The sequence below is a fragment of the Neltuma alba genome, unplaced genomic scaffold (genome assembly GCF_004799145.2).
Source record: "Neltuma alba isolate B1F8T4 unplaced genomic scaffold, ASM479914v2 tig00011375_pilon, whole genome shotgun sequence".
NCBI classification, from domain to species: Eukaryota; Viridiplantae; Streptophyta; class Magnoliopsida; order Fabales; family Fabaceae; genus Neltuma; species Neltuma alba.
This window is the reverse complement of record NW_021636069.1, coordinates 332,597-472,155: the sequence shown is the minus strand read 5'-3', so window position 1 is coordinate 472,155 and position 139,559 is coordinate 332,597. Positions and strand designations below refer to the sequence as shown.

The 139,559-nt window shown below is 34.9% G+C and overlaps 1 protein-coding gene and 1 pseudogene across 8 annotated transcripts; both read left to right on the top strand.

Annotated features, from left to right (window-relative positions):
* Nucleotides 1–18,254: 18,254 nt before the first annotated feature.
* Nucleotides 18,255–79,518, top strand: LOC114712583 (uncharacterized). 8 transcript variants are annotated; one of them, XM_028897130.1, is made up of 8 exons: nucleotides 18,258–18,488; nucleotides 36,616–36,854; nucleotides 47,133–47,202; nucleotides 48,127–48,365; nucleotides 52,991–53,107; nucleotides 58,579–58,636; nucleotides 68,194–68,671; nucleotides 79,499–79,518. In XM_028897130.1, the coding sequence occupies exons 2-7, from the start codon at nucleotides 36,768–36,770 to the stop codon at nucleotides 68,652–68,654; spliced, it is 1,032 nt and encodes a 343-aa protein (XP_028752963.1). In that variant the 5' UTR covers nucleotides 18,258–18,488; nucleotides 36,616–36,767; the 3' UTR covers nucleotides 68,655–68,671; nucleotides 79,499–79,518. The 8 variants fall into 8 exon arrangements, with proteins under 8 accessions (XP_028752969.1, XP_028752963.1, XP_028752966.1 ...); XM_028897133.1 differs by lacking the exon at nucleotides 79,499–79,518 and having other exon boundaries at nucleotides 18,259–18,405; nucleotides 68,194–69,070; XM_028897132.1 differs by lacking the exon at nucleotides 79,499–79,518 and having other exon boundaries at nucleotides 18,259–18,453; nucleotides 68,194–69,070.
* Nucleotides 79,519–83,807: 4,289 nt separating this feature from the next.
* LOC114712569 (elongation factor 1-gamma-like) lies at nucleotides 83,808–91,162 on the top strand (annotated as a pseudogene).
* Nucleotides 91,163–139,559: the final 48,397 nt, after the last annotated feature.

Below are 139,559 nucleotides of genomic sequence, written 5' to 3'. Positions count from 1 at the left end.
TTAATTTCATATTTTCTATTTGTATTTTAAATAAATTAGGTGGAATTATTGTAATTTTGAATTGATTTATATGTGTTTGAAATTTATTAAAAAAATAGGCCTCTTAATAGGCCATAGTTAGGCTCATATCGAACAAAAAGCCTTTCACAGGCACAGGCCAGTGGTCGGGCCAACAGGCCTTACCACAGGCCGGGCCTGGTTAAGGGTGAGGCCTAGTCTGTTTCCACCCTAGCCCTAACAACTAGTCTAACCTTAGGATGTTTCCAGCTATGCAGGCGAGGCCTACAAGAGAATAAGGAGATAATCAGTAGTGGATTATGTAGTTTGGTAAGCATCACCCACCTACTTTTGAAGGCATGTTAGACATGCAAATAGCTAAGGATTGGAGTACCCAGTAAGAAAAGATTTTCAGGGTGATAGACTACTCCTCAAAGAGGAAGGCCTAGATGGCCATATATAAGTTAGAGAAGGAGGCCGACCGATAGTGGAGGAATAGAGTTGGTTCTTCAGGCTAATAATATCCAAGTTACTTGGGAAGTATTTAAAGAGTAGTTCTATCATAAATATTTTTCGCAGTCTGTAAGAGATAAAAAAGAAGCAAAGTTCCTTACCCTGAAGCAAGAAGATGATAAACTATTTGATGAGTGCCTGGCAAAGTGCATCAAGCTGTCCCAGTATTCCATCTACCTATAGCGTATAAACGATAAAAGGTAGTAGTATACAAAAAAGATGGTTAGGGGATTAAAACCTATCTTGAGAGAGAAGGTGGCCCCTCAATAGATCAAGGAATTCAATAAGGTAGCATAAGCATGCCGAATCACCAAAAATAGTTAGAACTATTAAGGTCTGGCTAGGACAAACCCTGGAGCTGAGAAAGCTTCTAGGATTGGGCAAAAAGAGATCTCATTTAACAGCAAAAAGAGGAAAAAGACTAGCTTTAGTGGAAAGCTGAAAGAGGGTAATAGACAAGGAAGAGGACTAGACATTAAGAGGGGAGACAAAGAATGTGAGATATACAGAAGGAATCATGAAAAGAGGCCATGCATGCTAGGACGATATGTATGCTATAAATACATCAAGCCTAGACACTTAGCTAGAGGATGTACACAGGTAGAGATAATTGAGACCCATGGCTCAGGGATGAGCGTTTGCCCTCACGCAGGAAGAGGCTCGTAAGACGCCTGAGGACATAAGGTATGATCAGTGTTAGTAATTTCCTTGTATGTTTGTTGTGTGATACGGGCACACGCCATGAGTTGTGTTATATAATTATGTTAGGCAACTAGGTCTCACTGTGACTCCTGGTGACGTGATTTGTTTGTGTCTACTACCTTTGAGATTAAAGCATGTTGAATTGCATTGTCCAGTATGATTATTATTGCATTCCCCTAGCCTTGAAATGCATGCCATCCTGCAATATGAATGTTGTTATTAGTTTTAAATGGCCATCTTCCCATGATGTATTTCTAACTTGTAAGGATAAGACCCTTAGCCTTCCTCTAAAAAGGAAATGGTCATGTGTATAGAGATAACATTAAATGTTATGACTAGAGCCCAACCTAACGGGTAATTAAGAAAGGTTGCCAAGGTTATAAAGAGCCTTCCTTCATGTAAGCAAAAGTAGAAGTAAAAGAAGAAAGAGCAATGAGGAAATAGGTAGCCACCGTTTAGAGGAAAGAGACTCCCCTTGAAGAAAGAAATAGTTGAGCTGAGTAAGCCAAGCTAGACAAGGGCTGAGTCTAGGCCCTAGTTGGGAAATAGAGTAGAACCTAACCCTTATATAATTATTGAGACCTCGGTAAAGGTAACGTAAATAGAGGATTATGATCGAAGATAATGGTTATACTGAGGACTGGTATAAGGAAATGAATATCTTCCCTATCATGCCTAGATGATTAATAATGTTTGGGACCAGAAGGTGCTCCCTTATGTTCTAAGGCATCTACGAGAAGTGTGACCACAGTACTCAGGCCAATAAGGAATCTAAGAGGTGAGATTCCTTTAGATGATTGCCACTATCAAAATGACCAAATAAGTTAGGTTAAGAGGCTCACTTTAGGGATATGGTGCCTAATAGAGATCAGGTGCAAGGAAAGTCTTGGCCGCAAAGTACGTCTTCGAGATGGGAAGTGGTCTTCCAAATTAGAGTTGAAACTACTTTATTGAAAGTGAGTTGTCCTTTAAGGAAAAGAAAGAAAAATAATTATGATATGGTGGACATTACTGTGCGGAAAGTAATGCGTCCTCCCAGAGTGGTAAAGTCGACGTTGTACTAGTAAAAGCGATACATCCTCCATCGAGGTAGAGAGTAGTTGAGTTGACATTGCTTTAAGGGAAAGCGATAAGTTCTCCCATAGGGAAGAGTAATAGCGGCCAAGAAAAGGCTCACAAAGTTGACTAATAAAGCCTAATTTTTATATATTTTATCTCTTATTAATTTAGGAATTAAATGATAATTTTGAGCTTAAATAGATTTTTATGCATTATTGAATTAATTGGTTGATTTTGGATTTTTCATAAAAATTCTGATTTTGGATTAAAAATATAAATATTTTGTGATTTCCTATTTTTGATTTGGAATTAATTTTTTTTATTTCTTTGGAAACAAGTCTCATATTTTTAGAAAGATTATTTTTAGAAATTTTTGTAATTTCTTGTCTAATTTTTGTGCATTTAATATTTAATTTTTGATTATATTTGGATATAATCTACATTAATGGATGCACTTAAATTCTTGTAGGTCAAGAAAGAGTATATGGGAAATCAAATGGTGCAAGATTGTTTCTAAGAATCTAAGCACAATCTAATGGTTGATATCAAGTGTGTCAATTAATTACTAATAGGCTTAAGTTTTGGATCCAAGAAAATTTCCTTTTCCTCCACTAAAATAATCCTCTAGCCTACGCTTTACACCATATTTTCCATCATCCCATGTTCACCATATACCATCCCTCACCATCATCACTCCACGTATACAAAAGCCTCACGCCCTCTCATATTTTCATTGATTATATTCCATTCCATATTCACCCAACAATTTCAATCAATTCCTCTCCTTTCTCACTACACACACAACTCCTTACCATCACCTTCAATCAATTCATGGCTATGGCATCTAACAACTTTGGAGGAGGGGACATTTTGATGGCAGCTTAAGCTTGTTAGAGAGGCAACTTGGGAGGAGCATGGAGGAGACATGAGCCTTGGGCTAGCACTTGAAGACCACAAGGAAATGATGTTCTATTTATCTTTTTAATTCAAGGACTTGAGATTATTTAGTTTTAAATCATTTTAAGTTGTAATTTTGTAAGACAATTTAGTTCTAGATTGTCATTTATATTCTTGGATTAGATTGATGTTTGGATTTTATTTGTGTTGAGATACTTGCTGGAATTTATGTTTTTGAACCTTTGCATTGTTAATTTAATTTATAATTGAGTTTTCATTATGGATTTAATTATCAATGTAGTTTGATTGTAAAATTTGGATTCTTTTGCCTCTTAATTGTTTAATTAAGTTGGTTAATTGTCTAATTATTTAATTAGATAATTTCAAACATAATTTCCAGAATTAATTTGAGTTATTTTCATTGGTTTTCATAAGCTTAATTAACTAATATTATACTGTTATGAGTTCTCTAATAGTTTAAGGGTTTTTCAAATTGAGGGTTTCTTTTATTTCAAATAGGTGATTAAATTTATTAATCTACTCTCTTATCACTTTCTTTTGGTCTAATTAACTGATTAAGGTTATGAAGATTAAATCTGTGTGAATCCTAAGTTGTCCCCACTACCTTACCAAAAAGAAACTTCTCAACTTTTACTTGTTAATTTTCTTTGTTTTCTAGTTAATTTTCTTTATTCATCATTTTTAATTTTCTTTCCTCAAAAAATCCTCCCAAAAATTGCATTGCATTCATTTAGTTAATTTAATTTGCATATAGATTTTAGGACATTTGCATCTTGCATTTAGAATTAGAATTTTGCATTCTAGTTTAGGTCCAATTTTTGTATTTTTTTTTATCACCTAAATTTTTAGCTAAAGAAACCCATGACTTGATCTTTAGAAGTAATGACCTAGGTCGATCCTAAACTACAAATTAATTAGGACCTAGTTTAACTGAGTGCTTTAACGACAAAGGTATCATCATTGACCTTACCCCAAATAGAGTAGAACGAACCAAAAGTAATGTGAGGGTGAAATATTCTTTGGGTAGAAACAAAGTATCAATGATAAGCCCTCTCCTTGTGCCATCTAGAATTAGTAAGAGATAGCGAGAATAGTAAGAGAAGGCAGAATGGTAGAAAATAAAGAATAAATGGCCTGAGGGGGCTGAAAAGTTGAAGGTTATGAAGATACCATGCGGTAAATGATTCCGAACTTAATAGAAAAAGATTGAGTTAGGCCTAAAAAGACAATATTTACCTATAGGATTAGTCTTGAGGAATAATCAGTCAAGCTACTAGCTAATTAGAGGTAACTTACTATATAACTCAGTCTTGAGGTCTAAAGTCTCCTAAAGAATAAAACATGGCTCGAATAAGTTACAGTATTCCAAGCTTACAGTGGATCCTAAAGAGGCTGACAGTAGAGCATAGTAGCTCCCAAGATTAGGGTAAACCCAGCTTAAGAAAAGTTATTAAGAGGCTTGCAGTAGAGCGTAGTAGCTCCTAATGAGACTGGCGGTAGAGCAAGGTAGTTCATGAAGTCACGATAAAGCAAGCCTGGGAAAAAACTATTGAGCCATCTGAATAAGGGAATAGTACCTCTTTAGGAATGAGCCAATGAGATGACCTAGATGAGTTATGATGTGGAAACCTCCTCAAGTTGGTTAGCTAATATAAAGAGAGTACACTTGACCTGTTGCCAGATACCTTTGTTGTTGATTGGACCAAGCTCATATATATTCTAGACAATAAGGGAAAGAAAAAGCTGTACAAGTAAAAAGGAGTTGAGAGCTGTATGTACTAATGTTGTAGTAAGCCCTCCGGTAAAAACTGTTGAGGATGAGAAAAAGTGGAATAGACCCACCCGAGATAGAATGAGAAGGGTTTATGATAGTGAGATACAAGAAGTACCTAGTGTAACACCTTTAATTTATATGAAATAACTAACCAATTAGAGGTAGATGGAGCCACATTTGATGGCCAAAAGTTTAAAAAATTTGACTTTGAAAAATTTTGTTCTAAGGCTACTATTCACAACAACCTATATTTTGTTCAAACTTTGAAAAATCATAACTAATTTTAGAAAAATATAAATAGAGTGATTTCAAGTTTTATTGGAAGCTCTTTAAATTAACTTTCGAGAAAAAATAATTTCTAGATGAATTATCTTCAAATTTGAGCCCATTTTTATTTTCAAAAAGTACTGTTTATTTGGTTATTTTTCAATTTTTTAATATTTTTGCCTAACTTTGGATGGATATAACTTCTTATACAAATATCTGTTTGAAGCATATCATCACTCATTTTAAAGAGAAAAATGAGATCCATTGATCTAGAATGTTTTATGATTTATCTCACTCGATTGCTTAAATTTACGTTGATCAAAGTTTCATCCCAAAAGATTGACTTTTATCCCCCGCTTATCTTTGCTTTCCATAATTAACCTCTAGCTTAGCGTACTAATCACTCAATAACATAATTGATTTTAATAGCATACTTTAGCATGTGATTCCATGAAATTTTCACATATAGTCATCTACAAAAGATTAATTTACATTCATCCACAAAATGCAAGAAAGGTTCAAAGCCATATGGTTCATTTCATTCATTACTTCCTCATGCATTAGCCAGCTCCTTGCCCTTTTCTTTTAATGATGAAGGCCTTAGGTTTTGTTGAACACAGGGGGTAAGATTCTTAGGAATCTTAGTAGTATAGCATTACATTCACAATGTCACACAAGCAAATCATTACATCCCATATAAAGTAGCTATGACACACTTTCACTTAATGCACATGTTATGGAAAGGGAATAAAATACTTCTCATTCATAGCACTCAATATTGCATAAGCCAAGGCATTACATGCATGGAGTTATACATCACATAACATCATCATCTCATCTACATTATGGCATAGCAACATAGCTAGCATATAACAATAAATACAATGCAAGGTAACATTTAAATAGTAAATGCTAGCTACCTCTTTCAAGCTTTTCTTTTTCCTCCAAGATCTTCCCCTTAAGCAATTCTTCTTCTCTTTTGATGCTAGACCTATTGATAGCACAATAGGACATCACAATTTATTATTTCATCCAATATATTCATCACATAACCTTTAATTCCCTTTTTTCTTTAATTTTTGGGTTATTATTTCTAACTTTGATTCCTTATATCCTTGGGCCATTCTTATATAATTTTTTTATGTAGAATCTTAATATCAACTTAGATTTATGACAATCCAATTCCTTCTTAATGAACTCACTTTAGCCAAAACATATACCCTTAGAATTCAAAATTTCCATTTTCAATTTTAATGATTCCAAGCTTCCTTTCTTGGTGTTTCCCTAGTGTTTTCCCCCACTATTTCATCATTTAAACATGTTGGAAGAATCAAATTAAATTGAATATAATCCTAACCTCAATTTCTTCCTTTGGCTGAAACAACATAAAAATTTAGGGGTTAGCTTTTCTTTCTAAAACTCAATCATAACCAATAATCTCCTACCCTTTTTAGGTGTTTAATCAATGTTTCAAACTCTTGGCTAATTTCTTTCAATTTTCCAAAAAAGATTAGCAGCATTTTCCCTTTGGAAATGATCATCCATTCATCGTGAAAATGCCATAAAAATAGTCCACAATAAATCCATAAGAGGTTTTGAAGCTTACCTTGATAAATCCTTAAGTTTACATGAACTTTCTCTCTCTAAGATTTGCCCTTTCTCTGTCTTAATTCAAGAGCAACAAAAGCCTCCCCTTAGTCTTCCTCTTTAGCTGAAAATGCAGGCATGGGAAGGGGTATTTATAGAGCTTTGGCTTAACTCTTAGCCTTTGAAGTTCAAAGAAATTACAAGGTATAGGTGGAAAAATTCTAGCCTTCAATTTTTATTCCAAGATTAATGAAAAATAAAATGAAATAAATGGACAAATCCTAGGCTTTAAGAATGTGATCTTGCCACTTGTCCATGTGATGTCATGGTGGTGATGTCACTTTGCTTATGTCATGCCAAGATCATTTAACTTTAACCTCGATTAACTTTCTTAATCACCATGAATATTTTTCTTAATGATATTCTAGAAACTCTATTTTTTTTATTTTATTTAAATATTTTTCTTCCAAATCAGACATGTTAGGAGTGAATTTTGGGCCAAATCTGGAGAATTTCACAAAATTTTTCACTTTCCTAGTTATCCTTACATTATATTGAGTACCGATGTAGTGTCGGATAAAGTTTTTCTGTATCCTGTCCATTTTACTATCTCAAAAAATTCATCTCAGTGCACTGTTAGCCTCCTCTCAACATATAGAAGTTCCATGGTTTTTTTCAGAATTTAATTCTCTTAGAAATTTCCTAAATTCTATTTTTTTGAAATCGGCGCTTTACCAATGATAATTCTGCTTTAAATATTATTAAAGCTAACCTCCTTATTAATTGAAGTCAAAAAAATTTATAAATTATAATAATCCTCCAAGGTTTTTTTTCATTTTTTTCAGAATTATTGAGGCGTTTAAATATTTTTCATAATTAATTTTGTTTACTATTACTAGGTATAACAAAAAATTCCTGTAAATATAAATTTTTTTATATTTATTTATTTTCCTTCCATCTGAGGCCTCAAACACTAATCCTTGACCTTTAATTCTATTTTGCATTATTTTTTGGGAATTTTTGACCTGACTTCACAATTAAATCTTTCTTTAACTGATATTTTAAAATATCAATCGGCAACAATCCAGTTTTCAATTCAAACTTGTGAGAAATATATTCCCTCTACACTAACTGGCCCTTGATCTATTTGAATTTCCTAAATTTTTAGGGCTAAAATTTTTAGGATGTTACACCTAGTAAGGGTACAGAAAAGGAAACCCGAAATGTCATTGAGAAGGAATAAGCTGTAAAGGCACAGCTATAGATAAATGTGCCTAAGAAACCAAAAGCATGCCAGGAACATAATTTGTACCCATGCCCTTGCTTGATAGGCAAGTAAAGCCATGACATAAAAGAATAGAACCCAAGATTGGAACCTGGCTAAAAGAAGTGGAAGTGAAATTAGAGCGCTAGAATTAAGTATAAGAAGGGATATTCTCCCTAAGAAACCCCTCATTTGATAGAGATACAACATTTAGCGTTATCTCTATACAACATTTAATGTTATCTCAAGTTTGTATATTAGATCCTCATTTGATCACGCGATGTTCTCACCAAAAATATTGTTGAGAATTTATTCTTTTTTGGTCCCATTTTCTTTTATGACATTAACATATCAAAATCTCTTTATTGCTTCTAGGTACTTGCCTTATTTGTATGATCATCATGATTACTTGCTTTGTTTTCTTCTTTTTTAAAACTGATTATTCTCTCACGCTTATGGCATGTCTTTTTTTCATTTCTACTAATAAGAGCCCTTTTGGCTAGAAGATGAGAATTAAAAATTCTTATTTAGGTCAGTAATTGCATCTGAAAGATATTTAGAAGCATTGTATGAATGCAATATTTTATGATCTTTGGTTCATACTGTCATATTTGAGGATCCACATTTGATAGTAAAAATGTATTTATGTGTTCTCTTTTCCAGTTACTAATTTTCACCTCCTTAGTTTGGGAAAACTTTATCAAATGACAATCAACTAATTATGTAGTATAAGTCTCCCAAATCATTTGTTTCTTTTAGAAACATCCATTTGTTTCATTTAGAGACAACAAGAAGAAAGATGTTCTTACTCAATATTTATCCTAAATTTCTTTTAATATCTATCTATGTACATTATTGCGGTGGAATAACGGATATTACATATTCTAAGATGGAAAATGTTAAGCTCTTAACCAAAAATGAATCATAATGAGAGAATTCACAATATATTGTTTGGCTTGGTGCATTTATGTGCAAAAATGTGCAAAAATCAATTATCCCACATTGAAATGGGATTTGTTTTTATAATTTTTGATCTAGCTATTTAAGGAGGTTTTTACTAAACATATAATCATTGACAACTTAAGGAACAATGACGAGCAATTTCAACGGGAGTCATATTAGTTTCATTATTTGGGAGTTGTATTCTCAATGTAATTATTTGAATATATTTACAAACTTTAAGTTGCAAGTTGATTATAAGCACTCATGTGACCATTTTATAGAAGCATTTATCATTCATATGATATTAATTTAGTTCACATGGTGTCTAAATGGGCCCATATATTTAAATTCCATATGTTGTAAATCTATATGAATATACTTTAAGCATAGCCAATAATGTTCTTTGATTTAATTCTTTTGAGAATAAGCAATAAATAAAAATTCATTAATTATGTACCATTTATAAATAATCTTTCAGTACTTTAATAAATGTCAATGCACATTCTTCATATAATATTTTGTATCATTATGATCTGAGATAATCCCAAATAGTACATATATAAAATTTAGGTTTATTGTAACATTATTCTTAATAGTTGATAAACTTCTAATTATCAATAAGGATAATAAACCATGATATACCTCTTTAGAAGCCTTATATTTTTATCTCTCACCCAATAAGAGAAACTCACGTACTAATAGAGGGTCAAATTCACATCTTTCTTAAATCAAGACTTGCTTGGATATTTGATTGGAATACTTCTTAATATCTAATCAAATAGTTTGGCCCCTCAAGGGTGAATCTAAGTCCAAAACTCTAATATCTCTTACTTATACTTGATGGGTTGGTCATTGTGCGACTATCATGTCTCTCTTGCTTCATAATTGGTGTTGTCATGACTATGTGGACACATGACATCTTCAATTTTGAATACTTGTGTATTAAAAGTTCTTTATACAAGAGCAGCACACAAGGACATCCTGGATCTACCAATAAGTTTACATATTGCCTCAAATTCCTTAGATTCACCATATATATCACCCATGGCATATCTAATTCTTGTTGAGCTAATTCCTGATTAACTCAAATTGTCATTTCATGCGCTTAGTATTTACACTTATAAGTTGCTCGGACAACTTAGTAAGGGACTAATCATATACACTAGCATAATAAAGAATAATGGCTAAAACCCTAAGGTATTTTGCTAGCCAAAAAGGGACAAGCCATGGCATGAATGGATAAAAGTTGAATTAGAGATTAAAGGTTAGTATGGATGGGAAACTTGTAGTTATGCATGAATTGTGAAAGAATTCCAACTTGTGACACGTGCGCATATGCCTCAACCAAGAGGGATTAAGAGGCTAGGGTTTGATTGAAGTTGATTTCATGTTTCTAATGAGTTTAGATGATGAAATTGTGTAGGAAAATGCTAAGGAAAAAGTGTTTGAAAGCATTGAAATTAAAAATGAAATCCTTAAACCTAGGAAATATACCTCTAGGACAAAAGAAAATTATAAAAAGGAGTTGGATTTTGATGAATCTAAGTTTAAATATGGATTCTACATGAAAAACTATATAGGAAAAATATGTGGAAATTATGCTAAGAAAGATGATACAAAAAACCTAAAATCAAAGACAAGAGTTAGGGTTTATGTCAAGTTATTGTTGATTGTTTGAATTGATATTTAGAATGCCTCTATTGTATGATTGATAGACATTCATCATTAGCAAAAAGAGCCTCAAGAACAAGGGAAAGGAAGCAAGAATCAAGTCTTGATACAAAATAGCAAGAACTTACAATTTTAATATTACTTTACTAAGTGTTTTTATGTCAGGTTGAGCTAGCTATAACGTAATGTGTTTAACTCCTTGCATTTTATGTCTTGGCAATTTACATGATTGAGTTGTTTGATGATATGATAATGTGCTCCTTTACCATGGCATAATAATATTGAAAAATGCATGAAAATGTGAATGACATGGAGCATGATATAACCTTGCATTGTTAGCATTACAATTATTGTTTTTTGCTACTGAGATTTCTTTGAAGTCTCACCATTCTTTATATAAAAAAGATACATTAGGGGCTGGCTCTTTAGGTGATAAAAAAGCTTGAGACGATGTTATGCAACTACGTGTTTATGAATATTTTATGTAATTATGAATTTTTGAGTAAGGTTATATAATTTATGTAATTTTGGTGAATGGTTAGAAGATATGATCATCCTAATTCTAAAAAGTTCAATTTGGCATGAACATGTGATTGCATAGGTAGAAATTGTTAATGCTGCATGATTATGGCCTAAATACCTTAATGCTAGAAACTTGTGGCTGCAACATTTCTAGTTAAATGATAAAATTTGGCTGTGAGATTTGGTAAGCTCAAAGTTTGCATTTCAAGCTTTAAATAGAATGGTAGATCACTTCATTTGGAGCCATATACAGAAAGTTATGAGCTTTTGAAGTTACGGTAAAAAAGTTGAAAATTAAAAACTTTATCAATATCTGGTCCCAAAAAAAAACTTTACCAATATGAATAGTACTTTTGCACAAAATATGGAGTCCTAATGGTAAGGAAATAGACCAGTGAGTATTTTTTTTATGTAAAGAAATGAAATAGCTTCAAATAGAACTTGGAACCACCTCATTTTGATTTTTTTAGAATTAGTTATGAATTTTCAAAATCATTTAAAATTCTGGGGTTACTAAATGAATAGTAACCTAAGAAAGTGATTTTTCAAAATTTGATTTTCCAAGCCTAATGCTATGTAATTTGATTCCATTTGAGATATTTTAACTCCATATGTGGTTATAAGTTGTGATGTATAAGATATTTGAACTGTTAGCCTTCTAGGCTATATTATTTATAGTCTTAAAAAAGTCGAATTATCATAATTTTTCTCTACAAACAAACCCCATAATGATTCTTCTTAAAATGAGAACTATATAGCTTTTAACCATTTAATGAGATAGAAAATTAAAGATATATAACTTCTAGCCATTTAATCTCACAATAAAAAATCAAATATATGTGGCTTATGGTCATAAGATATAAATTCAAAACCGTATGGTTTCTATCCATAACATAGAATATCAAAGTTGTATGACTTTTGACCATAGCATAGAAAATCAAAGCTATATAACTTCTAGCGCTTAAATCTTAAGAAGATAGAAAATCAAAGTTATATAGTTTCTAGCTATTTAATTTCAAAGAGTTAGAATATTAAATTTATATGGACAAATCTATCAACAATAGTAATCCTTTGACACTGTAAGTATCGATTGACACTTTAGGTTTCATCAAAGATAGTGACGTTAAGTCACTGAGGAATTCTCCCATCACAATTAAACCAAAAAGTATAATATTCATATCAAAATTAAATTATAGTGCAAAAATGTAAAGTAATAATAATCTTGTTAGGGAAAAAACTCTAGTCTTAGTCATGAAACTCGATGTGTAAAACAATGAAAACTCGATGTGTAAAACAATGATAAGTACGTGTTTGAGACATTTTCATTTGAATAGAACAAAGAATACTATAGAAAAGTCATAGAGATGATGCTCTAAAGTTATGTCAAGGATCAAAGGCATATCCTACCTTAGTTAGAGCATCGTGTTAATAACATGTTAGGAAAAAAAAGAATAAAGAAGAAAAATAGAGAATAAGATAGGAGAAAAAAGAGAATATTTTGTATTTCTTTTAAGGTATTGAATACATCATATGTGCCTTTGTTTTATAAGCACAACTTTACAACTTTGACAGAACCTACAAATTACATCATAGTAGGAGGTAAATATGGGACGATAGAGATAATGTAAGATATTAGAAATAATATGTGAGATATGAAGATCCACACAAATATTATTATATCCATAACAAATTAATCTTAGTTTTCTTTTCTTGTCCGATATTTATTGCCTTATCTTTATATTTAGGCTCAAGTATACTTTTGGTTTTTTAATTTTTATATAACATTTCAATTTAGTCTTTTAACTTTAAAAAGTGTATTTTTAGTCATTTAATCCTAAAATCGTTAGTCTTAAATGATATCTTTTATAACAATCATGGTTATTTTCAAAAATAAATTTAATAAATTAATGAAAAGATTTTTCCTTGATGCCAAAATTATGAAATAGTTTAGGTGGTTAAATATAGTAGGAAAAAAAACTGAACTAGCATATTAAAATGCTACTATGGTTATAAAGAATTTGACTTAATCCAAAAGCCTTACAAACCAACAATAACAAGAAGAAAGGCCCCAAGCACAATAACTACTCATAAGCCCAAACTAAAATTAATCAGATAAGGACTTAGGGCACAAGAAAAATAAGAGCCAAGCCCTCACATTGTCATACACCTGCTTAGGTTTAAATAGCTTTATCCCCATAACAACCATCAATGAAAAAGAGTTTTTTTGCCCCCAAAAGGTGATAAATGTGGATCCACAAGGGTCATACACAAGAAATCCTATGGCTTTTGGCTATTACATCAATATCCATCAAAATACAATAATCTAAACATATGAAGGAGACATTTAGATATGCAAATACAAAAGGTGGGCCCTAGAAGGAAAAATACTTAGCCATCACAAGCCCAAATCATAAGAGAGTTACTAGACTATGCATGCCTAAGTCTTTGGCTACTTCCCTTCACGACGGATTAAATCAAAAGGCTTTTCTTAAAACAACAAGATTAATAGGGTAAGACATAAAATCCCAGTAACCAAAGATCACTTTACAGCATATAGAAATAAGATAGTAAGTAGGTGAAGTAATGCTATAATATTATTTTAATTTATAATCATACAACCCCATATGTAACAATCAACACAATAGTATATGCCCTCGTATCCATTGTACTCCTCCTTATAACCCTTTGACAGGGACTCGGACCTTTTATGTTGGGTAACTTGACCAAAGGTTACTCTACTTACTTCAAGTCAACAGCTCCTTCCTATACCTATACTGTCCAAAGATAGACTATAATGCAAGGGGTGTCTAACCAAGGGTCCTATCTCAATTTTGGGCCAAGGAAAAGAAAGAACTAGAGGAGCCTAACAAGAGGCCAAATAGATGATCATAGTGTTGGCATATTGCATGGGCTTCAAGAACCGTTATCCTTTACATACAATCCTAATCTCTACATATAAACCTCATGCATAGATATAATAGACTTAAGAATACAACCGACAATGTGACATAGGGCACAATGCAGAACATTCATCGCAGACAATCACCTAAAGAAACTTCTATGGCAATACCACTCATACAATAATATCAAAATACTTCTCACCTCACTAAGAGTTGATATATAAGCAAAACACATACTTTTCCTTTATGAACACATTATTTGTAATTCAACAGAGTTTGAAAAGATTTAGAAAGCCTTACGATCAACAGTAAGCATATAAAGTAAAGTAATCCTAGTTATCTCAACTCCAAGCTTAGCATTTGGCTTGAACACAAGACACTGATCCATAAGTCAGGATACACACTAATCTACATCACCATGTAAATTATAGTCAAACACAAGAAACAATTAAATATAAAAATAAAAAACCTTTAGTCTCACATCTCACAACAACAATCAAGCTTTCAAACCTATAACCAAAATTCTCTGTCCAAAGTTGTAGTCATTAATTTCTTTGCCCAACTAAGTCATTAGACTCCTTAATCAACCTTAACAACAATCATTTAATCAATCCTCAAGTCACACACTTAGAATTTTCAACCTCCAATATATCCAATATTGAAAACCAATCAAGATCAACAGTCTATAACATATGGCACAATTCAGAACATTCACCACAGATAATTACACCAAGAAACTTCTATGATAGTACACCCCATACAATAATAAATAAAATCTAAATAATAAAACATCATTTCAATTGCCGCATTACTAAATCTCAACAAATCTCACTTCCAATAACAAATCCCAATCTCCAAATCCTATATAAATCAAAATCTAACAAAACTAAATTGATTAAATCTCTTATCTAATTCATATAACTCTAAGAAACCCAAAAGATTCGGTCAAACACTCAGAAAATTCGAAAATCCTCAAGAACCCTAAAAATCCTAACTTTCAAATATGAGAAATCTAAGAGAAAAAGGTGGGAAACAAGTTAGAATCACTTACATGGGGTTTGGAAGCTGAAAAACACTCTTCAAGAACTGAAAATGCAAACCCTAATAGAGTTCTCACATTTTCTCCTCTTTTTCCTTTTGTTTTTCGAGTTATTAATGTTGGTATTTATCAATGCTTTTGCATGTTCGCTGCAATAAACTACATAAAGGCGCCAAAATTTTGAAAATGGGGCATATTTACCATGACGAACTACACAGAAACGATCAAGTTTCCTCAATGATGTTCGACTGTCTGCTATGTATGTCGCGATGACGAACACAAAGAGCATCCTCCTCTCTTCTGTGTCATTCACTGCGGTGAACCATTCCTCTTGCTGCAGTGAAATACATAGAGAACCACAAACTGCCTCAAAACAACCTTTACCTTACCCCTTTTCACCTTACCAACCGTAAACAACTTTTAATATACCTCAAGATCAGATTACAATCAAGGTTAGTTTATCCCTAAATTCTTGATTAAAAACTGGGATGTTATAGTTAGCATTTGAAAAAAAAAAATGCTTCATCAACATTTAAGATTTTAATATCATCATTCTTTGTTAACGGATTTTGGATTAAAGGATTAAAAATACATTTTTTAGAGTTAAGGGATCAAATTGAGTTGTATGTGAAAAGAATTTTGTTTTGACTTGTATGAAAGTATTTTTTAAAAGTGCTTATTGAGTTAACTAAACACCCCTTAACATGCACTTACCTTTTGTCACTTATAAAAATTATTCCTCGGTTTAGGAGGAGCAAGGAAGGGAGCTAATTAGAAGTTAACAAATATATCATTATTTCTTTATGTAAACTTCTTTATTATTTTATTACAATATTTATATCATAATTATTATTTTCTAATTTGTGAATATAGAAAAACCAAATACCTTGAGACATAATAAATAGATTATAAATAATTATATATCAAAATAAATGTCAATAAAAAAATATGTTATAATCTTTAGCATATTATATAAATTATAAATAAATTTATGCTACAAATTTTAAACTATTTCATCCTTAATTATATAACGTGTGCAACCTCACATGCTTAATTACATAATACACAGAGTTTTGTGTAAAAAATGAAATTGAATTAAAATAGATATATATATAGACACATGTATCAACGAATTTGGTGATTGATAATATCATTTTAATAGATCTTAACGACTTCAACTCATATAAACCAATAAAAAATAGTTTTATACAGAATAAATAAATAAAAAATATTGATAATAATGATAAGATGAATGAGGTGGGGGATTAGGCAAGAGGAAAAGATGGGGAAGATTAATGGCAAAGAGCGTAAGAAATGATGAACTCAAAGAAAGAAAATATGCCCAAAAAAAAGAATCTCTGAGGAGTAAAAAAAAATCCATAGAAGAATAATAGGGCTGAAAAAAATAAAAAAAAGGCAAATTTGGAGGGGAGCAGAAGGAGGGGAGGGGAGCACTAAAAGGCAAATTTTTTTTCCTCCCCTCTCCTCTATTTTTTTGAACCAAACACAATTTCTTCTCCCCTCCCCCCCAAAACCTTCTAACTAAGGGTGGAAACAGGTCAGGTCAGGCTAGGCCAGGCCATGCTCTTAATAGGCCAGGCCTGTTTTGGAGCCTATTGGCCTGAGCCTGGCCAGTGACCTGTTACAGGCTTATTTTTCAGCCTGAGCCTAGCTTGTGTAAAGGCCTGACCTGGCCTGAAGCCTGTTAAAAGGCTTGTATTTTTAAAAAATTCAAATTATAATTATTATTTTTAAAAAAAAGCTAAGATTAAAAAAAAACGTATAATAATTAAATTTTTAGTCTTGTCTTTTATTTAAATTTTAGTATCATAAGTACTATTTTAAATCTTAATTATAATTTATAAGAATGTTATTGAAAATTAATTGTAATTATATGTTAAAATTTAGAATAAGACTACGTTTAAGTACACACAAAAAATTAAAATTAAGACAAATAAATAAAGAGGAAAAAAAACTAATTTTATAATGAATAAAGAGGATATCATACTTAAATTAACATAATATGTAAGTTAGTTAATTTATCATTCTTGGAACAAAATTTTTCTTTCCTATTTTTTTTTATATTTTTAAGATTTAAAAATCACATTATTTATTAATATTATTATTTTAAATTATATTTTTATCTTCACTTGTCATCTAAACTTCAAAATCTAAGAAAAGATTAAGCTATTAACTATATATTAAAATTAAAAAATAAATTAAAAGAGCACATTAACAATAATAACATTAATTAATTTTTTATATATTATAATTATAAATTCTTAACAGGCCCAGGCCGGCCTAACAGGCTTTTTAAAAAGTCTAAGCCTGGCCTGTTTAATTAAACAGGCCTTCAAACAAGTCTGAACCTGTCTTTTTTGGGAAACATGCCAGACCAGGCCAGGCCAAATGCAGGCCACGCCATAGGCCCTTGACAAGCCGCCTGGCCTGTTTCCACCCCTACTTCTAACCAAACAATACGTAAGTTTCAAACAAGATTTATTAATTTCTCAATTATTCGAATTTGAATGGAGGAAAAATCCTAAAATTGTGTAATTACCCTAAAAGTAAATGTAATAATATATTAATAATATAAAAGTGAAATTTAATTATAAATAAATAAATAAACAGACAAATAAGAATATCAATTCTACTTTTATTTCAATTATAAAATAGATAATTTTAAAGATAAATCAAATTTTTTTGGGCCAACAAAGATGCATCAAATACAAAATGCACCTTATTTTTTGTTTGCTTGAACTTTTCTTTTGATATACTTTTTGTCAGCACTTTCCTTACTTCAACTTATTCCATATTTGAGGGGGAAAAAAATTATTCTCATAGCCATAAATCAAATTGGGAAAGTTATAAAAAAGCTTTAAAAATTAAAAAATTATATAGAGACACTTGTTTATAAAAATTGTTATTATTTATTTTTTAATTGTTGTCAAAATCAATATTAATATTCTGGTGGGTACTTGTTTGCAATTTTTTTACTTCTCATATTTTTTTTTTGTTGCGATTTTCCCAATCAAATTTCCCATTTTTGTGTTTAAAGGAGGGTGGCGGGGAAATTTCTGAAAAACTCAGCTCCTTCTGACGATGAATTCTTCCTCCGCTGGGGTTCAATTTCGTTCCTCTTCGTCTCTGTCACGGGCGATTGCACGAGTGGATTTCCAGAGGACTGATGCTTGAACTCTGATTTGCATTGTCAAACGCATCTTCGTCTTTCTCTGTTCAAGGCGCCGTGGTGGGTTGAGTTTTGTGCAGAGCTTCATTTTCCTCCTTTTATCTACTGGTGGTTTGGTTTTAGTCGGTGTTCTTGTAGGGCAGGTTTGGGACTCTTGCTCTAAGGCACTTCCATGGTTTTTTTTCTGGTAGCATTTTTATTATAGTGACGTTACTGCTTTTGTTTCTTTTTCCTTCCTTCATGCCGTCGTTACACCATGAGACATTGGGGATTTTAGTTTTATTGGTGAAAGTTTGATAACTGGAAAGCCTTGTAAAGTCTGATTGATGTTTGAATGCTGTTTGGGTAAAGGATCATATGCTATGGAGCACATAATATGGGTACCTTTAATGGATGCATCTCAACTGTTTGCAAAAATGTTTTCAAGACAAAGAGAGCTATAATTAAAATTGAGCTAAAATAATAAAACATGAGTTAGTTGTGTATCATCCCTAAACCTTTAGAAGCTTAAGTTTTAAAGACCTAATGTTGATATTTGACCATAAAAAATTGTTGGGGTGTAAAACATGTTAGAATTTTTGTATTTTTCTTTATCATATGCCCTGTCATCTAAAAAGAATATGATGTTAGGAGAGGTGAAGGAAGAAGAGAAGAGAGAGAGGAGCATATTAGGGGGGAGAGGGAGAAGAGGGAAATAAGAAATTTGAATAGTGCTATGGATAGGTTCATAATCAACAATAATAACATAGGTTTAGTCCCTCTTCCTTATTTATATACAATTATAAACTCCCATTTCTTAATTTTTGTTACCTAACCCCCTATACTAGATTAACTTTCTAACTCTTATTCCTTTTATTATTTACATAGCAATTCTCCCCTCCCCAAAGGCCTGGCTAGGAGATGAGGAAAGCTAGGTTCTACCCTCTTTTTTTTTTTTTTGGTGCTGTTGTCGGTATTGTAGTATTTAGCTTTTCATTGGGGAAAAAAAGGTTTGAAACTTTAAAACAGGAAATTGCTGCTAAAACTGATATAAAGGAACCCAAGTATCTTCTTCATCTTGTAACCCTCTCCACTAGAGCAAGACTTCTATTATAATACTTCCTCCAAGACATTTGACTTTCCTATTTAAAATGGTTTCAAGTTTGAATGTGTAGGAGGAGTAGACCATTCAATAGGAGGATGCCTTTGTTTGATTGCAGGATTTGGACGAAGTTTGAGCGATTATACATGGTGAACATGATGTATTCTAGACTCCTGAGGAAGCCCAAGCTTGTAGGCTAGTGGCCCATTCTTTTCTGTCACTCTATAAGATCCAAAATGCCTAAGCTTTTGTGAGCTCATAATAACCATAGAATTTTGTCTATAGGATAGAACTACTGGTTGGCTCATTGGGCCTTTATGACCAACTATTTGTTGTACTTAGGTTTGACCTAGTATAACTTAGAATGACCTAATATCTCTCTGCCATCAAATCCCAAATGTTGTGGAATTAGAATAAATTAGTCTAGTGCTTTGTTTTATCCTGATGTTTTGCTTACACTATTCTATATATCTTGTGTAAACATTGATTTGACAATAGTAAGAATTCTTCTTCTGAGTGTGAACGTGGTATTGGACCAACATCATGACTTAGAGCAAAGTTTAGTTTGGTTTGTGTGGTGCTTTCCTTAGCAAAGGTAGCAACAACAGCCTTAGCTCTGACTTGCATGAGGTAGGTAGATCTGTTCAACTAAGTTGAGGCAAAGCAACATCGAAGTCCCAACCCCGCGTTCAATCATGGGGTGCAAATTGAATGAGGACAACTATTTATTAGAGGTAAAGGAAATGAAAAGTACATCATTGGAGGTGCAACTCAACTAACTCCAAGTTTGAAACTTGAGCTGCTGAAAATTCCATGGTTATGTCATGGCTCATAAACTCCATGACCTACACATCAATGTGGAGCATTTGTTGGCAATCACAGCAAAGAAGATTAGGGATTTAGCCAAGGAGGCTTACTTAGGTATGATTAAAGACTTAGCGGATTGATCAACACGCGATTTACAATGCAAAAGATTTGGTAGCAAATAGACTTATATGACACTTGGGGAATTCCTTATCTACCACGCTTATGGCCCAAACTGCAAATTTTGGAGTTTATAGCAAGAAACAAGAAAAAGGCATATGGAACATTTGACTTGTAGAAAAATCAACATTGTAGTCTCAAGATTGTTTCTTTGCTAACAAATAGGAGATTACATTTCACATCAAGGGCATACAACACATTCTTAAGAATCAAATTCCTAAATAGACATGCTTCACCAATTCCATGTGCCTTAATAAACTTTCTATGAACAACCTTGATAAACATAAGAAAGTTGCAAGGAGTGATATTTTGAATAAGATTTTGTTATAAATTTGTGTTGCTGACATAGGGGTAGATAAGATTCTTTAATCGTTAATTAGTTAGAATTTATAGCATGCATTTAACCACTAGCCATTAGGAACACCTTTACCCTTACTTATAAATAACCCCTATGCTTAATTAGAATTCTTGTAGGTAAAACTTGAATAAAGGGGACCCAACTAAGTGATAGATTTGTGGGCTTGATTGAATTGATCCACTGCAGCAACGAACTTGGGCCTTTTTCTTGAAAGATAAGGCCTGTATAACCATTAATCAAACTTAGTGGATCTTCACAATACTTTTGCCACTTACAGAAGAGGGGAGACAACTGGGCATTTGACTTTTCAAAATGAGCTTTTGCTTGCCACTTACAATCCATAACCTGTTCAATTTGTCTTGAAAGTCGCACATGGTCTTCACTTCTCCAAGTCATTCGATTATGCATCAAGTTTAAAGACATAGACAATCCCGAACACATTTTTGTAAAACTCGACCTTAATGGCTGGCATCCACCACACGCAAATGTGATTTCTTTGTTGCTCCACCTGTGCGTTGCGTGCGAAAGGTCTTGTGATCCTTTAACAAAGTCAACACTTAGAGACCCGTTAACAACATAAGTGATTTTCACGCTACCCCACATTTTTGGTTTGGGAAGAGCATTAACAACTCCATGCATGGCAACCATAACTCCATTCGTCATCGTCTTCGGGCTTACCTTCGCATCTTTGGTCTTCTGTGTTACATGTGAACACGTCTGTGCTCGCTCCATGAAGTCTACTAGCATGGTTTTGGCTGCACCATTGCTCTCGGTTTCTTGTTGAGGAACAGGAGGTTCAAGCATTCTTTCTTTCGTTGACATCTTTATGGGTTTCTTGCACTTGTCTTCACAAACATCTTGAGGACTCTTCTGTGGTTGCCCACTGACGCCGAACGATTCTTGCATTCCAACGAATACCTCTTGGGCCTCGTTCTTCTTGCCCTTCCATTGCAAAGTGAGCTGCATTTTTGTGAGGCTTTTGGCTTCGTGCATCGTTTGAGGCCTAAACAGATGGACTAGTTCAACATAGTCTTCTTGTAGCGCCAAGATGTAAGTGTCGACTAACCATTCTTCAAGCAATGAGAGTTTGGAGGAAATTGCGTCAAATTCAGAATTAAATTCTGCCAAGGATCCTCGATGTTGAAGATGAAGCAAGTCTTTTTGTCATATGAGTTCTTGCAGCTGCGTGGACAAGCCAAGAAGGGCCTCTTTTAATTTATTGACAGAGCCTTGTATTCCATCAACTGAATTCAATTTTGTTTGATGTTCAGGAGACGTTGTTCCATGGAACTTGAAACTGATTGGGAATGAGGGAGAAAGAACCAAGTAGTGGGTAGGGCTGAGGAAAGACTGGCTCTGGATACCACTGTTGTGTTATTGGAAGAGAGAGAGAGAGAGAGAGAGAGAAGGGAAAGCGAAGAGAAACAGAGAATAGGGGAAATTAGAGAGAAGGGGGAGAGATTAGAAGGCAATAAACAGAAGAGAAAGAGAATTCCATTAGGTTGATCACAATACAACACACTTACAAATGAGAGATAAGCTTGTTTATATAGGCAAATTCCAACTGCTAATAACTAACTATTATTCTAACTAACTCACATAATTTTGTTATTTATTTATTATAATATCATCATAAGAGTAGAGGTTTTCCTAATGGCTAATAGGTAAATGTGTCTTATGAATCCTAACTAACAGTTAATGAATCCTACATACCCTTGTGTTAGTATTGCAAATATATAACAAGACCCCCTTTCAAAAAAGTTAAGTAGTGGTGCATTACTACTTTTCATATAGCCATTATAGGCTTATAGCAATTCTGCATGAGTTGTTATATGGACACAAATACAGTTTATTGCCAGAGAATAGATAATGGTTGTCTTAAAAGATCATCTCCATAGCGCAACTAATATAATGGAGTAGAAGGCTGATTCACACATGGTTGATGGAGAATTTTCAATGGGCCAATAGATTTTCCTAAAGTTACAGCATTATAGGTAGATTTCAGTAGCTACAAGGAGATCAGGAAGGTTGGCAAGGTTGCTTATAGGGTCTCCTAGGAGAATCTCGGTTCACTTGCATTCCATGTTTCTATGCTTAAACTATGTCAAGTCCTTTTTGTTGAACAAAGACGCCTATTAATTGATTTTCCAAAACACTCTAATCTCATTGCATCAAAGAATTTAATTAATAAGGGGTTGGTAGAAAACACTAGAGGGTAATTAGAATTCTTGGTGCAATGGAGAGTTATGCTAGATGAAGAAGCCTTATGAATGCCTCTTTTCAGCTATGACAAAAATTTCTCGATTTTGTTATAAATGACCATTGATGTCATGTGTCCTTTTGGAAGGGGGTATTTTTATGTATTTGTAATATTGGCATGGAGTAGGTAGAACTCATTAACCATTAGTTAGTTAGGATTCATAGCATACATTTGACAACTAGTCATTAGGAACATCTCCACCTTGCCTATATAAATAACCCTTATGGTTATTAATCAAATGTATGTTTATGACTTTTATAAATAAACAACAGAAGTATTCAATTGGTCTTGCCTCTTCGTCTCTCTTTCCTTACAATTTCTCTCTTTATCTCATTCTTCTCTCTCTCCTTCCCCTCTTTCCCTCTTTCCTTTCTCTATGTTGTTTTAAATATTATAGAAGGATAACTGGTTCAAATTACCTATCATATGACGAATAGCCCTTAAATCAACTGTCCATACTCTCTCATGATGAACAATAGTTTTAAGAGTAAGGACCACATTGCCTATGTATGCAATATTACCAATGGCTACCAATTGATCTTTACTATCATGCTTGTCAAGTAATTTTCTAAGAAACTCATCATCAAACTCTAGCTTGCGCTCTGGAGTGGTTGCAAGTGCTTTTGTATCATGCCTGCCTCTTCCTTTGTGGTGGGATGGCTTTCCATGAAGCTTCTAGCTTATGTCTTTTGCATGGCTTGATCTTTAACATTAATCACACCATTTGCCACTTCTTTTCTCTCTACTATTATTTTGAGATCCTTTAGAGAACATAGCTTTAGATTCAATTCACCAAGATGTGGATGTTTGGTTGGGGTGAGTTTCTTTTTACTTTTCTCATGCTTGACAGTGAAGAATATGTCTAGGAAATTAGGGAGCTTATCCTAGTTCATGATGCGTCTTGAAATATGAGGGATTTATGCCAAGCACGAGTTTGTAGATTTTTTTCTCCTTTTTTATTTTTGGTTAGAGGTGTACATTAATGGTACATGACTATTCATGAGTGTTGTATAATCTAGTTGTTGCCACAAGATAACAAGGTTAGTTCTTATTTTCTGACATTTAAATTATCTTGTTTGAGATTGTTCAAGCTTGCTTTGATTTCTACAACAGCTGTTCAATTTTTCAGAGTAGTAGGCATTTCTTTTGTGATCTCCCATGCTTTTAGTCTAAAATAGGGAGAAATTGGTGCTAATTCCAGCTCTGATTGAATCATTGAGTCTTCAACCTCCCATTCACCATTTTTAAATCAATGGAAAAGGGTTTCTTTACAACACCTACCAAGTACCCAAACTTTCCTTTTCTTGTGACATAAATCCAGCAACGTATTGGAGATAGTTATGGCCATTTAAATGATAGTTTGTAATGGTATTGCCCTTGTGTGGCACTTGATGGTTTGTAATTGGAGTCACTAGCGATAATGATGTATTTAACGTTGATGTGTGCAAGCACCTCTGGTCGTTAAGTTGAATTGGATCATTTTAGCTTTGATACCATGTAGGAATAGATGCCATAAAGTCTTATTGATCCATAGAAGAAGTAGTACACTTACAGGTGCACAAACCCAAGGTTTTAGTTAATTTTAGGATTTAGCCAAATTACGTAAGGAGAACCAAGAATAGAATCTTAGTAAATCTAAATAAATCTCAGAACTTAAATCTAGATTTGCTGTCAAACTTGAAGAGGATAAGAGGCAAGTTAAAAAATAGCTTAAACTGGGCATAAGATAAGCCTTAAAAGGCTTGGGCTCAAAGGTCCAAATTGATGTCAATATTCTCAAGTTAGTGAATAGATGTCTATCATTTCCAACTTATTTCAAAGTTCTTAAAATTGAGGTTTGGCGAATGGCTTAGTGTAGAATTTTTCTACTTGACTTTATGAGCGAACACAGACTAGATCAAATGATCAGTGATTCCTAAATCTGTATTTTCTTTGATTAAGGGGGTGTTTGGATTGGTTTTTTTGAAAGTGATTTTACTCTCTGAGTTAAGTATATGAGAGAAGTTTTCTCTGAGCTTGCGTGAAAACATTTTTTCAAGTGCTTTTAATGGTTCCCAGACACCTCTTAAATGTTTGTCTATATCTATATGCTTGGTCCACTCATGGTGAATTGGATTTCTAACCATTCTAATAGTATTCATATTGTCATATCAAAATAGGCATGTTAGGCTTAAGTTTTAACTCTCAGCACTTTAAGTAACCACAATCCTTCACATACACCATGTGCTAGAGCTTAAAATTCATATTCAATGCTAGTCTTGGATACAATAGACCATTTCTTACTTCTCCAGTTACAAGACTTCCCCAAACTAGAGATAATAGCCTATAACAAATGTTGTGTTAGGTATAGACTACCCATAATCAAGAATTTGACTTCCCCTGAGCTTTCTTTAGCAAAATGAAGCCCCCTTCCTAGTTTCATATTTAAGTAGTGCGGGATTTTATAGGTTGCATTCATGTGTTCTTTTGGTGGTTAATTTGCAAAATGACTCACCACACCTATGCCATAGCTTATATTAGACCATGTGTGGCAAAGATAGAGCAGCTTTCCCACCAACCTTTTATACCTCTCGATGCCTACTAGGATTTCTCTTTCTTAGGCTGTCTTTGATTTTCCCTTTTCGTCTTTTTGGGTTGATGGCTTGTTTTAATCATCAAGCTTATAGGCATGTTCTATTGGTGTTTCTAACTTTCTACAAGTATGGCCTCGACATCCTTGTTTCTTTTACCAAATCAAGTGTATATCATCTCTGTCAGATAACAATCCCTTCTCTAGATCTAGCTACCTCTATTCCAAGGAAATATCCTAGACTACCTAAGTCTTCGTTTTTAATACATTTGGTAGTGACTAATGATTTCTTAAGTTTGTTTATGTCAACTAAGTCATTACTGGTTAAGACAATATCATAAGTAAAAACAGTAAGAATTGCTACTTCCCCTCTTGAATGCTTTATAAAAAATATGTAGTTTGCTTGACGTTGAATATATCCCAAGCTTATCACAACTTTTGTAAACCTTTCAAACTTGGCTATGATAATGTAGGAATAGATGCTGGAAAGTCTTATTGATTCATAAATTGAGCATAAGATTTGCCCTTAAAGGCTTGGGCTCAAAGGTGCATATTGGGTCATGCCTAGTGTAAGCTTCGATGCTACCATTTTGCCTTTGTAACTAATAAATTTGGCATCTTAAATCTGTGTCACTTTTTTAGCTATCTTTGATTTTTTGTAACAACATGACAGATGTTGTATCTAAGGTGATTTGCAATGTTTAGGACTCTGGACGGTAAGAAAGAGCATCATCTGTTGTATAATCATTTTTCCTCTTATGTTGTATCTCATACTCGTATCCCATTAATTTAGCGACATAATACATTTGGAAGGAGGTCTTTAATTTCTATCATAGTAGAAACTGTGGACTTCATTGATTTGTTCTGGTAATAAACTTCTTCCTTTCTAGCCACAAGTATCACAAGAAGTAACTTTTTCTCAAAAACCAAAAGTTGCTTTTGTTGGCCCCAAGGACTTGCTGACAAAAGCAATGGGTTGTTTTTCTTGTACGAAAACAACCCCTGTCCTTGTTCAACATGCATCCATTTCCGAAATAAAACACTTTGTTAAAGCCTAGAAGTGCTAATACAGGTGCTGTAACTAGTGTTTCCTCTAGCTTTTTGAAAGTTACAGTAGCCTCTTTAGTCTATTGGAAGGCATTTTTCTTCAAAAGATCTAGCAAAGGCATCGTTATTTGTCTCTAACCTCCTACATACCTTCTATTTTATCTTCCAAGTCTTGGGAAAGACTTTAATTGTTTGGTGGTTGAAGGTTTTGGTCAATCTATTACTGCACTAATCTTTTGAGGATTTGTAGTCACTTCTCTTTAGAAATGATATGGCCAAAATACTCCGGCAAAAGTAACTTGTTTGCCTTGATAAAATAGTGATTATCGTTACCCCGAATCCGGACTAGTCAGCCACTCGGGTACATCTGGCCAATGAGCTGGGGCCCAGAAAGGTGGTGGTTGGATACCGGATGGTTACGACCAAAAAAAAAAAATAGTGATTATCGCTTAATAGCGTTAACACTACTCTCAAGTGCTTTATATGTGCTTCTAAATTTGGGTTGTAAACCAATATATCATTGAAGAAGGCAAGTGTAAAATGTCCTAACTATTGTCTACAAATGCTATTTACAGCCCCTTGAAATGTTGCTAGATAATTGGTTAGGCCAAATTGCATGACTAACCAGTCATAGTGACTTGAATGCAATCTAAGGGTTGTTTGGCTTAATAAAGGGAAGGGAAGGAAGGGAAGGGATTTTAATGGAGGGAATGGAGATGAAAGGAAGGGGAGGGATTTTAATATTACCTTGTTTGGATTAATTTGAGAGGAGGGGAGAAATTTTAATGTTATCTTGTTTGGTTTAGAAAGAGAGGGGAGGAAAAATATTTTTGTACTTTGCCCTTATATTATTTAAGTTGATTTTTACAAACTTTATAGAATAATTAATAAAATATAATTATAAATAGCATTTAATATATGAGATAAACAGCCAGCACTAGGAGAAGAAAATAGAAAATCTTATGAGGGGAAAAGTGCAAGGAAAACAGTAGAAGGAGCAATGGATCTGTGGGAGAAAGTGAGTAAAAGAGAAGAAATAAACTTGGATAGATGTGGAGGGAAGCTAAAGAAATAGCTCTCACAAAATGGCAGCTTCAGAAATTGTGCACTTGCTTTCTCTTGAAACAAGCTCTTTAGTTCGGATGGGCTGAGTTCCAGAGAGCAGAGATGGAGGTTGCGGCTGAAAACAAACATAGGGTTTATGATTTTATTGTGGTAAAGGCAGAAGGGTAAGATGGGAATATTAAAAAATTAATATGGGTATGTTAGTCAATATAGGGTAAAATATTACTCTTTCCTTCCAAATCCCTCCAATTTTGGAGGGAAGGCTTATGAGGGGAAGGGAGGGAAAATGTAAAAATTTTTTCCCTCCCATCCTAAAATTTTTATCTTGCCAAACAAGGGAAAATAATCAAAATCCTTCCCTTTCCCTGCCTTGCCCTCCCCTCTACTCTAAATTTTTCATGCCAAACGTACCCTAAATGATGTCTTGTATGTATCTTGGGGCTTTATTTTGATTTGATGATAGCCCTTTGATATTGCTTCCATGCTTAGAAATGAAATAGGGACTCCCTCTCTTGCTGCAAATTCTAGTCTTGTTGATAACTTTTTTTGGCATAATTCAATGACTTGAAGTACTTCTTTTTACACTATTTCGGAAATGGATATGTGAAATATAAGATTTCCAATCGTAGTAAGAAAACGAGGTAAATAGATACTTAATTTCAAGTGAGTACTCTCAAATCTAGCTTGGTGAACTATTTGGTGTCTCTTTATTCATCTCAAAGCTTTTTTGCAGTAGGAATTGGATGCCTGTTCTTCTCAGTTGTCTTGTTGAGTACCCTATAATTGATGCATATTCTCTAGATCAATCCTCCTTCTTCACCAAGGCAATTGGTGTTGTAAATGGGGAACGACTTTCCTGAATAACTTTTGAATAAAGTTCACCTATTTGAATAACATCTTTTTGTGCTAATGAGTAACAATAAAGCTTGAGATTAATAGGAATTGTGTCCTCTTGCAGTATGATAGGATGGTTATGGCCTTCCTTAGGTGGTGGGAAGCCTTTAAGCTCACTAGAAGGGTCTTTATTTCTTGCAAAAGTTTATTGATAGTAGTTGGAATGGTTTCTTTTCTTTGCACAATCATGTGTTGGTGCTAGTGTAGGCTATCTTTAGCAAGCTGGAGCAAGAAAAATTGACACCCCTTCCCATTCTCTTTCTCCATATTTGGATCCACTATTTGCCACACCAATTTAGGCTATGCTTGCAAAACACACATTCTGCCTTCATTCAAATAATACATAGTGCAAGAATCATAATTGTAAAATGCATAGTGATGGCTCTTGGGCCATTTCTAACCCAAACAGTGTCACAAGTCTTAGTACTCATGACCCGTAAGTCTCTTGTGAAAATGTGATGAGTCTATAATCCACAAGTCCTATGATCGAAACCTAGTTGATGTGAGAAGGAGAGGGGGAAGAAGAAAAGAAGAGAGAGTGAGGAGAAAATTAGGAAACATAAGGAAAGAGAAGAAGGAAATTAGAAATATGAATAGGGTTCTGGACAAATTTAGAATCAATAATAACAATATAGGTTTAGTCTTTGTGATTTACATATATATGTACACATATATAATTATAAAGTAATTATTACTCTCTGATTCTTCTAACATACTAACTTCACAACCTACTGGACTAATATATATCTCTTGTTATTTTCACAATTGAATACTTGACATTTGACTTTCTATTTTAGAGTTTGTCTATTACCAAGGATCATGAATAATATTGAAATTCAAAACTTTTCTTGGTGAATTTTTGTTATTGAGATTGAAAATTATTCAAGTCATACTCACGGGTGGTTGATTGAGGATCTTAGCATCAAGTATTTATTGATTTGTGTATTGTGTTAATGATTTTGTATTAGATCATCAACCCTAAAAAATCTATATATGTCAGTCACATTTGATCTGCTTTATACAATTTTATGGATTTTTTTGTATTTATATTTGATGATTTTGAACTAGAAATTTTCTTCAATGTTATTGTTGATTTGTTTAATTTGGTGTAATAATTTTTCATATTTTATAGAGTTTATTTGGCAAGCCAAATTAGCTATAGAATGTTGAATATTGGTTAGTCATTCTTTCTCTTAATGTCTATTGCTTGATAATAAATAGACCTCGTCATAAATGATGTTGCAACATGATCATGTTGTTCGTAAATTGTTGATGTTGCTCTTTTAGAATACTCCTTGCGTTGCTTTTTATAATAGACAATTAACTAAATTATGTTGGTTGAAATGTTAAAATTAGTTGAAGACAATAAGTATGCAAACTAATGTAACCTTTTTGCAAAAAATACTCTCATTTATGTGGAAGCAAGATAATATGTGGTGAAGAGAGAATTTGTGTGAAGTAAATACAATTATATCAATAATATCAATAATTAATGCGGGTAAAATGGGAAATCAACAAACAAAATCTGAGACAACCTCTAAATGTCTCATAAAAAGAAACATGTCATACTTATCTTGTGGTATTATGTGAAATTTCAGTCCACTGGGAAGCTTGCTACAATTGTTTTTGTATGTTGTCATGCAATTTGTAAATTTAATGATTTATGTTTTTACTAGGGCTCTTTTTGTAATTCCTTTCTCGAATGGTTGCATTCTTGGGGGGTTAATGGTTTTTTGTGGCGGGTGTATACCAAGGTACTACAGAAGTATAAATATGTCATAATAGTGACGATTATAATTTGTTGAAATTCAAAGGCATGACTATTTAGTGTTGTTTTTGCTTGAAAACTCATCTTCACCGTAACTAATGTTTGGGCTTTGACTTAATATATGAATTTTTTTTTTTTGTTTTGTATCCTTGTGTGTGCAAAGACTTGATTAGTAAGCCAAGCTAAAAGGTGCTTTTATTTGGCTTTGGGGAAAATTTTTTTTCCTTGTTGAGAGATATTTTGATTTTGTCTTATTTTGGCATGATAAACTTGTCTTTGTTGTCATAAAAGTATTAGTTTAAATTTATCAAGAAACAAAAAAGGGGACCAGATTGGCTGATTTAGATTGGAAACTGGTCAACCGGCTGGAGGTCTGGTCTGATTTAATATTTGAATTTGTTTATTTTGCTGAATATTTCATGCTCATGTATTATTCCATATGATTGGGTTACAATATATAGAGTCCGGATGAGAAATAATATCCGGTTACAATCAATCAGTCATAAATTACATATATTGCAATATCTCAATAAATCAGGAAATATATCTTCTAGCTAATATCATAGGCAATTAATGGAGAGAATCAAGGGAGATAATCAGGGGCTTTCTAACACTCCCCCTCAAGCTGGAGAGTAAATGTCAACCATTCCCAGCTTGCTTCGAAGCCCTTCAAACTTGACTCTGGCTAAAGGTTTGGTCATGACGTCAGCAATCTGATCAGTTGAGCGCACATAGCTCAGGTTAATTGTGCCATCTTCAACCTTTTCTTTGATGAAGTGCCGATCAATGTCAACATGCTTTGTTCGGTCATGATATACAGGATTCTTGGTCATTTCAATGCTGGCTTGGTTGTCACACCAGAGGTTCATAGGTCCTTCATAGGAAATTCTCAATTCCTTCAGAAGTCTGATCACCCACATTCCTTCACATACCCCCAGGGCTACAGCTCTTAGCTCAGCTTCAGCACTACTCCTTGAGACTACTGTCTGTTTCTTGCTTCGCCAAGTGACTAGGTTTCCCCAAACATAAGTGCAGTATCCTGTGACAGATCTTCTGTTATCCACAGCTCTCCCATGATCTGCATCAGTGTAGACCTCTATGTTCCTTGTACTCCCCTTTTTAAAGAATATTCCTCTTCCAGGATTGAGTTTGAGGTAGGTCAGGATTCTGTATACTGCTTCCATATGTTCTTCCTGGGGTTGATGCATAAATTGGCTTACTACTCCAATAGCATAGCTAATGTCAGGCCTTGTATGAGTCAAGTAGATCAATTTACCTACAAGTCTTCTGTACCTTTCTGAGTTGACTGGTACCCCGTCTGGTTTCACTTCCAGATTACATGATTCTTCCATAGGCGTCTCACTAGGTTTAGCCCCAAGTATTCCTGTTTCGTGGAGCAAATCAAGTGTGTACTTTCGTTGAGACACACTTATACCCTTTTTGGATCTGGCAACCTCCATTCCAAGAAAGTACTTCATTTGTCCTAGGTCCTTCACTTGGAATTCCCTAGCTAGAGCTTTCTTGAGTTGGGAGATAGAAACTTCATCACTGCCAGTTATGACTATATCATCCACATACACAATTAGGATCGTTACCTTTCCATTACTGTGTTTAACGAAGAGAGTGTGATCAGCTTGTCCTTGGACGTAGCCAAACCTTTTGATTGCCTTGGCAAACCTGTCGAACCACGCTCGTGGAGACTGCTTCAGGCCATATAGTGATTTCTTCAGTTTGCAAACTGAGTTGGGTGGAGCTATTACTCCATCTGGGATTTCCATGTACACTTCCTCCTCCAAATCTCCATTTAGGAAAGCATTCTTCACATCTAGTTGATGTAGAGACCAATCAAGGTTAGCAGCTAGAGACAGGAGTACCTGGATGGTGTTGAACTTTGCCACAGGAGCAAACGTTTCTTGATAATCAATCCCATAAGTCTGGGTGTACCCTTTTGCAACTAATCTTCCTTTGTACTTGTTGATACTTCCATCAGGATTGAATTTAGGGGTGAAGATCCACCTGCAACCCACTGCTTTCTTGCCCTTAGGAAGTGTGGTAATATCCCACGTGTTATTTTCCTTTAAGGCTCTCAACTCCTCATATGCGGCACGTTTCCAATTAAGATCTTTCATAGCCTGTTGAAATGTTTCTGGAATCTTCACCTGTGAGCTATTCACCACAAAGGTTTGCATTCTAGCAGATAAATTGCCATAGGAGACAAATTTTTGAATAGGATGCTGAGTACATGATCTTACCCCCTTTCTAAGTGCAATGGGCCATCCTAGCTCTTCAGGATCCAACTCTGGATTGGAATCATGTTGCTGCCTTGGAATGGAAGGAACCCTACTACTACTATCCTGCTCACCTGATTGAGGACTTGAACGCTCTGTCACCCCTGCATCAATTTCAGCATTCGTTTCCATTGGGTGAGTCGGGTGAGGAGTGTTTGTGGGGTTTTGGTGCTCTAGTGGAGGTGTAGGACTAGGGGTTTTTGGTTCCGGTTCAGGGACAGTGATTTCTTCTTGTGGTATGGCAAGTTCAAGAGGGGTGGCAAGATGTGTGTTGGGATTGGTCATAGGTTCAGGTGTAATTAGCCATTCTACTCCATAGTGCTCCCCCTGAATGGGTAATTTGGGATAATAAGCATCATCCTCATAAAAAACTGTGTCTTTGGAGATTATGAGTTTTCTGGTAGTGGGACAATAACACTTATACCCTTTTTGGTGGAGGAATACCCGAGGAAAATACATTTTTCTGCTCTAGCATCAAGTTTGCCCCCATCATGTTTATGAACAAAGACGACACACCCAAAGACCTTTTGAGGGATGGTATTGATGATAGGTGAGGTGGGGTAGGTCTCGAGGAGTTTTTGAATGGGGGTAGTGAAATGGAGAATTTTTGAGGTCATTCGATTGATGAGATAAGCAGCGGTTAGCACAGCATCTCCCCAAAACAGACTTGGAACATTTCTTTCCATCATAATAGCTCGGGTTACTTCTAGAAGATGCCTATTTTTCCGCTCAGCAACTCCATTTTGTTGAGGAGTATAGACACATGAGGTTTGGTGATGGATTCCTTCCTGCTCAAGAAATTCCCTAAAGGCTCCACTCACATACTCTTTGGCATTGTCACTTCTCAGAACTTTGATGGGAGTTTGGAATTGGGTTCTCACAAAAGAGTGAAAGTTTTTGAAAATTTGTAAAGCTTCGGATTTTCTTTCATAAGGTAACCCATGTGACCCGGGTGTGATCATCGATGAATGTAATAAACCACTTTGTGCCTGTTCGGGTGTTGATTTTGGCTGGTCCCCAAATGTCAGTATGAATCAATGTAAACGGGGCAGTAGGTTTGTAAGTATGTTTGGGATAAGAGGCGCGAGTTTGTTTGGCAATTTGACACGTTTCACATTGGAAAGGAAAAGAATTTTTATTGAATAAAGTTGGAAACATATGCTTCATATAATCAAAGCTGGGGTGGCCTAATCTTTGATGCCACAACATTACATTTTTATTCTGAGAATTAGAGCTAACCATAGCTTTCTTTGCTCCTGCAGTCTTCATATCTTTTCCTTCAAAGTAGTAGAGTCCATCCCATTCTTTAGCAGTCAAAATCTTCCTCCCCGACTTGTCCTTTAGTCAATTTGCTCACAGATATAAGGTTGCAGGTAAGAGCAGGAACAAACAAAACATTATGGATTTCCAGATCATCAGATAGGGCCACAATGCCAACACCCTCAACTTTAGTATATAGTCCAGTTGCTACTTTTACCCTAAGGTTCTCATGGCAGGACTTATTACCAGTCATGTGGTCTGTAGCACCGGAGTCAACAATCCAGGTTTCATCACTAGTTACCATTGCATTAAGGGCTATAATAGAATTACCTGACTGAATCAAGTTCACGTTGGGAACAGATTTTGATTTGTTTTGTTTTTCAAGTATCTTACGAAGCATTTGAAGCTCTTCTCTGGTCAACTGGTCTCCCTCATCACCTTTTTCTTCAGAGGAGGTGTGGTGGCTTTTTCTATCTTCCCGTTGTTTCTGCTTCCCTTGGGTTGGTTTCCCATGTAGTTTCCAACATTCGTCTCTGGTGTGGCCTTTCTTGTTACAGTGATTGCACCACTTGTTCCCTTTCTTCTCAGATCCCTCGAATGTTGGGGACCTCCTCGTGATTAATGCTGAGCCATCTACTGGGGTTTGGTTACCCTGAGTGAGGTGTCTCCGGCTTTCTTCAAACTTGACCATACTGAAGACTTCAAATAGGGAGGGAAGCGGTTTTAGACCCATAATTCTGCCTCTTACTTCTTCAAAGACATCATTCAAACCCAATAGGAAGTCATAGGTTCGTCCTTTTTCCACCAGTTGTCTGTAGTAATTAGCATCATCCATGTCCTTCCAAGGATGAACTTCAAAGAGATCCAACTGCTGCCATATCTTCGTTAAAGTGCTGTAATATTGTGTTACAGTTAAGTTTCCTTGCTTCAGATCTTTGAGCTGCCTCCTTAGATCCAATAGGGCTGCAGTGTTGTCTAGTGTGGAGTAAGTCCTCTTAGCAGCGTCCCAGATTTCCTTAGCTGTGCTTGCCAAGAGGTATCCTTCACTGATTTCAAGAGTCATTGAGTTGCACAGCCAAGACATCACCTGATTATTTTCAGCAAACCAGGTGTCAAATTTGGGATCATTATGTGAAGGTTGTTTTGCCTCTCCATTGATATATTTCTCCTTACGCTTCCCACGTAGATACATTAATACACTTTGAGACCATTGGAGATAGTTGCTACCATTAAGTTTGTGAGCCACCACCATAGCTTGATGTTCAGAGGTTAGGGATGGTTCTGGATCAGAGGCTTGAGAGGTGACTAAGGTGAAGAGGAGTGCTTTGAGTATTTGAGGATGTACCGGACATAAGGGCCATTGGAATATTACGAACGGACCCACCCAAAAGGGGTGGCAATTCTGATGGGTTCATTTTCTGGATCTCTGGGAGGCACTGTTGGTTTTCCGGCGGCGGCGCGTGCAATTCCGCGCAGAGGCATGACGGCGCGTGGGCTTCACGCGCGGAGCTTGTGACGCGCGCGTGCGGCCTTCACGCGCATCCGTTCGACGTCGTCTTCAAGGGATGCGCCGATCTGAGGGCGCCGGTGAGGACTGGAGGGGCGGTGTTTGTCCACGGTCTGCTCCTGGCTTCAGATCTGGGACGCCTCACTCTCTCTCTCTCTCTCCTCGCGTTCTCTCTCTCTATCTCACGGCAGCAACGCACGAAGTTTTCTGGGTTCAGGAGGAACCCTACGCTCTGATACCATGTTTATTTTGCTGAATATTTCATGCTCATGTATTATTCCATATGATTGGGTTACAATATATAGAGTCCGGATGAGAAATAATATCCGGTTACAATCAATCAGTCATAAATTACATATATTGCAATATCTCAATAAATTAGGAAATATATCTTCTAGCTAATATCATGGGCAATTAATGGAGAGAATCAAGGGAGATAATCAGGGGCTTTCTAACAGAATTGGAAAAATGGGGAACCAGAATTGCCCGGATTGAACTAGAGTAAATCGATAATAGTTGGACAACCCACTGAATGGGGTGGGTTATCCAGTTTGATATGTTTTTCCGATCATCACGAGTGAGAGAGGGACAATGGAGAGTACCTGAACAATGGAGAGAGTATCGTTGGCAAAGGTTGAATGAGAAGATGGATAAAGCATTGTTGGTAAAGGTTGAACAAGAAGATGAGGAGAGAAAAGAGGAAGAAGGGAAAAAAAATGAAAAGAAGGATTGAGACTAAGCATTAATGGGCCCATTGCATTGCTAGACCAAGGCGGCAGCCCTAGCATTTTTCTTTTCTTTTTCGTATTTTCATGGCCGTACAACCTCACATGTTTTTCCCCCCCATTCTCCCATTAATACATATTATAACATTAAAGAAATAGGAAGTGCTGTTAAAAGAAACGCAGATAAGTGGATGGGGTTCCTTTGTGGTAACGCATGTTATATGTATACATGTAATACCTTTGCTGTCTATTTTTTTTAATATTGTTTCAGTAAAAATAAATTTTTAGTCAATATAAACTAAATTAGATTATTTTAATATAATCAGTTTGATCTTGAGTTAACTTAATTTGACCTAGTAGCCCTTAAACTAGTATATCAACTGGTTTAGTGCTCGGTTCAGTTTTTTGTACCCTCAAATTTATGTCTTTAAATCTGATCAAATGCTCATCTTTCTTTCATGTAGAATTTAAAATTTGTTGCTTCACACCTCTCCTTGGTATTGAGCGTCTTAATGCTAATCTTCAACAAGCTTGAGAAGTTCTGATGATTTTGTTGTATAAGGTTATTACTCTATGCCTTACAAGATAGAAAAGCTTGGAGGCTTTTTCTTGAAAGATGCATGAGTTACCATTTCAAGTTGGTCAATTGGCTGAGACAAGGTCTTTACAACCGGGTTATCGTGGTGCTTGGTTTCGTTGCAAGGTATTCTTTGTTGTTCTCCTAAGCAGTTTCTTTTATATGGTGCGTGGTTTTGTTGCAAGATATTCACAGCTTTGAAAGATGCATGAATTGTCATTGATGATTTTGTTACTAGATGCTTTCCTAGGTAAGTATCAAATCATTGATTCTCATAATTTGGATTGTTATAGTATCTTACTAAAGACTACTTATAATTTGTGGGTTAACAAAAGTATGTTGGGCCTACTACCAATATTATATAAATCTAAGGGTTGTGCAAAATAATGAACCAACACAAATTAGAATACAACAACAACAACAAGGCTTATCCCACTAGGTAGGGTCGGCTACATGAATTACACGACGCCGTCGTGCTCTGTCAACAACCCAGTCCTTAGATATGTTGTTGATTAGGAGGTCTCATTCAATGACCTCATTAAGCGTTCTTCTTGGTCTTCCTCTGTTCCTTTTTATGGGACTCCATCTTGTCTGATCCACCCTCCTCACCGGGGCCTCCAATAAGCTTCTCTGCACATGTCCAAACCATCTTAAGTGATTTTCAACCATTTTCTCTTGGATAGGTGCCACACCGACTCTTGCTCTGATATTTTCATTTCGAATCCTATCTTTTCTTGTATGACCAAACATCAATCTCAACATCCTCATTTCTGCTACCCCAACTTTGTGCTCTTGTTTTTCCTTTATTGTCCAACATTCACTACCATACAACATAGCCGGTCTTATAGCAGTCCGATAAAATTTTCCTTTTAAGTTTCTCAGGTACCTTCTTATCGCAAATAAAGATTGCAAACATATTCATGATGATCAAGATTGCATTCCATTCCATTCAAACTGTGCCTTGTCATGAGAGGAAGGGCCCTGTTTATTGCAACTAGAGTAGGAGTGATTGATCCAAAGGACCTACTCATGATCTGGTTGCTTTTCAGTGCCTTTAAGGCACGTTGAAATAATTTGAGAGAAAAATGCTGCATGATTTTCATTGATGGTGTTGGAAGGTGTCGTCACAGCTCATGAAATAAAAAGTTTATTATGTCTTATTTCATTTAATCAATTTCTAGTTGTATGTTCATTTTGTTTGACTATATCCATTTTAGGAGATAAGAATTTGATCTTGTTTATTATTGAGATTAGTTAGGTTAGAAGAATAGGTTTGATTGCTAAAATATGACCCTAGACTCTCCTATATAAGTTGAACTATCAGATCAATGGAAAAAAAGGGCTTATACTTTGTAAATTTCAGATAGGAATGAATACATATATAGGTGAGATATAAGGAAAATAATCTAATTACATAACTAATATCCCTCCTATAATCTTGGAAAACATGAAAACTGAGAGAGGAGAGCAATAGTTTTAATCGGTGTATATTACTGAAGCAGTAAGTACATTATATAACTTGCTAAGATACCTAAATCTAGGGTAAATGACTAAATCAAAGAGATCTATCTTAATCTATCTGATAAATCTAATCAGACTGATAAACTGAATACAAAGAATGGAATTAATAAATAAATAAAACACAGCTTATTGGGTTGGGCTTTGTCTTCCAACACTCCCCTCAAGCTGGTGAATAGATGTCAATCATTCCTAGCTTGCTCCTTAGTCCTTCAAATGAGTCTCTGGGCAATGGTTTAGTAAACAAATCTGCCACTTGATTTTTGGTTCGGATGTAAGATAAGTCAATGATACCACCTTCAATCTTTTCTCTTATGAAGTGTCTGTCAATTTCAACATGCTTTGTCCTGTCATGATGTACAGGATTTAGGGCCATTTCCATGGCTGATTTACTATCACACCAAAGTTTTATTGGCCCAGTATGCATTAGTCTAAGTTCTTTTAGAACTCTAACTATCCAGATTCCTTCGCAGACCCCAAGGGCTAGTGCCCTTAGTTCTGCTTCGGCACTGCTTCTGGAAACCACTGGTTGCTTCTTATTCTCAGGTAACCAGATTTCCCCATAAGTAAGTGATGTATCCAGTAGTAGACCTCCTATCTAGCAAGGACCGCCCATGATCTGCATCTGTGTAAATTTCTATTCCTCTAGCTTCTCCTTTCCTGAAGAATAACCCCTTTCCTGGATTCATCTTCAAATATTTCAGAATTCTATATACCGCTTCCATATGTTGCTCTTGCGGTTGATTCATAAACTGACTTACAACTCCCACGGCGTAGCTTATATCTGGTCTTGTATGAGCCAAATAGATGAGTTTTCCTACCAATCGTTGGTATCTTCTGGTGTTAACCTGTATCCCATCCTTCTTGTATTCTAAATTGCAGTCAGTTTCCATGGGGGTTTCTGCAGGTTTGGCTCCAAGCATACCGGTTTCTTGCAACAAATCCAATGTATATTTTCTCTGAGAGACATTTATTCCTTGTTTGGTTCTACTAATTTCCATCCCAAGGAAATACCTCATCTGTCCCAGATCTTTCATCTCGAACTCAGCTGCAAATGATCTCTTTAACCTTCTTACGGCCCCTTCATCATTTCCTGTAATCATAATATCGTCTACATACACTATCAGGATGGTTATTTGATCACCAACATGCTTTATGAAGAGTGTGTGATCTGAGTGCCCTTGTGAGTATCCCATTTTTTTCATGGTCATCGAGAATCTTCCAAACCAAGCTCTAGGGGATTGTTTCAACCCATACAATGATTTCTGGAGTTTACAAATTTGAGCAATTTGTTGAATTCTTCAAGCCAGCAGGTATCTCCATATATACTTCCTCCTTAAGATCCCCATTCAGAAAAGCATTTTTCACATCTAGCTGATAAAGTGGCCAGTCTAGATTGGCTGCTACTGATAAAAGAACCTTAATGGTGTTAAGCTTAGCTACCGGGGCAAAGGTTTTTTGATAGTCAACCCCATATGTTTGTGTATATCCTCAAGCTACAAGTCTTGCTTTATACTCCCTCCGTTCCTTATTATGACATTTGATGCTTATAGCATGTTCCTAAATATAAGAGACACTTAAAAGTTGTCTCTATTTTTTGTTTGATTCCTATTTACCCATATTTATTGTCTCCAACTCACATCTCCTCCCATTCTTTCTTTTAAGATTGTCATGCTCTCTTTCCTAATGAGGGCATTTTGGTATTTAACTTACAACTTAGTAATTCGTTATCTTCCATCTGGTCTTCTTCCTGCGGGTAAATTAGTAATTTCCCATGTTTCATTCTGTTTCAATGCTTCCAACTTTTCATTGATAGCCTGTTTCCAATTAGAGTTACCAATAGCCTCTTGAAACGTCTTAGGTACTCTCTCACTGGATAAGTTTGCTACAAATGTCTGCATTCTAGAAGATAATTTATCATAGGAAACAAATTTACTGATGGGATGCTGAGTACAGGATCTTACCCCTTTTCTGAGAGCAATTGGCCACCCAAGTTCTTCAGGATCTAACATTGAATTGGAGATTTGGTTATGCCTCGGAATGTGAGAGACTCTATTATTTTGCTGCTCTTCTGCGAGTTGTTCTTCTTCATCATCAGTTTCAGTACTACCTTCCTGGTCCATCCTTGTATTCACCTCAACACTATTTTCCAGATGGCTGTGATTTTGTTAAGTAGAGGAAGCTTGTGGGTTTGGATTTTCAGGTTCGGGTTGAATAGAGGAAGCTAGGTTTTCAGAAGCTTGTGGGTTTGGATCTTCAGGTTCAGGTTGAATAGAGGAAGCTAGGTTTTTAGAAGCTTGTGGGTTTGGTTCAGGGATGTCTAGGATTGTTTGAGCAGGGACATTCAAGGTTAGCCATTCTTCAGTGTCATAATTCTCCCCCTGAATGGGTAACTTGGGATAGTATGCATCTTCTTTGGAAAATACGGCATCCTTAGTAACATAAACTCTGCTGGTTGTGGACAATAACACTTATAACCTTTCTGGGTAGGAGAATACCCAAGAAAGATACATTTTAAAGCTCTTGGTTCCAGTTTGTTGCTATCATCTTGATGTATATACACTACACATCCAAATACTTTCAAGGGAATGTCTGAGACTAGGGGTGAATCTGGGTAGGTTTCAAGAAGTTTTTGAATGGGGGTTTGATAGTTGAGTACTTTTGTGGGCATTCTATTGATTAGGTAGGCTGATGTGAGAATAGCTTCTCCCCAAAATAGGTTTGGAACATTTCTGGCAATCATAATGGCTCGGTTGACTTCTAGGAGATGTCGGTTTTTCCGTTCAGCTACCCCATTTTGTTGCGGGGTGTATGCACACGAGGTTTGGTGGTGGATTCCTTGCTGGTCAAGAAATTCCTTTAAGGTTGTGCTGAGGTACTCTCTTGCATTGTCACTTCTTAATATCTTGATTGTCCCTTGGAATTGAGTTTTCACAAATGTGTGGAAACTTCTAAAAATGTTAAAAATTTCCGATCTTTCTTTCATCAAGTATACCCAAGTTACTCGAGTATGGTCATCAATAAAGGTCACAAACCACCTAGCGTTAGAGGTTGATTTAACTCTTGCAGGTCCCCAAATATCACTATGTATTAAGGTAAAGGGTGCGGTTGGTTTGTAAGGTTGTTTGGGATAGGAAGTTCTAGTTTGTTTTGCATACTGGCAAGTTTCACAAAGAAAAGGAACTGAACTTTTATTTAATAAATCTGGAAATAAGTGTTTCATATAGTCAACACTGGGATGGCCTATCCTAGAGTGCCATAATAATACATCCTTATTTGAAGAATTTGAACTAAACAAAGCCTTGCCCACATGTTTATTGGTGATCCTTGAGCCTTCAAGATAATAGAGTCCGTCCCATTCTTTAGCAATGTCAATCCTCCTCCTCGTTGTCAAATCCTGAAAAACACACCCGGTATCATCAAAAAACACTCGACAGTGATGATTTTTAGTTATTTTACTCACTGATAGCAAATTACATGCAAGTGCTGGGACAAATAAAACATTTTGTAATTCTCAGTTATCAGAAATCTTGACAGTTCCAACACCACAAACTTTGGAGAAGATTCCATTAGCAACTTTCACTTTAAGATTCTCATCACGGCAATACTTTATAATTCTGAACAAAGCTTTATTACCCGTCATATTATCTGTAGCTCCCGAGTCAACAATCCAAGTATTATCACTGGTTGCCAAGGCATTTAGGGCTATAATAGAATTACCTGACTTCACCAGATTTGCTTTAGGGGTAGAGGTAGAGTTATTTTGCTTCTCAAGGATTCGTTTGAGTACTTTTAGTTCTTCTCGGCTAAGAGTTTCTCCATTCTCCTCATTCTCGTTGGTCACCACAGCATACCCCCTATTCTCCGGTCTTCGTTTTTGTTTCAGATTTGCTGGTTTGCTGTGTAATTTCCAGCATATATCCCTAGTATGACCATTTTTGTTGTAATGGTCACACCATCCTTTGGAGTTCTTCTTTCCTCTCTGATCTGATCCATTGTTACCATGTACTGCTAATGCTGAACACTTAGAGGGTGCAGATACACTCGGGGTGAGTCGTTTTCTGCTTTCTTCACATCTGACCATATTGAAAGCTTCGAACAGTGATGGCAGTGGCTTCATTCCCATAATTCTTCCCCTTACATCATCAAACATGTCAATGAGACCAAGTAAGAACTCATAGGTTCTTTCTTTTTCAACCAGTTCCCTATATAGTTGGGCATCACTGCTGCACTTCCATTCATGGACATCAAACATGTCCAACTGCTGCCACAAGTGTGTGAGAGTAGTATAATATTATGTCACTGTCATGCTTCCTTGTTTCATCTCTCTCTGTGCCTTTTTGATTTGAAACAGAGCAGCAGTATTCTCCATAGCTGAGTATGTTCTTTTAGCAGCATCCCATATTTCCTTTGCCGTCTTAGCAAGCAGATAGCCTTCACTAATATCTACTGTCATGGAGTTACATAACCAGGTCATCACCAGATTATTTTCAGCAAACCAAGTATCATACTTTGAGTCATCAGGACTTGGTTGTGGGGCCTCCCAGTTATGTATTTTTCTTTTCTTCTGCCTCGTAAGTACATCAGGACACTTTGAGACCACTGTAAATAATTACTTCCATTCAACTTGTGAGCGACCAACATCTGAGGAGTCTCGGTGGTCAATCCAGATTCTATTACCATTGAAGGAGAAGAACCCGTGCCCGATGCAGAAGAACCCAATGCAGAAGAAGACGATGATGGTGCTGTACCTGCTGTAAACGCTGATGAAGGGCGCCTCATTGTGCCAAATAGAGGTGGAAATTCACCAGATTCCATCTCGTCGGGTTCACCAGGTAGCACGAATATGACCGTGCCTTTGTGTAACTCTGTCTCAGTCGGGTTCACGTCGGGTTCACTAGGTAGCACGGATATGATCGTGCCTTCGTTCAACTCGGTCTCAGTTGCTCACTCAAATGCGATCAGATTTCTCGGTTGGTGGCGTTCGCCAATTCAGACGCAGTCACTGGGTCTTCAGTCGCTCAACCCAAACGTGCTCACTCGATCTTCAGACGCGATCATTGGGCATTGGGTCTTCAGTCGCTCGACCCAGTCATGCTCCCTTGGTCTTCAGACGCGATCATTAGGCACTGGGTCTTCAGTCGCTCGACCCAGTCATGCTCCCTCGGTCTTCGGTCGCCAACTTCAAATGCTTTTGTCGTCGGTCTTCCTGCGACCAGATTACCTGGTCCTAGTCGCGAATAAGGACGCGACTTTCACTCTTTCTCCGACTGGTCCTAGCTGCGGTCAAAGCCGTGACTTTCACCCTCTCTCTCGGTCGCCAGCTCTGATACCATGAGAGAGGAGAGCAATAGTTTTAATTGGTGTATATTACTGAAGCATTAAGTACATTATATAACTTGCTAAGATACCTAAATCTAGGGTAAATGACTAAATCAAAGAGATCTATCCTAATCTATCTGATAAATCTAATCAGACTGATAAACTGAATACAAAGAATGGAATTAATAAATAAATAAAACACAGCTTATTGGGCTTGGGCTTTGTCTTCCAACAAAAACTAAGATGCTACTAATGAAAATAACATATAAAAAAAATGAACATTAGGATATGATCAAATAGAAACGGGCTAAAACCCCTAATGGGCCCATTAGTGGCAGTAGGCCTACTTCCAATACTTACACCAAGCTAATGAATAGATGTTTGATCATTTCCAGTTTGCTCTTGAAATCTTTAAACTTCTATTGGCTTACTGACTTGGCCATTGCATATGCAATTTACTTTTTGGTTAGATATGTGGTAGATTGATTACTTTGGCATTTTTTTTAGGTGAAGTCCTTATCAATTTCTGCATGTTTCGTTTGATCATGATAAATAGGATTATTAGCAATCCTAATTGTAGCACTAGTGGCAACTCCAACCTTGAGTTCTTTCAAAGAGTCTAATAAGCCATTTCCCTTTATGTACACCAAGAGCCAATGCTCTATATTTAGATTTAACTAAGATTCGAGAAACCAGTCGTTTCGTACGTCTCTATGTTACTAGATTACCCTAAATATAGGAGCATAGACAATAATACCTTTATACTATTGAAGTTAAGCAATAAAGCAAAATTTTTTTAAGTAATTAATACCTTTGATCTGTGTAAATCCTTGAGCCACTAACCTAGGTTGAAACTTATTTATATTGCCATTCATCTTATATTGCACAACCTAGACCCATTAACTTCCCATAATCAACTTGCCTTTGGTTAAGTCAATAATTTTTTAGGCTTGGTTCTTATGCATAGCTCTTAGTTATTCTTCTATAGCTTGTTTCCATCTATTATCAAAAATTGCCTCATTGAAGCATTTTGGTATCCTCACACTTTTAGCATTTGTAACAAAGGTTTTTATATGAGGATAGGCTTTCATATAAGAAACATACCTATCAGTAGCACTTGCAACCCCATAGAATTTTTCTAAATGTACCTATCAGTGGTATAAAATTCTTTTTCCTTTCTTCAATTGAGGGGGAGAGCATTAGAGAATCTCAGACTTGGGAATTAGAACATAATATAGAATGGGTGTTACTTGAACCTAAGGCTATGGCAACAGAACCATTACCTCTATCATCATTGTTACCATCTCCAGCGTTGCTCATAAAGGAAAGCTCAAAAATAAGGGGAGGCTTAGAGAAATAGAAAGATAAGGATACATTGGATTACACACGGGTAGAAATCAACAAAAGAAGAATGCCTTGTACTTGAAGTTCTAAAGGAGTCAAAACTAGTGGTAACTCCTGAAGAACTTGATCCTAAGCCCTTTCATCAAATCCTTAAATAGGTTAGTAAACAATCTGATCTTGATTTGCCTATCAGTCTAAGGAAGAAGCCTCAATCTTGATATGGTATCCAATTCAAAGGCATTTGTCCTATAAAGTTCTCTCTCCTAGAGTTATTGAGCCTTTGTCACTAATTTAGATGAATTGAATATTCCCAACAACATTTAGGAGGTAGAGGAAATACCATATTTGAGAAAAGCAATTATGAAGTAAATGAGAGCTCCCCGGGGGGGATGAAACATGGAAAATTGTTGAAATACCCCTGAATATGAGGTTGAGAGTACACTTGATAAGTTAAAAGCTTGTTGAGTGGCAAGACGATTCACCTAGACGTATGGTTTGCAGCTACTAAACTCGTATGGCTACTTTATCAATTAGGTATGAAGAATGCGTTCCTAAACAAAAAACTAAAAGAAAAAGTCTACCATCAGGCTTTGGTAGAAGCATAAGTAATCAAGTATGTAGGTTTAAAAAATCTCTATATGGTTTGAAGTAGTCTCCCAGTGCATGATTTGATGGATTCCTAGAAGTTCCAAGGTCAAAAAGGTTGCAAAAAGGAATTGTCAGATCATGCGATGTTTAAGCTTACCGAAGTAAGAAGTGCATTTGTATTGTGTACATTGACAACATAATTCTCGTAGGGCATCATGCAGATGAAACATTTGCAACTTGAAATTCTTTCTTGGAATGGAGGTTGCAAGATCAAAATGAGATATCGATGTATCTTTGAAAGAAATACAAATTTGATCTTTTGAAGGAAACATGCATGTTGGATTGTAGACCTGAGGAAACTCCTATTGTGGCCTTAAACAAGAAGAAAAAGAAGCCCAAGAAGGATAGTAAGGAAGAGTCATAAGAAGAAGAAAATAGCCTGGTGAGATTGAAAAGGACAATGTGAAAGGAGGATGTTGATAAAGAAAGATATTAGAGACTTGCTAGGAAGCTAATTGACTTCTCTCACACTACTCAATGTAGTGTTTAATGTAAGTGTAGCTAGCTAATACATAGATGAGACAAAGAAAAAGCATATGGGAGGAGCCTTTAGAATGTCGAGGTATTTAATAGGTACTCCTAGTAGAGCTTTATTCTTTTGGAAACAAGAACGAAGAATTGTAGAGGTGTACACAGATGCAAGTTGGAGAGGAACCTATCTTGAATGTATATCAACTTGTAGTTTTTGTGCCTTTATATGGGGAAATTTGCTTACTTGGAAAAGCCAAAAATGTGTGTCTACAAGCAATGTTGAATCGAGTTAAGGGCATCAGTGCATGGAATAATGGAACAGTTGCGGTTGAAATGAGTCTTGAATGAGATAGTATGTGGATTTGTGATCAAAACTCCAGTGTGACAAGATTGCTAAAAGTATGGCCTTGAGTCTTGCTCAACATAAAAGGTCTAAACATGTGGAGGGTGATACACATTTCTTTAGAGAGAGGGAAAAAAAAATTGAAAGATGGAATCATATCTTTGACTTATCTGCCTACTAGTTTTAAAGTTCTAGATGTATTAACAAAAAGATAGCTCAAACTTGCTTTTGAGAGTTGTATGAGCAAGGTGGATGTAATTAGCATTTATGATCCAACTTAAGAAGAAATATGGGAATATTGTGCATTGATTATAAATATTAGTTATTATTGTCTAGCCTCTATAGTTTTGATAGGGATTTATTAGATTTTATCATATAATGATGTCATATAATGTATACATATTGGCCTTTGTATCTTAGTGTCATAAGACATAAGAGAAACATATTTTTCATCTCAATTTGTCCACATAATTATAATCACGGTCTATTTAATGGTGAACGTTCAATCCTTATGGAATTTTATTTTAATAAGGCCCCTTAACATCTTCCACCTTTAGCTTTGATGACCATACCTTTTGCTGCTTTGTGTCATTTCTTGGCTTAATGCATGGTGGGATTGCTTTCATTCACTATCTTATTTTTGATGCATGAGATTGTATCATGCTTTTCCTCTCAAACCATTCTCTATCTTTATGTTAATCTAAAGCTTCCTTTATAGTAGGTGACTAAACCAACTTGCATTTTTTTCTTCAACCCAGATTCAAAAGATTCGTGAGAAGAATGGTGAATTGTCCTATCGCATGGAATATGTTGATTATCCTGACCAGGGTATGTTTTAAGCTCTTAGTTAGAATTATTGAGTTTTCAAGTCATGTGAAGTATTAATTTATTTAGTGAAGAATTTATAAATGTTGTTCTTGATTATATCTTACATCAGTTATAGATAATGTGGTGTAATGAGTGTTTTGCTTCTTAGATTGAGTCTAGTATGTAGGTGAATCATAGAAACTCATTTATACTAATAGTGAATACTATTAATGCAAGAATCACCCAAGAGGGGAGGATGTGAATTGGATGATGATAAGAATTTAATTAAACTTAAAATTAAATGGCCAAACAATATGTAAGACATGGATAGGGTAAATATCACTAATGAAGTGTAGGGTTCGAGAGAAGATGAAGTGCACAACCAACTTATTCTGGTTTGACCTAGGTCCAGTCCCTAAAAACCTCCTGAGGTATTTGACAATCACTACAATCTTATCAACATGAAAAAAGTATAGCCAAGAGAGAAGAATCTAGGGTAAACAAGGTTAAATCTAATTAACATGAAATGAGAAACAATAAGCGTGCAGTTCATTGCGTATGGGGCTTGCTTTAGAGTCACATACCATAATGAGATGGATGGGATAAGTAATCAAGATAGGCCAAATAAGATAAGCGATGGATTGGACTTCCAACAATGTTGTCTTTGTTGACATTACTGTACTTGTTTTTAATTATTTTAGCTTAAAATTATGATAGAGTATTATACCTTGGTTTTTGAATTTGTTTTTAGTCATGTTATTTGGACAGGATATGGCCATCTAAGTTTGGAGGGCTTAAAAGTTTGGAATTGTTGTTATTAAAGCATTAATCTTTGAAATATTTCTTATTTTGTTGAAAATGAATCGTAATTTTTGTTTGTAGCTTAAAGCTTTTAGGATAAACTAATAATAATAATAATTTTTGACAACACAATATTGTTTGCAGGGTTGGAATGGGTAAAGGTATATCAAAAGCCCCGTACCAAAAAATGTTTGAAATTGATGGTACGACCTTGTTATCCAACTATGTATCTTGAAAGAGAAAAACCTGATATGAGGACTATCTCCGAAGAAATAGTTATTGTTGATAACACATGGATGGTCGGAGATTTGGTAGATTTTTGCGCTGATGGCTGTTATTGGTCCGGAAGAGTGGCTAAGACGTTGGAAGATGGGAAGTTCCAGGTAATACTTACTTAAGTCTCTTTTTTTTTTTTTAACCTTTTTAACGCTCATGGTTCCCAAGATGTTGGGTTTAAATTATTTTCTCCGCATAATTATGGTAGAGAGGAATAATGTAAATTATTCTTTAGCGATTTAAAACTTATTAGTAATTAATTTCGTCAATGAGTACTGATCTGCATGTTCATCTTATTTATAGTGGATATACAAGAATTGACAGCCTGTAGTGAAAAATTAAATTTGCCTAATTACTATCTAATCAGCTGTAATAAATTTATATTATATTTATTTACAGTAAATGATGAGTTAAGCATAATCCTCGGAATTCCCTTTTTAAGTTGGAGCATGTAGGTGATTTGTCAAGTTTGTTGCAAATATAGGAATGTAGGGCTCTATTATGCCCTGTTTGGTAGCAAGAAATTGAAGGTAGGGAAGTGGAATTGGAACTTGAATTAAGATATATGTATGTTTGTTAGGCTTGAACTCACTTCCCTATGGAGCCCAATTGCATAAAAATGGGTGGAACCTAGTTCCTACTCAGCCCCATGAGAATTGAGTTCCACTTCTTATGAAATTGATTTCTAACCATTTTGCCCCCTGCCTGAAACAACTAAGAACCATACGAGGATGATAGAGGATAGCAGCAGATAGTGGTAGATTATGGGGACAAGATCAAAATGGCAACGACACTTGTACAAATCTCAACCTCACTTTGAGCTAATGTTCTTATCGTTTGCACTGCCCGCAGTGTTGAGGCCATTAGTGAAGCTCCATTGAAGACCTCGGAGAAGAAAATCCCACTCTTCAATGTCATAACTGATAGTTTATGCTTCATCCTGCTCCATGTTCACCGCAAATCTTAATGTTCTACCTCTGCTTCTCAGTCTTTATTGAAGAGCTTGAAGAAGAAAATCCAATGAATTTTGTTCCTCTATCGTCTGGGTTTGCCATTTTGATTTCCCTCTAGCATTTGGATTTCTTTTTTTTTTTTATTTATTTATTTTGATTTCTGTTTATGAAGATTTTTTCACTCTTTAAGCTTGCTAATTTTTTTTGTGATTTCGATTTCTCCAATTTGGTTATTGTTCTTGTTTCTAGCTATGTTCTTTTGGGTTTTGTTCTTGGTTCTTTTCATTTACATCCATGTAATGTTTCTTGTTAAACGGCGTTGCATTTTTGGTAATGGTGGAGGTCAAATGAAAGACATTTTTCAATTTTCATATTAAAAATATAAATGCTATTTTAATTAAAAATTATATCTTACTTGCACTATCCCCAAACATGTTTTAAAATCTACTTTCATTTCCTTTTCTACCTCTAATTTTACTTCTATTTGTGTAAAAAACTTTCATAGGTACCTAATAAAGCATTAATACTTTTTATAAGAGCATTAGCTAGTTAATCATTGGAGTTGATGTGGTTAGTGGGAGTGGTTCTTGACAAGAAAATCTCTAATGAAATAACAATCAACTCCAAGGTGTTTGGTCCTCTCATGAAACACAGAATTAGGGACATTGTGTGGTGGAGCTTAATTTTTACACTTCTATGTTATGAAGTGAAGATCCTCAAATTGAAGATCTTGGAGTAATTGTCTTGTCCATATAAGTTGACACACTGGTAGTGTCATGGCATGGTATTTGGTTCAGGTACTTGATCTTATGATGTCTGTTTTCTTAGCTTTCTGAGCGATAAGATTTCCTCCAAGAAATTTGTAATGCCTAGTATTAGATCAATGATGAGAAGGCAATCCTGTCTAATCAGCATCATCATATCTCTCTATTTGGGGGTAGTTGTGATTCTTATACAAGTCCTTCTAGGTAAGAATACTATCACTACATCCCAATGACTAGTGTTTAGTGGTTGTTGGAATTGACTCACTACCCAGATCCATCTGAGGCATCCGTTATCTTCAAAGAAGCTTGATGTTAGGATCCACTTAAGTGTCAATTGGTTGACATTCTAATATTTTTGTTTGGAAAAAACTTAGGTCAAGTTATTTATATTCATTATATCAAGATTTCCAATCACACATGGCCATGTGTCCCTTTTTGTTTCATGGAGATTTATAATTAAATGCTAATATTTCAAAAATAGGGCATATGGCCATGTGTGATTGGAGAACTTGAGATAGTGGATATAAGAAACTTGATGTAAGTATTGTTTTTTTCCTATAAGATTATGCAATGAATGTTTTCCTTTAGGACATCCAGTGAATGTTTCTCAAGAGATTGCCACTATAATAATGTATTTTGGTACCTTTAAGTATTTCAATTTGACTAGTATTAGAAGAAATAGATTGTAACATTTAGATGGATGCAATTTTAGCCATAGGAGAGAAAGTATCACCATAATCCAAGACAAGGTCCTATATAGTCCTTGGCAACAAGTTCAAGCATCTAATAGTACCTAATAGTAGTATTAATGCCAACCTTATTATTGGAAGAATGATTCAGAAGTGTTTTTCCATAGTTTCATTATAGAGATAGTATATAAATAGGATCAGATTTCCTTACAATATATTTGGAAATCTCATTGTATTGAATAGAATTTATGATAGGGAATCCTCATGATTGGAGACCGTGATTCTAGGTGATGTAGAAAAGGAAATACACATATTTAAGGGATCTGATCCAAATGGCTGGTGCTAGGAATTAGGGATTGGATTTTGACACTTAAATACCAATTGACACTGAGCAGTAGATTTACTAGGAGGTAGATGAACAAGTTTCTAAGATGCATTGGAGAGGAAAATATTGGAGGATATGAATCTCTTTTATATTTCAAAGCAAGGGATGGCCTATAAATAGAGGAGGGAGGAGGATAGGCATTAGTGGCTCATAATGACAGGAAAACATCTTATCCTATCATAATGATATAAGTTACACTATTACACTATCTACGTTCCATCTTTTGATATCTTTGCACTCTCCCTTAAGACAGGGTATAAATGTTAATCATGTCTGACTTGTTACAAAGATATTTAACCCAAGCCCTATTATGAGCTTTTGTAAACAAATCACTAACTGACCTACAGTCTTCATATGTCCTGTAGAAACAAAGTTCTCTTGAATTTTATCATGACAAAGTGATAATCAATCTTGATATGTTTTGTGTGTTGATGAAATACATAACTGGAAGCTATGTGTTAAGCAACTTGACTAGCATTCTTACTTGAGGCAACATCAAATTTCTTGGAGAAGTCATGTTAGGAGTAGCACTTGTCACGAGCATGATTTCACCTATTGCAACAAGTGGGATGAGGCTGTTACATTTATGCAGTATTTGTGGTAACTCATGGTCAACTAACTATTATTATAGGCTATTAACTAATGATTGATTTTCTTCCAAACTTCTCCTTTAGTTTCTTCAAACATCCTTCACCTTTGAGTTGATCTTTGCAACTCTGTCCAAGGAACCAAAGCTCCATAAAAGTAGTCCATGTAGCTTGATTCAACCCATCCAATGTTTTGGGAGCAACAGAGGGAGTTTTTGAAAAAGAGGTGGGAAAAGTAAATAGTTTAGGAGCAAAAGATGGCATCTATAAACTTGAAGATGCTGAAACAAGGCCAGAAATGATGACATATAATGTAGAAAGACCTTAGGGAAGGAGAAAGCTTATGGATAGCAAACAAAGGCTGAACAAGGCTTAAGTGGATTGGATAGAGCCAAAAAGAACATGAACAAAGACCAAACAACACTGAAATGGTGTAGAATCGAGACGAACTGAAACAACACAAACAGTGGCAAATCATGAAAAATGACAGATTGGACTCAACAAATTGGCAGTTGACACACATAATTGGATGAATAATGGTCTGAAAGAGAGCTTCACACTCTATCATGTGGCAGTGTGTGGGGAAGATTATTGGGATAGGTGTGTGTAGATGTGTGTATTGGTCATTGAATATTTGATTGACATCCTTGACTGTTGGTATGATGTTTCAATCACAAGACATAGTGGGTGGAACAATCAACACTTGTTGGGTACGGTTTTAGGATTAAAAAATGGTGTAACAATCAAGAAAACACAAAAAAGAAGTGATGGACTAGTTATTTGAATGACGCACAATCAATAGACACTATGATACAATGAAGAATATGAAAGAGCATGAAGAATGAGTAAATAATCCTAATAAAATACACTTAAGAAAATAACAGACTTAGTAAAAAATACTTACAATAAAATATTTGACTCAGTAAATAATCCTAATCTTAACAGACTCCACTAGCTCCTAAACTTATGCTTCACTTAAATTGACCACTAGAACTACTACCAAATCCACTAAAATAAATATTAATGAAATAAAATCACGTTCACAAATTAACTGCACATTTGGTACTCTATTAGAGACAGCATTAAAAATATTAAATGGAACAAAAATATTTCTTTCCTCTTTTTAACAATTAGTGATTTATGCTTTGTACAAGACATGGTTTTTTTTTTTTTTTGTTGCTAATTGTCTACCCAAATTATATTATAACTAACAATATAATCAAATGAATTTAGCATGACTTTTTTTTTTTTTGCATCTTTCTACTTTCCCCCCCTAGAACATGATGCTTATGAAAATAGTTTCCATGGAAGTTTTTGCTAATTCTTTATATATTTTGCTTGTCCTATTTTCAAGATCGATTTGTTCCCCCCTCCAGTGGGTGAAGGATCAAGCTATGAAGCTTTCTACAAAGACATCCGCCCATCTTTGGATTGGAGTCCTAAGAAAGGTTGGACAGTCCCTAAAGCTAAGGTTTGTAGTTATCTACTGAAGTTTCTCAATTCTTATTGATATGTAAAGACCGTACAAACCAGAACAATATATAATGTTCTGGAAACCGTAATAAAATCTAGTAATATCTATACAAGATGCAAAACAACAACAACAAAGTTTTATTCCACTAGGTGAGGTCGGCTATATAGATTGCACGATGCCATTGAGTCCTATTCAAAGCCAAATCTTTGGATATATTGTTAATGAAAAGATCTTGTTCAATGGCTTCATTAAGTGTTGTCTTCGGTCTTTCTCTACTCCTTTTTAGAGGACTCTATAATATTTGATCAACTCTTCTCACTGGCGTGTCTCAAGGCCTTCTTTACACGTGACCAAACCATCTCAATCGGTTTTCTACCATTTTCTGATCAATAGCAACCACTCCAACTTTTCCTCATAAATGTTCATTACGGATCTTGTCTTTTCTTGTATGACCACACATCTATCTCAGCATTCTCATTTCGGCAACTGCCATTTTATGTTCATGTTGTTCCTTTAAAGCTCAATACTCACTGCCATATAGCATTGCTGGTCTTATAGCAATGCGGTAAAACTTTCCTTTGATTTTATTAGATACCTTCCGATCACAGATAACTCCTGTCGCTATTCTCCATCCAAACCACCTAGCTTGAATTCTATAACTAACATCTCCATCAATTTCATCATCTTTTTGCATAATTGATCCCAAATATATAAACTTTTCCACTTATGGAATGAATTGATCTTCCAATTTGACCTTCAAATCTATTCTAACTTGTCTCTCACAAAAAACACAATGCATATATTCTGTCTTGCTTCTACTCAAATAGAAACCTTTCGATTTCAAGGTTTTTCTCCATATCTCAAGTTTAGCGGTGATCTCTTCATTTGACTCAGCCAAGAGAAGAATATCATCAGGAAAAAACATGCACTTAGAGATATCTTCTTTGATATGCTCAGTTAGAATATCGAGAACTAAGTTAAATAGATAACGACTCAAAGATGATCTCTGATGTAGGCCAATTCTTATAGGAAAGCCCTTTATCTCACCGCTCGGCGTTCTAACCCTAGTTGTGACCCCTTCATACATGTCTTGTATGATTTTGATATAAGCGACACGCACACCTTTCTCTTTTAAAGCTCTCTAAAGCACTTTTCTAGGCACACGGTCATAAGGTTTTTCCAAATCAATAAAAATCATATGCAAGTCCCTTTTGTGGCTTCGATACTTTTTCATTAACCCCCCAGTAAATAAATCGCTTCTGTTGTTGATCTTCCTAGCATGAACATGAATTGGTTTTTAGATATACATGTATCCAATCTCAACCTATGTTCTATCGCAATTTCATGGTATGGCTCATGAGTTTAATCTCCTTGTAGCTAGCATAGTTTTGGATATCTTTTTTATTCTTATAAATAGACAGTGAAGTACTTTTTCTTCAATTATTAGGCATTTTTTTGGAGTGCAATATCTCATTGAATAACTTAATAAACCATAGCACACCACCTTCACTCAAACATTTCCAAATTTCAATAGGAATACTATCAGGTTCAACTGCTTTATTGTTTTCCATTTTCTTAAGAGCTTCCATAGCTTTACCAATTCGAATTCTTCGATAAAAAGCTAAATTATGTTTCTCTTCTCCAATTATCAAATCTTCAAGCTCATAAGTCAATCCTTCGCCCCCATCATTGAATAACTTATAAAAGTAGGCTTCTCATCGATCCCTAATATCACCATCAATAACCAAAACTCTATCTTCTTCGTGCTTTATACATCTTACTTGGTCCAAATCTTTTGTTTTTCTTTCTTTATTCTCTGCAATCTTGTAAATCTTGCATTTCCCAATCTTAGTCCCTAAATCCTTATAGAACTCCTCAAAAACTTTAGAACGAGCTTCAACCACTGCTCTCCTAATCTCTTTTTTAGCTACACAGTACATTTCCTAATTTTCAGTATTATTAAACAAATGTATCGCTTTAAATCAATCTCGCTTATGCCTGATTTGCTCTTGCACATTCTCGTTTTACCACCATGTCTCCTTATCTCTTCAACCATGACCTTTTAATTTACTCAAAATTGTTTTAGCCACCTTTTGGACCTTCTTAGTCATTTTCATCCACATAAGATTAGCATTTCCTTGTAGCTCCCAACCCCCTTCTTTTAAAAGAGTCCTTTTAAAAGTCTCTTCCTTCTCTCCCTTTAATTGCCACTATTTGACCCTTGGGGTTGATATTTGTTGTCGCTTTTGTTTTATACGCTTAATACATACATTAAGGACTAGTACCTTATGTTGTGCTGTCATACCATCTCTAGGAATTAGTTTACAATTTGTGCAGAGTTTTCTATTAGGGTTCCTTACTAGAAAGAAATCAGTCTGCGACCTAGAGGTTCCATTCTTATAAGTGATTAAATGCTCCTCTTTTTTCTCAAAGCACGTGTTAACAATTTGAGGTTGTACATGAGGGAGAAATCAATAATAGTTTGCCCTTTATTATTACGTACTCCAAAACCCATACCACTATGAGCCCCTATATATTGCCCTGTTTTTTTACCAACATGTCCATTAAGATCACCACCAATAAAAATCTTTTCCACGAGTGGTATGCTTTGAATCAAACCCTCCATATCTGTCCAAAATTTCTCCTTAAGATGGTCTATTGCCCTTGAGGTGTATATGCACTAACCACATTGATAGTGTCTCCCCTCATGATTATTCTTAAAGAAATGATTCTATTTTCTATCTTTTTGACTTCCACCACATTCTTTTTCTATTCATTATCGACGATAATACTAGCTCCATTCCTTGTGCCTACCTTTCCCGTGTACCAAAGTTTGAAACCATTAGTACATTTGAAAGCCTTCTCTGCAACGTATTTAGTTTCTTGAAGCACAAAATATTAATCTTCCGCTTGTCCATTACTTCCACCACCTCCCTTGATTTACCATATAGGGTCCTAATGTTCCAAGTTCCAAACCTGATCTTGCTTCCATGAACTAACTTCTTTAATTGCCTCTATACATAAGAGACAATGGAAATAAATCTAATAAATCAAATCTGACTCGTTGTCCTATATAATTGGGTTACGATATTAGAATGGATAATGTAAGCATCTTAGATGGAACTGTGTATTCGGCCTTAGAATGCTGCCCAACACCTCCTCCAATGCTCCCCATCCAACAGGTGAATCTGTATCAAGCATTCGCAGCTTGCTACTTAATGCATCAAATTTCTTCCTAGAAAGTGGCTTGGCGAGAAGATCAACTACTTGAGATTTGATTATACATAATCTAGTCACAATAGAAATTCATTCCTCTTTCACTGAAATTTGGCTTTTTGCCTAATTTGCTCTCTTTCCTTTTCGGCTGGAACTTCTTAACTACAAGTTTTCTTGATCGAATATAAGCTGCAAATTCAGAGGCAAGAGCTAGTGACTTTAGGGACAACATCAAACTTAGGGACTCAAAATATGAGACAAGGTGGCATGAAACAAATGTTAGAATGGAGGAAAATCAGATTTGGAAAATATAGAGAAATTTTTTTTTTCAAAAGAAATATGCAAAATACATAAATAAATTAAAGAATTTGAGATTTGTATAAAGAAATAAAATAAAATTTGATGAATAAGATAGAGTCAAACCAGATTTGAGGAATGAAGATTCAATCAAATCAGATTTGGAAATAATGGGATTTTTAGATCAAAGATTTACCAATTCCAAATCCAAGCCTTTTATCCTATTGTAATCTCCTTTTTTTTTTCCCCCTCCTATAACTTTTTCTTCATATGTGTACTTTTGCTCCTTTTTTTTCCCTATTACTGATCTTTTTTCAGACAATTTGTCTTGGCTATTTCCTTTGTTGCTTTCCCCTTTGAGCAAAGTGCCTTTTGCCTCTCTTTTTAGATATGCAAATTTCAAAGAAAAGGAGAAAAATTAGTAGCAAGATCAATATTTTTTTTCCATCATGGAATTAGATTTGATGAACGATAAAATTTGGAAGATGAATTGACTCTAGATAGAAAAGATAATGGTGAAGTTGAGAATGAAGAAGATGAAAAGTGAAGGAAGGAAAAAGACACAAGACAACCTGTTTAGAGGAACCCATGCTATAAAGCAAAATGGTGTGAACCCCATAGGTGATCTACTCTAGGACCCTAGAAACCACTGTATTAAAATCAGATCAGCTGGGTTGGATTGGAAACCAGTGACCTGGCTTGTCCAGTCAACCATTGTGAATCGGAAAAATCTAACCAAGGGTGACCCCAGAGTAACTCGGACCAGCCTAGGAGTAACCCAGTTATCTTGACTGGTTTGGTGGGTTAATTGATTGCCTCTTTTTTTCTAAAAGCTATTTTGATGGAAAAAAATTCTCTCTCTGTTTTTTTTTAAGTTGATAATTATTACTTAGTCATTGAATGATTGCAGGGAGGAATTTTTTGTTATCATATATCTATTTTGATATTTTGTTAGGGTGAGTATTTAGCGATTTTGGAAGTATGATATTTTGATTTCAGTTTGTCAGAAGAATTGTAAAGAAGGTTGGAAAGAAATTGTAAGTGTATTATTATTTTATTAATGACTCAAGATGCTAAATTGATATTTAGTTCTTGGATGGTATGATGAAAATTTAAATTATTTTTTAATTTTTTATCTCTCAACGGTTTGACCTCAGTTTGACTATAGTCTAATCTACTGACTCTTAAACCATTGCTTTAACTAGTTCAGTATCCAATTTGTTTGTCAGTACCTTGCTAGAAAATCATTTGGACATCACACCAGGAAACTCACAAGAAGCACTCGCAAATGATAGGGGTGATGTCACAAAAGGGTCAACCTTTGATAAGCCATGAGTGTTCTCACAGAACACCAAGCAACAAGTGCATAACTTGCCAAAGATTGAATATTTGTCAAATCTTTGTGTTGTGCATTTTATTTTTGGCTGAAAGGATTGGTTGAGTTTTAATTTATTTTTACCTTTTCTTTATTGGGACAAGTTTGGTTGATTTTTGCTGGTCAACCTCCTTCACATGTCATCGTGCTTTATCGTGGAAAATAGGCATCACAGTTAGGCTGCTTCTACTCTGTTTTTCTGCAAAATAGCTTAACCTTGTTTTTTCAATTCTCTTCAACTAAGAACCGCTTTTATATTAGTCAATGGAAGTGTGTTAGGGTTGACCTAACTGTCACAAAGGGCAAACGGTGTTTTGATGTCCATTCTTTAATGATGCATTTCAATTTATTTGCTTCATTGGTATCACACTTGTCATGAATACTATAGTGAAAATGCAAGTTGGTGTTACAGTGGCCTTAAATATTATTCTACAAGACAGCAAAGTTAATATTTTCCAGTTGTCTTCCATTAGTTCTGTTACATTATTATAAGTATTATTGTGCTGATGTATCAAGTTTGTTTAGCAAGAAATTTGACTATCAAAGGTTATTTATGTTTGCTGATGGAGTTTGTGATCAGGTGCTAAATGGTGGAAAACAACGGCTTTGTGCTCAGTTAATTAAGCCTGAACATTCAGGTAAATTAGTTTCACAATGTGCTATTTTTCACTCTTGATTTTGTAGGAGATATTTGTCAACCTTGTAGTCATTTGTGTGCAACTGATTTCAAATTTTTTTTCCCCGTTAAAATGTCAATTGTTTACTGTTTGAGGGGAAACCTATGACTTGCTGACTAATAAAGTGAGTCTTAAAGAATTAGGCGTTTGATATTATATAGGAGCCTATGTGATATCTTAGATCCTAAAATCTTGGAACAAAACTTTTTGTTCAAGACATTGTGGCTTGGGCCCGTGATTAAGTTTCCTTAGTTTTAAATATTATTTGATATTATCAGCTATTATTATTTCCTTAGATGGTGCGATTTTCATTCTGATTTGATTATGTTTTGAATTATTTCCCTCTAACTGTGTCATCTAGCTGTTCCTAGTGAGAGGCTATAACCTAGGATGAGTGCCTTTAAATGTTTCTTCTAACTATTGAATAAAATTCAAGTTTTCTGGGCAACATCTACACTTTTAAAGCACAAAAGAAGATATACTATTGACTAGGTAAAGGAGATTAAAAATTGAAAAGGTTAAAATGATGCTATACATGTTACATACGTGAGAACTTAAGAAACTAATGGAGACTTGGTATTATGGGATACCTAAATGAGATTGAGTTGAATGAGATGTTTAATGGGATATTTAAGTGGGTTAAGTTTTTCACATCAACAGCTAGCTTATGAGTTGGGGTTTTCAATCCCACTTTAGTGTCCATCAATTGATAGCAAAGTCAAGTTGTTGGTAGTTTTAGAGAGGATTGCCTATGGGGGGTTTTGACTGGCAGGTGGCCAAGTAAAGTGTTATGGAGTGTAGCTACTAAGACTTCGGCTTTCCATAAGAGTTCAATTAATGGAAACTTGGTATCATGGGATGCTAATTCCCACATTGAATAGTATGGAATGCATAATGAAGTATTTAAGTGGGTGTGTTTTGTGTCTCAACAACTAGCTTTTGGGGTAGATTTCTCATCCTGTTTAGGCACCCATCATTAGCACCGGCCCCATGCTAGTAGATGGATACTTACCATTCCTAGCATGCTTTGCAAAAATTCAAATGTGACTTTAAGCAAAGCTTTGGTCAACATGTTAGTTACTTGACTTTGAGGAATAATATTATCAAGATTGATGATTTCTAGATCCATTTTTCACTTTATGAAGTTTTTTGTCAAGGTGTACATGTTTTGCGATGTCATAATGAATGAAATTATGGACAATGTAGACATGTTGTGGAACCTTCATTGAACATCCCCCCCCCCCCCCCATGAACCTTCATAGGAGCCTTTCCAACCATAATCCCTAATAGACGTTGTGAGTAGGAAGACTGATTGAATGAATTCATGTATATTGTATTGAATTTGATTATTTTACAGGGCTTTAAACAACTATTTCAGCGATATAAGTGGAAAAACATTAAAGCCTATAATCCTATTAATGAATAATAAAAATACTTTTCTCATCCTGATTCCAGCGAGATAGTTTCAAGATTTTCCACAAATGCCCATAGGCAAATCCTTGTACTAAGATTTAACACTAATCTGATCACTCAAGAGAGATTGCTTTTTATTCTCCAAGCATGGCTATATGTAATACCCAATGGTAGACTACTAGACTTTCTATTGGGTTCTTGTAACACTACACAAAAAGTAAAAATTTACCAAAATGCTACTTGGATATGGTTGTGGCATACTAAGAACCAACGAATGATTTTTTTGAGTAGCTCGATGCATATGTGATTGAGAGGCTCAAGGTTTAACAGCAAATTGGAGTCAGGCTCATGGTGGCTGATGGTTAGTTGGTTGGGAAAAACTATTAGTATAAATAGTTAGTTACTTAGGGGTCAGGTGTATTGTTATATGGTTGTTAAAGTTAGATAAAAGGTTGAGTTAGGGAAGACTACTAGTATTGTGTGACTTTTGAGGGCAATATTGTTTCTCGTACATCTGAAGCATACACTACACCCTATTATTTACACAAGGGAGATGCATAGAGTAAATGTTAATAAAGTCTAATAAATCCTAACAAATACTAATAAGGCAATATTCAAATATTCATAATAATTATACAATATTCCCAGTTCCCTCTCAAGTTGGATCATACATGGTAATCATGTTGAACTTAATACAGCTTTCAAAAGCACGTCTCAGAGGTCCTTTTGTTAATACATCTATGACTTGAAATTTGATAGGTAGATAAATTAAACATATGATTCCTTCTACAACCTTTTCTCTTATGAAATGTTGATCCACCTCCTTATGTTTAGATCATTCATTTGAATGGGATTTCAAGCCATGCTAATAGTGTCATTATCACAATAGAGTGCTCATGGTAAATCCAAGGACTCATTTCAGCTACACCTCTTCCAATGCCCTTAACTTGGATTTAGCATTGCTCTGAGACAACTTTTTGGTTTTAACTTTTCCTAGTAACTAGGTTCCTTCGTACAAAGGAGTAGGAACTTGAGGCTAGTCTTCGATCAGGATAGGTTAGTCCCCAGTCTACATTGATGTTCACCTCTACAATCCTTTGTTCATGTTTTTAGAAGAAAAGTCCTCCACATGAAGAACCTTTTAAATACCAAAATTCTATAGGCTAATCCCATCTGCTTCTTTGTCTCACATGTATTGGCTGGCTACATTTAATGCAAAAGCTATTTTGTGTGATAGAATACCAATTACTGAGGCATAATGGAAGATATGAATAGACATTATTTTGATATTTTCTATTGAAAAATATTATATAGGCTGTTGATAGGATCTAGTTTATCTTGAATCAAATATTTTAATATTTGGTTAGAGATATTAGGGTTATCCTTAGATTATTATCTTTAGCTTTTATTATTTCACCTAATGGGGCAAGGTTCTGTTGTTATTATTGTTGTAAGGTCTTTGTCATACGTGGGCTAGCCTTCCTAAAGATAGTCATTCAAGGTATAATATTTCACTTTGATGTTATGGACTTTGAGAGATCATTGATTCAACCTTGTTGTAGCATGTTTTGGGAGTTAAGATGACAAATTTACTAAGGTTTGCACTATAATAGTATAATCTTGGGTTGTTTCGCTTAAGAACTTTTATTTGAATTCTAAGTGATGTAACATTTAATGCAAACAGAGTGATTTAGGGTAGAAGGAGAAATAGAGAAAGAGGAATGGGAAAATGCACAAAACTTAGAGAGGGAGTGAGAGAATCTAAAGAGGGGAAGAGAGAGATTTCATACGCTTAAATTTTCATTCATCCAAAAGTCCTTCCATACATAAGCTTCCTACCCCTATTATAGATTAGCATTTCCTTCTTTATTTAGTAATCTTGATGACAACTTGCTATTAAAATTAAAGTCGAATTTGGTTTCCTCCACTGGAAGGAGATTTGGTGACAATTTACTAACAAAATCAAATTTGGTTTTCCTCTACTAGGAGACAGCTTGAAGATAACTTCCTAATAAAATATAGAAGCTGAATAATTTGATACCAGAAAAGATTGCTATTATGGGTAATAGAGAGAGAATAGAGGAAATAGGCTAAACAGTAAAATATGAAATTCACTTAATACCAATTACCAATGATTAAAGAACCGGACCAGACCGGGCGGTCGGACCGGTTGAACCGTCACCCGGACTCGTTAGCGGCTCGGTTTGGACTAAAAAACCGTTCACATAGTTGAGCCGGATTGGACCGGAGTTGAGCCGTTATTAAGCCGGAAATCGGAGTTGGATCGGGAACCGGAATGGTTTTCAGAAAACCGGATGGTTTTTTAGCCTGACTGAAAAAATACTAAAAAATTTAAAAAAATAGAAGAAAAATAAAAAAAATTGATCCCCTTAAATATCCTGATATATTTTTAGACTATTTATAACCATAAAGTATTATTTCATTGAAAATTTCATATATTGTGATGTTAAAATCGTGAGTCGCTAGTCTTTTTGTTTCGATATTTGGTCTATCTTTTAAAAAAATATTTTGATTTGAATGAATTGATAATTTGTAATATCATTAAATATTTTAAACATACATAAATTTAAATATATAAGGTTTTAGTCCATTTTCAATGATTTCATTATAATTTTAGATTATTTAAATGCATTTCTAAATTATTTAATAATTTGATATTTTTCATATATACTAATTATATATATATAATATAGTTTTAAATTAATTATTGCGTCACCGGTCCGACCGAACGGTCTGACCGATCCGACCGATTGAACCATGACCCGTTGATCTTTCCGGTTCGACTTCCGGTCCGGCTTTTAAAACATTGCCAATTACACTCATCAAAGCCCCCATTTATAGTATTACTACCCATATTCCCAAATTACCCTTCACCTTATTCCTAATTCCCATGTATCAATATACTCCCCCTAGAAAAAGATCCTTGTTGTCAAGGATTAGTACAAAAGCAGTGAAAAAAAGAAATACTCAAAATAAAGCTTTCTTTTTTCCCTCTAGCTTTGCAGACTTGTAAAAGAAAAAAAAAAAATCGAAATGCAAATGAATGGGCATCAAAACCTAAGCCCACTGTAGTGTGCCCTTGGTCCAAAAGTCCATTGTCACACTGCATGTAAGCCCAAGTAACTTCCAACATTGAAACTTCATAAACTTTATGCCTCACATCCATCCAAGAACTTTTGGACCCATATATGCTTAAGAGACCTATATATGCTACAGAGGCCCAAACCCCACTATTGTCAAGCCCTTTCTTAATAGGATCCTCCTTGTTGCCACGTGAGACACACACTGACCAAATATAGAAACATTTCCGTCAATGTATAGGACATAAACGGAAACTTCAAAGTTCACACCGCATGGAATTCGAACCACACTCTTCCATGTCTTTAGAACCTTTTCTATGAATTCTCTCCCTCCTCGCATGATGCCACAGTTCCAATAGTGTTGTTCCTCTATTGCGGCTATGACAGTCACTACTCATAGCAGCAAAATTCTAAAACCCATGAACACTTGTAAAGCTTCACCTGACTCGTCTTTTCCAAGAGCTTCACCTAACCTAAAAACAGAGTTTCCCCAACTCGATTTGTTTGGGGGTCACCCTTGGCCAACATCATTGTCAGAATTTTCCCATTTTTTAAACAGTACAAGCAGCTCCAATAAATGCGGTAGTGGAATTTGCATGGGTAGGATAAAATATCCTTGTGGTGATAAAGGAACCACGCATCTCTGTCCTTTGCAGCATCTCCATCCTTGCATCAGTGAAAATGATGACCAAGGAGAGAAGGAAGAACACCCTTTGAAGAAACTAGAGGGGCACAAACCAATGTGGAAGCATACATTGGGTCTAGGCCCTTGTGCATTTCCTGTGTCTTCTTCTTCATTGAAATTAATGCTTCGTTGGTGGATGCGCGGTGTGTGGAATTTGGCATAAATGCAAGACGACCCGAGAAACAATAGCTTTTGCACACCCTTGGGAGAAGAAGAATTAATCACATTTGTTTGGATTTGAAGATTGATGGTGATGAAATTAGCAGGAAAGAGCTGTTGACATGAATGCTGCCAACTTTAGCTTCAATAACAACAGGCAATTGAGGCTGCTTTATGGCCAAGAAAACTTCAAGTTCGTACTGGCAAGTGGGCTCAAGCTTGCTCCGGAAGCATAGAACAAGATTAGTGAAGCTAAGTTGAGTTAGCTTGTGGACAATAGTTGACCGTACAAACAGAGACGCGTTCGCAATGAACATAGAAGGGCCATTGGCTTGCAACTTGGGTTTGTCCCCAAGTGATTGTGGAAGTAAGTTAGACTTAGGGCCCAAAATAAAGGAAGACTGAGATGCCCTAAAATCAACAATCTCAATAGTAAATGGAGAAGACGTGTGTGATGCATTGTGAGCAGAGAATGATGGATGTGCATTCTTGTGCAGAGCATGATTTGGTCGAAGATGTAGCAGTAGTGGTGGTCACCTTTATGGCTTAGAGATCCTGATTGTTTTGATGCAAACTCAGTGTTGATGACCCTAGCAACATTTTCGGTAAGATCATATCCCTTACTTGGTGAGTCATCTAGTCCCTAGGTCTTAGATTTCCCTCTAATTTTGTCCCATTCCTTGTCTTCATCTTTGTCAAAATCCATCAATTTTGCGTCAGTGTCCTATTGGTCTTGCTCATCAAGAGCGACATCTACGTCTTCATCTAGTATGTTTTCATTTGAATCAATTTATTGCAAAGCCAGCTCGTCTCCAACTTCATCGTTATTTTTCTCTTTCGGTTTGATGAGTAGCATAGATGTAAATTCCCCTTCTCAAGAAGTAGGTACTAAAGGATTCATATCAGAAAGCTTAGAAATCATCTCTCGTAAATAATCTTCAAGCTGAGATGCCGTAAGCTTGAGCTCTAAAAGATCCTTAAGATTTCTGATCTAGGCGATCAGTCACCAAATCAAGAAGGGTATGATCATGATCAAGGCGGTGCATCTTTAGATCGAACGTTTGGTGATAGTGCTATTGACTGGATAGAGGCTCTGATACCTTTGTTAACAGAGAGAGAATAGAGGGTAAATTCACTTAACACCAATTTCACCCATCAAAGCTCCCATTTATAGGATTACTACTCGTATTCCCAAATTACCCCTGACCCTATTCGTGGTTCTCCTAAATCAATTGCATTATTCGAATGACAGTGTACAATACTTATAGGAATAGTCCTAGGTTATTAGAAGATTTTAGGATCAGTCCATAATTACATAATCATAGGAGAATCAAGAAAATCAGCAAATTCAAAATTCAAAAACAAAATTAGATCTACTATGATTCTAGGAGATTGATAGGAAATTAAATTTGATTAAATACTGCTAAATGAGGAAGACCCAAGGCCCAAGTAGCATCAATAGAAGCAAAATCAAATTTATTTTCCTCCTGAACTAGAAAGAAACTTACAAAATAATTAAACACAAAAAGCAAAGTAATTTCTTCATATAGGTTTCTTCAAAATATGTGTCATTTTTGTATTCCATCGCTAAGTTAACTAAGCAATGGAAATGCAAATTGACAAGGGTAAAATGAAGGTGTGTTTTGGTCTTTGTGGTATAAAAATCGAATGGATGGATGATAGTGAATGAAATGCGAAAAAATGGATCTCTTGAGGTTTGGTTAGGTGGCAAATTTTGATTCCTTTCATTAGGGGTTGAGTATGCACTTTTCTTTTAATTAAGGCTTGATTAATGGAATGCACCTAACACTATCGTGCTATGTACTCATCTTTTAACCACCTTAATTAAGAAAACAATCATCAACACACATCTCAAACAAGCACAATTCATGGAATCAATCCATAATCCACATTATCATGCTAACTAACTTAGCACAAATTAACCCAACTAAAATATGCATTAATATATCAAAGTACTTAACTACAATAATCTCAATCCAATTACACAGAAAATTTAGCCCAAGACAAATGGAGTCCATAGCTCAATTTCAACATTACATAAATAGACACATATATATCTAGGTAAATCCAAATACACAACAAAGAACAAACATAAAATGGAACTAAATACTCCCCTAATGAAAAATCCATAGCTTAGCCACCACCCATCCTCAAGAGATGAACTCAGCCACTCAGCCATAGAAGAGGCTCCACATAGTAGCTCATGTCCACAACTATGGTAGATGAGGTGGAAGAAGTGGAAGCGTGAAGGTAAGGGACAAAGATGAGAGATGGAAGCCGAATAGGAGATAAAAAATGGAGATAGAGTGAAGGAATTAGCAAAATAAGAGGCTAGGGTTTGATTAAAATGTCTACCTAGGTCGTAAACGAGTTGGGCTGTTGAGTGGGTGATCCATTAAAGCTGCTCCAGATTCGGATTGATAAGTTGTTGATATGATAGGTTTGCAACGTGAACATGTACTTTTGCTGCTGCGAAGATCATAGAGAAGACTTCTTCATTTAAGCACGTTTGCCACGATGAAGATTGCAGAGAAGGCCAACTTGAATCTTCAGGTCTTATTACTCCTTGTTTGAGTCCTTGCACGTCTTTTCTTCATATTCCAAGATAACTACAAAGTAAAAACAATGTTGTGCAGCATCAAAAGGTTTAAGCAATCCAAATTACCTAAGAGCAATCACAAAAACATGCAAAACAAACTTAGCTTTGAAATCATACAATTGCTCTAAGTCAATCAACAGCTATAAGATGTGAAATAATGTTCAAGAAAGTAGTTAATGCACTCAAAATGCAAGGCAAAACACTAAGCAAATTTTGTCCAATCAATTGTCCTTAGGTATTTGGCTAGTAAGGAAGAGTGAGTGTGATCCTTTCTCCCTTTTCTTTATTAGATTCTCTTTTTCCCTTGCTGTATTTTCTCTATTATTTTAGAGCACCTATCTTGTATGTTAGAAACAAATCAGCTTCCCACCAAGCCTTTATATCTTTCTTTATGAGTAGCTTCTTTCTCATTGTCTTCTTTTTCTTATTCTTCAGCCGCATCATAGAGTTTTAAGTTCCTTTTTGTTTTGCTTTTTTTGTTTTTGCTTTTGTTTTGGGACCACAATTGGAGTTTCCTCAAGTCTACAAACCAGCATGCTCGTTTTCCTTAGATGATCAAGTATATACTTCCTCTAGGATGCATAGATTCCTCATTTTGAACTAGCAACTTCCATGCCGATAAAGTTTTTCAGGTTCTTGAGATAATTGACTTCAAATTCTTTTCCAAGAGTAATCTTTAATCTTTCTACTTCTCATTATGGTCTGTGAGAATTATGTCATCAACATACGCAATAAGGATGCATTTCTTACTCTCCTCAGCTTTCACAATCATCATATAATCTAATAATCCTTATTTGTGGCCTTTTCAAACCCTAGAGAGAGTCGTATAGACCCTTTTTTATTTTGGCTCTCCATTTAAAAAGGCATTTGTGGTATCCATAGGATAGCAGATGGCTGGTTTACTTCCAAAAACTCAACTTCACTTGCTTTAAAACTAAAATTACGGTGAAAAAGTGGAGTGAATTACAATAATGAAATCCGTAGGATGGATGTTGTACGATTCACTTTATTGCGATGAATAAGTGGAGTGAATTACAATCATAGCTCTTAAGGTTCTAGATATTTGACAGAAACATTAATGAAACAGCAAGGAAAACATAAACAATGGCTCACAGCCTGGTTTTCAAAGAGATCGGGTCCTCTCTTCTCAAGGTACTACTCTCCTCCCCTCCCGTTGCCTTTTTTCCCTCTATTTGCACGTCCATTACCCTACTGCCAGAGGCAGCCTGTTTCCCCATTCTGTCCTCTACCTTCATGTATATTCCCATCACGTGGACCTGAACTTGTTTGGCTTATTTCTCCTCTCTTAGCCCTCTTCTTATGTATTCCACCCGAGACTTGGCAGGCCCAACAGTGTTTTTGTCATTATTATTATTATATTATTGCTTTTTCTTTCTGGAAACTACGTTGAAGAATGTCTGATATTTCCTTTGGAACCATATCTTGTTTCTTGCTTTTCGTTGGTATATTCGTATGATCATCCTAGAAATACTATCTCACAGTTTCATATTGTTTACGAGCACGTTTTCTTATGCTGCAGATGGAAAAGCAGCTGTTCAAACTTCCGTAAGTACATCCTCACAATGTAGCTCTCCACATTCTTCTCCAATTACTGTGCCTTTCTTAGACGCTCCGGAGGGACGCATCACAGTGAATAATGCTGCTAGAACCGGCATGGACATAGAAGCAGGTGATCCTAGCACTAGAGAAACGAATTATTCAGATAATGCTCCAAGTACTCATATTAGGGCTGAGTCAGCTGAAAATATGCCCAAGAAAGAAATTAATGACGGGTTGTTTAATGAACAACCCCCAAAAAAGTTAAGAAAGGATAAAAGTATTTGTCTAGATTCAATGTTTTTACATAGCATAGAAGGTGCAATACTGGACTTGGAGGAGCTTGTAAATAGAGTTAAATGGATAAAGGGCCTATTGGAGTTTGGGATGCCTTCGTCATGTACTGGCCAATCATTTTGGGAATTTAGGCAGCATATTGCATAATTGCTTTTTTCTTTTTTATGTACCATATTTAAATGTAGCTTGCTTCTGGCCAGATGCAAAATCAGCGACATCTTCATTACATTTTGTTAATTCTTTGATACTGGTGATATCATGTGATGTAACAGTTGCCCAAAAACAAAAGGAGATAATTTGTAATGCTCAGATTTAGGTTGTACGCGGATTTAGGGGGAGTACCATGACATGTAGCGATGGTGAGTTGATATCTTTTCAGGCCTAGTTGTGACAAGGGTTAGAGATGATGACGGGGAAGTCATTATTTGCTTTATAACTCAATCTTTGTGACTAGCATATTCTTCTAGTAAGTTGGTTGACTCACTAAATGAGTAAAGGGGCATCACTGAGTTAAACTGAATCTTGTGTGGTTGTGTATGAATGTTCATTAGTCGTTACTTCCATATGGTATTAATGATAGTGATTAATGTTTTTATTTTGCCGTTGTATCTTTTAGGTTAGTTTTTAACGGTTGAAAGCATATAAATTAGCATGTAAACAATCTTCCAGGTAAACAAGATCTACTTACTTTTTCAACAATTATGTCTCATTTAACCATGTTAAGTAATGAGACATTCTACCCGGTATAATTTGATTTTTGGTGAAAGTCAAATATTTCTCAGAATTTTCGAGTGTGTTGAATTTGTCCCGATTGTTTTGCCACTTCAAAATCTTCTATGATAAGGCAATTTTAGCCATCGACTGAAATTTTAATGGAACATTTGTAGATTGTTATGTTATTAGGTGGCGATAATATATGATTGAAAAAATTATATGGGACACATTTCCTGTATCTCTTCTAGATCTTCGTACAAAACAATGGAAGTTTTCTTGGGATTCCTCAATGAACTCTCATGAAATCTGGTAATATGGATGACTTGGGGTTCAAAGATAAGGTGGGTGCAGAATGCTATTTTATTTTCTGCTTTTTTTTTATATAATTTACTTGGATTCTTTAGTCTTGAAATTTGAATTCTGGAGCTATAATTTTACGTACTCTTTATTCAAAATACTCAAAAGACGTGGTTCCTGCTCAAGAAGTAATTATTTTGACACATACTCATGATAAGTTGATGATTGTTAATAATAGTGAAATTAATCATTGAGGTTTGATAATAAAAGTATGTTACAAAGCTGGAGGAAGAACTGATTGTGCTTGATATCTCAGTTGCATGATGTTGAGATTTATTTATTATAGAATTTTGTGTAGTTTTGGTATCACTGGATTATAATACGGGAAAGAATTGGTGCTCTGCAATTCTATGGCTAAAAGGAAATTAAAAGTTGAGAATAACAAGTTAGGTATAGAAATTGACAAGTCTATAATAGGAAATAATATAATTAGAAATTAAAAGTTTGCGAAGTAGTTGAAAATAATAAGTTGAGTTATAATAGAAAATAACAAAATTGGGAATAACAAGTTTGTGAAGTAATTAGGAATAATAAGTTGAGTTTGAGGATCTGACAAGTTTATGATAAAACATAACTAGTATATAATTGGAAATCACAAATTTTTGAAGTAGTTGAGAATCACAAGTTGAGTTTGAGGATTTGATAAATTTATAATAGGAAATAATATGTATATAATTGGAAATAAGTAGTTCATGATAATTAATGGTAAATTGGTGGAATATATATACATTGCATATTAGCTTTTTGTTAAGGTTAAATTAGCTTTCTGCCTTTCGTTGTTGACCATTTGCTGGAGGATTTGGGATCACCTTATAATTAATGTTACAGTTAATTGTAGCATTTCCTTACTAATTTTGCACTTGTTTTGATATTCTATATCAATTTTGAAGACTTTGGGCTTGTTTGATTTCTTGTTTTAAAAACAATTTGTTGTTTTTAAAAACAAATAAACTTATTTGGCAATTTGTTTTTAGTTGATTGTTTTAAAAAACAAAAAAATATTCTTAAAAACTGAAAAACCAAAACAATTTTTACACATTTTCTTGTTTTTGTTTTTGTGTTTTTTATTTTTTTGTTTTGAAAAATTAGAGAAATCTTCTTTTCTTCTCTTTTACGACCTACTACTTATTACTACTAGTGATAACTATCACTTGTCAAAGTGTAATTTTTATTTTTTTTTCAAATGTGATTTTTTAAAAATTATTTTCCAAGCAATTTTTTTTTTGTTTCTTGTTTCCAAAAGTTGTTCTTAAAAACAATTTTATAAAATTATTTTGAGAATAAAAAAACAAAGAACAAAAACAAACAAGCCCTTTATTTCCATTCCTTGATCCGGTGAATCAAATTGATAGTGTGGCTGATAGTATTGAAGGCATGAAAAGTATAGGGTCAAAGTGCAAGAATACCTATAAATTTATACTAAAAGTGCACTCACCACCATAATCTTTTCGGAGGTGCAAAAGTGTCCATGATCTTCTAAAATGAGATCAAAAATACTATCACCATTAATCCCTGTTATGTTAACTGATAGTTTGACTAAAATGCTGACATAGATGTTGACCTGGTTATAATAACGTCCTTACTGGAAGGGGAAGGGAAAGATAAAAAATATTAAAAAATAATCCACATGCCTAAAACCTTCCTAAATCTATTAGCAAAAAAATGCACCCTTCAACCGCAACCTCTCCTTTTGCTTTTTCTACAACCGCAAACCAGATCGAAGAGGAGGAGTGGCTTTGACGATCCAGCTATGAGAATTAGTGAACCCCCTTTGATGCTTGCTTTTGTGTTCTCTTGAATCGAAGGTGTCATTGGTCATTGCAGAAGATGAGGAGTTGCTTCCATGGCTAGATCACCATGAATGGTGGCTTCCGTGGCTAAAATCGAGGGTGTGCTTGCCCCAGAAGATAAATAAGGAAAAGGCGGAGAGGATAGAGAGGACGGGTGGGAGGGAGTCGAAGGTGAAGTTCAGCATTAAACCCAGATCTCTGACAGTGATTGGTGATGATTTGGGTTTAACATCGACGATGAAGGAATTCGGCCGCCATCTATGACAGTGATTGGTGTTGAACCCAAAATGAGGTTCAACTCAGGTGGGCATTCAATAGTGGGATACGGGTGTAGGATCGATTTCAAGGTGGGCCGAGAGGAAGTAACCTCTCCCTCGCATGAGCTTGTGTAAATATAGCTTGATTCCTATTTTCTTCCATTGATGGTTCTAGGTTTTTTCTTTTATTTTGATTTTTGAGTTTGCTGATCTTGTAGATGATGTGTTCTTCGAAGATTATGGGTTTTGATTTCTCCTGTAATGCATGAGCTCTCTACCTCTCATTCAAGTGCTCAAGTTCATTTCTTGCTTTGCGCTTTAAATAATCTTTCATTGCTTCGGCTTTTGACGAAGAATGATTTTAATGTTTAATATTTGACTGTTGTTTTTAATGAGATTTAGGGGGTGTTTGGATAGAAACCAAACCATGGTTTCAGAAGTGCTTTTACGGATTACGAAGTAAATATGTGGAGGAGATTACCTCGTTTTGCTGAAAAGTGCTTCTGAAACCATGGTTTTGGGTCTCCCAAACACCCCCTTAGATGTTGGGTTATTGTCTTGCGTGATTCTTTTCCTCTAGTTTACTTTCTGGGTTGTGATAAACATTTAGAATAAAAGAGTGAAGGGGATTATGCAGATGTGGATTTTTTTTTTTAACTTTTAACTTTTCCATATCAGCTCTCATATCAAAGTTTTAGTCAAACTAACGGTTAACATAACAGAGATTAACGGTGAGGGTATTTTTGCTCTCATTTTGAAAGAGTATAGGTACTTTTACACCTCCGAAAAGGTTATAATAGTGGGTGTACTGCTGTCTGTCTCAAAAACTGTACAAAAGAGAAGATTATGATATTTAATTTATTTTCTTGTAATTATAGTTTCAAGGGCTTCTTTTTTTAGTTGGCTTCAATTTGCACAAAAGTTTGAAATGAATAAAATAATAAATATAGTATAAGAAATGACAAGTGTTGAAATTTTCATAAAAAGTTGTCATTATTTTCATATTTCACCGCCAAATAATAAAAGTAGTAAACTAAATAACAAGTTTGGTAAGTGAAATAACAAGCCTATGGTTGGGCTTCTAACGAAATTAAGTTTTACAAAAAATTGTCATTATTTTTATATTTCACTTTCAAATGATAAGGACGGTAAACCAAATAATAAAAATAGTAAGCGAAATAATAATTTTGTGATTGGTTTTTTTATAAAATTAAAAGCCTGTTTGGATTTATTTTTGTTTTTTGCTTTCAAAACAGTTTTAAAAAACTGTTTTTGAAAACAAATTTTAAGAACAAAAAAAAAACATGTTTGGTTGACTGTTTTTAAAAATAATTTTTAAAAACAATAAAATATAAAAACTTGTTTGGGTGATTAATTTTAAAAATTATTTTTAAAATCTACTTAAAAGTATAAAATTAATCACTTAATAACTTATTATAATATAAACTAATTTAATAAAGGTGGTAAAAAACTAATTTAATAAAAATCAAATAGAATGACAAATAAATAACACAAAATTTTCTATTAACTAAAAAAAAAATATTATAATTAAGAAAAAGCATATACATTCACTGTATATAAAATCAATCTATAATCATTATATATATAAAATCAATCAATTGTAAAATACAAAAAATGAATCAGGCGTATGGTTGAAAATTATACGAACTATGATTGTAATATAATAAAGGGAAAATAGCAAATAAAGGCCCCTTAATATGTGAAATTGCAATTTGGGACTCTCAATTTGGAAAATGACAAATAAAGACTCAGTCCCATATTGCAAATATGAAATCTTGGTGAAATGTCTGAAATGCCCCTCAACTAAGTTGTGATTTGGTCTACTGAAATTATCATTCGCTAAAGTGAACTTGTCATTTCCCATAGTCAACTTGTCATTTAGCATACCTTTAGCCAATTGTGAGTTGGTCTATTGAACTTGTCATTCGCTAAAGTGAACTTGTTATTTTTTATAGTCAACTTGTTACTTGGCCGAGGGACATGTCAGACATTTTCCTAAGATTTCATATTTGCAATATAAGACCCGGTCTTTATTTGTCATTTTCCAAATTTTGAGTCCCAAATCGTAATTTCACATATTGGGGTCTTTATTTGCCATTTTTCCTATAATAAAACAAAACGCATAAATTAATGTCAAATTATCAAATAAAGATAGTTCATATAAACTAACAATAAAACTAGCCCTAAAATAGTCCACATTAACACAAAATTACCACTAAACATAGTTCATCACTAAATATAAAACTGCAAGTAGTATATCTCTATAAGCTTTCCAACCATGCCTTCTTCCTCTCCATAGACAAAGCCATAAACAACTCCCTGTTAATGGAGAGAGTAAATTGTTTCATTGCCTTCACATAAATATCATTAGGGGTCCATCTCATTATGTACAGCAACACAATTAGTCGCAGAACAGCTAATAGATGATGGGGTCCCAATACTAGCTTCACACCTTGACCTCCACCTCTCAGCCTTAGCCGACGCTTGAATTACTTCTCCCATTTGCATAGACTTAGGTTCTTTCTTTTTCTTTCTCTCAGAGAATTCAATACTTCGCTTTCTACTATGTGTAACGCGCTCAACTGTGTTTGGGACAACGTCATCTTCATCTTTATCAAGGTTTACATGGACTCTAGAGTGAAAATACTCATTCTCAAGTTGAACCTCATCATCAAAATTTGGTGGATCTTGTGTAGATGCATAATAAAGTACACCTGTCGCGGTGCTTTTCTTAAAGAGTATGCCTAACAATCTATAATGCTCTACCCCATGCTTCTTAAATTGTGCAGCCTCAGGATGTACCTACTAGGGGTTTTCATGGGATGAGACGGGACAGGGATGATTCTATCCCAATCCTATCCTAAAAATTGGGACGGGATGATGGCCTTTTCGTCCCGTGTCCCGTCCCATCCCGTTGGTGTCCTGTCCCAATTAGGACTAGACGGGACAGGGACGTCCCGTATATTTTTTATTCAAAAACCAACTTTACATAAAATGTAAAAAATCCATGATAAAAATTATACAAAAAAATAGATAAAAACTGGCCAAAATTAGTAGTGATCGAAAATTAGTAAAAAAAAAATTTCCAATAATCTTAAAAGATACAAAATAAATAAACTCAACATGACCACTAATGCAATGAAATTGATTAATTAGGGATTTAGGTTACCTTTATACTTTCTTTTTAAGATAAAAATAAAATCATAAAAATTACATTATTATAATTTTATTAATATAATAATTTAAGTAAATTTATAAAATATAAAAAAGATAATAATTCGAGATGGGACAGGGACGAGACACCACTGTCCCACGTCCCGTCCTGCTTTTGTTCCATCCTAAAATTTTTTGAGACGAGACTGTCCCGTCCCAAAATGACTGGGACAGGGATGGGATAATGGGATAGGACATAATTAAACACCCCTAGTACCTACAAAATAAGCATTTCAATTTCAATGGAAATGAAGACATTTGGCTTCATAAACAACACACACTTACCAAATATAGTTACATACTGCAATATAGTTCTTCCAAACCTCCTCATTAGCAGTAATTGTGTTTGTTTCAGCATCTCAACCAAATCCAATGTATTGTATCAACTGAGAAAATTCTCTATGCTTTGCACGCAACCTATTGAACTTTTGCTTGATTTGACTCAAACTAAAGGGCATTGGTATTTTGCATTTAGCTTTTCTAAGATGCTTTTCCAAACTTTAGATGAAAATACACCATTGTTCATATTTCCTTTGGTTACCTCTTCAACCATAATATCAATGTAGTACTTAATAACATTCTTTGGCCAAAGTGAGTTTTCTAGCTCTATATTTCCACTGGCTGCCATCTACAATAGATAAAGAATCTTAGCAAAAGAATCATTTTTGTGAAAATACATAACAACATAAGAGCCATGTCTTATATTTCCTACAATAAATAGTTAAAACCCAGCACACATATTAAACATAAACTAATATAGTAGTTTGACCAACATACTTTGCAAATTAATCTATCATTCCAAAAAAAATCATTTGTTGATGTGTGTATCGTATGGAACAGAACTAATCATTTGCAAGTAACATCAAAGGTTATCATCCCTCCTACACACAAAGGCAAAAAAAATGCAAAGCGCTAACTTGAACACATGAAAATTTTAATAACCCGTACAATAAACAATGCAGGGTCAATAAACTAACCTGTTGAGTAGCTGGATGTTGATAAAAGAAAATATTTAAGTGAATACCTTCTGAACTAAAAATGGAGGAACCTGTGAAAATGAAGCACAGGACAAGAAAAATCAAAGCAAATGTATTTTCAGTCAAATAAAGCTGACTGAAAGGAAAGATAAGAAATACAAGAGTAAAATATATATGTACTTGTCATGAGAATTACATAAAACTCTAAACTAAATGCATGAAACGTGAAGTCCTCTATGGATTCATCATAGTCATGTACTTAGTGTGAGAAATTCACTTAGATTTATGCAAGAAACTAGAAATTTTGTGGGCAAAACTAATCCATTGCTGCAATAAGGACAAGGATGTTAAAAGAGGTTCCAATATCATGATTTGCTTTTAAAGTATTAAAAAAGTTCCTGAGGCTCTTCACTATCCCCAACTAGTGGGCAATCAAAGCTCACTTAACTTTCGTGTTTGCAACAGAGCACCCTTTAACCAAGCCTGCTCCGAAGGTAGGGAGGGATTTAAATCAATAATTTTACATGTAAAAAATCTCTAGCACTATCAATGACTCTATTAAAATTGAGGATTAAAGATTCTTCAAATAATACAATCTTGTTCTAAAGGCATTCATATTTAGACCTCAAATGCTACGTAAAAATCCATTAAATGATGTAGATCAAGTTTTAGATAAAAACCCACTAAAATAATCAGATAGGGAGAGAGTAGAGGCTAATGATTCACCAATTGAGGACTGAGGAGGGAAGATGAAAGAGATTGGAGACAACAAGCACCGAGAGGAGAAGACGGTGAGCACCAAGCAGAGAAGATGGCGAGCACTAAGCACCAAGACCAGATGGTGAGAAGAAGGCAAGCACAAGGGTGAGGAGTCGACGAGCAGTCCTGCCTTCCAATGGTCGTCGAGGAGCAAAGAAGAAGAGTCAAGCAAGGTCTCGATTTTTTAAGCCATTGAGTGGAGAGAAGTTTTCAATTGGGAAATAGAAAATCCAAAACAAAAAATTAAAAAAAAACAGCTAAAAGTTGTTTCTTGTTTTTAGTTTTTTAAAACAAATTGCTTTAAAAAAAAAAAGTTAACTGAAAATAAATTGCCAAACTAGATTTCCCATTTTTTGTTTTTAAAAATAAAAAAACTGTTTTCAGAATAGGTAAACAAACACGTCCTAAGTTTCGCAATTATTCCCATATTTTATTGCCAAATGATAAGAGTGGTAAGTCAAATGACAATAGTGGTAAGTGAAATAACAATTTTGTGATTGTGTTTCTCATGAAATTAAGTTTTATGAAAAGTTACAATTATTCCCACATGTCATTGCCAAGTGACAAAAATGATAAGCCAAATGACAATAGTCGTAAGCGAAATAACAATTCTGTGATTGGATTTCTCATGAAATTAAGTTTGATGAAAAGTTGTTATTATTCCCACATTTCACTACCAAATGACAAGAGTGGTAAGCCAAATAATAAATTTATATAGGAAATAACAAATTTATAATTAAAAATAACAAGTTTGTTAAGTTGTTGGGATTAACAAGTTGAATATCATGAATTGACAAGTTGTGTAGAAAATAATAAGTTTATAATTAGATATAACAATTTTGTTAAATAGTTGGAAATAACAAATTTAGTATGACAAATTGACAAGTTTTGTATAGGAAATAATAAGTTTATAATTAAAAAAACAAGTTTGGTAAGTTATGGGGATTAACAAGTTGAGTATGATAAATTGTCAAGTTTTGTATGGAAAATAATAAGTTTATAATTAGAAATAACAAGTTTGTTAAAGTAGTTGAGAATAACAAGTTGAGTATGATAAATTGACAGGTTATGTATAGAAAATATCAAGTTCACAATTGGAAATAACAAATTTGATAAGTTGTTGGGAATAATAAGTTGAGTGAGATGAATTGACAAGTTTTGTATAAGAAATAACAAGTTTATAATTGTAAATAACAAGTTTGATAAGTTGTTAGGAATAGTGAGTATGACTAATTCACAAGTTTTATATAAGAAATAATAAGTTTATTATTGGAAATAACAAGTTTATGTTTGAAAATAATTAGTTGATGATGGTGAAATAACAATTCTTCAAAAACCGTTAACATTAAGTTTATTTATTGAGGAAATTGACATCATATGTATATAGTCTGTAGTTATAACACTTGTATGGGAAATAACAACAATGTTATCACAAATAACAAAAAACCAGTATATGTTTGACAGCAGCTATTTTTTCCAATATTCGGTAATTTTTGTCATTCTTGATTCTTGTCATTTGATGAAATAACAAAAAGCTATTCAGTGGTGAATTTTCCTTTTGATTTCAACCCAGCTAGACCCTAGACATCTCTTTTAAATACCCAGCTCCTTCATGTTACTTTGAATTTTTGCAACCTCGCTCCACCAAATAGCTTCAGTATACATGTTAACAAGGACAATGTAATACCCACTGTTATTTGGCTCCAATTTTGTTAGATTTTGTACTGCAATATGAGAAATTTCTAAGTTTTTCTGAAGTTTACACCCATTCGACAAGGCATCTTGAATAATCTCTAAAGCATTTTCAACCAAGCTAGCCAAAACACACCATGCATCATTTTAGAGACATCCATTCGATCTGATTTAAAGCCACGATCTGTTATGCTTGACGGATGACCTGTTTGCTGCTACCTATCATCATTACTTTGCTAACTTGATGTTGCGGAAACTTAGGATACACAAGACAACATCCCCATATGGCTATCAAGGAAGATGGACTGAAGAAGCTTGAGTATTTGTCTCTTGTTTGTAAGCTTACAGAATCAAGTGGGTTGGGGGAGAAGAAGAAGGAAGAGGAAGGAGAGGAGAAGGAGGAAAGAAAAGGACTTAGAGAGGGAGAGGAAGAAGAGAACGAAAGAACACGATATTGGTTTAGATGAAAGAAAGAAAAAAGATGGGCATTTTTGTCTTTTTCCTAACATTTCATAATTTATATTTAAGACTCGGTCTTTGACTATAATTTTGTGAATTGAAGCACCTAAATTACAAATTTATATTTTTTAGGGTCTTTCTTCACAATTTTTCGAAAGTATAATTAGTTTTAAATTGATATCAATATCAATATTAATGAAATTGACTATGACCATGAAAATCATAGATTTAATTGGCATTATTTTTGCGCCATAATTATGCAAAATCTTTGCATTTAATTCATTGTTCTCTATTTTATTTAGTATCAGTTACTTATTTTATAATTATAATTATAATTATTTTTTAACCATTATCACATTAAAATCATATGATATAAAACACTACTATTTAATAGAGTTTATATCCTTTTTAGTTATTTATATATCTAAATTTATTTTTTCATTTATCATCCAAGTAAGTTTTAACTTTTGAAACTGACTTTTATAAAGATCAATCCAAATATAAATCACATTATACTAATTGACTTTTACTTCAATTCACGTTTGTAAAAGCAAGTTGGAATAAAAGTCAGTTTTACCACCACTAATCTAAACACATCCTAAAAGGTATGAGAATAAATTTATTTACAGAATTTTGCAAACAACTAATTGGTACATTCACTGATAGGGAAGGATTTATCCAATTTTACGTTTTAGATGAAAATGTTCTTTTCTTTTTTTGGCAAGCGACAAAATGCCATCACTAAGAGCGTTTTTCTTTTTTTTCTTGGGGACTGAATCGCTAAGAACATATCAGTTTCAAGTACATCCAGTAAAGAAAAAAGAACAGAACCTCAATTGTAAATTGGAAAATACAGATAAAGAAATGCAAGTCAGTTTCTTTTCTTTTTTTTTTTGGGGTATAAATGCAAGTCAATTGCACAGAATGAAAAAAGGAGAGCATCTTAATAGAGTCTTGCACTACTATATCCATGACTCTTGGGCCTAAGTTGTGATGATCGATAAATTGTTTCTCCACGCACCAGATGCTGAGACTTGTTAGTGGCAAATGTTGTTGATGAGACCAGTTCTTAAGCCATAAAAGGACTCTCCTCAAACATTCTATATAAAAGGAGGAATTGATGCGGTTCCTTTTCCTCCATTGCATAGTAAAGCAGACTTTGCCTTGATACAGTGGAATACCAAAGAAAGAAATACGAGTTCTGCATTTTGACTCGCGCAAGATAATTGACCAATTTTAAAAGGTATTAATTAATTAAGAAACCTGCATTATTAAACTTAGAGGAAGATTCCAAATTGTTGCCACTTGCATAAGAGAAAGCCATATCAGAGAAACAAAGCGAAGCCTTTATCTCTTGGATGATCTTTATCGGATCAACTGATATACCCTGATGAAGAACTAAATCCCGCTTGTGCCAGATAACAATCAGAAGAATTATAATATCTTTGGCATTAAGATGCTCATTATCTTCAAAAAGTTTCATCAGAATCAACTTCAACCATTCTCTAAAATCATTAAAAGATAAGAAATCTATTTGAATAGAGAAGGTACTATGCCAAATTGCTCTGGAGAATGGACAGGTAATGAACAAATGCTCCGACGTTTCTTCTTTAGAGCATCCAAATTGGCAGTTTCCTAAGGTTCTAATGTGATGATACCATAGTATCTCTATAGCTAGAAGGGCTTTATGAATGAGTTTCCATATGAAGAGCAACTGCTTATACAGGAGAGAAAGTGCCATAAAAGCTTCCAGAAGGATCTTCTAATGATTGATTTCCATACAAGTCCTGAGATAAGAGTTTGTATCCATCTTTGACAATGCATGTTCCCGATTGATTCCCTTTCCAAACCAAAGCATCAGAAAAGCTCATAAATGAGATAGGAGTGCTACAGATTAGGCTAGTAATGGAGTGATGGTAAAGATTAAATATTAAGGGCTTGTTCCAATTGACTGGCTACCATGGGCATCGAGTATGCATTAAAAGACCAAACACATGCTGATAAAGGGAAGGAGCATCTGATCTAACTTGCATAGGCCACCAAAGAGGGTGGTTAATAGGAATTCTTGTACCATCACCTATAGCCGAGCATAACTGTCTTGTAATCAATTCAGAATTTTTAGCTCTACCTTTCCAAACCCATGAGGAGTTGTGGGGAATTTGAATGAGCTGGGGAGAGGACAAATCAATATATTTTACTTGAAGAGTAGATGCTAGGACTGAACCCAACGGTGCAGATAAAACTCTCCATTACTGCTTTATGATAAGAGCTTTATTGAATAAACGAGTTGTGGATGTTATGTCCGAAGTTTGTCCGAAGTTACGTTGGCGAAAAAAAGCAGCCTAAAAGATTAGAAAATTAGATAACGTGTGTGTATGATAAAAGGTGTTGCTCTAGAAATCTCATATTGAGATTATTCCAAAATGCGCAGAAAAAAGAGATTTTAAAGCACTAAAATAAACTAACAAATGTTGAAAACACAAAAAAAAGTCAAACAAGTATAGAAAAATAGAAGATCAACAAAAACAAAAAAAAGTACTAAACACAGTATGAAAATAAAAATAAATAAACCGAAAGATATGATCTAAGTTTAAAAAAGAAGTTCTAATGTAGAAAATCCACTCTTAAGTCTGAAAGATTCATACAGAAACTTTTCAAATTCCAAATTCAAGTTTGATTACAAAATGAGATGTATTTAAAGAGATAAATTCGAAATTTGACTTAATTGCTAAGGAAACATAAAACCATATGCTCAAAATAATAAATGCTAACTTAGGGGGGGAAAATAACAACCCTGGCAAACAAAATTAAGGGATAGTGTATGCTTTCAAATAGATTTGAAAGATTATACATAGAATTTGAGGAGCATGGTTTTTTTACAAAGAAATAGGCTTTTAAAACTATTTAAATGCCTATATTTTAAATAATTTTTTAAAAGGGCTTTTGGCCTTTTGAAGGCTCAAACTTGAACATAAAAAAAGCCTACATATAAACTCTAACTTTATATCCTTGTTAAAAGCTCATGCCTATCTAGTTAAACCCTAACCTAGCTAATTTCCACCCCTACAACTAATTACTAATTTTTACCCAAATGCAGTTAATAAAATGTAACCAACTTATCAAGCCAACATGTGACTATTTAGACCCAAAGAGTCTTGCATGTAACATTTAGTCTAAGTTGATTAAATTGAAGTTTCTAGGCCAAAAACATGTTCAACATCTCCAGTTATAGCTCAATTTAAATTAATCATGCCTTCAACATTTTTATTCAAATTTGTTGATCCAATTATCATTTTCTTGGTCAAAGTCCCTTGCATTAGTTATTCAATACTTCCTTAATTCTTTCAGCTCTTACTCCTATGATTGGTCTACTTGGTATTTGTTAAGGATTACTTGTTGTTGAAGAGACAACTTGCTATTTTGAAGGGACATCACTTGAAGTTGAAGAAACAACTTGCTATTTTTGTTTTCTCATCACATGTTGTGCTATTCATAACTATATAGGCAAGTAGAGCCAGCATGATTTGTTGACAAGATGGGAGAATATGAATTAAACATAAGTGAAGGATTTCACTATAAACACAAGTTTTGGAGTAGAAAGTTTGACTAGAAACACATACAAAAAGTGCAAGTTATAATCTAGACAACTTGTCGAAACCAACTACTTGATCAAAGTATAGGAAAGATGTTAGCACACACATACACGTACGCAAACTTGCATGCGTGCACATGTATGCGCACACGCGCACATATATCATGATCAAATTTCAACTTGAATGTGTTGCACCATCATAATTCTACCAATTTCTAATGATGAAGAACAAAACTAAAATCTTTCAGCCAGTGAATGATTTCACTTTTAATTATAAATAAATAAATATCACATCTATCACATAGTGAAAGTTGTGCTTGGAATGAATAATTTGTGTACAAATATGAATTCATTCCAGCTGCGAATGAGTTCTAGTAGAGCATTCTGGTAAATACTTCTTATAATATAGTATTTCAATTTTTTATTTTTTACCATATACAGCATATCCATAAAAAGGCCAATTGCAAGAGAAGTGAAGAGATGTCATGCTCACATGGACCATAGCAGGGGGATATTTTGTGACACTCAAACATATTGATGATACCTAAACTTCACATATAATTTAAATAATCGTAGTGCGTTGACTGAAAAGCACTTTATGCATGAGGCTTAGGTGCATGAACACACTAATACCAGTAAAACAATCAATATCTAGTCATTAATCCTATCCTTGAGAATATTCACAACAAATAACACAAATATTCCACAAAACAACGAAGATATAGCCAGCATTAGCATGGAAAAATCATCTTTCATTCCTTTAATTTTCGTTAGCAAACTTTGTCTCGTTACTCCAAATTATAACATTTACATTAATTCCAAAGTCATCAATTTCATATACAAAGACCATAACCAGAGAACAAGGTAAACAACATCTAATGTAGTGTCAATTAGTCAGATTATTGAGGGACAAATCATGACATATGCATAACCAAAAAAATAATATCCAATAGTACCTAGTCTAATGATGGATTAACTAGATTACACAGTGAGCAAACCGATGACTTATTCCCACCTTATTAAAAAAGATCACTAGAGAAAGATATTTTGATTACAAAGTCTCAATTTGGATTAGTTAGCTGCTTCGATACTTGATATATAAGATATAGCAAAAAAAGTCAAATATCAAGTGTCCTAAAGAGTTATAAAAACTAGGGAGTAATAATGGATATAATGATAAAATTTGTGACGGGTTGCTTGGAAACTGTTAATGTACAAGGACCAACTTCAAAATTTAGTAAAAGCATAGGGCTAATAGTCCAATTTTTTCTATTAATATCGGAAAAGTTGAGTCTGGACCGAACCAATATTCCCACAACTATAACCAGCTATGTCTTATGGTTAACACCGTCCCTACCTTTTCGTCGACCAAAACCTAATCCTCTGAATATTATTGTTTGACGTGCAAGCTCTCTACTCTCACTGTCTCACTTCCACTTGCATTTGCTGCAGTAATTTTCTCCTCAACCATGGCTCTCGTAAGTCCTTCACATTTCTGCTTATGCTTCTAATTTGTTTTTCTTTGGTAATTGATGCTTTGTATGGCTTACTGTTTGATTGGAAAATTTAGTTCTTAAAATGAATCTTTTTTATTGTTTGATATTTTGCATTGAAGTTTTCAAAGCATGATAACTGATTTTTTTCCCTATTTGTGTTTGAGCAAATGATGCAACCCTAGTGGTTTTCTGAGGAAGTCTCCCCTGCCCCAAAGAACATTCCTATTCTGTCTTGATGATATCTTTAGCAGGTTATATAGTGTATAATCAATTATGCAATGTGTGTTCTTTTGCACTTGAATAGTCATGGGCGTTGCTTATTTGAATTCAGATGGAGGCTTGGGATCAAATTCATTATTGCTTTTGGATTATTCTTCTTAATGAGGGAATAAAAGATGAAATAAAAACTAAGTCTGATTAAGTATCAGCTTCTGTTTCATTTTACACTTTTGTCTCTCTCTTCTCATTTATTCAATCATGTTTTGCTTACTTGCTTTTGTAAAGGCTTCTTGGTTTTTCCCGAAGTAATTCTATCCCCAGTTAAAGCATTGTATGTGTGGAACAACTTAGGGTTTTGCTTTTACTGAAGTTATCAAAAAAATTACAGTGTGTTGCTTTTGAGTAGTTAATTTTTCTCCTCTAGTGATATAGGTTCTTCATGCGGGGCATACAAAAAAAATGCTTTCAAAGCACTCATTACTGCTGAGTACTATGGTGTCAAAGTTGAATTAGTGAAGAACTTTGAGATGGGTTTATCCAACAAGACTCGTGAATTTTTAAAGATGAACCCCATTGCACGATATGGTAGGGGCTGGTTTCATGTGCTTTGTGTTTCTATGTAATGATGTTTTGACTAGAATTTGATGGCATGGTCTTACCTATTTCAGTTACTCATTTGAAGGAAGATAATCCTCTTTATGGCTCAACCTTGATTGAATATGTAAGCAATGCAATTCTTAAAGTCTATTGATTGGCTAATTTAATCTCAATCACCAAATTTGCTTGCTCTAACAAATTGTCTAAATAACAAGAGAATCCTATTAATTTAACTTGGGGGTGTGCGGTTGAATGGTAGGGGCTTATCCTCCATTAACTAAGTGTTGACGGTTCGATCCTCACCTTGGGCATAGAAAGCTTTAAAACACCAAGCCAGCTGTCCTACTCATCAAGGTGCCCACAAGCCAGCGAAAGGATTAGTCACCGGATCCGCTGGTGGATACCCTAGGATACTCACCCAAAACAAAAAAGAGAATCGTATTAATTTATTTAGAGGTAATTGGTATGAGTTATAACTTCAGCTTGGCAGGCCTATATTGAGCAATGGATTGATTTTGCAACATTGGAGATAGATGCCAACATCTTGCGATGGTTTATACCTCGTGCTGGATTTTCTGTGTACCTTCCTCCGATCAAGATCTTTATTCTTTTACATTTTAGCTTTCCCAAAATAAAGTTATATATTGTGTAAGGGATGGAGACATATTTTATGTTTTTTGAATCTCGTGTTTTCCTGTTATCTTCTTAAAGGTAGAGGAAACAGCAATTTCTTCACTAAAGAGGGCACTAGATACTTTGAATATACATCTTGCTTCCAACACTTACCTTGACAGACATCATGTTATGATGGCTGATATCATTTTAACAGTAACTTAGTTTTCAGATTTACCCAAGTAATAACTAAGAAATTTACTTCTAAGTTCCCACATGTTGAGGGGTATTTTTAGACCGTGGTTAATCAGCCAAATTTCCAAAAGATTCTTAGTGAGGTGAAGCAAATTGAATCTGTCTTACCTGTTCAGGCTGTTAAAAATCTTCATAGCCAAAAGAGCTTGCCAAGCAGGAGGTGAAAGAGGAAGCCAAGGCTGACAAAGAAGTGAAAAAAGAAGCAGTAAAACCAAAAGCAGAAGAAATTGGTGAAGAGGCACCTAAGCCCAAGCTAAAGAATTCGCTTGATCTGCTACCTCCAAGCAAAATTATTTTGGATGAATGGAAGAGACTATACTCAAACACAAAGTCAGACTTCTAGGAAGTTACTATCAAGGGTATGTTATTTCAGTTGTGCAATAATTGCCTGCTAGTCAGGACTACAAGTTATACTTAGCTTACATGTTGCAACTTAACAATTATTTGAAATTTTTTGGCTTTGCTTTATTGGGTATGCAAGTTGAGATTTTATTTCTTATCCGCAAGGAATATACTACTTTTGTTATACACGAGCTGATTCGCCATTTCATTCTATCTAGTGAATTAGTCCAATTTCCTTTCATCCTTATATATTCTACAAACGGGTTTTCTGTGAGTGATTGGTTTGCCCTTCCTGATTGCTGACTTGGTTGTGTCATGGTTCTGAATCGTGGTCCACTGCAATCTGTGTATTGCAGCTGCTAGAATTCTATTGCAACAATGGCACAAAGGCATCAATTAGAACCAGGGGTAGTTGATTTCCACTACAAGGTGCTGCATTAGTGCAGTGTTGTGGCCACAACTTTGCAACACTATTCTGATACAGCTAGTATGGGAGTAAATACAAGATGAGAATGAACACATTAAAGGCAGTTAAAGAAATGATGGCGTATGGGTGGTAAAATTAAAATCTACTGAATTCAATTGATGCTTGGAAGGAGGTGCTCAAAAAGGTGAGAAAACACATTACGAAGTGGGATAAGTTAAAAAACTTAAGCAGTATTGAAAGGTTCCCCGGGGTTGTCTACGATAATGGTTACTTTTTCATAGAGATATTTATAAGAGTATAAATGATTATAAACTTAAGCAGTATTGAAAGGTACCCCGGGGCTGTCTACGATAAACACTTGAGTGGTTTTGTCCCCATTTCCCCCTCTTATCATAAGTTATGAGGATTTTGTCCTAAGTCATGTGTTTATAATCATTTATACTCTTATAAATATCTCTATGAAAAAGTAACCAATTTCTTAATTTTCAAAAAATTCTGTACTACACTGCTAGTTCAATTCTAATGTCTTGCTCATTTTGCAGGGTTCTGGGACGACATGTACGACGCTGAGGGGTACTCTCTCTGGTTCTGCAATTACAGATATAATGATGAGAATACCGTCTCATTTGTGACCTTAAATAAGGTGACTGGTTTTCTTCAACGGATAGATTTGGCACGTAAGTATGCTTTTGGGAAGATGTTGATTATTGGCTGGGAGCCACCCTTTAAAGTAAAGGGCTTGTGGCTGTTCTGAGGAAAAGAGATCCAACAATTCATACTTGATGAGTGCAATGACATGGTGAAACAACCTTGCTTAAATCCCTTTTTGTACCTATTTGAAAGTATTACAGTTCAAGCGATTGACAAAACAAGCCCATAAACTGAAAATTTGCATTTGGTTACGTAGGGTTACTATTCACTAGTTAATTTCAGATTTTCAATCTAATTTTGAAAATTCATAACTAGTTATAGAAAAATTATATTGAGGTGGTTCAAAATTATATTTGATGCTCTTTCAATTCTCTATAGGAAAAAAAATATAAATCTGTACTTAACCCTTGCCAAGTTCATACAATTTATTTCGTGAACTTTATTGTTTATTTGGTGAAAACTGTACTTTCTAAATTCTCTGCCTTAACTTTGATTAATCATAAATCTTAGTATATGTATCCATTTTAAGTAACTACAACTTGTTTAAAAGTCTAGGATGTGAACTTTAATGATACCAAATTTCATGGGCCGATTCGTTCATTTGCTTTCCTTCTACTCTGTCACTATTTCATGGCTCATTTAGGGATAACTTATCCCCCAATCTTGCATTAATAATTCATAATTAATTCTTTTCATGCATAATTTCATTCCATCAATCCATAGACCATTCCCATACATCATTATAGGCAATTATACATGCCATTATAATTATTTAACATCACATAACATTAGTGGCATGTTCATAACTATATTAGCATACAATTTACATAATGCAATATAATACATTTTCTCAATTCTTTCCTCTTTTTCTTGCTTCCACTTCATGATTTCTTCTCTCATACTCTTTGTACCTATTATGGTTGGTTAAGGGATAGTGAGATTCAGGATAATCTTAGTAGCAAATATTACCTTTCATGCATATAAGATAAATACAAGTGTATGATATGCTTGGTATCACATACTCCCATACTTTAAAATATCATATTCATATGCTCAATATTTCAAACACACATGGCCATAAATTAAACAAGAAATAGAGCAACATTTCATCAATCATGCTTTCATTCATCATCAAGTAACTTCAACACACAAGCATACAATAAGGTAAGTTCACTATCTTGTGTCTTTAAGTTTTCTCGTCTTCTTTGGCTCCCTTTTACTACCAACCTTGAGGTTACTTTTTTAACCTTTGCTATTCCTCTTTCTTGAAGTCTCATGGCCCTAAATGTATCAAAAAAAACATTGCCATTTATTTATTAGAGTCATGGTAACTAACAACATCAATACTTTGTTCTCTTTGAACCATATTAACTTCTAACTTTTGAGTTTGATTTCCAATCTTTCTAAAATTAATTGCACATGCCATTCCCCCATAATTCACCTCATTGAGGCCTCTAACATTACTTTTAGCCTACATTCATCTCTATTTCTCATTCCTAGGCCTTTAGACTTTACTAGAGTCTCTATCTTCCTCTTTTCTCAGTTCCAGAAAACTTTTGCTTGGCAATTTGGTCTTTGGGAATCCCTTTGTCTCTTTTGGGAACTTCTAAGACTCCTTGATAAATCCCTATTTTAATATATTATTTGATATTTGATATCTTTTTGGAGATATTTATCAATTAAAGTAGGATAAATTGCATTGATTGTGGATATTTTGAATTAAATACTGATTGCATGAAATTAGAAATTTAAAAGAAAATTTTATCATATTTTTATCTCCTTTTAAATAAATGATTTTGGGCTTTATGATAGTATCTCAATTTATCTTTTGCAAGCCTTAAAAAAAAATAAAGATAATAGGAAAGTTGAAAGGAAGAAGGAAAAAATAAAAAAAGGAAATTGGAGACACAAACAACTTGAATATCAAGGCATCAAATTATTATATTTTAATTGATTCATGAAAGAAAAGGCACCCTGGAATTCCAAAGACGCCGCCAATCCTCCTTCAAATTCGATTCATATATCCAATCCATCAATTGCCATATTCATACACGGCCTTCATATCCTCCTCAACGCCATATGCACACGTTTCCAACATCAATTCACAAATACGCAACCACACCATCTGATTTCAACCCCCTTCAACATCTTCCCTTCAATCCTCACCAGTAGCGGTGCGTCGTCCACCTCTTCCATAACCATCATCATCACCTTCGGCCTCTATTATTTCTCGTTCTTTCTGCAGAAATTTTCCACACCCACTCTCTCACCATAGCCTCCATGAATTCTCATTATTTCAAACATATTGTGGATTCTTCTAGAGCCATGAGAGGCTAATCCCATTGTCCTTCTTGGAGATGGAGGAGGAGCTTGAGCTTGGAGTTTCAACTAGGGGAGCATTTAGTTTTCTAATTAATTTTCTCTTGGACTTCATTAGATTTTTCCTGTGTTAGGAATATTCTTATTTGATTTGGAGATTGAGATTATGCATTATAATTTCTGTTAATTGAATTTTTGCAGTTTAACTTGAGTTGTATTACTTGGTATTTGAATTTATATATATTTCCTTTGTATTCATTAAAATTATTTTATCTAGGATGTTGTTGGATTTTATAATTAAGATGTATTGCAACTGAGTGTCTTCGTAAGCATTCTTTAAGAGGAAAACAAGTCTTATTAATTCAATTTAAATTCCACATCAAGTTATTTCTAAAGATGGCTTAATAATTTGATTACTACCTACCGTTTAGTATAATCAAATGTTAAGTTTACTTGACCCAAACCGTATATGGGATTGCTTTTTAACTTGGTGTGTTATTTTACTTCTATTTTTTTTATTAAGTAAGAATAGCTTCTTCTTTTTTTAAGAAGCATTCTCATCACTGATTTTCTAAAAATAATCCAAATTTGCATTTTTCATTTTCTTTTTATTAAAAATACAAAAAAAAAGTAGTTTAGAATTATTTCTTTATTTCATAATTAGTTTTATAAAAAGAAAAAAAATCCCTTTTCAAATCCTTTATTTTTAATGCTTTTGTCATTTAGTTAACTTAAAAACTAATAAAAGGCTCCTCAAGAGACACGACCCGACTTGTACTTTACTGTGTAATTTGGTTTTTTTTTATTTAACCCAAGGTGACTAAAAATGTTCAAATCACTCCTACCACAAGGGGTCTAGTAGTCTGCTCTTTTTAGGCTAATGATACTTCTAGGCCTAAAATTCGTGATGTTACAAATGGAGTTCACTACAAAAAAAATTGACTTTCAACGGTGACAAAAAGTCGCCGCGGAAAAATCGTTGCCGTAGTGACCGTGATTGAAAACTTTTAGTGGCGATAAAAAAAGTCGCTGCTAAAAAATACTTTCAACGGCGACTTTTAGAAGTTTTAGCGGCAACATTTGTCGCTACTAAAAGCTTGTTTCGGCGGCAATTTTATTGTCGCCGCTAAAAGAACTTTTGGCGGTGACAAAGTATCACCGCCAAAAGTGACTTTTAGCGACGACAATAAAATCGCCGCTGAAAGTGGCTTTCAGCGGTGACTTTTTTGTCGCCGCTGAAAGTGATGCTTAAGAAAAATTAGCTTTACTAACGCCACATCATCACCATCGATGCCACGTCATCACCGGCCGCCTCCACCTCATCTCTGCTAGTCGCCACATCATCACTGATCGGATGCCACATCACCACTAGCCACCTCCATGTCATCGTCGACTGCCTCTACGTCATTGCCACATCACCACTCTCATGCCACGTCACCCCTCCCTGCCACATCACCGCCCAAATATTTTCATCTTAAATGTGTCTTCTTCAGGGTTTGAACTTGTGACCACCTCCTTTCGTGTCCAATCGTCTTGCCGTTGAGTTAGATTGAATTTGTTTATTATTATTGTAAAATAAATATATTATTGGATTATATTTTCAGCGGCGACATTAGAAAGTCGCCGCTGAAAGTCAGACCTTCAATGGCGACACTAATAGTCGCCGATGAAAGTCTACCTTCAGCAGCGACTTTTTATTGTTGCCGCTGAAAGTCCACTTTCTACGATGACTTTTTTTGTCACCACCAAAAGTCGTTACTTAAACTCTATTTTTTTGTAGTGGTTGTATTAGTGGACGAAAGTTGATATCATTGATGAAGCTCAAAAGGAACGTGTCAATCAGATGATTGAAGACCACGAACCTTTTGAAGGTGAAACTTTATTGGATGCCAAGTGCTTCAAATAATGCTACACTTGCACGAATGTTGATTTTTTTTTTTTGAAGATCATGAAAATTGATATTGTTATTAATATGCTTGTGTTAGGATGTTTCACTTCCAATTAGCTTTTGTCTATTTTGTTTTGTATTTTAAGTTGTTATTAAACTTACAAATGTAGTTACTTAATGATACTTTTGAATTAAGATCATCCCATGATGCTGACTTACTATAACGATGAGTATGTTTTGAATATGATGTGAAGGACACTTGGTTACAAAGGCCATTTCACTGGGGAGAGAGTTTATCACAAAGATACAAGTTTCGCTTGTTATGCACTTTTATTATTTTAATTTTTCCGTTGACAGGGTAATTACAAGATATACTTTTCTTTGATTATGTAACAAAAATGGAATGTGGTTTATATACATGTTTGGGTTAACATAAAATTAGATGAGAATAACATTGATTTTCCACGTTTGGTTGAGATAGAACTAGCCAGCGATCTAAAAATATTAAATTATGTTGGGTGGAATAAATGGCTTCAATTCTTTTATAACTTATGTCAAAAATATATTCATTATTATGATGGGATAATTATAATAAATTAGAGAAATAGTGTTTCAAGTATTGAGGAATTTCAATGAAATTAATAATTAAAGTGCATTCACCTAAATGGCCTAATTTTTTTTTGGTAGGTACAGAAAAGTATTCTCCTATTGAAGGCAATCATGTCCAAAATACTGTCTGGCATTAAATGGGGGCACTTCTCCTAATGGAGATTCAAACTTTGATTTATCACGTTGTGGAGAATTAACCCCTCTCGCTAGACCTAATTCCTATTGGTCAAATCCTAATAACTCTCTAAAGAAAATCTTACTTTGCCATAAGGGTATGAATAATCTAAGGCAGACTTTGACTGAGAGCTCGTAACATCCATAGGCTTAAAGCTTGAGCCTCTATACAACCTTTTTTTTTTTTGTGGTTTAGGTTTAAGCTTGAGAGAGATATGACCTAATTTGAAGTTAAAAAAAATTAAAATCTAAAATAAACTTAAAAAATTAGGTTTTATAGGTTTTTAGGTCTAGCAAAGCCTATGTAATGGACTGAATAATGAGATTCTCTCTAAATAAACTTAAATTTTCATCATAATCTATGTAACCAATTAAACGGAAACGTGCATTTACCGGAAAAAAAGTGCATTATGTCAGAATATTATATAAAAGGAACAATCTACGTATATGATTACATTTTGAGATGAAAATAATAAAGTTAATTAAAAGGAAAAGTGTATAAAATTACCTTGATCATACTTTGCAAAGATCATCTTTCGCTACTAAATTAACGTATAGAAAATTGATAGTGCGGCAATATAATCTGCTAATTCAATTAGGTAAGTCATCGTGGAGAAGTTGTAAGAGGAAAATAAAATTTTCTAGCAAAATCATAAAAAAATTGGCACCAGTAATGATTGTGATAATCAAAGACACCTTTGGCTTGTCACAAAACTAAAAAGGAAAAAAAAAACAAAACAAAACAGAGACTTTGGCTCATATGAAATGCAAATATACCTTGGAGATTCCCATTTTGATTTTGTGTTGCAGCCCCACAAAGTCACAGATTACAAAGCAATCTTATTTGCTTTAGCCATATGAAAAGCATAGATTATTGTCTATGAGAGCCAATCTTTCGGACACAAATTCCTTGATCAAAATTATGACTATAACAATTTGAAACTACCGATTCACTTAATATCAAATTGACACCATCAGTTTTTTTAAATTTTTGACATATAGCGGGTTGCAGTTTTCATGACTCAATTTGTTAGACTAGCAATAAAATCCGTAACATAATAATTAAATAATAATAATATTTTATGTATATATGACAACATTTATATGTATATATATAAGAAATAAAATATTTAGGTACAAAAAAATCACAATATATCAATTTATCAATATTGTTGCCCCACATATCTATATAATATATATATATATACACACATATAGTTTTTAACACAATATATGTAATAACTTGTTCTAATGCCTCAACATTATTGCTTTAATTCGATCTCTACAGAGGCTATTAGGAGAGAGTGGTCGCTAGGCTTCCAAGTTAGAGGTTTATAGTTTGTTATCATCAGTGAAAGTATTTGAATTTGCTTTTTAAAGGTGAATTTTATGACGTATGAGGTACATATGCGAGAGGATTCTATCTTGACTTGTGTAAAAATAGTTTTAAGAAACTAGAGATTTAATAACCTTCTTCTTTGCAATAGTTTGAAGCCATTTGATATGATTATGTTGTCTATTTAAGATAGGTGTGTGTGGTGCGTTAGTTAGTATTCAAACTTGCACTTGGCTAAAGAAAAGGGCATGTACACTCATTTTCTTTCATTATTGTGATTGGAGGACACAAAATTATGTTCAATTGTGATTTAGTGTACATGGGTTCTAAGGTTTTATGTTGACAATGTTTACTTTGTGATGACTCTTTTCTCCATATACTTCATGTACCGGGAACAAAATCAAGTGTGTTCTTGTGGGTGATTCCACTAAGAAGGTGTCAATAGAGTACTAGCCATTAACCAAGATATATAAGTTGGTCTTGTAATACAATATGCTTTGGTGAAGAACAAAGGCAAAATCACATTAGTGTTCTATATCAGACCATGGGCTTTGTTTGGCATGAAGCATTGAGAGGTAAGAATTGGAATTGAAAAAAACCACTAGAAAAGCCGATATGGCACTATATTTGGAGCAATTATCTTGCCAAAACTACTACAAGCTTGGAGTCAGACTATTACAAATTTGTAGTGACTTTACATAATTAAACCACAACAGCTACGAATGAACCATTATGAATCTATACATTTTTTGTAGTAACTAAGCGTGTTGATATGTTGGAAGCACAACTTTGAACTCTATTTAACCGTTTCCATCATTAATGGAATGTTTATATTATAACTATGATGTTATGTTTATATTATGACTATTAATGCAATTTTTTTAATTGTTATGTATTATTGTTATGTTATGTTAATAGTGTATGTCATGATCATTATGACTTAGTTTTTTTGTTTCTTGATATTGGTCTTTAATGAAGCTAATGTGGTAATTCTTGGTGTTTGATATGAGGAGATTCGTATGCTTTAAACACATTATTACATAAATTGGTTCCAAATAATGCACCAAGTTACTAATGTGTTTTGATCTTTGTATATGAATGTGCTTAATAAAGATGATATAGAAGTATCAATACATGGTACTGGCTATTATGTTCCAATGGTACCTCTCCTGTTAGTACACTACTATAAAAAATTCATTTTGTCTATTTTGAATGACTTTTTTTGTCTGTTTATGGGGAGATATTGATAAATGAGACATAGATAATAGGTGCTCATTTGTCTGTTACCAATAGATGAAAAAATGAGCCTATATTCATTTGTTGAGACCAAAATAGACGAATATAGGAACCTTATATTTGTCTGTTCACTCTAGAACAGATGAGAGTGAACAAACGAATATAAGCTCCTATATTCGTCTATTCTAGCATGAACAAATGAATATAAGAGTCTGTATTTGTCTATTTCTGACATGAACGGACAAATATATATATATATTTTTACAGAAAACATGGAATTATTTGCATTGTCAATTTTTATCATTACAACCTACAATTCTAAAGCATATGAACAGAAACAAAGCAGACTCTAACAACAATGAGAGCAATTCAACAAAACTAAATTATGTCACACTTTTCATATAAATAAAACTCACAATTCATTATTTTATGGGTCAAAACAAATAACAACAATAACGTCATAATTAGTTTAGTTAAGTAAAAAAAAGATTAAACACTCTAAGTTAGTCATAGAACACAAGAAAGTTTAAAAACAAAAAATCTAATAATAGTCTAACTTATTTTAAATAGACATTTTAATCCTAATTATTACCTACAAGCAATGAAGGATTACCTATAATATTAATTAAGGTCATATCCAACTCAAGCTTTCTTCTAGTAATAGAGTTTGAAGCACTCCTCCAACACTAACTACCTACAAGATAATAAAAAAAATAAGTTATATATATATATATATATATAAAAGGTCAACCATTGAAACCAACATTTTAACAAATATGTTATATACATTCCAAAGGCTTATCATGATAGCAAGCATGCATGCTTCATCCTTAAATTACAATATAATCAAATACCTTTTGGTTAATTCATTGGCTTTGTACTATAACTAACAACCATTCTCAATGACAATCCAATCAAATATAACAAGAACTTCTCATGCTTTCTCTCCTACACTTTTTTACAAACATCTTGTGTGTAATAATATTTACAAAATGTTGTACAATTATAGCTTAAACTAAACAATCAACAACAACTGAAGAAAGTCTAAAATGAAATATCACATTCCTAACTAACATATATAGATAGATAGATAGATATATAGATATATTCAAATACCTTTCTCAACACAATCTATTCCATGGCTTTCAAAAACTCACCATGAAGATTGACTATATATCCAATTTCAACCAAAGTTTTCTCCTAGGCATTTTCACAAACACCTTGTGTGCATTAACATTTAATCAAGTTCAGAAAATATTTTAACCTTCAAATCCTTTGCCCAACACAATCTCTTTCAACATAAATCTATAAAAGTTTCATACTTCCAAAATACAATTCCTTAAATGGAATGAATTAAAACATAAGAACACAATATTCAGAAATATCAACTCACCCTTGCACCATGCTAATGCAACTCAAAATCAAGGGAGAAGAAAAATTTTTCAACTTACCCACCAAACAATGTCAAAAAAATATTCCCAAAGGTATTCCTCTAGCTAACTCATGGGTGCTTCATCACGTGAATGAGAGAAAGGGAGAAATGACAACACTGTGCTGTGCGTCCGTGGAGAAGAGGAGGAGGGTGGGAAGAAAGGTTAGCGATCCCCGAACAAGAGAAAAAGAAAAAGCTCGTGAGAACAAGAGGGGCAAAGGAGGAGCCTGCGAATCCTTGCTGCTAACCGAAGAAATGATCAGGCTTTGTGAGCTACTTCTAGCTGAGAAGAAGAAGAAGAAGAGAAACGTCACGAATAGGGCACACTTTCAGTTTTTAACAAAAATATATTTATATATTTGCTAGGCAACAAATGAATATAAGGACAGAGGAATATATCACCTTATATATTCATCTGTTGCTTTAGAACAGACAAATATAGGGTCTTATATTCGTCTGTTATTGGCAACAGACGAACATAAGGCTTTATATTTGTCTGTTTTGGGCAGACAAACGAATATTGATAGATTTTCTCTTTTGATTTTGAAAGGAGACAAAAATTATCTTTTGTGGTAATGGTGATACCACACAAATGTCAATTGATGTAATAACATGCTAAGAAGAAAATGGTAACACTTACCCTCACACACTGTACACTTAACCATTTCAAATCATCTTACAATACTACTAAGATAGAAATGTAAAAAACTTATTTATAAATTCTATTATAGTAGTAAATAATTAAACTACAATTAGAAAAATTACTCATATATAGGAGAAAAAAAATTTAACTAAACATTAAAAACTCTATCATGATTAAAAAAATAAACTACAATTTCAAAAAAAATTTCTGATGAACAACTTAAAGACCTTAACCATAAGAGAAAAAACACAAACTTAACATTTAAAAGACGCTACCATTAATTAAAAAAAGTTTAAATCACTAACTCATCAGCTTGTAGAAGGATGGACATGGTATCTCCATATGATTAGCACCACTCTCATCTTATCTATTGGCAAATAAAAAAAGCTTTTTGATCCTAATATTTTATATATGTGTGTGTATATATATAACATGTCATTAATTTGTTATTATTAGTTTTTCCCTTTGGCGTTGAAGCAGCACATTATGCATTTGGAAATAGTTTTTCCTTTAACCCTCATTAAATATTGATATACGTTACTTTTAACTTTTAAAGTATGTATATTTAACAGGTATAAATTAAAAATTTATTAAATTTTAGATGGATTTGATAATTTTAAGATTTTTTAATTTTAATAAAATACGTTGTAAGTAACTAATAAATAAAATCAGAGTGATATTGATTTCGTTGGCAAATTCCCTCCCCCAGCTAATTGATTGGGTCCTGACAATATTTTCCTTGTACCTACCCTACCGCATTGACGAAACGTTATTTTAGGTTTTCAAGTCAAGCCTCTCTACTGAGTCTTCTCCAGCTTTAGTACATGTCATTTAAGTTTCCCAGGTGCATGCGGGGCCTTTAGAAATAAATAAAATCATAGTGATATTGATTTCGTTGGAAAATTCTCTCCACCCAACTGATTGATTGAGTCCTGACAATATTTTCCTTGTACCTACCCTACCGCATTGACAAACCGTTACTTTAGCTTTACAAGTCAAGCCTCTCTACTGAGTCTTCTCCAGCTTTAGTACATGTCATTTTAAGTTTTCCATGTGCATACGGGGCCCTTAGCCTGCCGTGATATGAAAATGTCAAAATGGGATTCTTTTTCAATATAATGCTATCAAAGCATTTCTTTTTTTTTAATTTGGAAAAAATGAATATATTGTATGCATCCCATTTCAATCTATTCAAATTTAAATAATGTTTAAACACTATTTTTCTTGTTAAAACAAATATATTTTTTTATTAGAGATAATCATGTTTGAAGCACTATCAATACTAAAAATGTATTTTTCTGATGAAAATCCTCAAACTATTTACTCACGTCTCTCTCACACTCGTCCTCTTTCATAATCACTCCTCTCCAAATCAAGCTAAAGACGAAGCCATCCAAAACTGATATGTTATCAAACAAATAATAAGGCAATATTGGAATAGCATTTGGAGTCCATAAACCTATTTCCAGCCATTGCTGATATGTGATCACCGAAATTGGCTAATGTGATCCAATAATTATTAAAAGAACGATATTTAGTTGCTAAAAATTTTATTTATAGATAAATTTCAAATATCAATTCAGATAATTGTAAATATATACTCTCAGTTGCAATTCACTAAAATAACCCCTAAAACTTGAGTGTTTAATTTGCAACCGAAATTATGTACAATTGCCTAAACTGACAACTACTTTTTAGTAAAAATTTGTAGGATAGTAGGATGCCAATATATCTTACTCTCCATCTTCATCATCCTCATTATACACACACACACACACAAAACAAACTCTTAAAAGCTCTTAAATGAAAATAATTAAGGATATTTTTGTTAAGATGCACATAATTATGATTATTATTGTTCATTGTGAAATCCTGGCTTGTTAATTAAACTCTTAAAAGTAAGTCTTGTAGTAGTTAACTAGACCCATTCCAATTGGCTGCCTATATTAATTAACGACCAACTACCCAATGCGTTGATGGAAAATTTGAAATTGACTCAGTCGGTCTACTGAATACAGGTATCATTATAAGTCTCTCTCTCTCTCTCTCTCTCTCTCTCTCTCTCTCTCTGTGGACTGTGTGTGTGACTGTAGAAGCTCGAATTTCCCTATAAATTAGAAGAGATTTCATAGTTCCTAATTCATATTCAATTCCTCATTATAAACCTCTTCTTGCATATACATATATAAGTATGACGTCGTCCATCATCCATGTCCACCACCTTGAGGTTACTGGTATAACTTATGAAACCCTATCTTTCTTTCTTTCCTTTTCTTTTGATGAGTGGAACAAAAAAAAAAAAGCCATATCTTTCTGCATTTATTGTTTCTTAGCTTGATACTTTTATTTCCTTAAGGATGAAAATACATTCAACACACTGAAGTTTTTTCTAGAGCCATCCAGTATTATGAAGTATTTTGTGGTGCATCTATAAGATAAAGTATTGTTTTTCAAGTGTATATATTATCCTAAAGTATTTTTTTGTGCAAGTTTACATTTAGCAATTTAGGATGCTAAATGCATCAAAAAATAATTTAGGGTATTGGACACACCTGGAAAAAAAATACTTCAATGTGTTAATTGTGCCAAAATATAATTTATGATGTTTGACGTACTTGAAAAAAAATATTTAAAGGTGTTGAATACGCCTTAAAATACTTTAGAGTACTGGATGTACCTAGAAAAATATTTTAGCATATTAGATGAACCTTAACCCTTTCCTTAAATTATGTTCTAAAATCAAACTCATCTTTTGTTTCTGAATCTTGCCTCTCTCAAGTCCGAGGATGCAACATATCTCAAGAATTGTATCCCAGGAGCCAACCATTGTACGTTTGTTTTCAATATGGTGACCTTACCTGTATTACAATGCCAAGTCAAGGTGAATTCTTAGTCATAATTCCTCTTATCTTTATTAGAGGGACCTCCAACACATTTCACATTATTATATGTTTTGTTTAAAGTATTAATTTTTCCAACTTATATTCTTAACTAATTATATAAAATTTCCCAACTAATAAAAAAATTCTAATAACCAATGAATTTTAGTGAAAGTAATTTTTATATTTGATGAGAAATAATTAATTTTAACTAATTTCTTTAATTTATCTAAATTTATTAATATGTGCATATAAAAATGACGGGAGGAAATTAAATATTTAAATTTGCAGCATGTCATATGCATTACACCAATGTAAAAAAAACATTATTTTTTATTTCTAAAATGACATGGGTGCTACGAAACTAAAGAAAAAGTAGAAAATAAAGGAGAACAAAAGACATGAGTATTTCTCTTTCTATTCAAGGTACTACATACATTATACATGACTTCTATTTATAGACACAGCTTTACATCTTTGACAGAATCTATAGATTACATAATAATATGAAATAATTGCAGGATATAAAGATAAGAGGAGATATAGGAGATAATGGGAGATATATAGACATTCACAAAAATATTATTTATATGTTAGTGTTCTATTAACTTGTGTTAATTTTCTACCTTTGATTGCCACAGATGGTGGAACGAACACCATTTATCCAAATAGGGCCGGCTTCCCACTAATTGAAGGCCTGAACGAGCTTAAATTCGTGGTTTGGAAGGATATTCAGACTAATTTCGATTATAATGATTTTATGGGCAGTGGCAGGTAATTCTGTTTTTTTTAATTAAAAAATGATAATTTATAGCTTGCTATATTCTTCTTTTTATAACCAAATAATTTGGTTATTTCTACACATTCATATCACTCTTCAGCTTAGAGCTTGAAGCTTTAGGGCTCACCTAATATTCTTGTTTTTTTTTAACCAGAACCTAATATTCTAATAACAAAGATAAATTAAAATGCAAAAAAAAAACCTGAACCAAATTGCCCTTTTTGTTCAATTTTTAATCTTATTATGTATTGTATATTTTGAAACTTCCAGGATTTGTTTGCATAGTGTCGTTTCAGAAGGTGTTGAAGAATCCTCTTATCCCTTTCAAAAAGAAAATAATAGGTAATTAAGCACATCTTATGTTTGATTTAGATTTTTTTTTTCCCCGAGGAAATTTACAAGATATCAATTTTCCTTTCGCAGATATGGTGAATTACAACTTGCATTGCAGTGTAGACCTTCCGAGGTTAGTTATTATAGAATCAACTTTGTCATGATAATTAGAGAAAATTACAACCGTAACTTGAAACCTTCATAATGTTTGTCTCTTATTAGACTAATTTTTTAATCGTATTGCAAAAATCAGATCTTAAATATTATTGAGTCGAATTCAATTATTATTGATCTGACTTGATTATATTATCCTTTTCTCAAAACATAGATAAAAGCATAATCCTCAATTATTCCTCACATGATAACGTGGTTAGTGAAGTTGACTAGTTGGTTTGAAACAGGATAGTGAATTTAAAACAAATGAGTTAACTTCAACTAGTATAAAAATAATATATTTTTATTTATCTGTAGCAGCTAATAGTTGCGTAAAAGCTATGGTTATTTAGGAAAAAAAATTGCTCGATATTAAGTATTGAAAAAAAAAAAAACAATTAATGTCACTCTTTACATTAAAAAAAACTAATGTTAACCTTAAACATTTTTAACGAAAGAATGACGTTACTCTTTTTTTAATAATTTTGGAGCAACATAAAGCAGGAAAAAAAATTTGAATGCTCATAACTCCTACGTGTATACTTTTAGGATAAAATAATTCCTTTTTTTTACCAGCAGGATAAAACTAATTCCTTAACCCTTTGATATTTGTTTTGAATTATAGAAGTTATTGCGATGGTATTTGTCTCTCTTATATGTAAAACGACATAAAAAGGTAGGACGGAACACAAAAAGTAATTTTGCGTATGAAAAATGCCCTCCAAAATTCTAAAAAAAAAAAAAAAAGGTATTGTTAAGAATTGACAAAATAAATATAATAAATATTATGAGAATGGATTATCTCCTCTACCCTCCTTCCCCACACCCTTCTTTTCCTTTTACTACCATTGGATTAAAATTTTAATAGTCTAGATTTAACGTTTTATATAATTTTACTTACAAAATACATAAATAAATGGGTAAAGTAGCATCAGCACCATGATGTTAGTTTTCTATTGTATCCAGCACTCCCTAAAATTTTCAATTACATCCAATTCTCTAATATTATTTATGGTATAGGGTGCTGAATGCAATATAAATAAGATTAGTGTACTGAAAATAACATCACGATGTTATATGCATAATAAGATTAGGTTGTTGGATACAACTGAGAAATAATATTAAGGTTTTCGATACTATTTTACCTTCAATAAATTTGAGCTGCTAAAATTTGATACGAAGAGTTTATAATTATAGTTAAAAAAAAGTGGAGACAATCTACTTTCTAATAGTTGCTTACACTAGTTATGAATTGTTTAGATCAAATTTCAACACTTCAAAGTTATTTATCTATTATTATATAAAGTTATAATAATATTTTGCATAAGTATATTTTTAGTCTTTTAACTAAGGAACAAAAAACCGGACCGGATACTAAACCGGTTGAGATAGTGGTTCAAGGGTTAGTGGGTCAGATCGAGATCAACCCGGGATCAAACCAGTCATATTAAAATAATATAATTTGATTGAAAATAACAAAATATAACAATACTAATAATCACTAATAACAAAATATAAGGAAATACAATAATAATTTGATTGTAATAATAATAAAGTACAACAATATTGAGAATTTTGATCTTTATAATTCCTCAATAACTAAAATTAATAGCTATTGATACCAAAATTATCATTAAAATTCATTTAAATATATAATAAATGAGATATTAGAAGCTGAATGAAAAAAAATATGACAAATAGTAATATAATTATTCAAACCGGTTCATTACCGGTTCACACCTGTTTGACCAGTTCAATCCGGTTCGAACCGGTTCCCGGTTTAATCCATGAACCAGACCAGACCAATGACCGGTTCGCCAGTTTTCCGATTGAACCGGCCGGTCTGGTCCGGTTTTTTATACTCTGCTTTTAATTCTGTACATTGTTTCAATTTAGTCCCTTAATTTTAAAAAGCATATTTTTAGTCCTTTAACTCTAAAAACAGTAACAAAATATGATAATATTGAGGACTTGGATGTTGATAAAACATTCTCAAATACTAACATATTAAGTTTAATTTTCAAAACAATCATGACTATTACAAACAAATCATCATTTAAGACCAACAATTTTAGAGTTAAAAGATTAAAAATATAATTTTTGAAGTTAAGCAACCAAATTGAAATCTGATACAAAATTAAATGACTAAATATATACTTTAGCCTAATATTTTTATAAAATGTTAAATTTAGACTATTAAAATTAAGGGAGAGTTACACTGAGTTTCCAAGAAAAGAAAATAATTATAAGTAAATATTAATGACAAGTAAGTAGCTGTCATTTACTACTTTAAAACTTGTCATTGTAACATGCTCTATTATCACTAGGACACTTAAGTAATTGTGTTTTTTGCTTGAGACTTCATAACAATTTTCCTAAATTTTAATCGAATAATTATGAAGGGAGAAAGAGGGTTAAAGGAGGGGAAGGGTTGAGGAAATGATCAATTTCCAAACATTACACTTCTCATTTTTTAGGGCAATAGCAATTCATAAATATTTGGGCAGAATTGTTATCGGGTCTTCATCTTTTTAGATGAGCATGGAGAGTACTCCCATTGTTATCAAATAACTTGTAAGTGTTGAACATTTGAAGTGATCTTGTATGCAGCGGCCCGATCCATCATCTTCGTCGGCAAACTCGAACCCACTAAGCTACCCGCGACATCCTTATCATTCTTCACATAATTTCTCTACAGATCGAACATTGTCATACTGGCTTCCACCAGTTTTCCATCATTCTCTTTCATATCGTCCGCCGCCGCCGCCGTCTCATTATCTGCCTATATATACACCACTGCCGCAACCCTATCAATATCCGCCACCACCATATCCGCCACCACCATCCCATTATCCGCCTCAATATTTGTTTCCGCCATCCCATCATCCGCCTCCATATCCGGTTCAACCACCGCCGGTCCGACAGCCAATCAATCCTGTATCATTGGTTGCTTCCCTTCTTTCAATTGGAGGAAGCCTGTTTCAATTCTGTGAAAATTGAATATGTCACTTCATCCACCATTATAAGATGCAAGAGCGGGGATAAGAAAGCCAGCAATAGGTCGCTTTTTAATCTTTTGAATATGAATAATCTTGATATTTAATCGTACGTACCTTATTTCACGTGTGTGTAAGTCAGAAATCACTATTTGAATTTATGCATGTGTAATGGATATTTCATTGCGCTTAATTTCACGTGTATTTTTTTTTCCTAAGTCAGCAAGGTATTGAATTTCCACATATGTAATATACGTGGAGAAAACTAATATGTGAGACACTATAATTTTACCTTATTTTTAATTAGTTTCTTGCAGCATTTTTTCCTTTTTATTCATTAGTTTCTTATAGTTTCCTTCATGGTAGGTATTTTTATCTCTATATTCATAATTTATATGACAAATGACATTAGTAACTTAAAACATGGGTGGTTCTTACTCAATCTATACTTGGATTAAATTTGCTAAAATGATGTAAATAAAATGAAAACCAACCAACAAGCTGTTGGTTATGATAATGAGCAATCTCATCCCATAAAAAAAGAAAATACAAGTTTGAATTCTGAAAAACACACTTTATCATCTATGATTGTTTTAAAAATAAGAAAAAACAATCAATTAATCCTTATAGTTTTAATGAGCATTCAACTCAGTCCCTCCATCTACTTTAAAAACTTATAACTCAGTCCTCGTAGTTTAAACATAAGCAATTCAGTCCTTGACTCGTCCACTGTGTCACTAAGGGTTAAAAGAGTGCTGGTATGGAACCACATCATTGCCAAGTAGGATTAAAAAGCCACATCACCATGCTTCCATCTCTTCCACTTGGCTCTATGTCCCATCGACGTTTATAATTTCATCAGAGAACCCAAAATGTTGGTCGGACAACAGGCAAGTTGTCGAACGTTGACCATACGGTGGCGGTTCCATTAGAGAGCAGGAGGTTGCCGTCGTCTTATAGGATGGGGGAGGAGACATCCACATTTGAAGTTCTGGAGTCCCAAGTAGCTGACTCAGACCCATTTACGAGGCAGAGGGCTCCACTGGAAAGGAACTGCAAGGAGCCACCGAAGTCCCTGGCCAAACCTTACCGGCGGACCAGATGATGAGGATGCCGCCGGAGTACAAGATGGCAGCAATGAAGGTAGGAGGAGAAGTTTGGGGTTCGAAAGCAATGAAATGGTGGGAAAATGTATTGTTCGGAGAAGACCGTCTTTGATTTGTGTTGGAAGCTAAGAAAGTAGAGCCAGTAGAGATAACACCGGCGGCGGCCGCGATGATGGCAAGGAAGATGACAAAGAATGTTAAAATTCGAATTCTTTCTAGCCATGAGATGAACGAGACATCAAGTGCTTTTAATTGTCATCTTCTCGAAACTCTCCAACAGAGATTGATTTATTTTCTCGCTCAACCATCTGACTGATACAATTGTTCCGTCTCAAAACTTCAGCAATCCGATTGGACGCAGAGCAAAGTGGAAAAGATGGAAGCTGCTGATGTGGCTTTTTAATCCTACTTGGCAATGATGTGGCTTCATGTCAGCACTCTTTTAACCCCTTAGTGACACAGTGGACTGGTCAAGGACTGAGTTGCTTATATTTGAAAATACAACGACAGAGTTATAACTTTTTCATTAAAACTATAAGGATTAATTAATTAATTTTTTCTTAAAAATAAATAAAACTTTAATTTTTACATGAGTGAATAATGTTTGTGTATTTTCTTCAATTGATTTTTACGTAAGTTGTAAACTTTGAAAGAAATTAAATATAATTAAGCGAAATGTATTAATTCGTATTAGTAGTTTTAGAAATAAAATGTAGAAAAAAATATAGAAGAAATTGTAAGAGATTTCAATGGGAATAATATCATATTTTTAAATTTATATTTAAATATGTGGTTCATAATTTTATTTTTAACAAAAAAAACTTCTTTTTCATTTGTATTTTGGGGCAACTTACATGTTGCTTAACATTCACATCAATCCTCAAAAAATAGATTATAAAAACTAATGTTTGTTTTCTTTTGCTATTACGTAAACTTTATTGTTTTCTACAATATCATTTTTCTAAGTTTATACAAAATTTCAATTTAGTTTTTTAAATTTTAAAAAATATATTTTTAGTCATTTAATATTAACACAATTAGCCTCATTTAAAAAAATATGACTGAATATATTTAAATGATGATTTTGTAATTAAATGATGACAAAATATACTCTAAATTAATCGACATAACTTAAACATCTCTGCTATAAAAGGAGCCAAGCTGATATTGCTTGCTCATCAGCCCCCCTCATGAGCTACTGTTCATATGAACGGTAGTGGCTTCCACAACAAAATGGCCACCACAATTTGGGCTCCTTGCTTGTGCATTATATAATCAACTCATTTGTTTCCTCATTCCAATGCATCGGAGATCTAAGATCCCATTTGGTAGGTAGAATTGAAAATTAAGGATAGGGCTTGGGATTGAGATTGAGAAAATCTATTAAAAAAATATTTAACATAAGATATTATTTGTTATATGGGATTAGTCAATCCCATATATATGGGATAAGGGAATACCATAGGGAGAAGTAGTATTCCCCAATCCTACCTTTATAAGTTCACCTAATTCCATGTAACAAGCAATTATTCATGCTAAATATTATTTTAATAATTTTTTTTAATTACAATTCTAATTCATATCCCTCATTTTCAATTTTTCATACCAAACAGGATCTCAGTTCTTAGAGGGGGACTGGCATCCACTGTTACGGTAAGCTTTTCAACTACTTTATCAAAAGCACAAAGGCGTAAAGGTTACGCATAGCATGCATTTGCTTTTTATTTTCCATCATTTTGTTCCCTTCCGCCCATTATATAACTAGGATTTCCACAAACTCTTCCTCAAAGAATCCACTGCACGTCTCTTCTATCAGTAAGTCTTCTTCCTTTGCTCTCTAACTTGACATGCCTTGCGTTACGATAGGTTTGTTGAGGTTCCACCTTCTACTGAGACTCGGAAGGTTATTGTGAAGGTTTACAGGTCCTGTTTGGTACAAAACATTAAAAATGAGGATAAAGATTGGGATTACGATTTGAAAAAATATATTAAAAAAATATTTAATATGAGTGATTGCTTACTACTTAGGATTAGACAAATCTATATATGTGGGATTGGGGAATACCATGGGGATATTATATAACAAGAAACTACTCACACTAAACACTCTTTAATGGTTTTTTTCAATCCCAATACCAATTCTTACCTTTTATTTTCAATGTTTCGTACCAAACATAAACACAATGTCTTCATGAGGACTGGGTTTGATATATTAGAGAGGGACTACGGTTACCCCAAGAGTTTGGTCTATGTTGACATAATTGTCTTTGACAAGCAGATTTGCTAATGGTACTCATCATCTATATGTTCACTATATTGTACTACCTCCGATCCTTAATATAAGAGCTCGGTTGATTTTTATTTTGGTCCTAAATATAAGACCCCAATTCACTTTGTCTCTCATATTTATTTATTTTTTCCAAGGTAGTCCTTATAATAATTGTATAGTCGGTCCCAAGCCCAAATAAAGGAGGAGGGTTGTGTTAGGCCCTCGACAGCCAATGTAAAAACCCGTCGAATCTCATGAACATGGATCAACGAAGTATTTATGCTAATGCTAGGTCGTTGCCCAAAAGTGACGAGCTGTATGGCTTGAGTACAATAAGAAATGAGCTAGAGCGCTGCATCGTCGCCCGGATGTAGTGTTAAATGAGCGAGGGCTACCGCACTCTTTTGGACGAAGGCGGCTAAAGAAGTTAGTTCATGAGACTGAGATTAGATTTGGCACTTGGAATATTGGGACGTTGAATGAGAAATCTATGAAAATAGTAGGAGTTATGAGGGACAGAAGGATTAATATCTTATGCCTCCAAGAAACCAAATGGACTGGAGAAGCTGCCAAGGAACTTGGAGAGTATAAACTTTGGTACACAGGAAAGGTGAGCACAAGGAATGGGGTTGGTATCTGTTAGGATTATAGTTTTGATGATAACAAGTCAGAATATCAGGGTTAAGTATTTTGATCGATCAACTAATCGAACAATCAGTTATCGCTAAGATTTCAGATAAATGATCAAGTGTAAATCAGGTCTATAGTAGTCTTTTTGATCGAAGAACTATTCGATGAATAGTTTATCGATAAAGGGATCGATAATCGCTAGTGTAAAAATCACATAAGAATATGGAAATTATCGATAAGCTGATCGATAATATCAGGTAAGCAATCGAGTTACTGATAAGAAACCGAGTGCATTTATCGATCAAGTTATCGATAAATCAGTCATCAATAACGACTTCGATAAAAGGTAACACTCTCTACTTGTTCTGCACATTAGTTCAGTTACAAATTTATCGATCATATTTTCGATCATTTGTTTATCGATTACGTACTCGAACTTTATGCTCTAACTCTCTGAATGCAGGAGATCAAATTCACTGATAGATCGATAATTTTATTGATCACAAAATTTTCGATTACATGATCGATAATCAATGTTCTTTTTAACTCTTACTCAGTTTTGCTACAGCTAAATTATCGATAACATTATCGATAATTTTAACTTGTTTGCTTAAATAAGTTTTTCACATAACGTGTTCGATAAAGAGTCTGAGAATTGACATATTAGCATTAAGTTATGATGAACTAATTTTCGATCAAGTTATCGATCACTGGATTTTCGATAAAATGATCGATCATTCAATTCCCCGAACTTCATGTTTTCACAAAACGTGATCGATAATCATTTTCCTTACCTTACAGGATCAAACTTCTTTCTTCACTATTATCGATCACTTGTTCGAATAGTTAATGATCGATCAGCTGTTCGATCATTTCAAATAGCATGTGTCTTCCTTTGATTATTTACATAACCATGTTTTATCGATAATATTATCTATCATATATTTATCGATAAGCTGTTCGATCATTTCAAATAGCATGTGTCTTCCTTTGTTTATTTACATAACCATGTTTTATCGATAATATTATCTATCATATATTTATCGATAAGATGTTCGATCATCAATGACTGAAGCTTCATTTTAATAACATCTAAATTATCGATAATCTGTTCGGTCAATTATATGATCGATCACTTGTTCGATCATGCAATGATTTCCTCTTTCTATGAAAATTCTTGGAGCCGATGATCCAACACTTGATCGATAACTTTAGTGATCTATTTCGAAAAGTCTTCATTCCGTTTATCGATAACTTGATCTATCATCAAGTAATCGATCATCTTTTCGATCAAACCAAACCGGAATGACACTCTGTTCTTGTTACTGATAAATGATCTCGTCACAAATCTTGAATGATAAATTAGCCTTCCTTCTGTATTCAAGGTTAAAGCACTCACCACAAAATTCTCACTTGTTCTAAGTTTGAAATATGCAGATTAATGAAAACGAGTGCAACGGCTCTTCAATGGGATTACGTAGACTGCGACCTACAGTGTCAGAAACTCAGACGCATTAATGGCGGAGCTGTTAAAACCAGTGAAACACGCAAACGAAGTCACAACGGCTAGAAGCCTTCCGTCTAACGGCTATTTAACGATATCAACTATAAAAGGCGCGAAGAGGCATTAATGAAGAGAATTGAATACCGGAGCTACCATCTGCTATTATTTAGTTACGCATTCAATACTCTGTTTTTCACTTTACTACTGAGCATCAGTGTTTATCATTGAATTCACTCTGTAAGAGAGCCATTCACTACTTTCATTAAAAACTTGAGAGACACTCAAGAGTGTGGACTCTTGAGAGGGGTTGTATCCTTACGGGAGTAAGGGGGAGTGATTGAGCGATTCAATTACTGTACCGAGGCACCAAGAGCCCTGTCGATCTTGGAAGATAGTGAAATACTCAGAGGTGTTCTGGGGACTGGAAGTAGGTCACGTGGTTGAGACCGAACCAGTATAAATCTTGTGTCTCTTCTCTGCGGTTAAATTTCTCCTTACTCTGACTCTCTGTTTCATTCAATACTTGCACGCATTTAATTCTTAAATTTTTGTAACTCACCCAATTCACCCCCCTCTTGGGTGAGATTGTTTCTAACATTTGGTATCAGAGCAGGTCTCTTCACTAAGGATTTAACAGTCCGAAGATAGATCAAATGGCAGGATTTGGAGATAGCGTGTTACCGGAAGGATGTTCAACATCTAAACCGCCAGGCTTCAGTGGAGAAAATTATACGTTCTGGAAAATGAGGATGAAAATCTTCATTAAGGCCACAGAGTATGGGTTGTGGGACGTAATAGAACACGGCAACTATGTCCCGATGAACACAGTAGATGGCCAGCAAGTACCCAAGAGTTCCACGGAATTCAACGAGGAAGATAAGAAGCTGGTGACCCTAAATGACAAAGCGATCAACATACTCACGTGTGCGCTTAGTCAAAGGGAATACTTCAGAGTCTCAAGCCTGGAAACCGCGAAGGAAATGTGGGAGGCTCTGGAGATAGCTCATGAAGGAACCACCGGTGTAAAACAGAGTCGAATCAACACTCTCACTACCGAATTCGAATTATTCAGAATGAAGGAAGGAGAGAGTATCCGAGATATGGAAGTCAGATTCTCACATCTCATAAATCACCTCACTGCACTTGGGAAGAAATATAGTCAAGAAGATCAAGTGAGGAAAATTCTGAGCGGTCTCACAAAAGAATGGGAACCGAAAGTAACAGCTATTGAAGAAACCAAAGGAGAATCCATTGGTTCGGTTGCAGCACTATTCGGGAGTCTTGCTGAGTATGAGAGCAAGCAAAAATACAAAAAGGAGATGAACGAGAAAAATCGGAAAGGCATCGCTCTTAAAACTCAAGTGAGCGAGGATGAAAATGAAGATGATCTTGATGATGATGAAATGGGCCTTATAGTCAAAAGGTTCAAGAAATTCTACAAAAACAGAACCGGAAAGAAGTTTCAGCCGAAACGCAAAATTTCCTCGTATCCGAACGAATCAAAGGATCCAATCATTTGCTTCGAGTGTAAAAAGCCAGGACATATCAAGGCGGAATGTCCCCAACTCTCCAGAGCAAAGGATAAAGAAAAGAAGAAAGAAAGATTCAGAAAGAAGAAAGCCTTCGTCACATCAATCTGGGGAGACAGCTCCTCCGATGAAGAAGAAGAAAGTGACGATGAAGAGACAGCTAATATCTGTCTAGTGGCCCAAGAAAACGAGGACTCAGAAACAGACGAGGTAATAATTTCTGAACCATCTTATGATGAATTGCAGTCTGAATACAATGCTTTACACTTAGAATTAGTAAGAATTGCAAAAGAGTTAGTTAATTCTAAGAGAAGGATAAAGTTTTTAGAAGATCAACAATCAAAGGTTAAAGTCAATACTGACTCGACCTTGACTTGTGAAAGTTGTGAAAAGAATGAAAGAAAGATTGAAGATCTAACCAGAACTTTAGAAAAATTCACTAAAGGAAGCGAAATGCTTAAGGTGATTCTAGGAGCTCAACGATGCTCTATGGACAAGACTGGTATAGGATACGATCCAACCCAAGATAAATCGAAAGAAAAGAAAAAGAGTAGTGGTAGATCATATCTTACATATTTTAGAAATTCTGTGCATTCCTCAAATCCTTTTGCACTTTGTTCTCATTGCAACCGTAAAGGCCATTCAACTTCTTCTTGTTACTATAAGAAGAAAGGAGATTACGGAACATTAAAATGGGTGCCCAAAGGTACTTATGCACCAAAAATAACTCATACTAACCAGAAAGGACCCAAGAAGGTATGGGTACCTAAAACATGATTGTAATTTTTGCAGGTATGTCTCAAGGCATCCAGAACAAATAAATGGTATATAGACAGCGGATGTTCCAGACACATGACAGGTGACACTGAGAAGTTTACATCACTCAAACCAAAAGATGGAGGAAAAGTAAGCTTCGGAGGAAACCAATCGGGAAAAATTGCTGGAATCGGAGAAATCGGAAGTAATATAGGCATGAAGGTCGAGGACGTGTACTACGTGGAAGGTCTGTGTCATAATCTCCTCAGCGTCAGTCAGAGTGCGGACAAAAACAACTGGGTAATCTTTGATTCTGAAGAGTGTTTAATCATAAGCAAAGATGACCTACCCTTGAAGAAAGAAGAATTGAATACGAAGCTGAGAGCTCCGAGGGACGGTAACTGTTATACACTTCAATTTGATTCTAAAGCTTCTGAAAATTGTTTTATTAGTAAAAAGGAGGAAAGTTGGATTTGGCACAAGCGTCTTGCACATGTCAACATGAATCAACTTTCAAAATTAATAAAAAGGGATCTAGTTGTTGGTTTACCAAAAATCCAGTATGAACGCGATGATGTTTGTGATGCTTGTCAAAAAGGTAAACAAACAAAATCTTCATTTAAATCAAAGAAGATAGTTTCAACTGAAAGACCTCTCCAAATGATTCACATGGACTTGGTCGGTCCATCTAGAGTAAAAAGTTTCGGGGGAAATCTTTATACTCTTGTAATAGTTGATGACTATTCAAGGTTTACCTGGACTTTGTTTCTTTCCTCTAAAGATGAAACTTTTAATGCTTTCATTGTTTTTGCCAAAAAGGTCCAAAATGAGAAAGGTATATCTATTGTGTCTATCAGGTCAGATCACGGAGGAGAATTTGAAAACAACGAATTTGCAGAATATTGTGAGGAACATGGAATTGACCACAACTTTTCTGCACCAAGGACTCCTCAACAAAACGGAGTAGTTGAACGAAAAAATAGAGTACTCACGGAGATGGCTAGAGCAATGCTAAATGAGAAAAGGTCTCACAAGTTTTCTGGGCAGAAGCAATGAGCACAGCTTGCTATATCTCAAATAGAGCCTACATCAGAACATTGCTCGGGAAGACTCCATATGAATTGTACAAAGGAAGAAAACCCAATCTGTCACATCTAAGGATCTTTGGAAGCAGATGCTATATCCACAACAACAACAAAGAGAACCTGGGTAAATTCGATCCTAAAGCTGATGAGGGTTTGTTTCTTGGCTACTCTAATCGTAGTAAAGCATATAGAATTTTCAATAAGCGAACCTTCACAATAGAAGAATCGATTCATGTGGTGTTTGCTGAAACTGAAACAATTTCTAAACCTGTAGATGATGATGCTGAAATCGTTCAAAATTTTCAAAAACTAGATTTGAACAAAAACTCGAACAAATTATTTTCAGAAACCGTTTCAGAAAACAGGGATGTTTTAAACGATCCCTCTTTACAAGAAAATCTAGAGCAGCCAAAGGCATGGAGACACAACCGAGATCATCCTCTGGATCAAGTCATCGGTAAAGTCAATGAAGGGGTCAAAACCCGGAGACAAATTGTCAATGAAGTTCTTTTCTCTGCTTTCATATCTCACATTGAGCCCTCTAATATTGACGAAGCACTATCAGATGAATTCTGGATAGTTGCGATGCAGGAAGAACTTAATCAATTTGAGAGAAATCAAGTTTGGGAATTGGTACCCAGACCAGAAGATCATCCGGTCATTGGCACCAAATGGGTATTCAAAAACAAGCTCGATGAATCAGCTCAGATCGTCAGAAACAAAGCCCGATTAGTAGCAAAAGGCTATAATCAAGAAGAGGGAATTGATTATGAAGAAACGTATGCTCCTGTAGCTAGACTGGAAGCCATACGAGTTCTTTTGGCTTTTGCTTGCATCAAAGATTTCAAACTATTTCAAATGGATGTTAAAAGTGCATTTCTGAACGGTTATATATCAGAAGAGGTGTTTATCGAACAACCTCCCGGTTTTGAAAATCCAAATTTTCCAAATCATGTTTACAAACTTAAAAAGGCTTTGTATGGTTTGAAACAAGCGCCCAGAGCCTGGTATGAACGACTTAGCCACTTTCTTATAGAAAAAGGTTTTGAAAGAGGTAAAGTGGATGCCACACTTTTCATTAAAAGAAATAGAAAAGATCTTTTGATTGTTCAAATATATGTAGATGATATTATTTTCGGTGCTACTAACGAAGATCTCTGTCAAGAATTTGCTAAGCTTATGCAGGGAGAATTCGAGATGTCCATGATGGGAGAATTAAATTTCTTTCTGGGATTACAAATCAAACAAAAGAAGAACGGTATATTTATCTCCCAGACGAAATATGTAAAGGAATTGCTGAAGAAATTCGGAATGGAGAATGCTAAAAGTGTAAAGACTCCAATGAGCTCAACCTGTTCGCTTGATATAGACGAAGACGGGAAAGACATAAATCTAACAAGATATAGAGGGATGATCGGTTCCTTACTATACCTTACTGCAAGTAGACCAGATATTCAGTTCAGTGTTGGAATGTGTGCGAGATATCAGTCAGCTCCAAAGGAGTCGCATGAAGAAGCCGTGAAACGGATACTCAGATATCTTGTAGGAACTCAAAATTTAGGAATCTGGTATCCAAAAGGAGGAACCGAATATTTAATGGGATATTCTGACGCCGATCACGGTGGATATAAAACAGACAGGAAAAGCACCAGTGGACAATGCCAATTCTTCGGAGGATGTCTTGTCTCATGGTCAAGCAAAAAGCAAAACACCGTGGCAATCTCCTCTACTGAATCAGAATATGTAGCCACTGCCTGCTGTTGTGCTCAGATCTTATGGCTAAAACAACAAATACAAGATCTAGGAATCAATATACGTGAGATTCCAATCTTATGTGATAATACGAGCACGATAAGTCTGTCCAAGAATCCAGTTCATCATGCTCGAACCAAACACATTGATGTTCGACATCACTTTATTCGTGATCATGTTCAAAAGAAAGATGTAAAAGTTGAATTCATCCCCACTGAATATCAGATAGCCGACATCTTCACAAAACCACTAGACCAACAGAAGTTCAGCTATTTCAGAGGAGAATTGGGAATGGTAAATCCCAATGAATTGTAAGAAATTTCATACTATCTCTTAAGATTAAATGTTTAAATTTATTGTTTTGATGATAAGATAACTAACTTAAGCATCGGAGTATGTAGAAATTTGTTTTGCAGGAAGCTCTGTTTCGATGAAGAAAAACAGAGGTAAACAGAGTATGAGATTATCGATCAATTGATCGATAATCATGAAGGCAAGTGGGAGATAATTTATCGAACAACTGATCGATAAATTCACTTTGTAAAGAAAGGGAATTGCTCCAACACTACAATTATCGATAACGTGATCGATAAAATAAATATCGATCAGAACATCGATCAAGAGCCTCAAGGTTCCGAGACTCGTCTGTCAAATTTGGTAAGCATTGATCGATAAGCTGACCGATAAGCTTAATTATCGAACAAATATTCGATAAATTACATCAGGTACGCATTTCTTTTTACTTACTTTATCGATAATATGTTCGATAAATGCTTGATCGATAACTTAATCGATAAAACTGATCTTTGTTCAAGTGTCTTCTTCATAATTATCGAACACGTGATCGATCAAGTGTTGATCGATAACTTAATCGATAATTTCAAGAACTATAACGGTACTGTACTGAATTTCATCCGTCAGTTTTCCGAACCCTAGCTCGAACATTTCCCGTCCCCTGTTCTTCGCAACGGTCGAAAATCACTCCTATCTTAAATTCTTCCACCGTTACACCGATCGAATCGTTCTCTACCACATTCCCAACCTTCACCCACTTCAAACTCACCGTTTAATCTGTCAAAAACTCGCTCAGCACCTCCGAAATGGCTCGGGTGAAGCAACCGAATGTGGAAAAGGGAGAAGCACCGGAGAAACAGCCTCAATCGAGTGACACCACCGCTTCGGGTACTCGAAAGCGATACAGACCGAAGGTGAGAGAGGAATCAACGAAGAAGAGAACTACTCTGAAAATCCGGGAAAGTCGGACCGAAGAACAACCGGCCTCTCTCAGAAAGTCTCCCCGGTCCAAATCAAAGCTACCGATTGTAACTGAGGAATCGGAGACCGAGTCGGATGATGGAGTCTCAGTTCAGAAAGCTGTGGAATCAGCCTTGAATATCTCTGTCCCCAAGCAACCGAGAAAGAAGAAACAGAGGGCAAGTGAAGGAGTCGCTCGGGAAATTCCTTCTGAAGGTATACCCACTGAATTTTCTGAGTTATTATCTGGCAATCTCGATATTGAGGTTAATATAACAAAGTATAAGGCCGATTTTGCCAATAGAAAATTCTGTCCTGTGGTATCTGTTGATTTAGAGGGTCTGAGGAAAAATAAACAGATTGAGCTTGATTTAAGTGACCCACTGCAGCATTATTCAAATTGGTTAATTATTGGTGGTGAATACTGTCCCGAAGTGGTTAAAAGATTCTACTGTAATATGGAATCAGTAGAAAAATATGATGATAAAGACAATCTCATAGAAAATTGTCTGAAAGTTACACTGAGAGGCAGAGCTTTTGAAATAACCAGTGCCAAAATAAATGAGTTGCTAGGAACTCAAGATTTTGTGCGAGGTGGTGACATGAATGAGGTAAAGGCTTACAGAATCTTAATGCAGAACAGTGATTATCCCGGTGAGCTGAATTTCCCACCTAAGCAGATGTGTGACTTCTATAGGATCATCCATTACATCTATTCTAGATGCATGGTAAACAAATCCGGTAGCTTCTCACATCTCACTCAGGATGATTATCTTCTACTAGCCCGGATTATTAGTGGGGAAAAGATTAATATTGGGGATCTTATTTACTCTGAGATGAAGGACTTTGTTCTTAATAAGTCCAGATCAACCCCAATCCCCTATCCTCAGTTGGCCACTTATTTCCTTCAGGCACATAACATTGCTCCATTTGAGCCTGGGGAACTCAAGACCAAGGTTCCTAGTTTTGGCCTCACTCAGCTCCACAAAATGAGGATCTCTGTTCCCTTTACACCATCACAGAAAGTATCTCAGAAGGATAAGGGAAAGCAACCAGTTGCTAGTGCCTCTCGGACCCAGGATGAAGCCGAATCCACTGCTGCTCCATCTCATACCCCTGGTCCATCTTTTATGGAGAGGTCCCTCAGGGAAATGTTTCAGGCTGAGCTTCGTGCATTTGAGACCAGAGTCTACACTACTGCCAGAGACTATGGGGAAGTTTCTGACCGGAAGTTTGATGGCATCTCTAAGATTCTGGATCTTCACCAACAAGCCATGGTAGTTTTGGAAAAGGAAGTCACTGAGAGGTTTAATTCAGTGGACAAGGAACTCCAAGAGCTTAAAGGCTTAGTTACCTCTCTCTGCCACCACTTCACTCCACCTAGCACCAGCTTCAGCTATGAGGATCTCCTTTTCCATCCTCCCTCTCCACCACACCCTGAGCCTGCACCTTCTTCCTCTCCTTTACCTACTTCTCCTATTTCCACCACTCCTCCTTCTGTTCCATCTACTTCTACTTCAGTCCCTACTACTCTTGCTCTTATCACTGTACCTCACCCTGTTCCCTCCTTTCATTTTCCATCTATTTCTCCACTTCTTCCCCTTCCTCCTCTCCCTATTTCCCTGACCATTCCCTCGGCTCCTACCCCTTCTGATGCTGACAAAAAGGGGGAGAAGAAAACTGATGATACTTCGTAGATTATATGGCTTTATGAGTTGCTTTTTATGGCTTTTTGGTTCCATGTCATGACGTTATATTATCTCTTTTGTGATTTTCTTTTGTGTATCTGGATAGTGCTTTTATCGATAATATGTTCTTGATATTTATCTGCCTTTTTATGCTTTTTAAGAATATGAAACTGTTTGATGTTCTCTCTGATAAATGACTCTTAACCTGTGTTTTGTCATCATCAAAAAGGGGGAGAATGTTAGGATTATAGTTTTGATGATAACAAGTCAGAATATCAGGGTTAAGTATTTTGATCGATCAACTAATCGAACAATCAGTTATCGCTAAGATTTCAGATAAATGATCAAGTGTAAATCAGGTCTATAGTAGTCTTTTTGATCGAAGAACTATTCGATGAATAGTTTATCGATAAAGGGATCGATAATCGCTAGTGTAAAAATCACATAAGAGTATGGAAATTATCGATAAGCTGATCGATAATATCAGGTAAGCAATCGAGTTACTGATAAGAAACCGAGTGCATTTATCGATCAAGTTATCGATAAATCAGTCATCAATAACGACTTCGATAAAAGGTAACACTCTCTACTTGTTCTGCACATTAGTTCAGTTACAAATTTATCGATCATATTTTCGATCATTTGTTTATCGATTACGTACTCGAACTTTATGCTCTAACTCTCTGAATGCAGGAGATCAAATTCACTGATAGATCGATAATTTTATTGATCACAAAATTTTCGATTACATGATCGATAATCAATGTTCTTTTTAACTCTTACTCAGTTTTGCTACAGCTAAATTATCGATAACATTATCGATAATTTTAACTTGTTTGCTTAAATAAGTTTTTCACATAACGTGTTCGATAAAGAGTCTGAGAATTGACATATTAGCATTAAGTTATGATGAACTAATTTTCGATCAAGTTATCGATCACTGGATTTTCGATAAAATGATCGATCATTCAATTCCCCGAACTTCATGTTTTCACAAAACGTGATCGATAATCATTTTCCTTACCTTACAGGATCAAACTTCTTTCTTCACTATTATCGATCACTTGTTCGAATAGTTAATGATCGATCAGCTGTTCGATCATTTCAAATAGCATGTGTCTTCCTTTGATTATTTACATAACCATGTTTTATCGATAATATTATCTATCATATATTTATCGATAAGCTGTTCGATCATTTCAAATAGCATGTGTCTTCCTTTGTTTATTTACATAACCATGTTTTATCGATAATATTATCTATCATATATTTATCGATAAGATGTTCGATCATCAATGACTGAAGCTTCATTTTAATAACATCTAAATTATCGATAATCTGTTCGGTCAATTATATGATCGATCACTTGTTCGATCATGCAATGATTTCCTCTTTCTATGAAAATTCTTGGAGCCGATGATCCAACACTTGATCGATAACTTTAGTGATCTATTTCGAAAAGTCTTCATTCCGTTTATCGATAACTTGATCTATCATCAAGTAATCGATCATCTTTTCGATCAAACCAAACCGGAATGACACTCTGTTCTTGTTACTGATAAATGATCTCGTCACAAATCTTGAATGATAAATTAGCCTTCCTTCTGTATTCAAGGTTAAAGCACTCACCACAAAATTCTCACTTGTTCTAAGTTTGAAATATGCAGATTAATGAAAACGAGTGCAACGGCTCTTCAATGGGATTACGTAGACTGCGACCTACAGTGTCAGAAACTCAGACGCATTAATGGCGGAGCTGTTAAAACCAGTGAAACACGCAAACGAAGTCACAACGGCTAGAAGCCTTCCGTCTAACGGCTATTTAACGATATCAACTATAAAAGGCGCGAAGAGGCATTAATGAAGAGAATTGAATACCGGAGCTACCATCTGCTATTATTTAGTTACGCATTCAATACTCTGTTTTTCACTTTACTACTGAGCATCAGTGTTTATCATTGAATTCACTCTGTAAGAGAGCCATTCACTACTTTCATTAAAAACTTGAGAGACACTCAAGAGTGTGGACTCTTGAGAGGGGTTGTATCCTTACGGGAGTAAGGGGGAGTGATTGAGCGATTCAATTACTGTACCGAGGCACCAAGAGCCCTGTCGATCTTGGAAGATAGTGAAATACTCAGAGGTGTTCTGGGGACTGGAAGTAGGTCACGTGGTTGAGACCGAACCAGTATAAATCTTGTGTCTCTTCTCTGCGGTTAAATTTCTCCTTACTCTGACTCTCTGTTTCATTCAATACTTGCACGCATTTAATTCTTAAATTTTTGTAACTCACCCAATTCACCCCCCTCTTGGGTGAGATTGTTTCTAACAGTATCATCGTTAATGAAACATGGGAAAAAAAACGTGGTAGAGGTTAAAAGGTTTGAGGACAGAATAATATCGTTAAAAGTAATTGTTGGAAAGGATACTATCAATATCATTAGTGCCTATGCACCTCAGGTTAGGGCAGAGACACACCTTAAAGATAAGTTTTGGGAAGATATGGAGGGGTTGGTTCAAAGCATACCACTCGAAGAAAAAATTTTTATCAGTGGGGACCTTAATGGACATGTTGGTAAGGAAGCAGGACAATTCAGCGAGGCCCATGGTGGTTTTGGTTTTAGGGAGCTTAATAGTGGAGGACAATTTATTCTCGATTTCTCTCTTGCATACGATCTTAAGATTGTCAACACGTGTTTTAAGAAGCGAGAGGAGCATTTAATCACGTACAAAAGTGGGGTATCAAAATCACATATTGATTTCTTTTTGGTTAAGAATTTGGACAGAAGATTGTGTACTAATTGCAAAGTGATTCCAGGAGACGGGGTGACTGCCCAACATAGAGTACTTATCCTTGATGTACGTTTTAAGAGTAATAGGCAAAAGTACCATCAAGTGGTAAAACCCAGGATTAAGTGGTGGTAGTTAAAAGGTGAAAAGCGGGAGTTATTCAAAAGGGCTCTTTTGAAGGAAGGGATTTGGGAGTTGCAAGGAAATGCAAACATGATGTGGGAAGAGATAGCTACAAGGATTCATTTGGTAGCTAAAGCAATTTTGGGAGAATGCAAAGGTCCTGGTCAAAGAGATAAGGAGACTTGGTGGTGGAATAAGAGTGTGCAAGAGAAAGTCAAACAGAAAAGAGATTGTTTTAAGGCCATACACTTGTGCAATAGTGTAGAAAATAGGGAAAAGTATCAGTTGGCTAAAAAAGAGACAAAGAGAGCAGTGAGCGAAGCACGTACTAAAGCTTATGAACGGTTTTATCAGGAGTTAGGAACAAAGACGGGAGAAAGAAATATCTACAAGATTGCGAAGCAAAGGGAGAGGAAAAAGAGAGATCTGGACCAAGTAAAATGTATAAAGGACGAAGATGGTAAAGTGTTAGTTACTGATGGTGATATTAAGGACAGATGGGAGGCTTACTTTTACAAGTTGTTTAATGAGGGAAGCAATTATGTGACTCAGGATTTGCAGGACTTGCTAATTAACGAAGATGATCGAAATTTGGCTTTCTACAGCAGGATACGTATCGGAGAGGTTAAGGCAGCTCTCAAGAAAATGGACAATGGAAAAGCCGTTGGGCTTGATGGTATCCCTATTGAAGTTTGGAAATGTTTGAGCGATGAGGGTGAGGTGTGGCTAACCAAGCTTTTTAATGAAATTCTACGCTCTAAGAATATGCCGGATGATTGGAAGAGAAGCATTTTAGTTCCTATTTACAAGAATAAAGGAGACATTCAAAACTGTGCAAGCTACAGAGGGATAAAACTTATGAGTCATACAATGAAGTTGTGGGCAAAAGTGATAGAATATAGGTTGAGGTTGGAGACTTCTATTTCAGAAAACCAATTTGGATTTATGCCAAGGAGATCCACATCAGAAGCAATCTATTTACTAAGGGGGTTAATGGAAAGATATAGAAGTAAAAGAAGAAATTTACATATGGTTTTTATTGACCTGGAAAAGGCTTATGATCGTGTGGCAAGAGAAGTATTATGGAAGGCTTTGGAAAAGAAAGGTGTACGGGTTGCTTATATCAAAGCCATACAAGATATGTATGAGGCGGTAACTACCAATGTAAGGACGCCTGGGGGGAGACAAAGGACTTCCCTATTAAGATTGGCCTACATCAGGGATCCTCTCTGAGTCCGTACTTGTTCAACATTGTTCTGGATGTTCTAACTAAACCTATTCAAGAAAGAATTCCTAAGTCTATGCTTTTCGCGGATGATATAGTTCTCATGGCAGAATCAAAAGAAGAGATTAACACTAGATTGGAGTTATGGAGAAGGACTTTGGAGTCGAAAGGTTTCCGCTTGAGCAGGAACAAAACAGAATATATGCATTGTGATTTTGGAGGGAGGCAAGGCAATGGGGATTTGGAGGTGAAGATGGGGGAGCAAATTATTCCTCAAGTATCAAAGTTTAAATACCTAGGATTCATTATACAGGAGGATGGGGAAATTGATGGAGACATTTCTCATAGAATACAAGCTGGCTGGTTAAAGTGGAGGAAAGCTACCGGAGTTATTTGTGATAAGAAGGTACCTGAGAAACTTAAAGGAAAATTTTATCGGACTGCTATAAGACCAGCTATGATGTATGGTAGTAAATGTTGGGCAATAAAGGAAAAACAAGAGCACAAAGTCAAAGTAGCAGAAATGAGGATGTTGAGATGGATGTGTGATCATACAAGAAAAGATAGGATTCGAAATGAAAAGATCAGGACAAGAGTCGGTATGGCACCTATCCAAGAGAAAATGGTTGAAAATCGCTTAAGATGGTTTGGACATGTGCAGAGAAGGCCTTTGGAGGTCCCGGTGAGGAGAGTGGATCAAACAAGATGGAGTCCCATAAAAAGGGGCAGAGAAAGACCGAGAAGGACACTTAATGTGGTCATTGAACGAGACCTCCTAGTCAACAACATATCTAAGGATTGGGTTGTTGACAGAGCACGATGGCGTCGTGTGATTCATGTAGCCAACCCCACCTAGAGGGATAAGGCTTGTTGTTGTTGTTGTTGTTGTAGTCCTTATAATAATAATAGTTTTAGCCAATATTTTAGGAAAGAGAACATCTACTTATTACAAATAACTAACTTAATTAGTTTTTTTAATTTATTCAAATTAGTCAACTAGCTCTTATATATGTTATTTTTATGACTTTATTTCTTTGATTTCCATTTGTCATATGTGCAAAGAACATGCGGATGCTGGTGATGATCGTTGGAGATGAATTGATAGACTGGCTCTACAATATCTTCTTCGAAGGGAAGGTATACTTGATTCGGTACTTCAGCGTCGATGCAGGAGGTGAGGGGATCCACTCAAAGCACCACATTATCCTTCTGCATAGCACATTGGTTCAGAACCATAACTTTATGTTCCCTCCCCGCTGTTTCAAACATGGAAGAACTACATCCCTTTGAAAAGGATGCACAAGCTTGTGACTTTACTGAATTATGCAGCTGTCAAGAAGCAGCAGGGTACTTCAAAGTTTGTTTTCATTTTTCCTTCACCATTAATATTTTGGTTACTCATCTGTTGTTTCCTTTGTGTTTTAGACAGTTTCTCTCTTCATAAATATGTTAATGCCATGGAGGTTTATTGGAACCCTGTATTCACTGAGATAATGGCTGTAAGAAGGGCGCTTCTTCTGAATGGGAGTGCTTGATAACTTTCACTGTCACAGTTCTGTCATTTTGTTTGTGTTAACTAGAAATTTGGACGTTTGTTTTCTTAATAGGCCATATGCTGGGAATGTACTAGACTTTTGGATTATGGGAAGTTACGTAATCCCTTCTACTGTGTATTGCTATGTATTTTTGTAGACTAGCCTAATCTCTTTTGTGCCAACATGTCCTTTAAGTGTAATTAGTATCTTATCATCAGTAGTATTATTGTTCTTATGGAACTTTGGGTCTGATATTGAATGGTTCTAAGAATGCTACCACCTTAATCAAAATTAACATGAGAAGCAATCTTTTTTAGTGAGCACATCGTGGCGGATAAACTTGAAATTATTACTAACGAACTTTAAATGGTACATACAGATTTCCATGGCTTAATAAATTATTTACCCTGGGATGTAAAGTTTTTTGTTAGCTTATTATTCCACTCCATTAGGAGTAAGCTCCTGTTTTGGTTTGTGTTGCAGCTTTATGTAACAACTTTTACATTTTAGTACTTTTTTTGCCATAGCCATGTAGTTTACTTATGCCGGGATGAATTCTTTTTGTTGTGGCCATATGAGAACCGTGTGCTGTCATTCAACATAAATTATTTTAACATTTACATGATTATTAATTTCTGATAAAGACGTGTGTTGAACATTTTTCGTAGTATGCAGTGATGACTTCTCATTCTTTCTTTTCCTTTTTCCTTTGCCTGTACTGCAAATGTGACAAATGTTGCATAGCTGTTGCTTATAAATTTTTTAGTCTTTTATATAGAAGTCCAAATAATTTACATTTGCTAACACCATTTTTTGGGTGTCATTTTTTTGAAGTACTTACATAACTATGCACGCCTGATTTTTTTTTCCCCCTCCACTTTATGCGTTAGTGATTAACCATTTTAAGTCATTAAATTGATTTGGTTTTGCACACACACAGGATTAGCTGTTATCATTTAAGTACTATTCACAAATGAATACAAGAGCTGTTATATTTTGCCACCCACTATTTGATACATGTGCATTATTTTTTTGGTTTTCTGATATTTCTTTTGTTTGATTTGTTGGCATTGCTTGGCATTTGATATGTTTATCTAGTCAGCCAAAGACAACTCCATTGTGTGCGCTGGTTTTATGAAGATATGGTCCCTGATAATATCAGCTGGTATGGATATGATGCAGACTTGATTTCTTGCTTCCACATCTTTCATGCAGGTAATATCAGATATTGTGGACTTGCTGCGGATTTACTTCATGCATTGAGCCTCAAACATGAACTAAGATGGATTTCATGCAGATTTGCCTTTTGTATCGGGCTTCAACGATCAACTACTCTGGATTTGCTCTAGATTTCCTATATACATCAAGCCTCACAATCATGCATTAGTAATTGGAAGTTCCACCAGGGCATCATCATTCTTCCAGCTCAAATGTACATGCAGAGTTAGGACTATCTACATTGTTCCATTAGTCCCTGTTCATTGCTGTTAAATGAGTCATCCGTGGCATATTGTTTTCTATTTTCATGTACGGTAGAAGATGTAGGATACTGGTCGTTCATTGGGAAAATGCTGCAACTTATTATTAGCACATGTCCATCTTTATATAAGTATACTATAACATTATATGTTAGATCAAGATTTGCATAATGACATTGTAGTCTGGTCCACGTGGTTCATTAGCATAGGATATCACATTTCATTATTTAAACTTTATTATTATATAATTATGAGCCAAGCACATTCCATTATATATGCTCCATTCAGTGATTAGTGCCATGAACACTTATTCCAATCACAAATGACACTTTCTTCTGTTGGAGTTGATGAACACGTTGAACTGAATTTGTTTTCATTGCTCTATCGGAGACATTAAGCTTTAGGTTGGGCTGTCATGGGATATAAACATATCTCTTGGTTGGATGCATCTGTTTAGGCTGTTTGCTCTTCATTTTTGTAATTATTTGTTATGTTTTTGCAATTAGTTGATACCTTCTTTGTGGAAGCGTCTCCTGTGTACAGGTAGATTCTCGGACTTTTTGGGATGGCATATGTTATTTGCGCCTGTCTCTATGGTTGCTATTAGATTTTTGCCTGTGGTCATACCCTCCCGCGCATAGCTCATGGAGGAAATGCTAGTTCTTTAATATAATTATTTTTATAAATGCATAAATTTGTAATGTTTTAGTATTTTTTTAATATTTTATCAAATATTTAATTCTTTAATTGTTTAAATTTTAAAATATGAAAATGATTATATTAAATAATTAAAATTTAGAGCATTCTTTATCAACATTTAATTGTAGATCGGAGTCACCATTTAAATTTGCCTAGCCAACATTTTTATTTAAAATACTCTAATGATATGAAGGTTAAAAGACTAAAAATATATTTTATTTAACTTATAGGACTAAAATGAAACTTGATATAAATTTATATAAGCAAATGTATACTTTATTCAATTTAAAATTACAGTCTATTTTATCTCCTAAATTAATAATATTTTCACCAAATAATTCTTATCGACTGTCCAAATCTAAGAGATTTAATGAATACACATTTTTATAATAATTAATTTAACTAATATTTCTTAACTTTTGTAAATTATTTATCTAACTTATCTATTTCATACATTTATAACTCGAAAGAGTAACAAAGAAAAATTTTGAATTTTAAAATCAACAATCAAGGACTAAGATCTTTTGTTGATCTTAAAACAAAATACCAAAGAAAATCTAACAATTTTTTTAATTAAATCTTCACAATTGTTGTTCGTTTAGTTATAAATAATAGAAATTAAGTGATAAATTATTAAGCTAAGGTGCATCCAATATTTTGAAGTATTTTGTCAGGTGTGCTCAGTACCTTAAAATATTTTTTGGTGCTTCCTATACAATAAAGTATTTTTTCAAGTGTATCCAATATCTTAAAGTATTTTATGGTCCACCTACCATCCTGAAATATTTTTTTCATGTTTGTCTAACACCCTAAAAAAATACTAAAAAATAATTTGTGGCGCTTGATGTACATTCATTTATGGGCAATTTGCTAATAATGAAATTAAAACGACTCATAAAATAATACTTTAAAAGCACTATTGCTTCTAAAAGATTAATACTTTGAGTAAAATTATGCCATAATATATTTTGGGGTGCTAGATGCATTTGAAAAAAAATACTTTAGGTTATTGGGCATACCACAAAATACTTTAAAGTACTAGGCATACCTAATAAAATACTTTGAGGTGTTGAATGCACCTTAACTGGAAATTATTTTAACTACGTTTTTTTGATTGTATAGTCGAATTGTAGTGCTAGATAATTTATAGGGAAAATTTGAAGAAAGACCTAGAAAAACTTACATTTACTAGAAAGGATCTTAAAGATTATAATTATTTAAAAGGATTAAATATTAAACTATGTTATAAATAAAGAAGAAATAGAGAAAAATAATAGAGAAGAAGAGAGGATCAACAAAAGAGAATATTTCTCATTCCATTCAAGAGTCACTAAATACATAATACATGGCCTCTATTTATAGGCACAGCGTTATATCTTTAATAGAATCTACAGATTACATAATAATATGAGATAATTGTGAGATATAAGAATATCCACAAAGATATTATTATATTCATAACAATTCCCCTTAGATGTCCAATATATATAAATATGCCTCATTAAAAAATTCAACTAGGAAAAACCCTATGCGAGAAAAACCTAGCAAAAGAAAAAGAGTACATCATTCATTAATACACTGTGCAATGCTACCTCATTAAAAACCTTGCTAGAAAAACCCAATGGGACAAAACCATAGTCAAGGAAAAAAGAGTACAGTGTGTATCAACTCCCCCTCTTAGCAACATTAGTTGATATCTTCAAGCCTGCAAAGTATAATATAACGAAGAAGCCTTCCAAATATTATAGTGAGATAAAAATATCAAATATTAATTTCATAATCTTCTGAAAATCATAAGACAAATAGTCCCTTTGCGGTTTACACACATATGAATCATACTATGATCTTTTGATATGAGGATCAAAAAAGAATATTTTATCTATATAGCTAGTAAGAGTAGTCTTGGGTGTTACATCCTGAATTTTGGGCCTAGAAATACCAGAATTAGCCTGAAATAGGTAGACTACCACACCCTTTTTGGCAGAGGTCGTAGAGGTTCCCTGGAGGGACAGAGGGATTCTCAGGGACTAAATTGTAAAAGAAAAGTTTTCTGGGAGTAAGAAAAGAGGAAGTTAGAGACTCAGAAGAAGTCTCAAAACCCCAAAATGAGAAATAGATATAAATGTAGGCCAAAGGTTATGTTGGAAGCCTCAATGAGGTGAATTTTGAGGTTAAGCCAAACCAGGGTAAAATCATAATTTTACAAAGTTTTGGGCTGGTAAGGGCAAAAATAAAAATTATGCCCGAAAATCCTAGAAAACCCCAGAAAATGAGAAATGGTATGTTAAGGGCTGGAATTTAATCCGTGAACAGTAACCCAAGAACCTAGTGCAATTTTCAATCTATGGGCTTGTTTCGTGAATTGCTTGAACCATAACACTTCCAAACGTGTAAAAACTCCTTCCCTCAACACATAAAGAGCTTAATATATAACCCACTACTATGATAGAAAAGGAAAACTATTATACAAGCTACCATAGTAGAAAAGAAAACTTGTAAACCATTTTCAAAACTGACAATTAAAGTGTGGGTAGAAACCCAAACAAGTTGCATGCAACCAAAGATCTTTCATACAATCAATCACCAAGTTCCTTCAATTGGGCTTCCGGGCCTCAGGCTCGGGTAAACAGAGAATCACACAAAAGCCCATCCAACTGTCCACATGGACATAAATTCAGAATTTTATACAACAACAAGAATGGCCTCCGGCCAATAAAAATAAGGAGACGACACTTTCACCAGTTTACAATAAGGCCATGCAATCAAAATATTTCAAAAAGACCCTAAATGTGGCAATATACACTGGTCATACATATACCACAGGCTAGAGGCATTATAGCTTAACCAAGCTCAAGCCTCCATGTCCCTTCCCGAAGATGTACACCTAGAACCTTCACCTGAAAACATTATAACCAGGGGGTGAGACAGAATCCCAATAACCAACATTCCAATACAGAGTACAGACGAATAGGTGCTCGTGAGGTGTCAAGTAGGGACAGTTACTGTAAAACTGTAAGTGATAGCCACAAAGAACCATGCAAGTGTAATGATGCAACCCATCAACATATCCCTCACTTTTAGGGATTTCAAAAACGCGAACCCGACCTTTCCCTCACTGTGGGGGACGCAAAGAGCCACAAGGGCCTATCCCTCACTATGGGAGACGTAAAGAGCCAACCATCATGCATTAATAGAGGCCTTACCATGTGGTAGTAACAATGTAATCTCTCACCAATCCCAACACATGCATCATGCTCAACATCTTTACTGAAGAATAAATATACCATTCCATAAGTAATTTCAATCAATGGCATATCTTTTAGATAATTCCCAATGCATTCAGTATTATACAACAACCCCACAAGACAACTCTCCTTTTTTCATATACAAAAATACATTTAGAACACCAGTTATTACTCGACACACAAAACATAAATCCGCTCACAATACCATAACAACATGTACAAAGGATTGGAAAGTGGTCACCTCTCGCCTGAGCAAGGAATAACAAAAACACCACGATGCCCCGTGCACCAACAAATACTCACAATAGGTCTACACAAGTATATAAACACACAACCACCACATATTAGCTTTCAAACTAATAAAATGGTCAACACAAAACTTGGGGACTCAAAATTCTTAACCTCAACCAAAACTCTACCCAACTCACAAGGGCCAAAATCATCATGATAACACTCCAAAACCACAAGAGACCATTAATACTCTAGCTTTCTTTCCAAAATCTCAATTGAATTCAGAAACTCAAATCCCACTCTAGAAATTCATCAGCTAAACATCCAATTAGAACGAAATCAAGTCTTACTAACATTCTAAACTGATTAAACATCCAATTTAACCTTCCTTAACATAACCCAATTCACAAAACTCAATTTCAACCACTATATTATCATCCTCAATCATAAACCTCCATTTCACAAACTAGAAATTCCCAAAACTTCCAAATCTCCAAATTCAAGAAAACCACACCGATTAACTACTTAGACTAGTCCATAACAATCATTTAAACTCAAAACAATCAGTCAAAAACCTCAATTCCATCAGAAAATAGAAAACTCTAGGGTTTTATCATAAATCCTCAAAAATTCCAAGAAAGAAAGTAGATTAGAGGTTAGATTTACTTACTTGAGGTATTGGACCCTTAGAAACACATTTTTCAAGCCAAAACACCGAAACCCTAGCAGAGCCTCTCTCTCTTCCTTCAAATTTTCTAATTTTTGCATATCAGACCCCTCCTCCAAATTTAAAGACGCGGCCTTTTCGTCATGGCCAACCCAGTAATTGGTCGCGACTAACTAATTCTGATAGGGATTTTCTAACTGAGACCCAAGTTCATCGCAGCCAAAGGACCATTTCGTTGCGGTGATAACTTTTTCTCGGGAGGAACTCTTGCTCACCTGACACCTTTCGTCGCGACTCCCCCTTAACCTAGTCGTGAAAGGAAGCTCTCCCAATACTCTCTGCTCCTCCAACTCACTTTGATCCCAAACTAGACACTAAGATTCAAGTTTAAACACCAATTATCCTGAAAAAAAAAAAGCAGGGTTAAAGGGCTATTAAAACTCAAGACGTTACAAATCTCCCTAACTAAGGAATTTTGTCCCTAAAATTCAAGCAATCACATAGCACGCAACACACAAACAACCACAAAACACTTACTAAGAAAACAAAAGAGGGTACTCGTGCCGCATCTATTCTTCCATCTCCCAGGTGGCATCGCCCGGATTCATGCCCTTCCAAAACACCTTCACCAATCGAATGGTCTTATTTCTCAACTGTTTATCCTTTACATCAAGAATTCTTTCCGATTCTGCCTTGTACGTCAGATTATCATGCAACTCCACCTCCTCAGGTTCTAGGATGTGAGACGGATCAGGATGGTATTTCTTGAGTTGGGACACATGAAACACGTCGTGAACATTGGATAAGTGCGGTGGTAAGGCAATCTGATAAGCTACTTCTCCAATTTTCTCTAAAATCTCAAAGGGACCAAGAAATCTAGGAGATAACTTCTTCGCTTTAATGGACCTCCCAATGCCAGTAGTCGGCGTGACCCTCAAAAACACATGGTTACCCTCACAAAATTCCAATAGTCTCCTCCTCCTATTGGTATAAGTCTTTTACCGACTCTTAGCTATCAACAACTTCTGTTTGATGACCTCAATCTTCTCCGTGGTGGAATCTACCAAGTCTGGTCCTAAAACCATTCTTTCACTCAGTTCCGTCCAGCAAAGGGGCGATCAACACTTCCGATTGTAGAGTGCTTCATAAGGGGCCATCTGGATGCTGGCATGGTAGCTGTTGTTGTAGGCAAACCCAGCAAAAGGTAGGTGATCAATCCAACTCCCCTTGAATTCAATGGCACAAAGCCCTCAACATATCCTCCAGTGTCTGAATTGTTTGCTCGATCTGTCCATCGGCCTACGGGTGATATGCTGTACTGAACTTCAACTTAGTACCCAAAGCCGCATTTACCGCTTTCCAAAAGTTAGAAGTAAAATGCGGATCTCGATCCAAAACTATACTTGACGGAACACTATGAAGCCGAACGATTTCATCCATGTACAACTTGGCCATTCTTTCCAAGGTATAATTAACTTTATATGGTAGAAAGTGAGTAGATTTCATCAATCTATCCACCACCACCCATATAGCATCATAACCTTCAGGTGTCCTTGGTAAACCCACTATGAAATCCATAGAGATACTGTCCTATTTCCATTGAGGGATTTCTAACACTTGTAACAAATCTCTAGGACTTTGATGCTTTGTCTTGACTTTCTAACAAGTCAAACATCGGAGTACAAAGTCAGTCACTTCCTTCTTTATGTTGGGCCACCAGTATTGCTGCTTCAAGTCATGGTACATCTTGGTGGCACCAGGGTAGATGGCATAACGACTGCGGTGAGTCTCCTCTAGGATAGTTCTCTTAATCTCCTCATCATGGGGAACACAAATCCGGTTCTTATACTTCAGGATGCCCATATCTTTAAACTCATAGTCCTACACTGGGCCATTCTCCAATTCAACCCGAATCCTTTCCAGTTGATCATCCTCCTACTGAGATGCTCGTAAGTCTTGATAGAATTCATAATCTCTGAGCACTGCACATAGAGCAGCCTGTCCTGATGGCACCATTGGAATCTCCAATAATTCCTTGAGCAAGAATTGTTCCTTTAAACTCATACAGAACACATACACTACCTTTCTACTTAGAGCATCAGCTACTACATTGGCCTTTCCAGGATAGTAATTGATCTCAAAATCATAGTCCTTCAGGAACTCCATCCAAAGACGTTGCCAGTTATTCAACTCTTTCTGATTCACCAAGCATTTCAAACTTTTATGGTTACTGAAGACCTCGAACTAGGAATCATACAGATAATGCCTGCAGATCTTTAGTGCAAAAACTACTGCTGCTAGCTCCAATTCATGGGTTGGGTAGTTTTCTTCATGTGGCCTTAGCTGCCTGGAAGCGTAAGCCACTACCTTATTGTTTTGCATGAGCACACATCCCAAACCCTTTACTGAAGCGTCAGTGTATAGAACATACGGTACTCCAAGGGTTGGAAGAGTAAGCACTGGAGCTGTAGTCAACCTGGTCTTCAACTCTTGGAACACTGCTTCACATTTCTCCGTCCAAACAAATGGTTGATCCTTCTTGGTTAACTTAGTCAATGGCATTGCAATCTGAGAAAAGCCTTGAATGAATCTCCAATAGTAGCCAACTAATCCCACAAAACTCTGCACCTCGGTTACTGATCTGGGAACCTCCCACTTTAGTGCTGCATCCACCTTGTTAGAATCCATTGCCACTCCCTGAGCAGATACAGCGTGACCTAAAAACTTTACTTCTTTCAACTAGAACTCACACTTTGATAGTTTAGTATACAACTGATAGTCCCTCAAAATTCGTAGTGTGATGTGGAGATGTTCTTGATGTTCTTCCTCGCTCTTAGAATAAATCAGTATATCATCGATGAACACTACCACAAATCTGTCCAAATAAGGTCAGAAGATCTGATTCATGTAGTCCATAAAGATGGCTGGAGCATTTGTTAGTCCAAAAGGCATCACCAAAAACTCATAGTGCCCATAACGAGTTCAAAAGGCCGTTTTTGGAATGTCCTCTGCCCATATCCTTAGCTTATGGTATCCTGACCTCAGATTAATCTCAGAGAAAATTGATGCTCTGACTAATTGGTCCAACAAGTCCTCGATTTTAGGTAATGGGTACTTGTTCTTGATTGTGACCTTATTTAATTGTCGGTAGTCAATACACAGCCTCAAGCTACCATCTTTCTTCCTCACAAACAAAACTGGTGATCCCCACGGCAACACACTTGGTCGAATAAATCCCTTTTCCAATAAATCCTCTAGCTGCTTTTTCAATTCGACCAATTCTGAAGGAGACATTCTATACAGAGCCTTTGAAATTGGAGTGGTTCCCAGAACCAATTCTATGGAGAACTCCACTTCCTGCTCTGGAGGTAGTCCTGCAACCTCGTCTGGAAACACCTCTGGGTACTCCCTTACCATATCTATCTGCTCAAATCTGCCTGCTTCACTCCTATTGATCGAGAAGAATACAACGAAGGCCTGACACCCCTTCTTCACCGCCTTATCCACTTGTGTAGCTGACAAAAGAACTAGGCCACCAAGCAACTCAGTACATAATGCACCTTCCGGAATAGTCACTAACCTCCGTTTACAGTCGAGAATTGCACTATTAGCCATCAACCAATTCATGCCAATAATCACATCAATACCTTTCAGAGGTAGACAAAACAAATCTATTGTAGAATCTCGATTCTCAAAATGAAGTGCAAGCCTTAGACACACTCTTCCAGTTATGACAGTGACCCCCGCAGGAGTAAATACTCTCAAATTGTAAGGTAGCTCAACCACAGGCAAACTCAACTTCTAAACACAATCCACAGAAATAAAGGTGTGCGTAGCACCCAAGTCAAATAAAGCAGAAATAACATGTCCTTGAAGTAAGATGTTACCTCGAATCAAGTTTGGAGATGCATAAGCCTCTTTATTTGTCATGGCATAAACACATCTCGGAACAGTGGAACGACTAGTTTGAGGTGTTGGTTGGCTCTCTGGACAGTTTCTAGCAATATGACCCCATCTGTGGCACTGGAAGCACTCCCAACACTGCCCCACATGCCTACCTCCACACCTAAGGCACGATCCAGTAACACTCGGGGTGGTCACTGATGAATCTCGGTAGGAGCTTTGTCCCCCTAGCCTGACTGTTCGAATTCTGATGCCTTTGTATAAAGCCCCTTTGAGCATTCAACTTCTAATTCTGCCCTTGATTTCTGTTCCTCCCTGAGCTACCTGAGCTCCCAGAATGGTATTGATTTCTTTTTCCCACTCCTCCGGTAGGTCCAGGGTAACGCGCTACTCTAGCTTGGTTCTCAGCCCTCCTTGCCTCTGTCACCTCTTTTGTCCTTCTAGCTGCAACTTGCAACTTTACATGCATCTCTTCAAAGGTATTAACCTCCAACAAGGCCAATTGCTGCTTCAACTCCGGCCTTGCATAGTTCATCAACTATTGAGCTAACCAGAAAGAATGATCTTCTTCCTGTCTCGGCACATACTTGGACAAATCAATAAACCTTGTAATAAACTGATCCTCATGCAACTCGCCCTGCTTCAAGGAGTAAAACAGGAACTGCTTTTCCATCCGTAACTCTTTTAGGAAGAAGTGATCGTAGAACATCTATTTGAAGGTATCCCAATCTAGTTGAGATATATCTGCGGGCCTTGCACTAATCCACCAGTGTCTCACTTGTTCCACAAGGTAAGTGACCGCCACTTGCACCATCAGTGGAGGAAGACAAGGGATGGCAGTAAAGATTGTCTCTATCCGCTCAATCCATTTCTTTGCATTTGACGGTTTCAAACTTCCCTTAAACTGTGGAGGATCATGACGATGTACCTCTCTCCATACCTTGGTGATGTCATTCAGTAGCAAAGGGTAGATCACTCCCCCTGAAATATCTCCTCCCTGACTTGCCTCCCGATACTCCTCCCTGTGAGGTATGTCTCCAACTCGGTCACCACCTTTAAGCCCCCTTTCACCTTCTCCTCGTGTCTCTATAGTCATCTCGTTCCCTCGGTCTTCCTGATTGACTAACTCTTGTTGCTTTCTCGTGAAGTCCTCTTCAAACTTTCATAATCTCTCATCTACCACTAACGTCATCATCTCCCTCATTTGCCTCAAAAAGGCCTCATTTTCTTGAGGCGGCCCGTTACTGGCTGGGTCTGTCTGACGTGTCTGTACTATCCTTCCTCTCCCCAACTAAGGATGGAAACCCTCATTAGTAAAGAAAAGAAAGGAAACACAAAACAAACAGGAAGGTATGCATGAAGTATGTATATTACCGCTAGGAAAAGAAACAAATTGCAAGGAAAAAAACTGGCTCTTATTACCAATTTGTAAAAACTCCTTCCCTCAACACATAAAGAGCTTAACATATAACCCACTACTATGATAGAAAAGGAAAACTATTATACAAGCTACCATAGTAGAAAAGAAAACTTGTAAACCATTTTCAAAACTGACAATTAAAGTGTGGGTAGAAACCCAAACAAGTTGCATGCAACCAAAGATCTTTCATACAATCAATCACCAAGTTCATTCAATTGGGCTTCCAGGCCTTAGGCTCGGGTAAACAGAGAATCACACAAAAGCCCATCCAACTGTCCACATGGACATAAATTTAGAATTTTATACAACAATAAGAATGGCCTTCGACCAATAAAAATAAGGAGATGACACTTTCACCAGTTTACAATAAGGCCATGCAATCAAAATATTTCAAAAAGACCCTAAATGTGGCAATATACACTGGTCATACATATACCACAGGCTAGAGGCATTACAGCTTAACCAAGCTCAAGCCTCCGCGTCCCTTCCCGAAGACGTATGCCTAAAACCTTCACTTGAAAACATTATAACCAGGGGTGAGACAAAAGTCCCAGTAACCAACATTCCAATACAAAGTATAGACGAATAGGTGCTCGTGAGGTGTCAAGTGGGGGCAGTTACATGTAAAACTGTAAGTGATAGCCACAAAGAATCATGCAAGTGCAATGATGCAACCCATCAACATATCCTTTGATTTGGGGGATTTCAAAGAGCTGAACCTGGCCTATCCCTCACTATGGGAGACGTAGGGAGCCACAAGGGCCTATCCCTCACTATGGGGGACGAAAAGAGCCAACCATCATGCATTAATGGAGGCCTTACCACGTGGTAGTAACAATGCAATCTCTCACTAATCCCAACACATGCATCATGCTCAACATCTTTACTGAAGAATAAATATACCATTCCATAATTAATTTCAATCAGTGGCATATCTTTTAGATAATTCCCAATGCATTCAGTATTGTACAACAACCCCACAAGACAACTCTCCTTTTTTCATATACAAAAATACATTTAGAACACCAGTTATTACTCGACGCACAAAACATAAATCCGCTCACAGTACCATAACAGTATGTGCAAAGGATTGAAAAGTGGTTATCTCTCACCTGAGCAAGGAATAACAAAAACACCACGATGTCCTGTGCACTAACAAATACTCACAATAGGTCTACACAAGCACATAAACATACAACCACCACATATTAGCTTTCAAACTAATAAAATGGTCAACACAACACTTGGGGACTCAAAATTCTTAACCTCAACCAAAACTCTACCCAACTTACAAGGGCCAAAATCATCACGATAACACTCCAAAACCACAAGAGACCATTAATACTCTAGCTTCCTTTCCAAAACCTCAATTGAATTCAGAAACTCAAATCCCACTCTAGAAATTCATCACCCAAACATCCAATTAGAACAAAATCAAGTCCTCCTAACATTCTAAACCGATTAAACATCCAATTTAACCTTCCTTAACATAACCCAATTCACAAAACTCAATTTCAACCACTATATTATCATCCTCAATCATAAACCTGCATTTCACAAACCCGAAATTCCCAAAACTTCCAAATCTCCAAATTCAAGAAAACCACACCGATTAACTACTTAAAATAGCCCATAACAATCATTTAAACTCAAAACAATTGGTCAAAAACCTCAATTCCGCCAGAAAATAGAAAACTCTAGGGTTTTACCATAAATCCTCAAAAATTCCAAGAAAGAAAGTAGATTAGAGGTTAGATTTACTTACTTGAGGTATTGGACTCTTAGAAACACCTTCTCCAAGCCAAAACACCGAAACCCTAGTAGAGTCTCTCTCTCTTACTTCAGATTTTCTAATTTACACATATCAAACCCTTTCTCCGGATTTAAAGACGCGACCTTTTCGTCACGATGAACCTAGTAATTGGTCGCGACTAACTAATCCCGAGAGGAATTTTCTAACCGAGACCCAAATTCGTCACGGCCAAAGGCCTATTTCGTTGCGGCGATAACTTTTTCCCGAGAGCAACTCTTGCTCACCTGACACCTTTCATCGCGACTCTCTCTTAACTTAGTCACGATGAAAACCTATTCCCAAAAGGAAGCTCTCCTAAAACTCTCTGCTTCGCCGTGATGAAGTTTCACTTCGCTACGGCGAACAAATCCTGAGAGGGATTTGTTCACCTGTTCCTCTAACTCACTTTGATCCCAAACTAGGCACCAAGATTCAAGTTTAAACACCAATTATCCTAAAAAAAAGGGTTAAAGGGCTAATAAAACTTAAGACGTTACAAAACACGTACTCTAAGGGGTTAAAGGAAGGATGTTTCATTAGGTTCTTTCAAATAAAATAACATTACTTCCACATTACCCTTAAAGTATCAAAGAACGTTTTTAATTTCATTCCAACATCTTCATGTTGATAAAAAAACTATACCATGCTAATTAGCAAATGATATATCAAGTTTTATGTGGCTAGATAGATATATAATACTTTAGTGACACTAAGATATGGTACTTTTGGATCAAGTGTTTATTCATCACTTTATAGAGGTCTAAATCGATCTTTAGTCCATATCTAAAGATCTTACAACTATTGAAACATATAATGGATGTAACTTATCTACATAATGGATGTTACTTATTCATATTTATTCTTCCTAAAGCTTTTATTTCAAATTTTTTCTTTAAGTAATTCGCAGCTTTTGAAAACTCTTCAGGAGTTTCGATGCTATCATCATAAATAGTACTAATAACAAACTCCTTTTCCAATCCTTTCATAAATAGAAAAGTCACAATATGTTTACATCATTCCTTCAATCGATATATATGCCTCATCATAAATAGTACTGATAAAAAACTCCTTTTCCAATCTAGAAACTTGAATCCTTCAAGGATTTTCATATATTATGATCCAGATCTATTCATGTATTGGATCGTTTGAATTTACACAAGGATTGAAATCCTTCTGGGATTCACATATAATTTTACTATATAGTGAGTCACTATATTTTCTACACATATATGAAATATTTTCATATATTATCAAACTACTAGATTGATAAGATACATAAAAATTTTAACCCACTATAAGATTGCATTTCTCTTTTCTTGTATAAACGCTCATTTATACAAGATTACATTACACTTCAAGTATGCATTTCTCTTTTATTTGTATGTATTCTGTAACACTTATTCATAAATTTATAAATCTAACCGAAACTTGAAAAGATCTACAAAGACTAAAAGCAAACTACATAGTTATGAAGATTTGAATCATAAGCCTTCAGGGCTATTTATAAGTTATTAGTCTCCAAGACTTTATATAATAAATATATTTTTCAAAGATTATTTATGTCACTCTTTGACCCATAAGCTTTCAGGGTTTTAAAAACGTCATAAGTTATTCTTGTCATGTCATTCAATAATATGAGTGTAATGGCTATTAGTCATTTAGTAATAGAAAATTATAATAGTAATAGATATCAAATTGAATGTTAAGAAAATATAAGAATAAAATAAGACTAAAATTTAAACTTTAAATTAATTAAATGTAAAATATTAAATGTAACATAAAATGAGGAGAAAAGATAAACTCTTATACCAACACATCTTTCACTATACAGTCATTAGTTTCTAGGCTACATTATTAATAATTCTAATTCTCATAATTTTTCTTTTATAAACAAATCATACAATGATCCTCCCCAGAATCAAAACTATATGACTTTAGGTTGTTTAATTAAAAAAAAAAAAGATAGATGGCATCTAGCCATTTAATTTCAAAATAAAAAAAATCAAAGAAATATAGCTTCTAACCACAAGATAAAAATAACAAAAATCAAATATATATGGCTTCTGGTCATAAGATAAAAAACCAAAGTTATATAGCTACTAGCCATTTAATAAGATAAAGAAAAATTAAATATATAAATATATATATGGCTTCTGGCCATAAAATAGAAAATCTAAGTTATATGACTTCTAGCCATAAAATAAAAAACTTGTTATGAATAAAGAAGAATAGTAGAGAGGAAAAGAATATCAATAAGATAGAGTATTTCTCATTCTATTCAAGGGTGCTCAATACATTATACATGGCTTCTATTTATAGGCATGGCTTCACATCTTTGATAGAATCTACAAATATAATAATAAAAGACAATTGCAGATAATGGGGATAATGGGAGATATTAAAGATAGCGAAGATAAGGGAGATAATGATAGATATATGGACATCCATAAAGATATTATATTCATAACACTCCCCCTTAGATGTTCATAACTAAATGTGTCCCTCATTAAAAAACTTCTACTAAGAAAACCCTGTGGGACAAAACCTAGTAGAAGAAAAAGAGTGCAACATTTATTAATATATATTTCATAGTGCTGCCTCGTTAAAAACCTTGTTAGGAAAACCCAATGGGAAAAACCATAGACAAGGAAAAAAGGGTATAGCATGCATTTACTCCCCCTCTTGACAATGTCAATTGATATCTCTAAGTCTGCAAAGCCTAATGTCATGAACAATTCTCTCGAACGTGGTGGCTGGAAGTGATTTGGTGAATAAGGCTGCTAAATTTTCACTGGAACGAATTTGTTGGATATTGACTTCACCATCCTTTTGAGGGTCATGAGTGAAGAAGAACTTTGGGGAGATATGTTTTGTTCTATCTCATTTGATGTACCCTTCTTTTAGTTGGGTAATACATGCAGTATTATCTTCGTATAGTATTGTTGGGATCATTTTACGAGAAGACAAGCCACAAGTAGTTCGTATGTGATGTATTAAGGACCTTACCATACACATTACCGACTTGCTTCATGCATTGCTAGAATCTCTGCATGGTTAGATGATGTGGCTGATATAGTTTGTTTCATAGATCGCCATGAAATGGCTATACCACCACATGTGAATAGATAGCCAGTTTGTGATTTACCCACATATGGGTCAGAC

Coding starts and splice junctions, on each gene's coding strand:
- LOC114712583 (XM_028897130.1), top strand. CDS start 36,768: ATGCATGAGTTACCATTTCAAGTTGGTCAATTGGCTGAGACAAGGTCT. Junction 36,855..47,132: donor GTGCTTGGTTTCGTTGCAAG/GTATTCTTTGTT, acceptor TCTTCAACCCAG/ATTCAAAAGATTCGTGAGAA. Junction 53,108..58,578: donor GGACAGTCCCTAAAGCTAAG/GTTTGTAGTTAT, acceptor GTTTGTGATCAG/GTGCTAAATGGTGGAAAACA.